Source organism: Xenopus tropicalis, chromosome 3, assembly GCF_000004195.4.
Source record: "Xenopus tropicalis strain Nigerian chromosome 3, UCB_Xtro_10.0, whole genome shotgun sequence".
NCBI lineage: Eukaryota > Metazoa > Chordata > Amphibia > Anura > Pipidae > Xenopus > Xenopus tropicalis.
In genome coordinates, this window is record NC_030679.2 from 109,775,542 (window position 1) to 109,919,720 (window position 144,179).

The following is a 144,179-nucleotide window of genomic DNA, read 5'->3' on the forward strand; positions in this document are numbered from 1 at the left end:
CACAACTGGCTGGGTATTTCCACCCAAAACCACCCATGCTGCTTTCCATTGACTATAATAGTACCTGAATCATTTGTACAGGCATTGCTTCATCTAAAAATATGCATTCAATTGAAGCCGTTTGCCCATAGGTATGCCCCTGTTAGCCCATACTAACTAAGTTGCTTACACACAGGCAGAAAACTGTGCTACATAAGGCACCCACACATCAGTGAATGCACCTAAACCAACCCTGTGTTAACCCTTGCCAAGTAGTCACCACCATGTTGCTAAAAAAAACAGTACAAATATTGTTTTACTATGGAATGTTGTATGTAGATATACTGTACCTATGCATTAAGCCACATGCTCCTTAGTATGAGAATAGATTTACAGGTAATTATGCAACTGACTTTAAGATTATACCTTGTTTATTAGTTATGGCAAAAGTTCCCAAAAGTCACCTAAGAAACAATGTCACAGCTACTGACAGCAGCAGGGATGTCTGACACGTGGCCCTTAGATGCTATGAACTAAAATCCTGGATACTGGGAGCTCATTATTTTTTGCAGCTTATTGCACATAGTGTGCTTCTTGCACAGGGAATCTCACTGTGGATTTGCATTAGTTCGGAATCATATAGGATCTAACATAGATGGCATGTGCATCCCACAGAAATTCATTAGAATTGACAGGACCAATACAATTGGGTAAAGTAGGCAAAAAAGGTTCAATGGCCTAATACTGTTGTAAAATGCTGTGGCTCATCTTACTCATCTGTAAAGGCACCAAACATTCACAAGCAAGGTACAGGGTGGGGGTGATCTGTTGAAGCTGTCTTTACAAGGTGATATAGATAACCAGATAAGGTTAAAATCAGCCAAACTACCCAACAAAAGTCTCTAGGATTACATTCTAGACATTACGAGGAGATTATTTATCTGTATAATAATGGCTGCCAGATTTGTTTTATACAAACTAAAAGATTTGTTTTATACAACTAAAAGGCAAATATAAAGTATACATTTGCCACCAAGAACTGTGTTTAAATATTCAGGGATGAGGATCTTGTGCCTTTTATAGAGCTGATGACTTGCACAGGGTCAGTTATACAAAGGCATGTCACCCTTCTAAGGATTCAGTTACCAGTAGGATAATGATTCTAAACATCAAAGCTATGCCAGGCCTTCGCAAATCCAAGGAAGAGAAAGGAGCATTGACTTGCATGGCTTCCCCTACACAATCTCTAGGTGCTCACCCCAGTGGATATCTTTGGGAACATTTGAAAAACCACAAGACAAAAGTGGAATGCTCTGTAAGAGTCTTGGAATAATGTGGATTCTACAAAAAAATGTGTCTAATCAGTGCTAATCGGTTCTTTAAAAAGTATTATTTGAGAAAAAACTTGTAATACTTTTATATAAATTATGAATTCAACATAGGTCTTTGCAGTAGAATCTATTGTATAACACATAACGTAGCTCTACTGTAAGGTATAAGATGATATATGACCTTATACATGCTAGAGTAAGCTAGTTGAACAGATACTTTCTCTCTTACAATATATCTGAATAGTAATGGTCAATGGACTGCTGCTTTGGACTTTTTACATCACTATTTCATAAGAATGTGTATGTGCAGGCTATGAAACAGAAATCTATCTATATTTGTCGAAATATGACATCAGACAATTGTGTGATTAATATATAGGGATTAATATATAGGGATATCTTTAGCTCAATATTAACATTCATTTGTATTATAAGTGGTCATTGACCCTACTTGATCTGTGCAGGTTACAGGTCTACGGAGGTTTCATTAATAATCTATGCTGCAGTTTTGTAGCTCAGTAAGGAGCATCGCTACTGATAGTATCTCAGTTCTTCAGGTTGACTTGGCGTGAGCTAATGGCTTCCCGTTGATTTGAATGTGAATGACATGAAGAATCCAGTGAAGGTGTTTTTGAGAGATACATCCTTTCTTTTTAGTTGGAAAAACCATTGCATTTGCTACTAGCGTGCAAAATCAAATTCAGTCCTGCATTCCTAATAACCAATCTACCCATTTAATTTTGGCATTTTCATTTTAATGTTTGTTTTACCTTTTCCTGTTTTTCTCCCCAGGTCTGTTTTTTTGAAGCTGCATGATTTCATTACACCAATGTCTGTTGTGCTCTTGCTAATCACAAAGCAAGAATACTTTGCCAGGGTTGGTTGCTTTCAGGAGGCGTTTGCATTGCTCTGCTTGTATGTGCGCCTTGGCCACATTCACCTGATGTTTGCCCAGTGTCCTTTGCTATGTGTATTACGATGAGGGGTAGTGTTAAGGGGAGACAATAATTCATTTACTTTAGATGGGGCCTGTTCATTGAGAAAATCCTAAATAATATATATTTAAAACTATGCAATGATTGTTTTGTTTTCCATTTATTTCAGGAGTGTTCAACTTTTGTGTTTCCACCTACTTTGTTTTTTATTTTTTTTAAAAAAGAGCCCTGGGATCAGTGCATCTAACTCTTAGTAGCCTTAAGTTTTGGACACCAAATTTCTATCAATAACCTTGGACCCTCTTCTGTCAGTTGAAATCAGCAATAAAAATATACCCAGCAATTCAGCACTGTCAAGGTAATCTCACCATGCACCAGTCATTATTTTGCCAAAAACAACAAACCTAATCATAAAGATTATAGATTTAATATACTCTGGGCCAGGTATTCAGCTGTTTGTGTCATGCCTATGTATTGCTCTGCTTAAAGGGATACTGTCATGATTTTTATGGTGTACTTTTTATTTCTAAATGACACTATTTACATAACAAATAATTCACTCTATTATTTAAAATTGTGTGTAGGCACCATCTCAGGTCATTGTGCCTGAGTCTGAGCTTTCAGAAGAAGCCAGCACTACACAGGTGTTTTCAGGTAACCTATTGTTTCTCCTACTCTCATGTAACTGGAGGAGTCCCAAACCGGACTTGGATTTCTTACTATTGAGTGCTATTCTGATAGGGGTGAAATCACTCCAACTTGCAGCTCAGCAGTAAAGTGTGCCTGAAGTTTATGAGAGCACAGATCACGTGGCTGTGGCAGCCTGGGAAATGAAAGAATATGGCTAACCCCATGTGAAATTTCAAAATTAAATATTAAAAAATCTGTTTCTGTTTTTAAAAAACAGATTTCAATGCAGGATTCTGCTGGAGAAGCTCTAGTAACTGATGGGTTTTGAAAAAAATATGTTTTCCTTTAACATATCCATGAAGTGCTGAGGGAGATAACAGACCTATAAAATAAACACACACGTGTTCATACTGGTGCTGTCCTCAGGCACGGAAAATAAAATTAGCTGTGAAAGCTGTGATTAAAATGACTTTATTTTTCTTTCCTTATGTATTTCCTTTAATGGCAGAATTGGTCTGTGTGAAAAGGATAGAACATCACAAGGCGCTGGTGGAAACATTGACTATTTTGCAAAGCAATCATGCAAACAAGAGGTGGTTCACCTTTAAGATAGCTTTTAGTATGTTATAGAATGTAGTATTCCTAGCAACTTTGCAATTTGTCTTCATTATTGTTTTAACAGTTTTTTAAATTATTTGTCTTTTTCTTCTACATCTTTCCAGCTTTGCCACTGGGGCTACTAATCCCCTACCAGTCAAAAAACTATTGCTCATTAAGGCAACAATTTTATTTTTATTGTTACTTTTTATTCCTTATGTAATATTTCAGTCCCCCATTCACAACTTTGCCTAGTTTCTAGAATAAAGAAGACCCTAGCAACCAGATAGCTGCTAAATAAAAAGCGAAATAACTAAAAAAAAACTATAAGAAAAATAAAAAATGAAAACCAACTGCAAATTGTCTGGAAATACCAATGTCTACATCATACTAAAAGTTAATTTCAAGGGGAACAGCCATTTTAAAATGCTATGCTCCAGCAGATAAGGGGTTAAACATCCTGTGTGTTCCTCAGCAGGATTTGTGACTGCTAATGGCAGAAGCTGCTCTCCATGGTTAGAATGGCAGGTGATGGAGCCATGGGTTCAAATGGAATTCATTTCCCAGCAAGTGTTTAAACAGAGCTCAGAGCAGCTGCTCCTGCATTCTGTCAGACTCACATCCAGGGGGGTGAAAAATGACAAGGTACAGGGTACTTTGCACTGACGCAAAATAAAGAAAAGGAAGAAAGGGCCCCTGGAATCTTCTCTTAAAACCAATAATCCCATCTTCAAAGCCACAGACTTCCCAAACAAGAGCTGGAAATTGTAATGCAGGTTTGAATTGTCTGGGACATATCTATATAGAGAGAGAGAACAAAAAATAAAGCATATTGTCAGAACTGCCAAATAAATAGACATCTTGGCATGAAACAGCATTTGCTTGTAACCACTTCAAATACAACTAACAACACACAGGCTATTACCCTAAGTAAATTACAGACCAACACATTCTCAGGCACAGCCGTAAGCTCAGCAATAGGGAATTTACTGCTAGTGGTTCAAATGTCAAGCATTCTGCTTTATTCTTTGATCAAGGCACATCAGTGACTGTGTCATTCTTTAATTGGTGAAGCAGGTCACTTTACACTCCTCACAGAGCTGCAAGACGTGGGTGTTCATGGGAAACTACCGATACATGCACAAACTGAGCATCTGTAGGTCCAGAGACTCTGGAATTGCATTCATTTAAAAATACAACATAGACCGTGCCTGAGCTTGTTTAAAAACAAAACAAGTACTTAAAGTACACAGTAAGATTTGCTTATTTGGCTTGCTTGATGAGCAAATCTTTCCCCCCAATATGCCCACTTTGCATGGGCGATATCATTCTAATGTGATCGTTTGGCCCTATGGCCATATATATTAAAAATCAAGACTGTCCAATCAACATCTGGATGATTTTTGACCAGATATTAATCAGTGATGCTTGTCCAAAGGCTCCATAGACAGACATATAAGCAGCAGAGGTGACCTTAAGGACCTGAATCAGCAGCTGAAATCTGCCCGTGTATGGCCACCTTTAAGTGGGAAAAAGAAACTTAGTAAAAAAAAACTATATGTTTATATAGAACACAGTTGGAAAGGGCAATGCTATATTTTGGAGTTTGCTGAATAACAAGTTTCTAGATAATAGATCTACTACATGTTATTAATGCTGGGTTATAGCTCAATGTCATGTGACTCACAAATTTATCAGCTTGTAGAGATGCTGCATTCAGGGCATTTTTATGTCATAGGGTCAGATGGGCTAGTGGTTCGGAAATTTGCCGAAATCGACTGCGCAGCGTGTGCCATCCCACCGGCGACTTACATTTTCACCGGTGGGATGGTAGTTCGGGGAGATTAGTCGCCCGTGACAAGGGAGATTTGTCGCGGGCGACTAATCTCCCCGTGTGCCAGAGCCCTAAAAGGACCCTGTCCTTGATGTTTATCCTGAGGAAGTTGTGAGGACACCACCAAAGTGCTGATTGAATAAATACTGAAAGTTATAGGTTTGTTTAGCTAATGAATGAAGATTACAATCAAGATTTCCTATTAGCAGAATCGAAGTAGAACAGATCCAATGCCCTTAAATACTGCGTAAAAATATATAAGCTCCTAAAATGTTTAAAAATACAAATCCCTTTTACTGGTGCTGCCAAAAATAACACATTAGGAATTAGTATAATTCTTACAAAAAATGTCTATAAAATCTTGGAGGTTCAGCAAGCCTGGCTTTGGGCATGCTGTCCAGAAAACCTACAATATACTGAGGAGACAAAAGAAATGCTGTCAGTCTGATAAATGCTGTTGCCATCTGTTACATACAGATAAATTAGCAGCCCAAAAGAAGAAATATGACTTGGCCACTCTTTATCAATGTCCTTTGTAGTTGCACCTCTCACAATCCAGTCCACCACACAAAAATCAGAAGAATAAGGCAGAAGTAAGGGAAAAATCAGAAATGTAGTTGTGGGCCAGGTAATTGGTCTGGACAGACAGTTTACTAAGAATTCTTATCCATGGCAGGCAGCAAAGATCGCAACCAGTAGTAGGCAATGTGTCGGTTTGAGCAATGAGAGTCAAAATTCAGTGACCTGGGCACACAAAAATGTAGCTAAGAGAGTAGCAAAATGGGGATTCAGCAGATCCAGTACAACAGAGACCAGCATGGGCAAGGGAACGTATTAGAACCCAGGATTTAAAGAAGACCTGGAAGCACAAAGATATGTGCCATTCACCAGACAAGGCACAAAGACATGCATGATGCTGATACAGTTCATGTAAAATCCCCTTCACAAATAGAAATGTGACTTTCTTCCTTAATTAATGAAGTACCTTATCTCCACTGTAGTTTCTACTGTATGTGTAAGATTCTCAGCCAATAATTATCTATTTAATGAATGTTACATTCTTTTGGACCTAAAAAGTCGACACATTTGATTTTAATTTAAAAAGCATGATCATTCTTTGTACATAATGTAAAAGAATTCATAAAGAAAATACAGTGCCTTTAATTCTTATGTTCTGTTCTAGGCCATGTCTTGTTTAGATCATTTGCTGTTCATTTCCTGCAGAAGATTGATTTCCTTCATGAATGACAGTTGGACAAATAATGGAACTGTTTGTATACTATTGAATTTCAGTCCAGAACCCAGCGAAATACTGTAACAGATGCCACAGATCTTGTACTAGCCAAGAATCCAACATCCGCTAGCAACTTTTAAATGTGCAGCCTGTATAAAAGCAATGGATCCCAAACTAACAAAACAAGAACCAAGCTGAGCATGAAAATTCTACTGTCCATGTAGGAACTGAAGACTAAACAGAAGACTAAACAGTGCCATACAGAATGTATCACTGCAACATCAGACAGATAAGCAAGACTAGAGCACCTGATGATGAGAGATTCCTCAGGCATACACTATGTGGCCCAAAGTATCAGACACATTGTTAGTTAAATATATCCCTACATTCCATCAAATATGACATGTCCTCAGCTGGAACACTTCATGCTGAGTGTCAAACTGTTCCTTAAAGTTATGTCAGCACAAGAACTAACCATCAGAAGTGTGGGTTTTTACAGGTGGTCAGAGGCCAACAAACCTAACATCACTATGTGCAATGCCAGACATTGGCTAGAATGGTGTAAGCCACCACTAGATATCTGGTTGTGTATGGGAAAAGTTTAGATTAGTCAGGTTCCAGGAGAAAACTACCTGCCGGAATGCTTAATGGCGACTATTAGATGAAGGAGAAATAATGGTCTGGGACTATTTTCCCATGGCTCAGGTTAGGGCCTCTGTTTCCAATATAAGCAAGTCAAGGGTACAACATACAATAACATTCTTGCCCATTTAATGCTTTCTACTTTGTGGCAGCAATTTGGGGAAGACTTTTTCACAATAAGGTCCAATGGACACAATTAGATTAATAAAGGACAGGTTTGATGAGATGGGAGTGAAAGAACTTGACAGGCCTGCACAGAACCCTGACCTCAAATCAACTGATCCATAAGGACAGTGCCAAATTTCAGTAACACTTTGTGGCTAAATGGAAGCCAGTTCCACCAACAATGTTCCAACATGTAGATGAAGGTCTTTCCAGTGGGTCAAAGGCTGTTATAGCCCCAAAATAAAGTCCAATTTTATATTCATACCCTTAAATTGGGAATGATATGTAGGACAGGAAGTTTGCTGGATCCTTTTTTAGTGTATTTGTTGTTGAACTGACTGGATCTGAAGGGTTTAGCTAAATGAAAGCTTTTGTAACCAAAAAAGGAAGTTAATCGTTCATTTTTAGTTCATGTCATTTTGGAAAAGAGGTACTTATCTGATGTCAGGAATTAATCTGCATCAACAATATGAAATAAGCATGTATAAAATATATTTTCATTACTAAGATAAAAAAGCTAAAAAAATCTAAAAATGTATATTTATATTTTCAGACACGTATCCCTATGACATTTTGTCATCTGCAGTAAATCTGCTACTGTGGGCCTCAAATGACCCTCATTTCCTTCTCACCGGCAGTAATGCCAATTGCTGGGTGGAAAACATACATGTTGTGAAGTAGCCTGAAGCTTCCTTGTGGGCAACTATGTGAGGTTGCTTTAGAAAGCAGAAGCAACATGTATTCTGCTGGAGATTCACATTCCTACAGATGGGAAGAAAATTGTGGATGTTTTGTCACTCTAATTGTATTTTTGGTAATGATGTTTCAGTTACTTGAAGGCTGGTGTTGTTTATGACTGCATGTGGGGCCTGGGGTCTCAGGAAAGCAATTATATTCAATGGGGTACCTAAAACATTGGTAACCTGAATAAATTTGACTTGACCAGTCCTTTAATTGCAAGGATAATAGTATAAGTGTGCCTGTAAATTGGTACTTATAGCAGCAGTGGGGATAATAAAAGCCTCTAGAAAGGGAACATAAGATAGCAGACATAATATGGTAAAATGGTGTTGTGGAACAACAGCCTCTGGGAAAGGACCATGGCTCTGGGATAGCAGGTATAGTAGGGAGAGATGGTGCCTATAGTAGCAGTGGGATAATAGCCTCTTGGAAGGGACTGGGGCTGTTGGATAGCAGGCATAGTAGGGAGAGATGGTGCCTATAGTTGCAGTGGGGGGATAATAGCCTCTGGGAGGGGACTGGGGCTGTGGGATGGCAGGTATAGTAGGGAGAGATGGTGCCTATAGTAGCAGTGGGGGGATAATAGCCTCTGGGAGGGGACTGGGGCTGTGGGATGGCAGGTATAGTAGGGAGAGATGGTGCCTATAGTAGCAGTGGGGGGATAATAGCCTCTGGGAAAGAACTGTGGCTGTGGGATGGCAGGTATAGTAGGGAGAGATGGTGCCTATAGTAGCAGTGGGATAAAGGCTTGATAAAGGGCTGGTTTATGCCCGAAACGTTGCTGTGTGCACTTGAGTAAAGTCACTTTTTTCTACAACATTTCCGGAGTGCTGCTGTTTTTTCATTTTATCCTGGATATTGTTTTACCCTGGCTGAGGGTTCAGCTTGCACCTGGGGCTACAATTAGCTGGTTTGTCCATTGTGTAGCACACCTTAATCAATTTATAGTAGCAGTGGGGGGATAATAGCCTCTGGGAAGGGAATGTGGCTGTGGGATAGCAGGTATAGTAGGGAGAGATGGTGCCTATAGTAGCAGTGGGGGGATAATAGCCTCTGGGAAGGGACTGGGGCTGTGGGATAGCAGGTATAGTACAGATATATTGCAGTGTAGTGAGACAGTAGTGGCAGAACTATATGTTGGATAGTCTATCAGACATGGAAGGTTCTTGACTGAAGCCAGATAGTAAGAGCGAGTTCTCCCGCAGAGCCAAAGCTCAGTGAAAGTCCCCAGAGCGCTGTTACGTGGGTTCTATAAGTTCGTATCGGACAGTATCCCCTGAGCCTGTGTTTGAGCAGCCGGGGACGGGCGGAGGGCCGCTGGGCAGCTATTTAGTGCGGGCTGTGTGAGTGGGACTGCCCAGTGCAGCTGTTACAGGGAGTGATATCATTCTCACACACAGGCTGCAGCGCTCACTCCTGTTGGCACCTTCAGCTCCTGCTCATTCATTGCAACGTGAGGGCGGCTCGGTGCCCCTGTGACTTTAAGAGGCTGAGTCTAGGGGCCAATGAGGGCTTGGCTAGCAGTGACGCGCTCGCCTTCCTCTCTGCCAATGAGCGCTCATTAAGAGTGGAGCCCAAACACATTTTACTACAGAGCTCCAGACCCCAAAGAAGAAGGTGCTTAGGAAATACAAAGGGCTTGTCAGAGACACCCAGGAACAGGGCAGGTTACTGAACTGTAAGTATGAACCTGCTTGCACAGAACCACACTTACCTGACTCTCACAGCAAAGTTCCTTAATGTGACCCTCTAGGAACAGAGCCCCCCTCTTCCACCTTGCTATTATCCATGCTGACTAATCCGTGTGCCCTTTCATAGCTCACTTGCATCCCAGGCATTGCTATGAAGCATGAAGACAATTAAAGAAACATACAGAAAAAAGTACTAACAAAAGGCAGTCAGTGAGATGTGTTATTATATTCAATTGAACAGAAAGGAGAAGTCTCCCCTCATTTGCCTTCTTAATGTCTGTATTTCAATAGTGCTCTTTGTTGTGCTAATATCAGTGTTGTACAATCCTCCTATGAGCATTGTGTTCCTTCCTATTATCTTGCTAATTCCCTGCACTCTGAATATGACTGCAGAGATTTAATGATACATATGACTTCTAGAATGAATGTTTTTGTTTTAGAAATATATTTAAAAGGCTGTTTTTATTTTGCATTTGTTTTGTAACTCCTGCCCCCCCCCCCTACAGAATTCTCTCTAACAGTTGGGATCACCATTCAGACAGTAGAACCTGTTTCTATCTGCACTACTCTTTGTCTTTTGTTACAAGGAAGCATTTCAAGTTCAAGTCTGCCTATTTAATTCATTTCTTTTGTCTCTTCTTTGCTCTTCCGTTTTTCAACATAACTTTTTATTTTGTATTGTAAATTTTTATACTTATACAGTTCTAAGTGTAATACAGATGTGTTTAGCACAGAGATGATTTTCTAAATGTAATGCTCTAGTGCACACACACACACACTAACATACAAACTTTTCCCTTTCTCTCACAATCCCTCTCTTGCATACACATACATCCTCCCTCACTAATAGCACACAGACACACATGCCACTCTCACCCACATTTTCATTTTCTATCATACACACACATCCCCCACATACCCCTCACTGATACACAAACACATATGCCATCACCAGACACATCCTTTCTTTTCCAAACATGTGCCAGATGCAACACACTTGCTTCACTGTCACTTTCACTCACACATGCCACTCACACTCATAGACATCCTCTAACACACACACACACACTCTCTGTGTCCACTGACACTATTACACTCACTGGCGTTGCCCTACATGCTTTGTGACACTTATACTGCCCTACATAGTTAACTTATTTACCAACAAAAATTGTGCCTCACTCTGACACATTAACTGACACTCTCATACCTCTCTCATACTTGTTGGCACATTCTCAAACTCTCAGACATTTCTTTACTCACAGACACTCTCAGCGGCACTCCCACACACTCAGTGGCACACACTCACTTGTTTACTCTCACTCAGACATAAACACATGCTCACGGACACAGATACATGCTTCTCACATTAAAAATGTAAATAGAATATTCAAAATATCAATATAAAGCCCATCAAATGTACCGAGTAGCCCTATCTTGATAGGACACTGCTCACCATGTGGAAGGAATTTAAACATCTTGGATACAAAGATATAAGTGCACAGGCACTGCAGCTTGCTTTAATGGAGATGGGCTATTTGCTAATGAACATCTATGAAGAAAGAAAAAATATTCATGGCGACATTCCAGGTTTCCACCTCTTTAGCCATTCCTGATAATTGAGTGGTGTCTTCTTTGACCTTGAGGGCTAAACACCCCTACTTAGAATTCCTTTGAAATTAGCTCTGTTGCAGTGCTTGTTAGCTGGTTATACATTGCCTTAGCATATCGTGTACAATTTCCTTCTTGTATGCATAGGTCACCACCCCATTAAACATTACCCAGCCTAGTTTTAAAGATTTTTTGGAAACTGGGAACATCTTCAAAACTTCCATAGGTAATAAGTAAACTAAAGGCTAATGTGATTTGCTTTTGTGGGCTACAGAGTTACTTATTTTTTCTACACAATGTTAAAAAATACTATATGTCCTTATTTATGCTTTTCACCTCCAGAATATCTATAGTAGCAGCAGCAAAGGATTCAAGTGAAACTTGGGTGTATATTCAGCTTGATGAGAAAATAAAACTTGTAGCGAAATCTGGAGATATACATAACTCATTCCCCATACATGAAATGTAGTCCATAATTCTGTGATTTTCTAAATACGTGATATATAAATCCAAGTGCAGTAGCCATGTCTCATAACATTATCATCTCAACCCTTACCTTTGTGGGATGTTTTCTTCTAGAGTGTAAGCTCTTAAGATCAAGCACCCACTTCCCCTTTTAAATCACTATGCATTTGTAAATTGCTGTGCTTGCTATATGGCTGTTGTAAAGTAATGCACTGTATGATGGATGTCTATAAATACCATGTAATAATAGAATAGAAAAGTTGTAAGAATGTGTGGGGGTAGTACAAATATTTTAGGAAGCATCAGCACATAGTATAAGAATCAAAAATTGCAGTAACTGAGGCAGAGTTTGCCCCTCTCATAGCAACCTGCTGATTATGATGGATTATAGGTTGTACTGGAACAGTTTTGCCCCTGTTTTTATGTAGACATTCTGTAGAAGAAAACAGGAAGGAAGCTTGCAGGATCTTTTTTAAGAGTAAGATAGAATATTTTGGAATGATGTAAGATAGAATATTTTGGAATGATGTATGTGGTGATCAAAGTGGAAAAGATTCACATAGTCTCTAGGGGGTGCAGTGAAGTACTGGGTTGATGTAAAGGTTGGTTCCAAAAGCGCAGATCTGAAAGCAGGTTTGTAGCCCATTATGACCTTAGCAGATCTTCTCCCGATATCCCCCACCCACGGGTGGGTGATATTGGGAGAATCCAGGGTAATTCGATTGTTTGGCCCTGGGGCCAAACGATCGAATTATAATGACGGGTATAGGTAAAGTCGGTCCGGGCAGGTTAGAAAATCTAGTCGGATCGGGGACCACATTGGCTTGTTGATGCGGTCCCCGATCCGACTAGATTTTCTAACCTGCCTGATCGAGATCTGGCCAGCTACTATCGGCCTGTGTATGGGGACCTTTACATACATAGTTACATAGGGTTGAAAAAAGACCAAAGTCCATCAAGTTCAACCATCCCAAGTAAACCCAGCACACACAAACATATACTGACCTATCTACACACTCACATACAGACCCATACTGACCTATCTATCCACTCACATACAGACCCATACTGACCTATCTATCCACTCACATACATAAACCCATACTGACCTATCTATCCACTCACATACATAAACCCATACTGACCTATCTATCCACTCACATATAGACCCAAACTGACCTATCTATCCACTCACATACAGACCCAAACTGACCTATCTACACACTCACATACAGACCCATACTGACCTATCTATCCACTCACATACAGACCCAAACTGACCTATCTATACACTCACATACAGACCCACACTGACCTATCTATACACTCACATACATAAACCCATACTGACCTATCTGTCCACTCACATACATAAACCCATACTGACCTATCTATCCACTCACATACAGACCCATACTGACCTATCTATCCACTCACATACATAAACCCATACTGACCTATCTATACACTCACATACATAAACCATATATACCAACATCAATACTAACTGTAGATTTTAGCATCACAATAGCCTTTGATACTATGCTTGCCATGAACTCATCCAGGCCCCTCTTAAAGGCATTAACGGAATCTGCCTTTATAACATCACTAGGAAGAGCATTCCCCAACCTCACTGCCCTCAACGTGAAAACCACCCACACTGCTTCAAATCAAAGTTCCGTTCCTCTAATTGAAAGGGGTGACCTCTGGTGCGCTGATCGTTTTTATGGGAAAAAAGAGCAACATGTTGTAAGATGTTTTAAGAGATGGGAATTCTGCTGGGGGTATGCTAAGAAGGTGCTCAGTGTCACTCTTTCACAGCAGAACCTTGAAACTTTCATGGTCAGGGTCTTGTCCTTTTCCCGAGGTCATGCTTTTGGGAGTGCACCAGAGTTACCCCATGGCTTTACAGCAGTTTTACCACGTGCCCTTAACTCATTAGCAGAGACTACACTTTAGACACACCAGAACTTCAGCAGGAGCTCATAGCAAGTCCAGTTTGTGCAAGTGATGATGTAGGTGTAGACATCAGCACAATGATCCCAGCGTCAGAGAACTGTGAGGTGGAGGTTTTGAGGTGGATTGTTGAAGTGAAATCTTTTAATTAGACTCCTGCTCAGTAAATGACCTGTAGAATTACTAAAGCACTGAGAGCACAACCATGTTAAATAGTAGTTGTTCTATTGTTCAGCACCATAAACGTTATGAATGTTATGAACATAAAGATGAAATGAAATAGGAGTTTAGAGAAGATACTATACTGTTTTTCCATGAAGTTATTAACAGTAGAGATAAAGGACCTTTTGTTTTTGTTTGTTTCCCCTGTTTCAACTGTAATAATACTCCACTTTAATGGTTTATCAGGTAACCCACCCCTCTAACTGTGCTGCCCAGGGCTCCCAATATTATGTGCATTGCTTTAGAGGTCAAGGGGTTAAGAATACGAGTTTCATTTGTGCAGCTGTTGCGGTTTCGGCTCCGATCGTTAGCAAATCCGCTTGTGGAAAGAAGTATGAAACCTAGCACCTAGCGTTTTTTGGCTCAGCTTGTTTCCTATTATAAAAAAAAACCTAATTAGTTTGAAGTCATGAAGGCCATTTTGTTTCTTTATGGTTGTCACGGAGAGACCGCTGGATCCTGAAAGCCCAAGTGTTAGAAGAAGAACCTAAAAAAATCTTAACAGCCTACAGAGTATTTTAGGGAATTTCAACCTGTGTGTTATCAGCTGTTATGTAGCAGCAGCATCCCCCAGCGCTAAGGCTGCAGCCTCAATGGTGTGAATATGCATATAGTAGAGAGGAAGGGAGAAGTATTTACCAGCCCCTCTAGCTCAGGCATAGAAGGAACCATTGCCAAAATCAGCATCCAGTCAAGACCATGTTTGGAAGTGCCATGTACATGCTGCTAATTTTCCACCCTCTGCCAAAGTAATTCCTTGACAGTTGTACTTAGAGTTTAGTAGCCTCTAGGTCATACAGCAACCCATGCCAGCTACCTCCATTGTCTATTATATCTTTAATATTTGGCAATGTGAGTTCCTTCATTAGTATGTTAATAGTCCACACATACTGTGAGCTTTGTGACATGGCTTTTCCACCCAGTAAGCTTCATTCAACAGGCTTTTGTCTCCTAGTGGAAATGCTGGAAAGTTTATATCCTCCAATAACCAAGCACAGTCTTCTATGAGTCTGTCAGAATAGAATGGCTATAGTCTGTATATGGTTTGTATGTCGCCTCTGGCACGTGACCATAATGCAAAGCAGATGATGTGAACATTTGGGGTGAACTATGCTACACCCTTCCAGGTCATGCTTAGAAAAAGACAAATGATTTATAACTTTGTACCATACAAGGATAAAAGACACAGAAAGCAATTCCAATTATAAATAGGCATGTTGTATTGATACATCACAGGGAGTGACTTAGCAAAGTGCAGATAAATTGGGTATTACGTCAGTCTGTATATATATTACGCAATAGCTATCCATGCTCTCCTTCTCAAAATGCTAAAAGCTCTCTCAGGGGTCTTATTACTCTTCTAAATAATACAGCTGAAAATAATTTGAACAAAGGAAGTTCGTGCATGCACTTGAGATGGAAGAACTCTTGGGAGATTACCCATATTGGATATTTGACACCGCCATGATTTATGGAGTTTATATAGAAACAGCTGTTTTGCTGTTCAGGTTTACAACAGTGGACACAACCCTGTGTCCTTCAGAATCAGTGGTTTGTCGTGGAAGTGATTAATTAGGGTGGAATGAATGTGGATTCCTTCAGCCTAAAGTTGTACACCTGTGAGATCTCTTATATGACTGCCTCTGACCGAGTCCTTCGCCAAAGACTCCTGAAGCAACAGCGCCCCTCACTGTTAGAAAAACGCTTTGCTCTTTGCTTGAAATGGTAAGAGTGTCTTTGAAATGGTAGCAATATAATGCTTTCTTTAAATGCATATAAAAAGAAGAGCCCTGTGTGACTAAATACCATGTAACCTCTATTAATCAACAGGCATTTCCTTTTCAGTAGCTGAGTTGTTATCCTGTTAGGAGTCAAATGCCAGTTAGTGTTTTATATATGTATATAAATATATATATGTATATATATATATTTTTTTTTTTTTTTTTTTTTTTTTTCTTTAGTCAGCATAAGACACTTTGGGTATACCTGTAAATATGGTGAGTAATGTAACCATAATGTAATCCAGAAACCTGCTATGCATAATATGAATATAAAATGAATATGAATTACAGAAAGACCATTTCCCAGCAAATAATTGACATTTAAAAAAATGATTTCCTTTTTCTCTGTAAAAGTAAAAACCCCAACTAAGATATAATTAATCTTGGAGGATAACTAAGATATAATTTATATTGGAGGAAAAACAATCCTATTGATTAATGATTAAATGATTTTTCAGTAGACTTAAGGCATAGAGATCCAAATTATGGAAATACCCCTTGTCTGGAAAACCCCAGGACCCAAGCATACCGGATAAAAGATCTGTAATAACAAAGTAATTGAAGAGTTTTATGACCATGTGTAGGAAGGGGGGCTTAGGTGCTTTAGGAAGCATAGGTGAAGCTAAGCCTCCCCAAAAAGAGACCAAATGCAATAAATATACATGTATAAGCTCTCCAGTGCAAAACAAAGTAATTCATGGCTTATGTCTATATCTGGGAAACTGGACAGCCAGTATCACTGGCTTACAGTGCTAATGATCTAGGCACTAATAGGGCAGGGCTCTAACTAGGCACTAACTGCAAGGGGTTAATATGTTGTGGTTATGCTTGTGTGCACTTCTCCGTGTACATCTCACCGACAGGCAGGTTAATAGACTCCTAATAATATTGAAGCCAGTGTGTATGTGATGTGGACTTTAGATTGTAAGCTCCACTGGTGCTGGAACTGATGTGAATGATTTATAATCTATAACAATTTATCAATGCTATTTAAATAAAGGATAATAGTAATGTCAATGTGCTGTCTAATTCCGATGGAATCTTTTGTACATTGTTGAAAACTTTCAGTACCCCTAGCCCCTTTCCCGGTGGAAGACACAGTGATCTGTAGGTAAGCAACAGCTGGAGATTGGGAATTTCTGCTTTGGTATATTCCATTCAATTACCTCTTTGTAATGTGTCTTGCATGAGACCCCAGTGCAATTAATAGGCTGCCAGGATTAGTAGCTTCAGATAGATGAGTGATCATCTCATTGGGGAGTCCTTTAATTAGCTAATCATGGAGGAATGCAACTAAAAACTTGCCCACTAGGCACATTCATTATATCCTTATGGGCTCTTTACATCAAACGGGAATTTGATTCCTAAGATAAAGATCAACACTCATTCTCTCTTGGGATGAATACTTCCTTAAGTTGGCTTGACCATCCTGTAGGTATACAAACCCAAAGCGCAATATAGAGAATTCAAACATTTCTTAACAAGTAAACCAGTTCAAATATTCCTAGAAACAAGGACATTGATAAACAGGCTAAATACACAAGCCAGTTACTTAAAAAAACAAACGCACAAACAAACAACATATAATATAACCCAAAGATGTCTAACCTTGGCATTTTCCTCTTTTGTTCCTTTGTCTATCAGGGGATGCTGGGAGCTGTAGTACAGTAACAGTACAGTACCTGTATCACCTTTATATAGTGAATAATACAAACCTGTATCACCTTTATATAGTGAATAATGTACCCGACAACCTGGCTGAAGTCCAAGTGGTTTTATACAGGTTATGGAACTCCAAGGTGACTTTTGAAGCCTCATATTTTACAACAGGGGTGCAATATTTATTATAATGCACAAGTTTCAGTGAGTCATGTGAAATGACAGACATTAAGGATTATAACTGATGTCATCACTAGGTGCTGTTTAAAAGGATATATTTTACAGGATATTCATAGCTATTGTGTATTATATTGATATAAATTCTACCAAATTATACCACTGATAACAGAACATATCATAATATGCTAGAAATCAACGATTGGTCACATTTTCTTGTTTCTTGCAGTACAAGAGTCTGAAGTTTGGGAGCACCGTGATTGGCTGACAATGCTTGCAGAATTATCCATGATTCTCCTAGTGGCCAGCGTATGCAGAGGCCTTCCATTCTATAATGGATTCTACTATGAGCATATCCTCAACAACAAAACCAATAACGGCAATGGAGAGGGTAGGTATGATATTAACAACAGTTAATGATGATGACAGTAAATAGTTTTTAGTGTTCAGGAAATCCACGGAGGACCCAGGCTCAACCCATGCAGGACCCGATAGGTGCCATTGAGAGGGAGGGCCAGAAAAATTGCAACAGGTCTTTCTTAGCATATTTGTCACAGCAAAGTGGCGGGCCCTTTTAGTTTCTTGGGGATAATTTGTGTCGGTAAGAGAGGCATATCTTGGTGGGATGGTTTAACCCCTAAGATGGGTGACCATTATTGTGAAGTAATAGCAGGCTCCAGGTAAGGTGGAGGCTCTATAATAATTCCGGATGGCGTCGTCATTGCTGCAGGCTATGGAAGCCAGACTGACAGGGGCTCAGGTGATATTAATGTTTATGCATTTTATAGTGTTTAATGTAGCTGTTATAAAACTCTGAGATTTTGGATGTGTTGTATATTAATATGCTGTCTATGTCAGGAATTGTATTGCTGAACTTAAATAAAGCTATAGGCAGTATCATTCTAACATACAGTAATAGTGTCACACATTTTATGGGGTAGGTAGGTTAGAGTGAGGATGTGGCGGATGGCACTTTTCATATTCATATTCTCCAGGCATCTTAACAAATAAAAGGGAAAAACGTTTAGGCACAATAGACTGCGTGATTGGGGTAAGTAGGGAGGCAACAAGTCTGGCAGTTAGTGAGGGAGACCCTCTAGAGTACAAGAAGGCATTCAGTTTATTGCTAAGAGGGAACTACTGGTATAAGATGCATTATTAGAAATGACTGTGTCTCACAGGAACATTGCACAAGTTATTGAAGCTTCTCTATATTCAAAATTGTTGCTGCAGATACAGTATATGATATCTGTTATATGTGTATATAAAATGGTGCTTATTTAAAACTTTTTTCCATTGCATACAGTGGAAAATATGGGGGCATAACCTATTGTGTACATCGAAAATTCCTTCTCTGCATACCTGTTTTTGTATACATATTAGCAGGAATGCCTCTGCTGTATGGGTGCTTTGGCAGAGCTGTTCTACGCTGTCAGAATTCTCTAAATATGGCAGAACAGCGGCGTCTATTAATGACCACAAGGTACAAGTGCCTGTGCTGTGCAAAGCAACAGGGCCACTCACATTTATTTACCAATGTAGTGTTAAATTAGTTTAGAGGAACGGAGCTTCCATTTGAAGCAGCGTAGGTGGTTTTTCAGGGTGAGGGCAGTGAGGTTGGGGAATGCCTTTCCTAGTGATGTTGTAATGGCAGATTCTGTTAATGCCTTTAAGATGAGCTCTTGAACAAGCAAAGTGTCCAAGGCTATTGTGATACTAAAATCTACAGTTAGTATTGTTGTTGATATATATATTTTTTGTATGTGAGTGTATAGATAGGTCAGTATAGGTTTGTGTGTGCTTGGTTTACTTGGAAGGGTTGAACTTGATGGACTCTGGTCTTTTTTCAACCCTATGTAACTATGTAACTAAATGTTCTGTCAGCAAAGTATCTTTAATCTTGTCTTAAATTTTCAATTTGCGTGTCATTTTCTGGGGCTGGAGCTGTGGGTGGCGAATAAGTGCTGAATTCTAGCCTTGTGTTCTAGCCTACTGCTTGGCACCATGGGTAAGAGGTACTCCCTGAGACACATGCTTTGCAGATCTTGCCTCTCCATTCCTATGGCACAGGCTTCTATTTGCACCACCTGCTGCTCATGATGGGAACACTGGACCAATGTTTTATTGTTTTTAACTAAATTTATGAAACCTACTTGCTTCCCATTTATGTAGAGATCATTTATACTGCAGTGCTACCTTTGACCCAAATATGGAATTAAAAATGTCAAGAAAAGTGGCTTAGCTTAACCAGGCAGTAGCTTGAGGAGTAAGCAGCTGTCACACATCAGGAAACACTTGTAAAGCAGCACGAAACATCTTCAAAATCATTTAGTCAGTAAAGAGTACCATTAAAGGATTCAATATTGAATACTTGCAAATCATTAATTAATGCAGGGTGCACCCATGTATTTTCCACTGCACTGCTATGTTCGTGACAGAAAGCTAGAAACTCCATGTCATAATCATTCATGTTACTCTCTGCTCTTCAATAGTCATATGTATTTCATTCCTTAAACGCCCCCAATAATTGCCCATTGGAATGGCATAATGAATCATTGGGATGCAAGTGATATCATAAAGAAAATAAATGCAGTGTTCAGGTCCCCAAATAAATGAAAATAAACTATAGCATGGATCGGCTTCTAATCTTACAGAAGCAAGCCGGCATCAGTAAATAGCTAGGCAGTGATCCCTTTAGCTGTGCGTTCACCATAAACATACAGCAAGGAACCCTAACAAATTAGTATACATTCTCCTTTTATTATGTGTATAAACAGAGCTAATGTGGGAATGTATGTGTATAACCATCAAACGTTCATTTCCAAAAAAAAACACCCTTTGTGCTTTGATCTACAAAATAAATGGATGTTTAGAATCTCTGTGACGTTCTGAAGTCTATACATTTATTGTAAAGGTGCTTTCTCGCACCCAAACAGTGAATTAAGGAACATCATACAATTAAAGGGATAATATACCCTTTATATAAGGTACAGTTACATTATTTTCCTGCATAAAGTAATGCTTATTGGAATAGAAAATTCTGTCTGTTGGAGCCTTTTGTATTTGCATGTTTCTTATATAAATGCGAACAGACATTCTGGTTACTCTGGGGAGTACTTTTTACCCTCATCCTTCAATTCTTATGTGAAACAGTGGCCTCTAATGGCAAAACTACTCATGTGACAGTAATGGCTTGGCATTACAAAGCTGCAAAACTACAAGTTACTTATTGGTTTCCTAAATGTATAATGGGTCAGTTTACTGTTCCTTTATTCATTCATTTATAATATTTTTAATATTTTTTAAGGCTGAATAAATAGTGGTCCAGAGGTATTTTTTTGTAATGAAATTCTTTGGGGTTCATGAGGTAGGCCATTTCCAGATTTAGTCAGGCAGTTTGTCCAGTTTCAGCCTCATGTTTTCTTGGAGGTTCAGTTTTGACAGACTGCTATGTGCTTGGATATTTATTGGAAGACAACATTTCATCTGATGTTTCATGCCATAGAGCAGTGTTCCCCAACCAGTGGCTTGTGAGCAATGTGTTGCTCCCCAACCCCTTGGATTTTTCTCTTCATGGCCTCAAAGCAGGTGCTCAGGTGGAGACGCTATTAAGTAAGTTTTCCCCTTTAAATGTGGCTCACGGGTATAAAAGGTTGGGGATCCCTGCCGTAGAGGAAATGACATGCAGTAAATATGGAAGTTGGTTGAGATCTGCTATGCCTTTATTGCACAATATCTGGCTGTTCTGTCCTCTTCCAGATTGTCACTTTATATCCACTTTAAAAACTGCTGTTTGTTTAAAAATGATTATCTTTTCATTTGGGAGAAAACAATTCTGACGTATTATACTATCCAGTGAAACCAATTTCTGGCAAAAAGTATTAGCAGATAAATTAAAGCTATAAATTCACAGTTTTCTTGGTGCCCCTTTATAAGTAAAGAAGCCTTCATGTACAGGGGTGTAATTGCATTTTTATTATACCTTCAGAACACCTCAAATTATTTGTGGAATTTACTCTAACTGATTTGTAATTCAGCACAGTTGGAAAAGAAAACACTGGCCCATTGTATAAAGGCTTTCTGATAGCATCTGCAATAACCAGAGGTGCACAAAGATCACTAAATATCTGTGGGTCTTGAAAATTGGTTTGGGTTGTATGGAGATAGGGGAGTTCTCTTTGAGTTGCTGGAGGTGGTTGGGGTTATGTATAGAGATGAGGGAAGGAGATATGGGGGCTCTGGGATCATTAGGGGTGTGGGAAGAGTATCTTTATGGAGACTGGATAAAGAACTGTGATGTTGAGAAGGTGGGGAGCACATGGGATTAAGGACACAGAGATTTGTGAGGGATTGGCAGAGCATGGAAACTTGGGAAGATCAGTTAAGTAGTGTGTGTGTGTGGGGAGAGCCATACAGAGATCAAGAAAGGAGCTATAACAGGGGTTTAAGGGAAGGTACTGGTACCCCCCCAGTCCTGTCACACATCAGGGGAAGATTTACTAAAACTCTAACAATTTTCATATTTTTATTTTAAAAAATTCAACTACTCTCATTTTCATGATTGTCTAAGAATGTTGCAGAAACTACAACTTTTTCAAATTGTTGCCCCGAAAACTTGAATTTTGCTCAAAAATCTGAAACCTCTAAAGTTTTGAGGCAAAAGAAGGATATTTCAGGAAAGGGAAGGGACACCTGCCATTGACTTCTACATGATCTTAGCAACTTTTAGCTGGCAAATTGTTGGATTCTGATTTTTAACCGTTTGGACACATAGTAAACCGCGAAAAAGTTGTGAATTTTTTTTACACAATTTTAAGTGCTAAAAATCAGAGAAATTGGGGAAAAAAATCTGAATGTTAGAAAATGGCCCCCTTAGTTTTTGATAGTAATATAGTTTAAAGTGCTTACTTTTGTTTGTAGCTTCTGATCAGATTTCTATATCCTTAATATGTGCTGAATCTGCCAAATCCATTAGGTATGTGTTTGAGTTTAGTGTAGTCTGGGGTCTTCTTTTTGATACCAAGAGAATATTTTTCCTTTTAGATGTGAACTTTGCTGTTGAGCACCATCTAGTGGAAAAATGTAAATTTTGACATTAAAAGGAGTCCTAGGTTTTAAATGCTTTTATATGAAGACAAGAACAATGCTATGCTATTCTATTGAAAATAATTGGTTGGTGTGACCCTCTGCTTGATGAAATGGTAAAATTATTTTAATCCATTGCTCAGATTAGGTTTTAAGGCCTGTTGTTCAGAGTCAGGAGGAATGCTCTACCACATTAGTGCTTATCCTCACCAACTCATGATATTCTTTCCCTTTCAGTGATTCATTTCAATGGTGTGAGGCTTGTGGTAAACACTCCAGATGACTCTCTCTTTGGCTACCGTGGTGGGAATGTTACCCTGCCATGTACATTTCATTATGAGCCCAAGCTAAACTCCACTAGAAGGTTCCGTGTCAAATGGTCAAAACTGCACAATGATAACACTAAGGAGAGAGATGTGTTGGTGGCTATTGGATTAAGGCACAGGAGCTTTGGGGAATACAAAGGCCGAGTGCACCTGATTCAAAATCAGCCAAATGAAGTCTCAATGGTCATCACGGATTTGCGCCTGGAGGATTATGGAAAGTACAAGTGTGAGGTCATTGATGGACTAGAAGACGAAAGTGGAATTGTAGAACTGGAGTTAAGAGGTAAGTAACCTTGGTGCATACACTGAGGTTAAGTACTAAGAACTAGTCTTTACTTAGAACCAGTCTTCATGTTCTGTGTCAGAGCCAAGTAGCATTCCTGGCACTTCATTCCTGGCTTTAATAATACTTATCTCCAGAGCATATCTGGCAATAATCCGTCTTTGTACCAACAATGGGAAATCATTGACCCACCCACTTTACATAACTTTTTCCCTAAGAAAATTAAATTTCTGAATTGGTATTCTTTCTGATTAATCTTCAGATACTTATTAGTCAGACTGGACCCCATGTGATCTGATAATTGGCTCAAGAGACCAGCTTGTGAACCAGTTACGGTCAGATTCAGGGGGTAGAGCCATAGATATTCTTTGATTTTAAGCAAGGAAGATCAAAATGATGATATTTTTATATTCCATATGTGTAAGCTATTTAAAGGAGCCCAGACCAAAATCCAACCACATGCGTAGGGGTGGTGGGCAGGACTAAAAAGTATTTTCATTCTTATTCTCCGTATGTGGATAAAATATGTTTAGCTGATAATACATATAGAAAATAAAATGGAAAGGTCAGAGATCATATAAGGGGCAAGCAAAAAAAGACAAAATACATTTGTACTACTTGTAATTAGTAATTCTCTAGAATGGGCCAACCTGTTAGTGCATACTGTGACTGGGAGAATGCTAAATATATTATTATAGGCAGCAGAACTTGCTGGGTGGCAGTTTGACAGCCTCAATGGACTTCTCTTTTTTGCATATAAGTGATATTTTGCAATATTATTCTGTGTAATTTTGTTTCTTTTGGGCATTGAGCATGAATACAGAAACTTCAATTGCAGGGATATGGGACCAGCAGACTAGCTTACTATTTTATTGAGGTTATTTCACATTGATTCATGCAAGCAAAGAACATAGACAAATATACCATAAATCAAATGAATGGAGGTCTATCTGTTCATCAATTTAAGGGCACTTTTGCCTGCAGACTAGAGAAACCTCTGTATTCCAGAATAAGTTGCAATTATAGCAGTTACCTTTTGTGTGTACTGCATAAACAATATGTGAGTGTATAATATAGCATTTGTGCTAACATATTGCTTATGAAAGCAGCCACTGGATGTCACTGTTTACAAAAATATACAAAAGTTTCCTGTATGCATAATACAGAGTCTGTTACATGCTCGCTCTCTCAATGGAAACCCATATCAAATAGCAACTATAAGTCATAGAACAGTGTATAAAAACCAGGAAATATTCTTGGTTATATCTGTATATGATATAACTTGCTTTTGCTTGAATACTCTGTCTTAGTGAGAGAGGGAAGGCATTGCCCAAGTTATTTAGAAATAGTCACTAAATATAAATACAAATCAAATCAGTACCTGCCAAAGCAAACTGTTTGGCAGCCAGAGAGGTTTGCATGTTGTAAATAAAATGTTCCCAATATATAAGCAGTATTTACTTCCATTTATTTTTCCTTTTGACATAAATTACAAGAGGGCAGATTACTTTGTGCACAGGGCACATCTTCAGTATTGGCTGGAAATGGGAAAGCTATGCTATTACTAAGCCTCCGCCTACGTTTGTTTTGTTTGCTGACATGAGCACAGCTTTGTCCCAGTTCTGGGAAACAATTAGCAATTAGCTTTAATCCATCTAGTTTGGTTAAAATAACTAGGCATAAAAAATCACCATTACCCTGGTAATAAAATGTACATTCGGCACAAAGAGAAAAAATAAAATAAAATGCCAAAGTGTATCTATAGTTTTATAGAAATATTGGCACAGTTGGGAGGGATTTGGACAAAAAAATGTCCCAGAAATCACCTCCCTTGAGGTCTCTGTAATATGCTAACCACAATTGTTATGTAAAAAAAGAGGATAACCTTAATCGTACACAGAGCTTATTTCTCATATATTGCTCTAATAATAATGTTTAACAATATTTCAGCTCACCAGATAACACTGCATGTTAATGTTTTATACAGGACTGGTGAGTGTGTTGCTCCCATAAATTATAGCAATTATAAATGAGCAGTAAAGCTAATAAGCTTATAGTATGCAAAGTGATGTCCTGTTCTCTTTATGGGTATTTATAATTTTATGTGGGTCTTTGCAAAGTAAATGTGATGGCCAAGAGACTTCTAAACCTGTTGATCACCGGGATTTGTTCTTCTGCTCTTCAGCACCTAATAATGCACCTGCAATGGCTGTATGAGTGTGCATAGCGCTTAGCACACTTTAGCATAGCAAATTTTATTTAAAAAGCCGTTTTGGTAACAGAAGTTTCCTCTGCAGGTGTTGTCTATCCTTATCAGCCTCCTCATGGGAGATACCAACTTAACTTCCACGATGCCAAAAAAGCTTGTGAAGATCAAGACGCCATGATGGCTTCATTTGAACAGCTCTTTAAGGCCTGGGAGGAAGGACTGGACTGGTGCAATGCTGGTTGGTTGATGGATGGCACCGTACAGTACCCAGTTACGTTGCCCAGAGAACCTTGCGGTGGGAAAGATACTGCCCCTGGTGTTAGGAGCTATGGAGAGCGCCACAAGCACCTGCACAGATTTGATGCTTTCTGCTTCTCTTCTGCTCTTAAGGGTAAGTATTGGGGAGGGAACAATAAAAATCATCTTTAAATCATTAGTGTTTCAAAAATAGTCCTTTGCAGCTCCACATAAGACTTTAGTGCCACCCTTACCTTAAGTGAAGTTACCAGTCAAGCACGTGGTGCATTGATCACCGCCTAAGTTCCTATGGTGACCCAGCACAAACTAATCTTGCATGTGTTACTGGCTCCAGGCATACTCTAATTTGCAATTAGAAGATGTAGAGCTATTAGATGAAATGGATATTCACAGTGACCCCAGACTTGTACAACAGTTCTCTTGGTAAGGTAATTCTAATCAGCGGCTTAACTATATGTGGCTGGGCCCTTTGAAAAAATCTTCGGAGGGGCCCAGCACATGCATCCACTCCTACCCAGCCCTAACCCTGTTATTGCCTCTCCCACTCCTGCTCAGGAGAGGCTGGGGAGGGGGGAGCTCCCTCGTGTGCTTTCTCTATAGTTATGCTACTGATTCTAAACCTAATTTTTGTTGAGCTTTTACTTTTTAAAAGAGATTTTACAATAAGTTCAGCCCCTTTCCTATTACTCATATTACATAGGTTAAGTAATTAGTAAGAGGTTATTTAGATATATAATTGAAACTCTTTCATGAACTGACCCCTTCGCCAGGTAAGTGATTCTTATGTTTACTTATAGCAGTGCATTTTACCCAAGAGCACAACAGTATGGTGTTTGTGCTACAAAATGATTGTGCTACACTTGTGCCAGATAGATGTGTACAAGCAAACCTCCAGGTTTGATTGGTTATAGTTTGTGATCCACTCAGACACTGCCTTATGTCTTACTTAGTCTATAATCAATGGGCATCAAAATGTTTTGCTTTCAGTCAAGAAGCAGTATGGTACCACCAAAGATATAAAAGGGCATTTTCACAAAAGGAATATGCTATTCACACAATAATCCATTAGCACTCATATCTTAGATTATGACTATAAGAGGAGTAAGTGCTAATTACAAAAGGAAGAAACTGGAATGCACCGTGGCAGCAGAAAAACCTAAACCATTTTATTTGCATGCGTCATATGCAGGGACACATTTCATATCCAGGTAATTCTTATTATGCAAACAGCAGACAAAAGGAAGCTCTTCAAAGACCCCATATAAATGAATATGTATCCACGGAGATGACAAAGTATAATTGCACCATATTGCCGTTGTGATTAACTTGTACATTCTTGAAATACACCAAGATTTCCAGAGGTATAGTCTTTGTTTAATCTCTACTTTAAGGGAAAATAATCATCTATGCCCTACTTAGAATATTTGTGTATTTGTCAATGAAATAATGTAAGTGTGAGCACATAAAACTTTCATGTTCCTTCTTGGGTTGATGTTGATCTTCTTTAAATGAGTTTAAATCTTCCCATCTATTAGGGAAAGTTTACTATCTTGAGTACCCTGAGAGGATGACTTTTGCTGAGGCCAAAGCAGCATGCCAAGACGACGGGGCACAAATTGCCAAGGTTGGACAGCTCTTTGCTGCATGGAAATTCATTGACTTAGACCGCTGTGATGCTGGCTGGTTGGATGATGGCAGCGTCAGATATCCTATAGCCTCTCCCCGTCCTAACTGTGGTCCACCTGAACCTGGAGTTAGGAGCTTTGGATTTCCAGCAAGATATATGAAGTTTGGTGTCTACTGCTACAAAATGAGTTAATTTAAAAGAAATCTGACACCTTGGACCTTATGTGATATACATTCCTATTACCTCGGGATGAACCTGAAGAATACGGAAAAGAATACATAACAATATAAGTCTTGAGACAGTATCTCAGGCAAACCAGTGACACTACATAGGCTTGGATATTATGTTTTTTTTTTAACAGATATAATTATTTTTCTGTTCATGTTAAAATATATGACAAAATGTCTTTCCCTTCTTAAATGATCTATGCTAACACATTCCGCAAAGATGTATATATATATATATATATATATATATATATATATATATATATATAAAAACTAGGTGGCTGGTTGAGACTTGTGTAGGTTCTGACCATCAAAGTTAAACCATGCCTAAAACCAATGCCTCTTAAAGGGAGATTTGTTTTAGGCATTGGCACATTAGGGTCCTGGTGTGAGGATGAATCTATAAGCCTAATGTGCTTATAACTGTACTATCAGCTGTTACAGTACTTTATTCAGACCTAGGTATTTCGGGGCTACCTCAGATATGAATATAATTAGTGTGTTTTGTGGAATGCAATGTCTCCCTATATGACATACAGCTTTCTTAATAGACGTCACCAATACATTAGAAAGCCACACACAGTCTTTACTTTAAACCTTGTCATAATTTCTAAATGTTGGGTTTAATGTAAGTAATGCAAAAGTATCTATTTGTATTAACAGCCTCTTGTGTATATTCTTTTTCTGCTGTTATCTTCATGCCCACTTGAAATGGAATTGCCAACTTAACCAGTTCCTAATTTAACCAACAGCAACCCCCTGTAATAAATAAGGTTATTAGAAATTACAGAGCCATACCTGGCCATATAAAAGCACAATGTAACATGCTGAGTGCTTTTATAAAGAGCACAGATCTTCAAAGTATCTTCTTGTAACCTTAATTATAGGGGTATGTTATTCTTTATAATTAACAAGAACAGCAGCTATATCAGTGCTATATAAATGCTGCTGTGAGCTCACTGAGAAAGCATCCCCTATAGTGGTACTGGCAGGCACTGCTATGAGGGCATAGTTAGATAGAGATATCAGCACTGATGCTATAGTTGCTGATATGGGCACTCAGTGAGCACAACAAAGATATCAACAATAAAAAGGCATTTCCATGAGCACACTGTTGGGACACCACCGATAACAGCATTGACAGTGCTAGTTAGCTTGTTGGTGTTGCTACCTCTTTAAAGAATAGATGGTTCATTCTGACTTCAGAACGCATCATTTATAAGGCTATAATTTACAAGTTGATATATTTATATATATATTACATAGGGAATATTATTGCACCCTTTGTAAAATATAAGGATGATAAAAATGACTGAGGCGTTCCCTGACCTGCTTTCACACGCGTCATGGCAGTGTGAGGTGACGTCTAATATTCTTATTTTATACAACAGGTTGCACATTATTTTTGATAATAGACAAGTTGAGGTGACTCGTGACACATATCACATCGCTAAGCACCATTTATTAGGATATCATCTATAGGACATGTGTGTTACATAGGTATAAAAGTATCCAGGGTTTCAAAATCAAGGGCAAATGAAGGAGGGTGTAAAAAAAAAAAAAAGTATCCAGGCTCACAGAGATTTTCATTGTGGTCACTTTTCCAGGTATAGTACAAAAAATATTATAATATGAATGATATGAAATAAGCAGCCTGGAACACCCACACCCCCTGGTTTTAGGCTATGAAGTTATTAATGGACTAAACTGACTAATATTTTGTGTAGGTGTCTAATCATTGGGTTATATAGCCTGTTCCTGCAGAAGGTGAAATTATACTCAGTATGTTTCTAGAACCTGATGTTTTGCCACCACAAGATAGAAGCGAAGATCCTACAGTAGCCCCTTGAAAGCCTGATTTCAATCCAAATGAGAATGTGTAGGATTTGTATTTCAATCCAGATGAGAATGTGCAGGATTTGTTATGTAATAAAATGAAAGATATAAGGGGTCATTTACTAAGACTCGGGGCAGAAGTGCAAGAACACTAAGGAGGTCCAAGTGCACATTCCCTAGTTGTCATGCATTTTAGCACCCCTTTCCAACCTGCGTCCATTGCCACTCCCTAACTTGTTCGTCTGGATGATGTGCAAGTTATGGGGTGCAAAACATTGGTATTATTAAAAGTGACGCACTGACATGAATATCTTATCAAGAGGTAAAATTTGTTTTAAATACAGAGAAACTTTTTACATTTATTTTTTTATACCACTCAGTAATATAAAGATGATATTTGGGTTTGTTTTTATCCTTCAGTAATACTCTATTTTATTATTCTGATTAAAATGCTGCCCATCTAATGAAAATGATCTTAAATATTAAGCAGACTTTTACTGTACAATATGAACACAAAATCTGCACAAGAAAATGTTTTAAATTGTGGCCTTAATTGTGACATATACCGTACACTGGCACCTACCCCCATTGCAGTGCAGCTCCGTTGCTTTAGTTGCAAGGGAGCCCTGTGTGGAGGTAAGTACAGCTGTCCGGCTTGTGTAAGGGGTCTGTTATAGGTTACCCATGAACTCTCCATGTCCTAAATCAACACCTTGTGACACTTGTCATGTTTCTTTCTTCATAAAGAACAGACAGCTTTGCTAAAGGATAATGTGTGAAAGTGCAGTTTGCCAGCAGCACTGCACTGGTTTTATCATAGCATTGCACACTATAATGCCAGCACGAGGCCCGGATGGGACATCGATTTTCATTCCTCTATGAAGTGTGCTAGTTCCAGGATCCAGTATGTGAGAGTGTATGTTCAGCAAACAGTGCTGGAGATCCTAGCTGGATTTCCCATTGCACAGAGGCCACACTGTAGCTTGAGTTCTAAATGGATGTCCATGTGGCAGACAGAAATAAGGGCTCCTTCATAAACAGCTCTCCTCTTTATACACTGCCTGGCAAGCATCCAAGCTGCTTGAATGACCTGCCCAGTTTGACTAGAAACCGCAGGGGCTCAAGGTGGGCAGGGGCAGATAGATAAACAGAACAGATCTGTACACAACCACTTAGCTGAAAAAGACTCCTCTATATGAGCTGGCCCTGAGGTTTTGTGTCATGCAGCCCAATTTGTAAAATCTTCAAGATCTTACTGTTAACCCCTGTATGACTTGCAGGGAAAAGAAATACTGGTTCCCCCCAGCCTCTTAGGGCCCTTGCCTAATGATTTTTTAATTGTCACAATTAGTTGACTTGATGTAGGAGGGATTTTTCATATATTGTCTGAGCATCTTATGTTTTGCCTTAACCCTTAACAATTCTGTTCAGCTATGGCATTCAAAATTTAGTTTGGCAGCAAGGGGTTTAAGGCAATGAAGGGGTTAACAGGACACAGCATTTGCCCACGTATCTGAACAGCACAATTTCCTACAAAGAGTTTGGATGTATTCCTGTAAGGTCTCTTACTGATTCGGGCTCCCATCCCTGAATCCAACCTTTATGTTACAGTATGTTTACCAAAGTGCATGTTTAAATGAGGCTTATTTTAGGATTCATACAAACTGATATTATATTTTTATTTTTAAAAAATGGTGCTATTGTTTTATATGTAAATACCTTCTATACTATGATTATTGCCATTTTTTTACAGCAATTCAGTATTTCTTTTCAATTTCATGAGTTCAACTAACAAATGAAAAATTGTCTAAAAATCAATGAAATAAAGTTCAAATGAACACATTTAGTGACTTTGTGGTCCATGTGCCCTACTTCTGCACTGTCACATTAGCTCGGAATGGATATGCTAGCTGCTTATTGAAGAAGGGTAAAAGCATAACAGGGGTCAGTTTAGGGGGATATAAATATAATAATAACATATTTTTTTCCTTGTACCAGTGCTAAATGGGTTTACGGAACATGGGAATGGCTGCACTCACATTACCATAAGGATATGCTAGATGCATTTAGAAACATTTTTTGCTCCCTTGCTTATTGCCAGACCCATGTTGGTGGATACTTGGTGCTATGGATTGACATCTCTTTTGTATTTGCCTACTTCTGTGAGCCCTAAGCTCCACATCTAAAAATAAGCGACTTGGAACAACCTTGACTCACTGGTTTTGAGGTATGAAATTAACTAATATTATGTGGAGGTGCCTAATGTTTGGGTTATATACTGTATAGCTTAATCCTGTGTAGGGGGAAGTTATACACTGTGTTTTCAGACCTTATGGTTTACTACCACAAGATAAAGGTGTAGAAATCTACCTGAGAGGTCGAAAGAGCTAAATAAGTATAGGGTATCCAAAGGATAGCTACTAAACGTAAGTCCTATCAGACTATTACATGAAAAGGTCAACATTTAGGAACCCATAAAAACAGACCTAACTATATGTTTCCCACTTTAAAGCTGCAGAATAATTTGACAGGATGGGTCCTCACCCACACCCCTTTTTATTACAGCAAATTAAAATAAAATATTTAAAATGTAAACTTATTTGCTTAAAATGAACTCTATGAGAGATGGCCTTTCCTGTAATTCTGAACTTTCTGGATAATGGGCTTCCAGATAAAGGATCCCTATACCTGTACCCAGAATTTCTTTTGTGCAGCTTTTATAAACCACGTCATAAGTGTAATAATGAAAGGTTTCAGTGTGAGTTTCAGTTCTTTCTTTGCATGTATAGAAGCATTTATGAAACTCATTGCGGGCAGGTAATGAGAGGCCACATGGGGCAGCCTGTTGGACATCATTGTACTAAATGCAGTTCTAAAGCTTCTCTGATTTGAGTGCAACTAAGGTCGCTTACTGGGTGGCAGACATATAACCTATAACTGCATGGGGTCCTGCACTATATAGCAATGGTAATAGTTCCAGTACGCCAAAGCAAACTTTGGTATAATATACCCCCTGCTATATATCAGGGGGGACAAATTGGGCGTTGATTAGATGTTTTAGCTCAACAACATCAGATCCCTGATTTATAGTCATGGAAGCTCATTTACCACTGCAACAAAAATTAGGAGTTCTGTTTAAAAGAAAAACATTCATACACAGTATATAAATAGTATCAATATATTACTGCAATGTGTTTTTATTGTGAATGCCAAATGACCCTTGTGGCTTATTTCGGCTAGGTTATTGGTTACATATAAAGCAGAATGGTGTGCACTAGCTGGCGTGGTGAAGAATTACTGAGCTGTGTTCCAGTGGCACCCAAAAAACTGATAACACATGGGTCCGTTAGCTGGTGGTAGGATAAGTAACCCCACTTGTATTCCTTGATTGTGCTTAAGTCTGCTTACTAAACAACCCTTGCTAACACATGCTCCTAGAGAACCTATGTAGAGGATCTAGCCCTGATCCTAGCTAGTCTTTTCTTTATGAGATCCCTGCTCTGACTTGGCCTCTTCCTATATACCATCCATCACATGGCTCCTTCCACCGCCTCTTTATATACTCCAGGATGTCACCTGGCACTGTGATGGCTGTCCTGGCACTGTCACACTTCTACCCCTGAGAATACCATCTTGACAGATATGTTCCGTCTTACACTCATTGGGGGTCCTGACCTGGGGACATATGGTATGCAAACATCCACTACATGACTAAAATTGCATTTCATATAGAAGCAGCTTTTATTTTATCTATAGTCCTCTTGTAAAAAGAATGTGTGTCCTTCTTGCTTGAGGGACCTTAATGAATTTCTCTCTTTTTAAAAAGCTTCCCATACTCCTATAAGTCTTTCCTCACCATGTTAATACTGAATGATCTGTTTATTAGGAACAGAGACCACTAGCTCCGCTGAAGGAACTTGCCTTCTAACAAAATGGATTTCTCACCACAAAAATATTGTTTTGTTTAATTGCATTTGATTAATGCCTGACTTCTAGAAAAGCTACCTATAATTATTCTGAACAAGCATGTTTGCAATTTTACAAGAAAATAACAGCACTTCATAAATGTCAAGGTAAAGGCTGATTATTATTTTTCAAATATTCTGCCTAATCCTGAAAATCTCAGGTGAGCAAGTTCTTTAGAGAAACAATGTTCTAGTCAACAAAAATACCTCCCAGAATATAAAAAGGATTTGTAAAAAAAAAAAAAAAAAACTTTATGTTTTGGGTATTGCCAGTGATCTTAAATGAGAATGGAAACGTTCAGAGATCATTTATAAAATGACCATGCAGGTAAGACTTTATCATTAACTTCTTATCGTATAAAACAAGTCTGTCAATAAGACAAAACTATCATTGCAGCAGACTAGAATAGAAGAGTTGAGAAGAGTTTTGGCTCGTTGATGCGGTTCTCGTTTCGACTGCCTGCATCCTGTGAATGTGATCTGATTTTATGGCTTGAGGGCCAAATGATCAGATCAATCCAATATTTCCCACCTCAAGGTGTGCATATTGGGAAAAGATCTGCTCGTTTGGCTTGTGTTTACCTGCAGGTTGAGAATCCACTCCTCGGCAGTGCCCCATTGTATCCTGCCAAACTTATACATTACTTGCCATGCAAATATGTGCTCTGCTGTCCTATTTCAACTTTAATAGCTGCCCTTACACAGCAGTTTAGTTGTATAAACTGTATCTGAGCCTCCGAAGCAAACACACAGTTTGTACTAGTGAAGGGTAACAGCACCTTGTATTTAAAACCATTAAAAATGTTAATTTATTTGATGTTACTGATTGAAAATAAGCAAGCTGTCTCATTGGGCAAGTGGTTTTAATTTTTATATATAAAATCCATAAAGCAAGATAGGTTTCTATTGTTTACCAGAACAGAACTAGAAATAGTCAGTTAAGTTTGAAATCTCTTAACCAGAAACCCATTATCCAGAAAGCTCAGGGAAGGCCATCTCCCACAGAATCCATTTGAAGCAATAAATCCTTTTTTTCTTTAATAATAAAACAGTATGTTTTAAAACAGTATATTGTATGTAACTAAGAGATCGTTAATCCTTATTGGTAGAAAAACCATGCATAAATGTTGAACTCATGTTTTAATAAATTTTTAGTAGACGTAAGGTGTGGTGATCCAACTTATAGAAAGACCCCTTATCTTAAAAACCCCAGGTCCCGAGCATTCTGGATAAATGGTCCTGTACTAAGAAATAGATTCCCCACTGAAAGCACACAAAGCGCCAGAAAAGCACTAAAGTAAAACATGTGTTTCCAAAACTTCACTACTTTGCACAATGTTTCACATTGTATTCTGGAAAAATAATCACTTTGTGTTCTGATGACAATATTCCTTTAAATAAATTATTGGTATAACAGTCAGCTTCTTGTAGTGTTCCTGAAAGTATCCAGGATGCTTCCCATGACTAATGTTCAGGCCGTATCCCTTCATTGCTTTGGGCCACCCTAGGTTGGCAGCCTATATAAACATGGATTGTTAAACATAACTAACATTAATTCTTCATTCATTATTTATTATTTAACCATTAAGTGAACAAATGAACGCAATATAGCCATTGTCCACAGAAAGCAACATCTGAGCATTACCCAATACTAATATGATGTCATAGCTTTCTCCTGTTATATCTTTACATTATAGTCCAATTATGATTCTTATCAGTCTTTTACTTTGGACTTTTTAATCTATTGCTAAACTGTAAATTCCACGGCAGCATCAGGCGAACAGACAATGCTCTATGCCTAATGCTATGGTTGCTTCATCCCTTTAGTATCATATTTTCAAATCTTACTATATATGTGGAGCAAATACAAACCTACATGGCATTAGGCTATGTGACAGTGGCACTTTAAAAAAAATAAAATATGTTTTAACTATCAATATCATTCTTTTTTAGGATTTTAGCCATTACAGAATAAAAAAGAGTTGGAAGATAATATAGATGCTGACTAAATTCTAAATAACCGATAATGATACTATCAAATCTATAACTGAAATGACACTACTTTTTTGTACCAAGCTAAATGTACAAATTTTAAAGTCTGCCATAGTTCTCTCGCTTCAACACAAGTTCTACTTTTATGAAATGTAAAGCTTTATAGGAATGACAAGTTTATCTCAAGAATAATTGTGACCACTGGACATTCTCTGTTAGGCTGTTAGGCTTACTGCAGCCTTTGTCCATGTTTGTGTATAACTCTTTCTGTCTATTTAATATGTATTATGTCCATAACTAGTGATGCTTCCAGGCAGTGTTCCCTCTCATTTCTTGGAGGCTGTGCGGTCTCAAATGATCTTTTGTGCACACTTTTTAAAACCGTATGAGTATAGCACTAAGTAGGTATAGAATTATGTGTGTTTATAAAAATGTACAGTGTTTTATTTGCTTGATTTCCATTAGAAGGAACATTGTTTCCAACATGTCCATGCACACCCAGTGCACCGTGGTCATACAATACATCTTGCCATGTTCTTAATCTAGTCATCTAGTCTAGTCAGATTTATCAAATTCACACACTTTTTATTTATTCCTATGGGATTTTTGAAAGTGTATTTATTAAATGGTGAACTCTAACTTTCACCCATGGAAAAATAAGGTTTTAAAAACCCCATAGGAATAAATAGAACGTAGGTGAATATTTCTGTGGCAAGCTCTTATGTCACATTTTGATAAATCTACCCCTAACAGTTGCCTGTGTTGTTTTAAAAGAATACTTAACTATATTATGCACAAAAGGTAATAAAATGTACGGAAATCCCCTATTAAATCTAATAAATCATTTACAACATCACAATTAATAATATTACCTTTTGAGTTTTTATGGTTTCAGTTTTGGCAAACTATTTAGTTTTTTCTTTATATAAATTACCCTTTCCATCCAAACCCCATCTCCAAATTCCAAAAAGAAAAACCTTTTTGTTCTTAATTTTTCCTTTCCCACCCACAACCCTTGCCTTTGTATTCTTATTGTATTATTTATTGTATAAGACTCCTATCTCAGTTTATTACATGAAATACATTCAATTCACAAGGCATAGATATAATTAAGAACTTGGAACTGAAATGACTTCTTCCCAATGCATGCTGCCCTACTACAGCTATCTCTGATACTTCATTCCCCACCTAGCATGCTACTTTATATAATATATATTCATACCATGGCCCTATGAGCCATATAAAGTGAGATTAAAAGGAATATAGAACTAAAGATATTGTCCTTAGAGTTTTAAGGGTCAATCCAAACTGTACTGAATATGAAATGAGCCTCCATAACCTTTGAATGCCATTTCTTTAAAGGTGAGATCTAGTATTACAGTGTTTGTCAGAGTTTCATAAAATTCTTTTCATCTCTTTAATTTGTTTGAGTTATGCTGAAGATCTAATAAGGCCGTTTTTAGGCTTAGCAAATATAATTCTTAATTTGTCATTTACAGATAAGTGCATCAAGCCCAAAAATCATGTTGGCTCTCCTCTCGTCCATATAAATGTAACAATTTTCACCCCGTGACCAGCTTTCTTGATGGCCTTTATGTTATGATTGCAGAGTATGAAAGAAAATGGCATCTCCCAGCTTGCTAAAAATTTTCTTGTGGCTGTTTTCTTGCAGCAAATGAGGTTGTCATGGAAACCCCAGAAACCCATGGCAGAAGTCTCTGGCAAATGGCACATTATACCACTCTCCCTGCATGTATTACTATATTAGCATACTGCAGAGGTGGAAATCTGGAAGCTTTTAATGTTGAAAACATGCTTTTCTACGTAAAAGGTTTTTGTAACGCTTGTTCTTTGTAGGTAAATGAATTAATATTGAAAAGTTTACTGTAAAATCCACATCAGTTGCAATATTTACAAATCTTATGATGTTATTTTAATAAATGCATTGGCACCATCCCTATGTAAAAAAATAGACTTTGTTACTCATAATCAAATCCTTCTCAGCTAAACTATGCCAATATATATGAGTCAAAATCTTTTCAATTCTGTTCATTGGGACAGTATTTATTTATTATAAAGTTTACAAACAGGAGGGTATAACCTCAAGTCAGCCCTGATGCCATATATATATATATATATATATAAGTTGTCAATCCCAAGAACAGCAGGCCGCAAATGGCCACCCAAGGTATTTTTATAGCCCTTTGCCTGACTATGGGTTGCTATGTATGACATTATCACTTTTATAATACCCAGCCCTTGACTAAGGAGAATGCCAACTAACTGACCCACTTTGTGGAATTTAGACATGAAATTTGAGATATACATATATTTGCATGTATAGCATCAATAGTAATTGTAATCATTTTTAATCTTTCAGTTATTTGCTAAGTTCCGTCAGTATAGCAATTTTAACCCCAGTGATCCCAACTCAGTCTATGGGTTTCTCGGGGGAGAAATTGTTAGGCCAGAAAAAGCTTTTAATCAGTTAAAGCTTTTTCATTTTAGACAAAAGTAATACTAATGGTAAAGAGGAAATAGATATTAAGACAGTGTGATTATTGAAAATTCTAATATTTTAATATTTGTGCAGTTTGCTTCTTGTTTATATGACCACCAAGAATGGGCTTTAGTGGAAGCCATTTAAATAGTATTAGAATTAGAGATGCACCCAATGCAGGGTTTGGTTCAGTATTCAGACAAATTCCAACACTTTTTACAAGGCTTGGATTGGCCAAAGCTTATCAGAACTCGTAAAGTCATGTGACTTTAAAACTCTGGACAACTGAAGATGACAACTTTTTATTCCCAGTTCCTACAAGGGCTTAAATTAAGTTCAGTATTTGGCAGATCTTTTTTGAGGATTTGGTATTCGTCTGTATCAAAAATGTTAGAATGGGTGCATCTCTCATTAGTACAAACTGCTTGATTCATCCGTTTGGCATTCCCTTTACATCAGCTGATGCCACGGCGGAAGCCCCTTTTTGCACTAACCATAGCTGCTTTATTATTGCCTCTAACAACATACCAGCCAGACACACATACACTGGCATATTCTACACACACACACACACACACAGCACAGAGACATTTAATATGAGATTGAGTAAAAATAAAATACAACAAGTTCGCATTTTATTATACATGTATCACAATTTTTGGGGGGGTGTTAGAAACATTCTTTCTTTTGCCTTCTCTCTATGCACATGTTTTTAATAAAATATTCATTTTCTTTTTTACAATAAAAAAGATATAGAGGTTGTGGAACATGATATTAAACACAGAAGCGCTTTCAAAAGTCTTGAAATCTATTGCAACTTAATTTAAATAAAAAATAAAAACAATTAGTGCTCCAATTGTTATTTTTAATAAAGTTATTCTTTTAATATAAATAGGTGCACGGAAACATCATGCACTGCACGGTCCCCGGAGAGCAAATGGGACATGAAAGCATTTCGTCTCTGTCCTACATTGGGGTGGTGATAAAATGGAACTACTAAACAAGAGACTTGGGTGCTGCTGGAGGTGCAGGGGAAGCAGATAACTGGTGGATATGTGGTATTCTCAGTTCTTCATTCAACATGACCACAAGAAGTCACAGCAATGTGTTCTTCAAACACTTGGACATTTTAATTGTAGAAAGCTGCATGATACAAACTCACAGGTCCTGTTGGTTCTGAGTCTAAAGTATCATTTTGAAAACACAAATCTGCAGGTTTTGGGTCAAAAAGGCTTAAAGAGAGCACAAATATATCTGGTAGAACATTGGAAGGGCATTGTAACAGTCACATAAAATTTCCCATTTGCTCAACATTTATGCTTTATAAGGGCACGCCAGAATAAAAAGGGTATTTAGGTACATTTATTGGGTATTGAGGCCAAAGTCAACTTTGAGGTGGGCAGAACTGAGCAGAACCAGAATCAGAGCCTTTACAAATCAGTGTTAATGAAACAAAGTTCAACTCAACTAGGAACAGTTACAAATTCAATTCAAGTTCAATATTATCAAACGTTTGAGTAAAGTTTTTTAACAAACACATTTAAATACTAAAATGCAGTTTGAATTATTTGAAATGTATAGTTCCAATGCAGATGTAAAATATTAGATAGGAATGCTTACATTTTTTCAAAGGATAGTAGCTATCATTACTGCTTAAAAATATATCAGGGAACAATAAATCGGCCCCATAGTGTTTGGGAATGTTTATAGCATTCTCTGCTTTAGAACATTGGATAGGATAGCCAAGAGATTCCAATTATTTATAGAAGCCTATATGAGGCAATAGGACAGGATTCTGTAGAAAAAAGTCTTTTGAGCAGCAAATTAATGTTTGGAAAGCTTGGCATTTTTGTATACCAGAAAATGATTTTGTTCTACAAATGTTAAGCCTTTTGGAAAAAATTCACAGACACCAGGCTTCTCAAACATTATTTGGTATTTTCAAAAACTATTTTAATAAAATATAAAAATATATCCAATGCTCATTTTACAAACAAATGTTATAACTAGTAGGAGAACTATGTGAAACTGTCAGTCTAAGGGCAGATATAGTACTATTGCGTGCAAACATTCCAGAGTAGGTTTAATGTACGCCATTGCCTAAAAACATTAAGAAGTGTGGTGCCCGAGGTGATGTGAGCACCAGCAGCAGCCGCTTCCTATGCTAGGAAAGGCAATTGCCCATGGGTGACAATGTGATGTTGCCCTTAGTGTTCCCTAAGAACAAACTGTAAAAGATATATAAACATAATCCTAAAAGGGAAATCCTAAGTAAGAAGATACTTTTCATATAAATTACATTTATAGCTTTATTTATAAGCCTTTCCACTGATGAAAAAAGGGCTATGTCTAGGCCTATGTATGTACACACAAGTGCTTTCTGCATGCCTGATGTGCCAAATTCATAAACATGGAGGTGCCTTTTGAAAGCAGGCAGAAGCAGGAGTTGCTCCTTTGATTCCATTTAGAGTCCTACATAAACCTGCTACAGCTACTGCATTAATGCTTTGCCTACCTAATAACTGCCTCCTGTAATCCATATACGACTGCGCTTCTAAACAGCAGAATGCAAAGAAAAAAAAAACATGTGTACATACAATGATAGAAGGGGATTATAATGGTAGCAAGTGTAAGAACATATTGTGACAGCTGTTCCTAAATCAGTTTCCTTTTAATAAAAAGTCCTTGTGGACAATGCTTTCTCCTAATACCCTTCCACCCACCCCTTTGTCCTCTCACACTGGAGATACATTCAGCAACAGTTCACAATTATTTATTCAAGGTTCTTGGCGTGCAATGTGTTTGTAACATTTAATATATTTATATTTTTTTTTATTATTATTATTATTCGGCCAGCCTGGAGTTTAAATAATAAAAATATCACATTATACTCACATTATAGTTAATCAAGACAATGGGAAAATAGTCTTTATGGCACTATGTTGCCCTTCTATTCCCACTCAAAGCCACTCTACCTTTCTTAAAACCCTCTGAATAATGGCACGACATGGGCACTCACAAAGGCCCTTCTCAGACCATTAGTAAAATTGTTGAAACCTAATTTGCTTTGGTGTTTTTTTATATACAACTTGGGATTTTCTTGAATATAAACTCCTTACATGACAAACAAATTGAAATTGACATAGTTAATATAAATGTTCTTTACAATATTCTTTTTTTTGTCTATTTCCTTTTTAATGGGCCTTTCCCTGTTCAGATGTGGCAATTGCTCTCGACCGACTTCTGGGGTTTCTCTTGTGTCGTCTGTAAGTGGTAACTGCAGGGATTTAAGCAGAGAGAGAGAGAAGAAAAGCTTATGAGTGGAGATTTGGCAAGAGTGGCTGCTGTTATACTGTGAACAGCAAATGAACAGCATTATCTGTGCCTTTCGTGTGTGTGGGAAAGGAAAAAGAAACATCATATGCATATCTCACTGTAAGTAAAAATACACAACAAACTGTCTCACATTAGCCTGATTGCCGGTGTTAGGCTTTTGTGAGCTTCAGAAAAAAACAGGGAATTGTGGGCAAAACTCATGTGAGAAATTACAGTGGCTTGAGTCCTGCAATTATACCATTCGTGTTGGGCAAACTGACTAAATGTCATATTCCATCAAAAAAAACCCTCAATATTCTGAGCTGCTGACCCTTTCAGCTAATAACCTACGCAAAAGGCTGCCCACTGTTAAAAACGGAGATAATCTGCTAATTTATACACAATGACAAGGTATTGCATTCAGATTTTCGCCTACTGACAAAAATACCTGCACAGATTATGGACATTTACAGGGCAGGTGCCAGAAATGGGAATTACTAGTAATTATGTGGAGTAACAACTGCCTTCCAATCACTGGCATGAGAGTGCTGTCAGGCAGCCATTAGGCATAGTGCACACAACTCATGCAAATGCTTGTGCTGAAATAGAAATAGTCAATATAGTAGGCAAGGTGTAACTAGAGGCCTGTTGATCTGATGATAATATGAAGTAAGGGCCCCCCTTATTGCCCTGCTTAAACATGCATGCCATATATCACCACCAGTTTCTCAGTTCTCCCCAAATCTATCCAATCACAGCTGTCTATCCCCTGTATTTAGGATTGTGTGTTGGGTTCTTTACGCCACAACTTTTTGTGGTAAAGATCCAACTGTTTATATGCTTTTCTCAGGACTCTGGACCCTAGTGGAGCTATAACACTTACACCTATAAACCAAATACAATATATTTATACCAATTTGTTATGCCATTCAAAGGAAAAGTATCATGAAAAAACAGATATGTTACAATATACTCACGATCTATGCACTGTATCCTGGGCTCATCCCAGTGCCCAGTTGGTAGACATCGGATTATAGGAACATGGCGTTGTAGGTAGCCTTGGTTACATTGATACCGCACTAAGGAGCTGATTTCATAACGTGCTTTCTTTTTTCCTAGTGTGTAGGCGTTTTGCACTGCTGGAGGATCACCACAAGCCACTAGTAAAAGGAGAAGACAAACATTCAGAACACTGTTGATACCTGCTATGCCCATGATTAGAATGCCAAATGGCTGACAGATAAGGTTAATGGAACAATAGTGCCCACTACCTCACACCAGATTTACTGCTCTAGGTTAATGGGAGGTAGATTTAGATCAGGGAGCAATATATTTGGAGGCGCTCCTTATGGGTAATGCTGAAAGCTGAAACCCTAAATTCAGTGTCACAGGGCAAGTACCTGCTCTGCCCTAAAATTAATTCTGGCTGTGCTAAAGAAGGTGCATCTTAAATTCAGGTCTCTGCACTGAGAGCACATAATGCAGCATGCAATAGCAGCAAACACCTCCCATAGGGCAGGCGCATAGGTACATATTGGAGTCTATTTATCACACTTTGTAAATATACTACTCATCTCCATAAAATAACAATGTTAGATATCCACATAAAATAGGGTGGTGGGGTGGCATGAAAAAAAAAAATATACTGCTTTATACATTTGCCAGTTGTGTTAGACCAATGTTTACAATTTTTGCAGTGTAAATAATTTTACACACCATGTGTTTTCTACAGTGTCTACAGCTCCAGAGGCAACAATGATCACCAGATCACTTTTATTGATGCTCCTATGAATGATTTGAATTCAACACATGGGGGCACATTTACTTATCCACGAACGTCCGAAAAGCGGCTGAATGCCTTTTTTTCGTAATGATCGGTGTTTTGCGTTTTTTTCGTAAATTGTCACGCCTTTTTCGTAGCCGTTACGACTTTTTCGTAAATTGTTGCGACTTTTTCATAGCGTTACGACTTGCGTGAATTGTCGCGACTTTTTTGTCGCTGCAGAGTGCCATTGAGTCCAATGGGAGGCTTCCAAAATCATGCAAAGTCTGAAAGTTTTGCCCGCCGTTTACGAGCGCTCAATACGAAAAAGTCGCGACAATATATGAGCAAATCGTAACGGCTACGAAAAAGTTGCGACAATTTGCGCAAGTCGTAATGGCTACGAAAAAGTCATAACGGCGACGAAAAAATGCGAAAAAGTTGCAAAATGTTCGTTTCCAATCCGAATTTTTCTCATTCGGATTCGTGGATTAGTAAATCAGCCCCATGGGGTGATTTCTCTTACTGAACAATACAAAAGAAAGAACCCTAATGAATGAAAATATCTTAAAAATCTGCAACCCAAAAAAAAAAACATATTGGACCACCTTACTTTCACTTTATATGCATAGGCAGTCTTGAGTTCTATAGATATTGTCAAACTGCATCTCCCAGTTGGCTTCTGCCAATAGGGATAGTGTGTGTCTTTTGTGGAATGGGGGATGGAGGTCATTCAAAATGACGTCATGTGCCTTTGCCCACAAGAGCAGATAAATGTAGACAGAGCATAAAAGAATAATATGCTGATTTGGCAAGGACACTTTACATCTGGCAACGCAGTTGCTAAGCTCTCTTCTTGCCCAAATGAACCTTGCTAACCATGCATGTTCGAAGAACGAGCTCTAAGGGTGTCAATGACTTTGAGGGGCTATATAAATAATACTTGCACTAATTAAAACCTTCTGTAAATATCTGTGCAATGTCTTCCTATTATCTTTACTAAAAGTTAGCCATGGGGATTTATGTGCTGCGGCATGTTTTTCTCAGTCTTGGATGCTTAGCAACAATATCTAAAAGGGTTTCTTTGAAGAAGAAAAATAAATAGGTTCCTATTGAAATGTCACAAGGAGTTTCTCTTTTGTTCAATGCTAAGAAAACAGCAAGAAGTGAGAGATGTCCAAGGAAACCAAGGCTTTTTGGCAGATAGGAAGCCTAGGTATATATTTAAGAGAAGATTACCTTTAAGATGGCAGTGTATTGCCCTGTTGAGGGAATTTGATGCTCTGTAAATCTATTCTCCATTATGGCATTAACAAGTAAAAATATCTAAATCTGCTGGGGCTGCAGAGTTTGGATGGAATTCAACTCAGAATGGATGAATAGTCGGGGAGATTGAACATACATTGCAAAATATTTTGTAGCTTGTTCACAAAATCAACTCTTTACCTGTTCCCTTTTTGCATGTAAATGGCAGGTGGTAGTTACAGGGAACATCATTCCATTCTCCTCGTTCATGCCAGATCATAACAACACAATCTTCTCCCGTGGTGAAGAAGTTATCTGGTTGGTTTGGCCTCCAGTTTTCATATTGCTAGTGGTTAAAAAGCAAAGCATGGAAGGTTATTTTCAAAGGGATTCTGTCACGATTGTTACGATGTAGTTTTTTTTTTGCTAAATTACACTGTGTGCATTGCAAATAATTCACTCTACCTTTTGAAATGGTATACTTGAAGCAATAAATGCATTTTTTAGTTGTAATATTGGTGTGTAGGCACCATCTCAGATCCTGAGCTTTCAGAAAGAGCCAGAATTATACAATAGAAGTGCTTTCAGATAAGCTATTTCTCCTACCCAATGTATTTGAAGGTGTAATGGCCAGACGTGGGTATTGTAATAATGAGTGCTACCACTAGGTGGGATGGAAGCATTTTAATCAATACAAGTGTAAGGGAGCTGTTATCTTGCTACCTTCCCATTGTTCTGCTGATAGGCTTATGGAGGGGAAATGGATGGGGGTGAAATAATGTCAAGTTGTTTTGCAGCAGTAAAGTGTGACTGAACTCAGAGCACAAGTCACATGGCTGAGGACACCTGGGAAACTAAGAATATGTCTATCCCCACATCAAATTATAAAATCAAACATTAAAAAAAATCAGTTTGCTGTTTTTTTCTGTATCATCTGCATTCTTCCGGCTGCCTTTATCAGTTTCCACTTGCCCATTCAATCTGCCAGTCTTAAGGGGGCAGTATACATTAGTGCAGTGAATAGGGCTTGTGCTGCAGATACTTTTTGCCTCTTGTTAAATCAAGAAAAATCAAATTTTTTTGTTATTTTTTTTTAGCTAAACAGGGCAAACAGGATGATTTAAATTATTCTGTGGTTGGTCCTTGTGGGGTAAATAATGAATTCACAGATAATCTCCCTGCATAAGGACAATGACACATTGCTCGCTGTGATTTGGCTTAATAATGGGAAATATGAAAGCAGGCATTTCCTGGCGATTAATTTAAATAGTCACAAGTAATGTATTTACGTGCAGCAATTACAATTTTTTTTTTACAGTTGCCCGAATGGTCTTCTTGTCTCATGATTAAAACAAGAGGCAAAAAGTATGTTCAGCACAAGCCCCGTTCATTGAACTCTTCTTAAACAGTGGATATATTGCTTTTTTAAAAGAAAAATACTTGAAGAGATGATAAATCATGATGACTAGGGTATTCCATGAAAAAAAAATGAAAAGTTTTAGGTGTGATCCTGGGATTCCTTCCCAGAATTCCTTCTGCTTTGCATATGAATGAGGACGTCTCTGTTCAACCAAAGAGATTTTCTAGTGAATTCCTTCAATATATAGTTATCTATGGTTAGATGTTGTTCCTACACTACTTTCCTTGGCAGAGCCATGCTACATGTCTGCAACAGAACTGTCTATTATGCTAATGGGCAGTATATGGCACTCTGATAATAATCAGCCAGTACATATGATGAAGAAAGGCTTAACGAATGATATGTGATATATATTAAAGAACCCAATATTTTGTTATGTTTCTATCTTACCAAGGGGTTTGCATCTGACCAGCGGAAATCATTTTCAATTGTCTTATCATTCAGCCCAATCCATTGATAGTCCTGAGCGTTACCTGCATTGAGGCAATGAGATTAGATGTATATAATAGCAGCATTTCACTTCATTGCACAAAACATGACATATTTTTAATTTACAAAGAAATTAAAATGGTGACTACAGAACACAACTTCTAAAAGGGCAAAAGGACATTTACTCTGGGATTACCAGTTTCCTTCTAGGTGCTAATTGAAACGGCAGACTAAGATGCCAGAGAGAGTGCTAGTTAGTTAGAACTGAGTTGGGGGTGTCGAGGCGGAGGGTTATACAGCTGTGATCTGCTACACTGTTGACCTATTAGCCCTGGAACTCATTAGGACCAGAATCCCATTATAATATACAAAAGCTACTTGCTACATGTTTACTTATTTATAGTTTACATCTTTTTCAACAAATACCCAGTAAAATATGGCAGTCAGCAAGAGTGACTTATCCATACATTTATATTTATTAAAATGAGTGGAAGCTGTTGGACTGGCTGCTGTAAAGGTAAAATGAAAGCTAATATATAAACTAAGTAAAAAATCATTGTTGGGCGGCAAAAAACTATTGAAAACACATAGAATTGTATAGATCTTGAATAGATCTAAGCACTGCTCATGGGGGGACCCTTGTTTCATTATGCATTAAGAGCCATACCTAGAATACTGCAAAATGCCTGTACCTGATCTCAAATATGGTGCAATATTGTACCTTAGGATATGGCTAATAGAGGCTGCTAATATCTCCTGAAGCTGGCTATATGGTACAGCTTGGAGAAATATGTTGGACAGATCTTAAGCAGTACATTAAGTTTTAAATTGTCTTCTGCACTTCTTAGTGTGCAAATAGATAAGCTACTCCATCCCTGCTCGATTATGGTGGATTTGCTGGGTAAAGAAAAAGCATGCTTTGCTTTGTTGCCTGAACTATCTAGTGTTGACACAGCACCTTAGACTAATTTTAGAAGCCAGCAGGGACAGGAGCAACTACAGTCAAGTCTAGTGAGAACACCGGGTGAATTACACCTTCCCAAGTTTCAGGTCTTGAACACCACGGAAATCTGCAATCGGGAGACTAAATAAAGTTATTTACAGTAATCTTTAGGAATAGGGCAGTGCTGTGGCACAGGGGTTAGTATTGTTCCCTTGGGTTCCTGTGTTCAAATACAAGCTTAGCACAATAATGCAAGTGATATGGATTATAGATTGTAAGCTCCACTGGTGCAGGGACTAAATGAGGTATAATCAGTAATCTCTGTCAAATATGTCTTCTTTTTACAATAAATAGTGTCGCTATTAGATTTTCCAGCAAACCAGTTTTGTTACTCACCATTCACAAATTCTTGCTCTTCAGGTGTGAGAATGCTCGCTAGATGGGACTGGTGATACCGACAGACGTTTTCTGCATCCACCCAAGTTTCTCTCTCTGAAAAGTGTTTGTAGCAGTGACCCTGGAACTTGGTCCATCCATCCTCACACACCTCTAGATCTGAGACACAAGAAAGAAATTAAAGCAGTGAACAGAAGGCATAAGAGAAAAACCATGATCCAGAATTCTTTATTGTCCACCCGTTGCGATCTGTACCTGTTTGAATCAAAATTGCTATGATATTAGGGGATGCAGAGAGTGGTAATACATTCTAGGATTCTTCTACCTGAAACTGCTGTTAGAATGGAAAGACAAGTGTACATGCATTCTAGCTACAATTTATTTTTCTATCTTCTGTGCCACCGTTTTCATGTTGTTGGTTTGAAAGCAAACATTTGATTGTTGCTGTGGGTACTAGACCTGGAGCTAATGTTATCACTTAACCCACGTTCCCATTATAGTCTACTATTCATGAAAATTTGTGAATATAAGAACTGCTTGTAGCGCAGCCAAACTGTTCTTAAATATATAATACAAATGATTACATACTTGTTTTGCCTTGTTTCTTTTCAGTTGATATATTTGTATATATGTTACAGTAAGAGCATATAACAGTCTTAATATATTATTTTGCATTGTTTCAGTCTTGTACTTTGACATCCATTATGTTAAAAACTGTGCTATTAACATTTTGCCATTTTATATCTGGGGGATATGTAAAATCGAAATTGATACACCATCATACCCAAGTCAATGTTAACCCCAAGGTGGTCCTAACTGTTTTGTCCAGGTTGCCACATACATGTTATTTGCTTTGAGACCATGCTCATAAGAGGCCTTAATGACCACTGTTAGGGTCTGGTTTATGGTACTTTCATGTGGTATAAACATATATATGCACATTTATTAATAAAACTGTAAAATATACTTGCGGAAGATAACATCTTTGCCTAGGAAACTCTGACCTAGAGTTGAGGTTTAAGCATGCTCTGAAAAATAACCTTGTTATCAGATTCTCTAATTAGAGAAAGTTCACTCTGAGGGACCTTTCCATGGAGAGTAAGGTAAATCACCCCAATTATGTCAAATTACATTCACAGATCGTGGCATATGGGCAAATGTTAGCAGTGACATTTGCTTGTACATCTCAATGATTTATCATCTAAAGATCATCCTGTTATGCTACTATAAGCCCCAACCTGCTCTGTATGGCCTGCAGGCTTCCTAAATCAGGGAAGTCAATTAAACTGGAAAATTCCAATAAGCATGTCTATCTATGTGCATCTGACCTAAGTCCTGTTTTAATTGCCCACTGATAGGATAGCATGCTGTCACATGTACTTCACTTATTACAAATAGAACCCCTACCTACCTACAGCCTCAATGTCACTATGTAATGATGTGGCTGTTGCACGGACACCATGAAACTACACTAAATTAACTATGATATCCTCTTGATGCAGTCTGGTATTCATTTCTCCTGGTTTTGTACATTATTCCACATTGATATGTCAGGATGAAATCAGGGGACTTAGCTCCATTTAACCCCACCTCCAGATTGCCTTTTACATGCAACCAATACACAAGCCAACAACAGCACTTACATTTGTGCTTCCATACTACTATATAATACAAGTGGAGCACTCTACCCCACCAGATTTGCTAAATAAGGATAAAAGGTGACGTGTGTGTTGTAAATATGCAACATGTTATGTCTTATGTTATCAGACCTGAATAATGCATTTTTTGGATATAGTTCATTTGGTGCACAGAACATTTCCTTTCTTTGTGTAAACATTTATTTGTGTGGGAGCTTCCATAATACTCGCATCTGCAAAATTCCTTCTAGACACTTGCAGGTCATAGTTTTAATAATTCTATGTTGCTCTTATGGTTACAAATCGGTATGGTAGCTCCCACACATCTGTATATACAAAGACATGAAGAGAAGGAATTATCTAGAAATAAAGTAATTATGCTTTAGTGATTATTAATGGCCTTAAGATACAGTAAACGGCTATTTTGACACAAGTGCAGGTTCTTGTAATATACCTTTAAGAGAAGAAATAGAGTAAAGAAAAGATTTATTTTAATGATGAAGTCCCATTCATGGCTGTAAGTAAAAGAAATGCTGAAAAAAAAGGGGCACGTGAAACAAGAAATGAAAGGGAAATGGAACCAAAACAGATTATTCAGCACCTTTACTCTTCTTTCACAGGTAGGCCTGTATTAGGGATCAGCCCACCTAATCAAGACACCCTACTGGTTATGGGAAAGCATGGGGGAGAGGTTTTTTTTTCTTTTGGATGCATTTGTTAGTTAAATTAGCTCAAGCCACATTGGTCGTACCGATCTGACATAGGTCCCCTCCGTAGCTGGGAAGGCATAAGCATTTGAATGAGTCGATGCCATCAACGCAGGTAGCTCCATTCACACAGGGGCTTGAGTGGCACTCATCAATGTCTGTAAGAAATCAAGGGTCTGCCATTAGGACACCTGCTGCTTCCCTGACTAAAAAAAGGAGAGCGGGTTCTGATTACTTGTTCCATGCTGTTCCAGTTGCGGTGGCTACAGGAATAATATAATATATATTACCCACAATGCATGAGATATATATTATATACTTGCATGTATTCTGAAATTGAGGCTCAGCAGGAGCATATTGAGCCAGCTTAGGTTACTAGGGGATGGCGGTCTTTGCTTTAAGGCACATATTAGACCAATCAGAGGGTTTGGTGCTACAGTTTAGAACAATACCTTGATGCTATTAACCTCAGTCATTAATGCTTTGTCATTTGAATAATAATACAACAGTGCATCTTCTACCGTAATACTATATGTAGCTGGTACCTTAAGTAAAGGTAAAATAAAAGATCTTTTCCAAAAGTACTTCTCTTTCTGTATTTGTGTATTATGCATTGAGCTATGTTCCTGGTTATACCAATATTAACAGCGATATAATTAAATCTTGGAGCTTCTTCAATAAAAGTAATTAAAAAGTACGGTCCTGTACAGTGACTACAGAAACATCTGTTATATTACCATTAATGTTAAATGACAATTACTTTTGTAGTTGGATTTAAACTGGGGCAAAGGTATAATATATATTTAAAAAGTATAAAACTGTTATCACTTTTTACAATTTCTGTAGACCGTTCCTATGATACTGATTAAAAAAAATAGTAATAGAAAGATTCTATTTAAATTTGGGGCTTTATTTTTTGCTTTAAATAAATTCCACTTTAGGGTGATTTATCATCAGCCAATGAGAAAAAAGGCAAAACACAATTTGAATGTAATTCAAGTTGATTTCAATTTTGAAACGTTTTGAGCGGCATTGTTGTTAAAAACTTGGGTGGCTCAGGGGTCTTTAACCTCTCTGAATTCCAACAGGCATGAAAGTTCATTCTTTTTAGGTATCAACTGGGACACATTATGTTTGTGCAATAAGCACATCATGGTTTCTGATAAATGACCAAGTAGCAATGTGTTTATAAATACAGTGTAGTTTTTCTGTTGACTGATTCAATGAATCTATAAGTGCTTGTAATTAAGGCTGTACAATGTCTCGAATAGGAATGTAGTACTTGCCTACACATATATCATTTTGACATTTTCATCCCTTTGCCAAAGGGTTAAACATCTCAGCATGCTCTATGTTTTGAGCAAGCAACAGAAATTTTGAATAATTTCAGAATGGGCACGAGCTGAACAAGTAACGTATTCTCCTTTTTTGCTCTTTTTTTAATTAGCAAATAAGTTTCAAGCGCGCAGTGAATGGGGGAAATTAGGCATTTAGCTAAAGCGAGGCAGACAGCAGGGAATGGTGGGAGTTTTAATAGGCAGGAGATTAGAACTTTTAAGCTTCCTCTTTGCACCTAGCAGGCCTGTTGCGGAGTTTCACACATATTCCCTGGAGAAAAACAAAATGAGGAGAACAAAAACACATCACAGTGTCAAATAACAACTTAATTACCCAGTCATTAGCTCAGCTTTTATATGGCCAATACTATTACACACTTAGGTTTATTATGATGAAACTGACATTTTTTTTCAGTGCATGATGACTATGAAAACACTTTGCTGTCTGGCTGCAGGGGAAACAGGTCAGTCCTATATCTGACATATTATTACATTGCATGCAATGGATGGTACATGTATTTTTGCTTATACTATGTCTGCTACAAAACAGTTTTAATTCCTGCAGAAAAAAGTAAAAAATCACTGAAGTACACTTTCATTTTTAGAATTTAGTGAATTCACATGTATTTTGTTGCAATTGCCTTGTTTGATTAATGACCATGTATGGTCTTCCATTTAAAGAAAATGCATCTGAAAAAAATTAAAGAAGAAACAGAATAAAACAATAATGTTCCCTTCGTACAGTATTATCATTGTAATCTAATGATTAGCCCTCTTTATATCTAAAGTGCTGTTAGGTAGTTTAGGGTGAAGACACACAGAGCTACTAGTAGCAGCTACTTGTCGTGGCTACTAAAATAGACAATGCTGATCATTTACGATAATTGTCTCTACATGTGTTTTAGCAGAGGCAATTCTCAGTATTGTCTATGGCAGGGAATTTTCTGGCGTTTAGTAACCATGGAAAAGTAGCTGCTACTAGTAGCTACAGTATGTGTGTCTTGATCCTAGGTCAAAAGATTTTATAAAAGGAATGTTTTGCTAACATTTGACTCCTATGGCCCTAAACCACTGTATATAACAGCACTCCTATGTGGGTGTTCATGTTAAGTAAGTAACTTAAATTATTGTGTTTACTATCACTCTGAACAGTTTATCTGGATATATTATTTACAGCAATGTCTGTTCTCCTTGTCTGTATGAATAATGTGTTATACAAATGTACAATGCTGCAAATACAATTATCCCAACAGTAAACATAATACATGCAGTCCAAGAAGCACTATTTACAAATGTACTGAGAGTTCTGGTTATGACTAGATTTAATGCATACTCCAGAGCTCAAGAAAAGCCTTAGTACCATGAGCAGCAGCTAACAGAAGAGGGTGGGAGACCATTTGTGGATTTAAGAATCATTTTTCTAAACCCCCACAGGTTTATAAGCTGTAATTTACAAAGAACTGGCTTGCTTTGATTGCGTTACATTTACAAACTTTTTTTCTGTGTTACTTAGCGTGAAAAAGAAGTTTAACAGACTGAAAGCTCACACTTGGGGGCTAACTTATGCTAATTTTATATAACATTAAAAAAGCATTGCTAATTTGAAAAAAAAATGGAACTTTGTAAACGTGCCAATTTAAAAAAAAAAAAAAAAAAGAATTCCTAACAGTCAGGAAAGCATTAATAAATAAGATAAAATTCAAAATGTTGGGGAATCATTAGGTTTCCCTATTTCATTATTTTTAAAGCTGCTCCATGTTATGATTAATATAAACCTTAAAGGAGAAGGAAAGCCATTTTGGCATTTTACTGCCAATAGCCAATTTGCCACATTAGTGCCACCTAGAACACTATATTTATCCTGCAGAAAGCATTGCCTTACCTGAGTAAAGAGCCCTACAAGCTTTTTCTGTTTGTTTAAGATAGCAGCTGCCATTTAGCTTTGTCTTCCTAGCTTGCATGCAGCTTTAGCTCTTTTAGCTCAGATTACACATTTCTAAAGTTGGGGGAGTGAGTTTTATGAATTCTTATGGTAGGGGGGAGCAGGAGAGGGGAGAGAGGAGAGAGCTGCACAGATTCTGGCCCCAGAAATGAAGGATTTTTCTGAGAGAGAAATACCAAAGAATATGTTTAGAAAAATAGAAACACAAAATTCTGTGTTTCTTTTGACAGAGGACTCAGTGCAGCTTTTCCATTCTGCTTATGGCTGTATTTACATAGACCTTTCTGATAAAGCTTTTACCTTTCCTTCACCTTTCAGGGTGGGCAAGACCTTCTGATTAAATAGAATTTTGGTGACAGGTCTACCAGGGAGAGAGAACACAAAAGCCCCAATGATTTGATTTTTTCAGTCTATGGCAGATGCCCTTTCCGTAATTCTGAGCTTTCTATATAAGGGGTTTCTGGATAATGGAACCCAAACCTCTACCTGCATATGTCTTAGATCAATATTTACACTACTGATCTTTTTAGGCTTCTTTTAGACAACCTTAGTGAAATCAAAAGGTTTAAATACAAAAATATTCACACTAAGACAAATTCAAAAGAAAATAAGGAAAATATCCTTATTATTACAAATGGTGTAGGCTCAGAAAAAACCATGTCGGTTTGATTGGTAGTAGTTCATTAACAGTGGCTGTACTGCACCACTTACTTTTTGCAGTCTTTTCCTGTCTTTTAAAATAAGAAAATAAAAATTTGGGAAGTATCTTATTCTAGTATATCACTAGAAACAATGTAAATCTATGCATTTCGTCCAGTGGATAGTGAATCTAGTCTGGCACTGGTATTCAAGATTAAAAATTATGAACAAAAGTTAAAGACATGAAATATTTATCTTCTTTAAAGAGTCTGACTAATATATAACATAACTAATAATATTTTACCTATATTACAAAGTTCTCCACCATAGCCTGGCAGGCAGGCACAGTATATTCTTCCTTCCTTTTCTGTACATGTTCCAGCTCCGCAGGGTTGATCAGCACATGATCCAATTATTCCTACAGCCATTAAAAAATCAAGGGCTTTAATACATATTCTCTTAATGACTCCACCCAAAGTGATTGGGGTATCAATTCAGTTACATAATCACCTTAAACAAAGCAAATGTAGATTAATGGATGGGAAAAAATACATTGTCACTCTTAAAACAGGGTAGCAAAATGCCAGTTGAGTAACAGACCTAGAGGAAAACTGCTATATTTTTTTAAAGAGTCAGAAACAGAGAAAAGAAAGGGTTAAACAAATATTGCTTTCAATTCCAGTTACTTTTACAAATAGCTTTTGAAGAATATAAAAATTAATTGATTTATATTACTATATTGACATCTTCTTTCAACATGCAAACATTTGTTTGGTGGAGATCCTATTTAAACACACAGTACATATTATTCAGAGGGTGTCGAACAATAATTTCACAACTGCATAAATCCTTATAGTGATACAACTGTCAGGAGATGGTATTTCCTCTAAAAGTTATCATTAATTAGTCTGAAAGTCACATGGTGATGCCATCATAAACAAATGGTGTGCCAACTCAGCCTCCAGCTGGATAGCACTGTAGGCAAAGAGAAGATCTAACAGTATAGATAAAGGTCTACACTGATGGCTTACATTAACATTGGAAAGTGTGCTTTAAGACGCCCCACTGTTGCAACTGTGATTTACTAAACAAGGTCTAGGACTAAATTTTCAGATGTTACAAAAACATATAGATTGTCAACAGTAAATGGGACCTTTCATAACTTTAGCCACTTACTTTAATCTGGTTTAACAGCTTTATATTACACTAAGGGGCTGATTTACTAAGACACGAATTCGAATCCGAATTGGAAAAATTCCGATTGGAAAACAAACATTTTGCGACTTTTTCGTATTTTTTGCGATTTTTTCGGCCCCTTTACAACTTTTCGGAAATTGTCGTGACTTTTTCGTTACCAATACGATTTTCGCGAAAAAACGCAAGTTTTTGGTAGCCATTACGATTCGCTCGTATCTTGTCGCGACTTTTTCGTATTGAGCGCCTGTAAGCGGCGGGCGAAACTTTCAGACTTAGCATGATTTTGGAAGCCTGTCATAGGGCTCAATGGCACCCTGCAGCTCCAACCTGGCCCAAGAAAAGTCACCATACTGAAGCTTGAATGAATCCGAACGCTACGAAAAAATCGCCAGATTTTGCGCAACTTTCGGAATGGCTACGAAAAAGGTGTGACTTTTCGCGCAAGTTTTAATGCAATGAAAAAATCACCAGATTTTGCGCAACATTCAGAATGGCAACGAAAAAGTTGCGATAATTTTCCGAAAAATCGCCAAATACCGATCATTACGAAAAAAACGCAATCGGACACATTCGGCCCGTTCGTGGGTAAGTAAATGTGCCCCTAAGCCTTAACCTTTTAGTAATTATTATTTGTATGAGGGCAACAAGTTGAACAGCTTACATATATGGAAAAAAACCCAAAACATTTTGTAGTACCTTCAGACTCAGTTGCAATTAGACTTGAAGGACTGGCTGCTTCAATCGTGGGTTCATCTGTTACTTCACCCAGTTCAACTGAAGTAACTAATTCTGTTTCCTGTTGTGCTTCCTCAGGAGAATGAGTTATTTCAGATTCTGATGTTTCAGATATTTCTGGTGGCAAAAATGTCAGCTGTCCAGAGCTTGGTTCAGTGCTTCCTTCTAGAGATGTTTCTTGTTTTCCACTGGTTTCATGAGTTGCAGATGCCTCGGTGCTAATATCACCAGATGCTGATGTTTCTATTGGGTATGCAAAAGTAACACCACCTAGCTCTTGTGAAACTGCTGGTTTTGTGATGGCTTCTACAGTATCATCAGTAACAAGTGTGACTTGAGAAAATCCTGATGTATATATGCCTGAACTTTCTAGACTGCCTTCATGAGTTCCTGATGGCAAAGATTCTCCAGATATTCCACTGATCTCAAGTATTACTGATGGACCTTCTCCTGCTTCTTGAGTATCAGGACCTTGAGTTGGTGGCTCTTTTAATGTGAAATCAATATGAGAAACAGTAGGGACTCCACTTAGATCATCAAATCCAGATTGTAAGCCACTAACATATTCAACTCCAGATGTTGCACCACTTATGTCTGATACACCACTAATATCTATATCACCACTAGGAACAGCCCCTGAAACAAAACCACTAATGTCTATAAAACCTGAAGGTCCACCACTGACATCCAAGATGCCAGATATGTCTCCAGAGCTGTCAACATCTCCTGAATAAAAGCCACTTATTCCAACAGACCCTTTTCCTTCCTCTTCTTTTGTTGATGGCTGAGAGAGTTCTGTCAAAGCTTGGTCAATAAGAAAAACACCTGATGGTATCTCTAAGATACCGGAGGCCGAGCCACTGATGTCAGGAACTCCAGAAAGCTCCCCACTAATCTCTCTTACTCCAGAAATCTCCCCACTAATCTCTCTTACTCCAGAAATCTCCCCACTAATCTCTCTTACTCCAGAAATCTCCCCACTAAAATCTATATCTCCAGAAAATCCACCACTTACAGAAATAATTCCTGATGATTCTCCACTTAGGCCAGATAGCTCACCACTAAAATCCAATATTCCTGATGTCTCACCACTAAAATCCTTTAATCCTGACAAATCTCCACTAATATCAGTTACTCCTGACACTTCACCACTCAAATCAATTATACCTGATGGCTCTCCACTAATATCACCACTAGAAATAATTCCAGAGAGATCTCCACTGCTTTCTACTACTGATGAAGTAACCCCACTAAGGTCAAATCCAGAGACCTCTCCACTGGGCTCTAAGCCAGAAAGATCTCCACTTAATTCTATTCCTGATGCACTTAATTCAATTTCTCCCTTTCCTTCTAGTTCAGTTTCTGTTGGTTTTGTAACAGCTTCTTCCCAAGTTGTATCTACATGTGTAATTGTTGGGAAGCCTGAGGCAATGCCACTGAAATCTTCTGTACCAGAAAAAAGGCCACTAATTATCTCAATTCCAGAAGCTGAACCACTAATTATCTCATCTCCAGATGGCTCTCCAGAAGGGAGACCACTTGTTTCAATTGGTACAGAAGACAACCCACTTATATCTGGAACTCCAGAACCTTGACCTGATATGTCTTCAACTCCTGAAGGAAATCCAGATGGCAGTCCACTAATATCAGGTTCACCTGATATGTCACCAGATATGTCACCAGATGGCAGTCCACTCACTCCAGAAATGTCAGTGCCAGATGGAAATCCACTTTCTTCAGCTCCTGATGGTTGTCCACTTAGATCAGCACCAGACACATCTCCACTAGATACTCCAGATGGCAATCCAGATAGTTCTCCACTTACTCCACTGCCTATTGCTGATGTCTCTCCACTTATATCTTCTGGATCTGGGCTCACAATTGGAACAACTGAAGGACTGACTTTTGATAAAAAAAAAAAAAAATAGTTATTTAGAAAGTATTTAACATTATTTGAAAATACTCAAAAGCATATTCAGAAAATATTTTAAAATAATAAAAGTTAGATTACAATACAAAGTGTAGTTATAAAGCTTTTATAAAAAAATAAATACGATCTATCTGAATCTTCTGTAAGTGTGCCTTATTCACAAAATATATTTTGAGGTACTATAGACCTTTCCTTGCTTTATTTTTAGTTGGTCTATTGACGGCAAAGGAAAAACCTTAGGGACTGATTTGTACCCTGTTTGTGGTACCTGTTCTGTGGGTATATATATAGTGTAAGCATAGTTTTTACCAGACGGGGATTCGCTTCCACTGGCAATATTTCTCTCCAAATTGCTGCAAAAATCTGCAGCAACAAAAAATTAGCTGAGAAAAATGCCCATTGATTTTAATGTAGTTGAAGCGAGAAAAAATTCATGGTCAAGTCAACACATTGCAGTCATCTCAGAAAAGTCACGGTCACTTCAAAAAAGTCACGATGGCATCAAAAAGTCAATTGGTAGCCACATTTCGCAACTGTTTCAGTAGTTTCTCAAATTTTTAGAGAAGCGACAGGAGACAGCTTCGCTCATCACTATAGATGAATGGTTTAGGAAACAACAAGATGCTCAAAGTTGCAATCAAAAGCTACTTAAACCATCACATTTGGATTTTCCAGGAGCCAAAGACCTTTGTGAATTTATTAGGCAAGCAGAAGGAATATATTAATAAAATAGATGCAAAGTTCTAAAATGGCCCTAGGCTGTAGCCTATGTTGGGTAGTGTGTAAGTTGACTCAGTGATGACTGTCTTGTGCAGAATAAGCTTTATTCATGAGATACATTTGATGTATAAATCAAATATATCTTCATCCATTTATATATTTTTTACAAATTTTAATACTGTACTACATTTCTAATTAGAAGCCAATATTTTACTAGCGTAGCATGTACTCGTTTTACCTGTTACTGATGAATCAATAGTAGGAATTACAGTGACATTTGCCAGCCACATATCTGTCTGATTTTCAAATTCAGTCACAGTCTCAATTTCGGAAGTTGGTCCTTCTCCAGAAGGTAATTTCTCTACTTCTGGGACTACCTCAGGCACAATAAGCTCCTCCTCAATTGATGGAAAACCTGGAATCTCTTCTGTAAATGGCAGCATTATAGATTATACGGCACATTGTAATAAAAACATTGTTGTTGCTAAAAGATACTAAAATATACGACTTTATTTATTTACAACAAAGTGCAGATTTCTCCATTATTTTACACATATTTAAATATTATATTTTAACATGTTAAAATCCGCTTTGATTGGATTTCCCTATTTTGGGTGTTTCGATAACAAAAATTGGCAGAATACATCTTACTGACTATTGTGAGTAACACAGGAAGTAATAATTATTGTGACGTGTGCCATAGACAATAGGAAGTGACCTTTGGAAATATTATTATAATCTTCCCCAATTAATGTTAGAAAGAGCATATCACAGCCCTTAATGGCTCTAAAGGAAACAATTGGACCTGATTTATAAACACTGGGGAAATTTGCCCATGGGCAGTAAATTATAGCAACCAATCAGGGATTAGCTTTTTTTAAGCCTGCTGCAGGCAGAACAATGAATGCAACAGTTTGATTGGTTGACATGGGTTACTGCCCATGGGCAAATTTGCCCAGTGTTGATAAATGACCCTCAATGAGTGATCAAGGATCACTGTAAGAAGAATGTAGCATTTAGTTTCCCCACACAATACAGTGCTGCTGTACAGTGAAGTACAGTGAAGTGTGGAAAAATTTAATTAATTTATTTATAGACTATTGTATTGTGGTGGCCTTTACTGTTATTTTACAGTGACACAAATCAGACCCCACAGAACCTAATACAGGTAAAAGGTAATATTAAAGATATCTATACCCTTTGACTTTTTTCAAATTAGAGATAATCTATTTTCTATTTCCCAAAACATTGCACATTGTTTGTAGATTCAAATATAAAGATATATATTATAGTTTGTATCACACAAATAACTATATTTTCGTAATACAAATATGGTTGTTGTCTGTTGTTACTACTTTGTTGGCTCCACTAAGGCCCATTAATTGCTTGAATCGCAATATTACACATTTTTACAATATCCTTCCATAAGCAGAAGCAGATGCAGCTGTACAGTACTGAATACTGAATATTTATGAAAAGCTGAATTTGGGGCAAAGTATTTTTTGTGAAAGTGCACGTTTTCTGTCATTTACAAACACATTTTTATTATTTGTTTATTTATTATAACCTATATTCCAAGTTTTGCAGGTTTTTCAGCATCCATCAAAATCTCAATTACATTTTTTTTTTTTTTCAGCAGGATAATGGAAATCTTGTATGGCAAGCAAAATACTTTCAATTGTTTTTCCACCAGAAAAAAAAAAAAATAATAATATTAATTTGCAGAAAAACAATTTACCCCCCCAAGGAAAGGTGAGGTTTAAGTGAATGGTAGTTAAAATGTCCTTAAGTGAGGTAAAACAAATAATCTGAATGGGACCCAAAACAGCTTTGTAAAACTTTTTTTAATGGCCAACTTGTTGGATAAAATATCATGTGCACAGAAAATAGTGATTGAGTAGTAAACGTATTACCTCGGAAACAAAAGGCGTGGTATTTTGACAGAGGATCAGGGAATCCTGTTTGATTAGGATGAATGTAGACTGTCCGCACTCCAGGTACGTCTCCTCCACAGGCTCTGCGAGGTGTCACAACGGGGTAGCGGACACTTCCATCTGACAACCAGCCTGCTCTACACTTGTCCAACCCCAACCTCCAGGCCATATAGAGCTGTCCAGTGGAGGCCAATGAGGCATTTTGTCCATCACAAAATTCTTTTGCTTCTTGGAAAGTAAACTGGTCTGGTTGAGTGGCAAAAAACACCTCTCCTGTTAAAGAACAAATGTATATTATGTGAGAACTAACATAGAATTGAGTTTATTTACCAATCATTTTGTTTCCTTGGAAGTTACAAATCTTGTGATTTTGTTTATTTTAAACTATTACCCAACATGTATATGTAAATATATATGTGTGTAGCTATGTATATATGAAGCAGCGGTTCTCAACCTGTGGGTCTGGACCCCTTTGGGGATCGAATGACCCTTTCACAGGGGTCGCCTAAGACCATCGGAAAACACATATTTCCGATGGTTTTAAAAATAATTTTATGGTTGGGGGTCACGACAACATGAGGAACTGTACTAAAGGGTCGCGGCATAAGGCTAATGCCAGATTAGGCGTAGGGCGGATATTTTCGGCAAGCGGAAAAACGATTGCCGAAAATTCCGCCCTACGCCTCCTACTTGTGCCTGCACCTTAATGAATAGAATACACTCGGGTGCAGGCACATGTACTGATACAAAGGGGCTGATTTACTAACCCACGAATCCGACCCGAATTGGAAAAGTTCCGACTTGAAAACGAATATTTTGCGACTTTTTCGTATGTTTTGCGATTTTTTCGGATTCTGTACGAATTTTTCGGATCCAATACGATTTTTGCGTAAAAACGCGAGTTTTTCGTATCCATTACGAAAGTTGCGTAAAAAGTTGCGCATTTTGCGTAGCGTTAAAACTTACGCGAAAAGTTGCGCATTTTTCGTAGCGTTAAAACTTAACGCTACGAAAAATGCGCAACTTTTCGCGTAAGTTTAAACGCTACGCAAAATGCGCAACTTTTTACGCAACTTTCGTAATGGATAGGAAAACTCGCGTTTTTACGCAAAAATCGTATTGGATCCGAAAAATTCGTAAAGAATCCGAAAAAATCACAAAACATACGAAAAAATCGCAAAGTACCGATCATTACGAAAAAAACGCAATCGAACTCCATTCGACCCGTTCGTGGGTAAGTAAATCAGCCCCAAAGTGTTTTTAAAAAGTGCTGTACAAATTCAGAAAAGTACACCTAGAGAAGACAACATTCTAATAAATAAATCAGTAAATCTGTATAAATATACACAGATTAACTGGTATGCAAGAAATGTCCTGCCCCGTAGAGCTTACAATCTGAGTATGCAAAGCTGAAGGAACAATGCCTAGTCTAGATTCTCTGTTGCATTATACTCCATATCACTTGATGATTTATTTCTCTGAAGTGCACATTATTGGCACCCAAATATATATACAAATATATATACAGGTATGGGACCTGTTATTCAGAATGCTCGGGACCTTGGCTTTTCTAGGTAAGGGATCTTTCCATAATTTGGATCTCCATACCTTAAGTCTGCTCAAAATCATTTAAATATTGAATAAACCCAATAGGCTTGTTGTGCCTCCAATAAGGATTAATTATATCTTAGCTGGGCTCAAGTACAAGGTACTGTTTTATTATTACAGAGAAAAAGGAAATCATTTGTAAAAATTTGAATTATTTGCTTATAATGGAGTCTATGGGAGATGACCTTTCCATAATTCGGAACTTTCTTGATAACGGGTTTCCAGATAAGGGATCGCATGCCTGTACAAATCAGTAAAAAAAGCACACACTAGTAAAGTCCCCATATAATGTTTGAGAGCGCTAGAATATAAGTCTATATAACAGTGATCAGAATATAACAGTGATCTTTTAAAGCAGAACTTTTAAATGATCATAAAAAATATTTCAATTATATATATATATTTATATCCCTAAAATATTTTAGATCTTTATATATATATGGTATTTTACTTTTAAAAGTTTACAGAGCAGAAAAGACCAACACTGAATGGCAGAGGAAGCCAAGTATGAACACTGGAACAAGCAACAGTAGCCGAACAACAAAGAAGCGCTTACATTAATCTGATAAAGCTGCATGCTAGGTTAAGTTACAGTTAAATTGGTACTGACCAAATGTAAGGAAATCTCCTTATGTAAACAGCAGCAGCCTGACCACAAATGTGTGATTAACCTAACATGTTTAATTGCTCCACATTAATCACTGAACAATGTCTGCTGTGTTCCATGCAGCTTAACAGAGGCCATTGCTAAATGGAGTTATAAACAAAAAAAAAAAAAGCAAATCGATTATTAGTCCTCTAATGAGCTGCTTAACCAGCACTGGGAGGTATAGTCTACTGAATAATTCTAATTGTAAATGTTTATTCATTATCCTCAGTATTAATTCCAAGTGCTTTAGAGGACATTAGGCTCATTTAAATCAATGTTATGGACATTTTTTCTAGAACACACAGGAGATTTCAAGCTAAATAATATTCATCCAAGATTTAAACCTGGCTGTCATTTTAGGCACACAAATGGTTTGAATTATTAATGAGCAAATGTAAGCAAATAACCAGCTTTTGGCTGCATCTGACTGCTCTTCAGTTCATTTCCAGAAATTGCTCTATAAACGTTGTCTGTATATAAACCCTGCAACACTCAGTTCAAGGCTACATTGTGGCTACAACTTATACTGTATTTGTGCATTTTATGATTGGAAATTAAGGTATTTTAATAAAAACACTCCAATCCCTGTAAGCTGTCATGTTGGAATTTTTGACCAGCCCCCTACTGAATATAATTGCTAAGGGAAAGGTGATTTGGTTTCTTATGGCTGTGTGAATTTTTATCCAAGTCAGCTACAACTATTATGTAAGCTATAAAACTGAGAACCTTTTAACAAATAATTTTCTTTCTCCTTTGTCTATGCATAGTATTTACTATAGTATTCATTATTGTTCACTGAAAGGGTTCTCTTGCCAGTCCAGTTTTTCGTTATACAAAGCCAAAGCAGGACCTTAAATATCAACCATATGCAGAAGGTACAACTTGAAAGGTCTCCATTTATAGGTGTTTAATTCATAAATCAATTAATTAGCAAGCCTAGGACAATATACTAATATACAATTACCGGCCTCCTTGTTTTACTGGCAGGTAAAGTGTAAATTAACCTTTTTACAGATAACAGGGGAGTTTGACCCCTTACCCAACTGTCTTATGTGGTGTTATAACTTATGGGCCTGCATTATTGGCAGATATTTGCTATATCAGCCCCAAGCGTCTGTGCCTACCATCACAGAAAATACCCCAGAAACTAAACAAAAAGCTGATTTGTGCAAGAGAGTTGTAGAATATAGCAGCAGACCTCAAGGTTAGATTATATGACTCATTTAATAAGTTGGAAACCTATAGAATGTCTGCTGATTAAAGGGTTGTCATGGATTCATATGCAAAACTGTGCATACTTAGTCATAAAGGTGGCTACCACACATGCTCCTTACAAATTGCCCGTAGAACCAATGGGATAGTATAGCTCATTCTGATGAACTGCAAAGTACATGGAACATTCAAATTGTGCACTTTCTGTAAAGCCCTATGGAGTCTAGTAAATGGAAAGAGACTTGGGCATACAATAAATTCATGAAAACAAGTGTTCTGCATTGGACACGCTAGAAGACTAGGGGTTCTGAAACACTGGCAGAAAAAGCATTTAATGTGGCAATTTTCCCTGGATGAAGGAGCCAAGAGAAGACACTTGTGTGCTCAGAAAAACAAACAAATAAATCACAACCTATCTTTTGTTATAGTTTGCTCAAAGACATTGGAATCACTCAACAGAAATGAATGCATTGCCTTTTCTGCCATGTAGATAATAACATATTAACAGTAATGTACAGGAAACACAGTTGTAGGGACGTAATAGCAATGGAAAAACCTAAATGTATATGCCATGGAGTCAGAGTGCACTCTATAGAAGGGCTGTGGGAAAATATCTGATAAATCAAAGGCAACAACATTGTTTAAGGGAGCACAGGTAAGATAGTAAAAAGTATTTTACTGGGATCTTTTGAGCATAATGGCAATATCCAGTAAGCAGAAGATAACATTCTACGGCAGCACATCTAGGAAAAGGGGCAAGGTCTGCCAGGCACCATATGCATGAGCCCAGCTCTTGATATTCACATACCATGAAGTTTATCAATGTAGCAGTACACATCAAAATGTGCATTTGGGTTTACCACTCCATAATTTCTAACCCCAGGAAATCCATTCTTGTCTCCATGACAGTTTTCTCTTGGAGTGACTATTGGGTATCTGGAAAAAGCCAAAATAATTCTGTTAAAACCCTTGTGACTGCATCAATACCTTGTTGAAAACGTTGTTTACTAGACCTGATTACAACCCATTTGCTGTCAGTTTAGTATTAAAACATATAAAATGTCCCAAAGAAGCAAGTTTGAATATAATATAAGCTAAGAAATATAAGATGGGTCATGTTGCTTTTGTAATTGATTGAAAACAACACAATCTGCAATATGAATCAGCCTAAAATACTATAAAATGACTGTATGTTTTACAACATGCTAGTAAAGATTTGTCCAAACCTGACAGTTTGGTCTGATATCCATCCAGCATCACATTGATCAAATCCAGCTTCATAGGCAGCCTGGAGCTGAGCAGGGCTTGCAATGATAGCATTGTTGTCCAGACATGCCTGTTTAGCCTCGGTGAAGTTAAGGGAATATCGACTGGAAGCAGCTCGGTAATGAAAGACAACACCTTTTCAAGACAACCAAAGACATTGGTTAGCAAAAAACAATGTAGCCATTACAATTTACCAATAAATATTGGTATACTATACAAACTGGAGTCATTCTGGGCATTGCACAATGTTAAGAAAATTATGGTGAATGTAGTATCTGCATGTTTAAGTTACATTGTACCTTTAAGGCAGAGAGGCAGGCTGGGTAAGAAGTCAGAAACAGAAAGTGAGAGTGCAAGCATGAGAGAGAAAGCAAGGAAAAGAATTGGAACTGTACCAGGAATAAAGCTGGATCTCCACTGCAGGCTGTATGTGTAATTTATGCATTGAGTACACACTGAATGATGTAGACATAACAACTGACAATGAGAGAAGGAATTTTAACCCCTGCAAAGTGCTACTCAAAATGACATTTGCTCTTGAGATCTCAGAGCAACAAGCTTCTTCCATAGAAAAAGGCACTGATGCATAGGTATGTCACCTTGAACATACTAGCAAACCCCACAAAGGCACAGACCCACTAAAGGAATGCTACTGGTGTGGAAGAAACTTTCTTCACATTGGTGCATACCCTGCTATGGGCCAGACATGTACCAAATGTGGAAAAACAAATTACTTTGCTTTAGTATATCCTTCTGCTCCTGCAGAATCTCAACATACCTCATATCTCAAGCACACACACTCCAGCTCAAATTAAATACGTACAACCAAAGACAATCCACCACCAGTTCATGATGATTATGTGTTTATCACATCTACAAAACATACTGTGCACTATTTCTCCTTAAAAATGTAATTACTCAATACTGCAAATGCCTATACTATTAATACAGGTGCTTCTGTTAATACCATAGACACCCATACATATAAATCATTAAACCTGTCACCTGTCTTGGAACTTGTACAAACCAAAATTTTCCTTTATGGGTCACAAACTCCACTGCACGGAGTTGGAAAATTTGTGAAGTCCGCTATAAAGACTACCAATTTATCCCCATTTTCTTTGTACTGGAAGGAACTGGGGGATGCCTTCTCAGCTATCACATGGACTTAAGCGTTTGGCTCACTCATATAGTTTACACTGTTGCTAACCAGACAGAAGTGCAAACTCTAATTGATAAATATTCTAATCTCTTTAATGGACTGGGAAAACTAGCAAATTTTCAAATACATTTGCACACAGATGAAAATGTACATCCAGTTGCAAGTGCACAGACAAGATCCTTTCCACTTCAGGGAAAAAAAAGAAGAACTTTGGTGGCTGGAAGAACAAGACATTATTGAAAGAGTTTCAGGTCCAGTCCCATGGGTTTCTCCTATAGTAGCTGTGCCCAGTTCCAAAGACCCAAGCATCACATCTCTGCAACTGTCAATGACATAATTCATCTACTAAATGGAGTAACCTTATTCTCTAAACTGGATCTCTACAAAGGTTGAAACCAACTGAAACTCAGCCCTGAATCTAGATACATAACTACATTTTCAACACATTTTGGTCTATAAAGATAAGTATGTGTGCACTTCCGTCTGTTTCTCTATGGAGCACCATTTATATTCATCACAGATCATTAGACTCTTATCACCATCTTTGGGAATCCAAGACCAAAAATGCATTTATAAAAATATTTCAAACTAACAAGTAGCAAGAAATCCAGAGATCCAAATTTTGGGATCCTTAAGTAGAGATTCATGAACTAAAGTCCTTCTCAAACTCTCTTTCACTAAGGACTATCTTGTTCTTAGGGGAACTAAACTTGGAACTCCTATGTGTCTTTATCAAACCATTGTTAACATTGCTCATGAAGGCTACCCCAGAATTGTCAGCTCTAAAGACTACTGAGAGAAAAAATGTGGTTCCCCAACATGGACCAGTGTGTTTAGAATAAAAACATTAACATAATGATATAGATAGTATTGCTGCCCTTGGTTACCATGGGCTTGTATATAGAGTACATCATCTTATTAACCATTTTAATTTGGTTGGAAAGCAGTACCAAAACACTATACTGCCAATGTATGGCATGAAGTGGTACCATCAAGTACAACAGGGTAATGCAGACTGGCCAGGCTGATCTCATTGACAACAATCATACTGGTTGAAGGCTTGGGCTCCTTGGGAATTTAACAGACTAGATGTTCCTAGTTTATTGGGTTCATCCACAACTTACCAGTCTTAGAAATGTCTTTTTCTGGCCCAGCTTCAGCAGGAGCAGCTGTTGCAGGAACTATTTGCTCTCCTAAAGATGTTGTTGCATTAAACTCTGGACCCTCAGAGAATGTCACATCTGCTGTACCAGGGGCTTCTGTTTGGAGTGATGCTGTAATATTTTCAAGGGGAAATACTTCTTCTGTGACATTTTCAAATGGCCCTTCTGTTAGCACAAGCTCAGGGGTTGCTGTGAAAAATTCCTCAAAATCAGTAGGTGTAAGGGTAAAGTCTGTTGGTTCAAGAGAAGCAATACTGCCACGAGCCTCCTCTTCTGTCTCATTACGGGGAAGGATGATCTCTAAACTTGGCTGTGTAATGGTTTGAATAGTGATTTCCTCATCTGGTCCAGCTGAAAACAAAACATTAAATAAAATCTGCATTAGGACAGGGGAATATATATTATATTCTACTGTATAAGTAAAAATGGATAAAAAAACTGTCCATAAACTCAAAACCAACTTCTAAAGCAGTGGTTCCTAAAATGTGGGGTGGTTCCTAAAATGTGGGGCTATCACCCCAGGGGGATTTAAATAGTGGCAGGGGTTACTCAGCCTGGATGCCAGCTAAGTTAGGGAGACTGGCCATTTGGCCTCCTGACTACACCTGAAAGTTCAGCTTGAAAGTCAGTTGGGGTGATATTTGTGATAAATATCTATTTGTTCTTTTAGATTATTGTTGTTGATAGGGCAAATTCACTTACATTCATACAGTTTGCAAAGTGCAATTTTGAGTGCAATCAAAATGTCTTTCCCACAATGCAGCTTTTTATCCTAGAATTCTGGCTTCATTGCAGGTTCAAACCACTGATTTTCTTGACATAATTGTACCTACTGTAGTTGTGTCAAATTCACCAAAATTGACCCAAATGTGCTCATGCTAAGTTGCAATTTGCCTGCAGTTGCTCTGAATATTTTCTAAGTTTGCCTGGTGTTCTTTCTGGCATTTGGCATGCAAGTGCACCTTATTATTTTGGCACAAGTGGCCCGTACCTATTGATGCAGGGACCTGAGGAAACACTGGAGTTACCGCCTGGTCAGGAGGTGGCGCTAGTGTCGATAGGCACAGCAGTACCCAATTCGGAATGGAAGGCAGGAATGGAAGTGCAAGGTGTGCATTTTTACAAAAGTCATTTCACATGCAACTGACTGTGGGGAAAAACTCAAGTTGTCCACTGCACTTGTGGAAGTAAATAAGCCCTTAAGTCTCAGTGACTGGTGCACTGATATTATTAACCTATATCTATACTAAGGGTGGTCCCTGACCAAAAGATGGATCTTCAAGGGGGCCCCTGGCAAAAAAGGGGCCTTTAAACGGGCCTTCAGCTGAAGAAAGTTTGAGAACCACTGATTTAAAGTTAGTTATTCTAAAATTAGTTTTTTGCAGATCATTATTTAAAACATATATCATTTCGAAAAATCAATGTGAACAGAGAAGAGTACTGACCTTTGTAGCAGATAGCATCATACCGAGATAGTGGATTAGGATATCCAGTCTGGTTGGTGGGGTGGAGATAAACTGTTCTTACGCCTACTAAATTTCCACCACAGTTTGGCCGAGCAAAGGATATGGGGTACCTAACACTGCGGTCTCCCAACCAACCCGCACTGCACATATCCATTCCACTTTTCCATGCCACATAGAGCTCTCCAGTTGTGGCCAATCTGGCACCAAGGCTCTTACATTGCTTTTCTGCTTCATCAAAGGTGAACTTTTCAGGAGATGTTGCATAAAACACTTCACCTGTGGAGGGGTACAAATGTTCCAGATTTTTAGTCATAAACAGCATAAAGACCACATAGTAAATAAGTGACAAGTTGGCTTTCATGTATTATATTTTAAATTTGTGACCAATACCACAAAGCTAGCTAGAGATATAGACAGCCCAGTACATTAAAGTATTAGGTATAATACCCTGCATATCCTCAACATAGCAATACACATCATATGTTTCATCTGTTTCGCGAACTCCATATGTTCTCACTCCTGGAAACATGTCCTTGTCTCCGTAGCAGGCTTCACGTGGATTATGAATTGGATAACTGCATTGGAAAAAAAGGAAATATTACCATATGTTGGGGTGTGAAATGAATACTGATGCAGCTGTAGCAGAGCTAAGTGGCTCAGCCAAAGGCTTGATTCCAGTCCAGCATAGCATATACATCATTTTGAGGCAAGGCAACTTTATAAAGGAACTTTTATTTTTTTAGGAAATAGATTTGCAGTATTTTTGATGGTATGTCTGGCCACTTTGTTCTCATCCAGCTTTAGGGTTTAGTTAAAAGTTAGTTGGCAAGCAATATTTCAGCAGTTTGATTCTTTCAAGTATAAGAATACTTAGGACAATAAAAGCAAAAACATAATTGGTTGCTTTGGACTCCAATTATCACTATTATCAGAACAATTTCCCCCCTTGACATGTTTTATTTAATAATATACAGATGGAGCAGACTTTATAGGTACCTACCTATACCTATATTGTACTTCATACACAGAGCACAGATTTATTTAACAAAAGGCATAAAGGTCTGAGATTCTCAGACACAAGTGCAAGAGCACTTGCCTTTTTTCAATAATGGAAAATCTATTTATTTTGTTATTTCTTGAGCTAAAAGGGCAAACAGGGAACATTAAAGCTACTAAGGGCCAAACATGGAGTAGCTTTAATTTACCTGTTTACCCTGCTTTTTAATAATTAAAACAATAGCAAGAACCTGGCAATTATGTAATTAATTGTTTTTATAGACAATTTAATATAAAGTAACATGTTAATATGTTTTAGAAAATTATTTCTGTATATGCACTCAGTCTAGCGGCATTGTTTACAAGATACTGATTCTGAGCCTTATTTTCTGAATTCAGAGCCTACCGAACGGTCTGGTCGGAAAGCCACCCAGCATCACATTGGTGGTAACCATCATCATATGCTGCCTGGAGCTGCTCGGGGGTGGCAATGGTGGCACTGTTTTGTATGCAGGCTTTTTTGGCATTTTCAAAGTCCAAAGTATATCTGGTCGAGATTGCTCTGTAGTGGAAAACGACACCTGAAAAAGAAAAAGACCTATTTTAAAATGGTATCCACAAATGAATATTATTATTAAACTATTATTTCTTTCAAGCTGAGATGTTAGAGAGAATGATAGCAAGAATATTAAATGTTTACAGAAATTAATTGCTTAGTAAAAATGGAGTGTGGTTTCTTCTCTTTAAGGGCCACCATAGTACCTTCAGTTTACAGCTTTATAATAGAAATATAATCAGATAAAAATACAATTATTTTTGATTGAGCACAGTTAGATTGTATGAAAGCATTACTTGCCGTTTTAGTCTTACCTAGCTTCCGTCTAGGGAGGATTCCCATATCCTCCCTAATAGACCCAATAGTTATTGTATTGTATTATTATTTCATAACAATAAACCAGAAGATGGACTGGCCTAGCAAGCAAGGGGCATGGTCTGTCATTACTGGTCAGTCAAAGAAAACCATATATGAAATACTCCATATGGGATATATTTCTCATCCTGTACAGAGAAATGCTGTAAAATGGTAACAGCATGTGTTCCTCCTGTGCGAAACACAATGCCACAGGAAAATGTCTACAGGACCTTTTAATAGTAAACTTTTTTTTAAAAAAAGACAGCGTTTAATCAATTAGATAGTAAAGTAAGAGGCTGGTTCTTATTTATACTGCATGTTACCTCTTTCAAGGCTTTGCAGCAAGAGATTTTTTGTTTTTACTGCTATTTTATAGTACCACTTAAATGGCAGTATGGAGATGATAAACCTCCATTTAGAGATTATGACTGTTTATTTATGGACAGTTTCTGAGATCTATTTACCTTCCACAGTGCCATCAAAATATATGATGAGCACACTAAACACATACACCCCAATGAGTGACTGATACTATAAAGCATAGACAGGCCTCCACCTCCCCATGCACATTCAAACACATAATGCACCTATACACTCCTAAATATAGAGGTACCTTGCTTCCTATCAAAGGGGTAGAAACAGTAACCAGAAAATGTTAACAGCAGCCAAATCAGTTGCTGGAAATATGCATTCATTTGCTTGAGTATTCTTTTCATCTCATGTTAATACTAGAATCTAATAATCAATTCACCTTTCACATTAACCTCTACTGTAGCTTGGCTGTCTTCTATCCCATGCATCACTTCACAGCGGTAGATTCCTGAATCATTAGACAGTATGTTGGAAATTTCCAGGCTGACATCTGTAGGGGCAAGTGGGTAGGTGGGCATAGAGACACGGCCTTGGTAGATGTCATTTACACGAACATGTCCATCTGTGGCTACCAGCAGGACGGTTTCCTTTCCTTTGACATGTTTGCTCCACTTGATCCTTGGTGTTAAGGGTGCTGTTGAGGGAGCCACAGTCACATCTTCCAAAGCATTTATGAAGAAACAAGGGATGGTAAGGGAATGTCCAAGCTGGACTTTCAGTGGAGCTTCTACAGGTATAATCACGCTCAGTGCGTTGTGATGGTCTGTAAATAAATCCAACAAAAAAAATGAATATTATAAGTTGTTGTGAAAGTGTTTCTGAGATCATCTGAAGGCAGGTTTAGAAAGCAAATTTATCATTGTTTATATTTATATTTGATAAAGGACAGTGTAATAGATAATAGTTATGTATTAGTGAACCCTGAAATATAACTGGCAATTGGGCTGCCCTGTGTACAATGCATGTGACCTATTTCAGTATCAGTGATTAAAGTTTATATTGCATTGGCTGGCATTACAACTGCATGTTCTTGGAAAATCATCCAACAAATGAAGCAAACTTTAAAGCATTCATTTCATTGGAGAAATGTCTGTTGTGCCTAATATCTAACTTGTGACATGTTGGGACACAGTGAGTAATTTAATCCAATCCAAGCTTTATATTTAACTGGTCCAGTCATATATAACCACGTAGTAAATATGTAGCTTTAGCAGGCAATAAAAATATTAGAATTTACATGCACAGAACAGTCATTTTCTGCATTGTTTGCATGTATACACACAAGATGGCAGGGTTTAAAAAAATCAAGAATTGCACCAATCTTCCAAGGCATACATCTATTGCATAATAAAAGAAAATGTAATGCTAAGCAACTTTTTAATATGCGTTGATTTCAAATTTTATGGTTTTTAAGGTATTTGTAAATTCCATTGCTATTTAAAGCAATATGTGTCCATCTCATTCTATTCTTGGCACTGCTAGTTCTGCCTCTGAAAGCAGAAGCTAACTGATAAGCAGGCTTAGGAAGAAACATACAAGGCAAAACCAGTAGTACAAATAACTTTAAACCAGTTTATTAAACACTGAGTTTAGGATACTGCCAAGTTAAAGGAACAGTAACACCAAAAAATTAAAGAGTTTTAAAGTAAATGAAATATAATGTACTGTTGCCCTGCACTGGTAAAAGTTGTGTGTTTGCTACAGTAACTCTACTACAGTTTATATATAATAAGCTGGTGTAGCCCCGGGGCAGCCATTCAAGCTGGAAAAAAGGAGAAAAGGCACAGGTTACATAGCAGATAACGGATAAGCTCTGTAGAATACAATAGTGTTTTATCTGTTATCTGCTAAGTGCCTGTGCCTTTTCTCCTTTGAATGGCTGCCCCCATGGCTACACAGCTGCATTATTTATATAAACCATAGTAGTGTTTCTGAGGCAAACACCCCAGTTGTACCAGTGCAGGGCAGGAGTACATTATATTGGAATTTCTTTTATACACTTGAATTTTTTGGTGTTACTGTTCCTTTAAGGTTCACCTCCCTCTCTTTTTAGCCATGGCAGAACAAAGCTAATAAAAGCCAACTTTAGTAACTTTAAGGTGATCGTCACACATGGCATACTGTCTGCTTCTCTCTGCATGCGTTTTGTAGGCAGGCGGAGAGAAGCAGATCTGCTATCACCCACAGCTCTGTGTGGCTGCACTGACAGGCACAGAGTCAGCCTGAGAGCAGCTTTACAGAGCAGAGATGGGCAAGCATTTTTGGAGCAATCTCCGCTTTGCACTCAAAGTTCTCACTGACCCATTAAGTGAATACCAGGGACAGAGGGGCGCCAAGTGAATGCCTGAAGGAGGAGGATGGTAACTCACCTGAAACTTCTACGGATATCGCTGCAGCGATGACCCGCAAGCAAACGAACACTAATAGTAAAGTGGTCATAGTTTACCTGTGAAAGCAAAAGCATAATATATTATAATTGTACATATTTCAAAGATTTACTGTTCTCAATCTATTGCATATATCTATAGACAGTTTAGCATGGGAATTCTGCAGTATAAATGGGAATAAAATCTGATCATAAATCATTTTTTTACCATATCACTGCTTATAGATAATAAAATATATTTTAATACAACTAAATTAAATGTAGCATCTCCACTGCATGTTTTCCTTATTGTAGTACCCATCAGCAGGCTTAAATGAGAACTAAAGCTTAACTAAAAAGTAGGGAAGAAATAGTACATTATGTTCTGGGTTTCTTTACCAGACCAAGGCAGGGAAGATCTGTGCCTCCAAATATACCCCCAGTAGTTCCCCATCTTCTTTGCTGCTGCTTCCCTGCACATGCTCTGTGCTGCTGTCACTTACTGAGCTTAGGGGCCCACTCACAATATACTGTATATATAGAATATAAATTTCTCAATATAAGGCTGATTAGTAATTCATTCACATTCTCATTACATGGCAGCTCTGAAACCAGTGCAATTAGCAACAGAATATATTAATCATTCCTGTAGCATCAGATAATGTCATAGGCCAAACTTATATTCTGCTTGATAATTTGTGCCTGCCCCTTAGCAAAACTTCTCACCAGCTGCTCAGAGCACACTGAGCATGTGAGTGTCACAGACACTTTCCAAGATGGGAAGCTCCTGTGAAAAGTTTGACTTTCTGGATTATTGCTGCTATTAAGATTCTAAAACTGGTGCACTAAGTTTAGAAGTTTAGTTCTCCTTGAAAAAGAATATGCCTATAAATGCTGTATTAATAAATGTTGAACATACTGTACCAGCCAAGAGGTTTAGCAGCCCTATTACAGTAATAACCCAGATGACAGCAACTCCCCATATTTTTATAATTGAAAATTGCACACCTTTTAATTATCATTTTTAGTTTTGGTCTTCTGATGTTCCCTCTTAAAAATATCCAACAGGCAGCAGTTCAACCATTCTTTAAAATGTCTTTATTCACCATTCTTTTATGGGCACAGAAAGCAACATTTCAAGTCTTCACCTCTCTTTGTAAAGTTTGTTAGGCCATCTTAGCTTTTGGGAGCTACTGGGGCATCTTTGAAGGCACAGATCTGTGACTGAACAATTACATAATGGTGTAACATATCTAGCCTCATTCTTTGTTGAGATTTTGTTCTGCTTTTCGTTGGCCCCATGTAGTCTGTCCTCATGCAATGTGGCTCTTGGTCAAATATCTCTGGTCAACTTGTAGTAAGATGGGCACACTGCATAGGGAGCTGGTTCCTTTGCTTCCTGCTGCCATCATGTGCCAACAACATTTTTAGCTGACTGTGCTCCACTTGGATTGTACAGCTCTCAGAATTAGTGATGAGCGAATCTGTCCCGTGTCGCTTTGCTGTAAAATTCTCTCATCTTTACTCAGAATAGTCAGGTAATTTTCAATCAAAACATTCTTACTGTGTATGTGGCCACCTATGGTGTTTGAATTGTGCTCATCATTGGAAACATGGGCTTCTTTGATCACTAATTTATTTTGGGTATAATTATTAAAAACCTTCCCTTCCACCCCTAGCCCTCTTCCCTCTCCCTCTCCCCACTATCAGTTATGTGTCACATGCTCTGTGTCTCACAAATGAGACACTTGCGAGAATAACTGATTGGATTGGGAGCAAAGATTTTGTTATCCTTAAAGGTTTATACATATTTTTATTGCATTTTATAAACTGTACCTTTACACATTTACATATATCTCCTAAGACAGTGCTACATAGGTATATGAAACTGAATTACTGTGTAGTACAGTACATTGCAATCTTTTCTTAAACATTCAACTTTTAAATCTAGAAAACAGGGTGTGTTTCATGAGGCAGTGGCTCTTACAAAAGCAGCACATGGCAATATTATGTATAACGTTGGGCAGGACGGTGGCTCAGTGTGTAGCACTTCTGCCTTGTCGTGCTGGGGTTCTGAGTTCAATGGCACTATCTGCAAGGTATTTGTATGTTCTCCCTGTGTCTATGTGGGTTTCCTCTGGGTACTTCAGTTTCCTACCATATGCCAAAAAAATACAGGCAGGTTAATTGACTTCTCACTAAATTTAACCTAGTGAATGTAGTATTAACCTTAGATTGTTAGCTCTCAGGGGCGGCGAATGCTGTAAAGTGCTGTGGAAAATGCTGTATACATAGCAATAAATAATAGTTTATATAAGTAGCCTCTGCTCTTGTTGTATGTGACAAGAAGGTCAGTTCTTTATATACAGTAAGTCCTTTATAAACAATATGTTGTTCCTTCTTTTTAATTCAGAGAATAAGAAATACACAGACAATAGTGCATACTGTTCCTTGTTTTTAATTCAAAGGACAAAAAAATACATAGTAAATAGTGAATATTTTCTACATGTTGATCTCTTCATGATATAAATTGATACAAAGATCTGGCATCGTAGGCAGTCAGTTTCCCAAACATAAGAGAACCATGAGAGCGAAAGAAAAGTTTCTGTAGGAGACAAGCCACTGCAAAATTATAATCAAATGAACTAAGGTGGAATGTATTCAGCAACTTATTTACTCGCACTAAGGAACCTAGAAAGTAAGAAACGCATTTAATCACAAATCGAAACACAAACTTTTTATATGGAAATGCGTGGCCAGAATAATATTTGATATTTTTGCAGCTGTAGAAAATTGTTCTCTGTGTGCTCCAAACCAAATCTGTCAAAGAGAAACACTGTGTGCATTTGAACTTGGTATCCTGTTTGCCAAAATGAGTTTTTCTGGCTGTTTCGCACAATGCAGCCTTTTGAAATTCACTCAGGATGAAACGTGGCAACATTGGGTAAATCAATGATTACTGCTAGGTTCTTTCAATTTGACTTTCTGTTTACGCTTAGCAGAGAATATCACAATAATGAAAACATATTTGTACTCTTGTTTTTTAGCGTTCTTTTTATAAATAGCCACTGTTGTACTCTGGAGCTGCTATTTGCTGGGAACTTGATAGAGGATTCTTCTGAAATGATGGGTCCATTATTGGTAAGTCTACTGCTGGCGTATCATCCTGATTTACAGCAGTTATATGGCACCACGTATAATGCTTTGTGCCCAAAGAAATAAGTCATTGGGGGTTTTTTTCACTCTCGTCTTTGCCACAGGTGGTAAATAAAGTGCAAGAATGATATTTGTAAGTCACACATTTAGATACAAATAACATGTGATGTAGAAGAGAAGAGGTCAGGACCTAGTGTTTCTCCACTTACTGATACTACCCTAATAGCTACAGGAACTTGTTTACACTGGTCAATGGCAATACATTTATATCACCTAATATAGACTTAGACATAGCTGTTCCTTATAGATAGGGCTTTCTGTACCAACCTAGAATTACTCTCTAGAGAGTACACAGACACATACAGTGGCTTGCAAAAGTATTCGGCCCCCTTGAACTTTTCCACATTTTGTCACATTACAGCCACAAACATGAATCAATTTTATTGGAATTCCATGTGAAAGACCAATACAAAGTGGTGTACACGTGAGAAGTGGAACGAAAATCATACATGATTCTAAACATTTTTTACAAATAAATAACTGCAAAGTGGGGTGTGCGTAATTATTCAGCCCCCTGAGTCAATACTTTGTAGAACCACCTTTTGCTGCAATTACAGCTGCCAGGCTTTTAGGGTATGTCTCTACCAGCTTTGCACATCTAGAGACTGAAATCCTTGCCCATTCTTCTTTGCAAAACAGCTCCAGCTCAGTCAGATTAGAGGGACAGCGTTTGTGAACAGCAGTTTTCAGATCTTGCCACAGATTCTCCATTGGATTTAGATCTGGACTGTGACTGGGCCATTCTAACACATGGATATGTTTTGTTTTAAACCATTCCATTGTTGCCCTGGCTTTATGTTTAGGGTCGTTGTCCTGCTGGAAGGTGAACCTCCGCCCCAGTCTCAAGTCTTTTGCAGACTCCAAGAGGTTTTCTTCCAAGATTGCCCTGTATTTGGCTCCATCCATCTTCCCATCAACTCTGACCCGCTTCCCTGTCCCTGCTGAAGAGAAGCCCCCCCAGAGCATGATGCTGCCACCACCATATTTGACAGTGGGGATGGTGTGTTCAGAGTGATGTGCAGTGTTAGTTTTCCGCCACACATAGCGTTTTGCATTTTGGCCAAAAAGTTCAATTTTGGTCTCATCTGACCAGAGCACCTTCTTCCACATGTTTGCTGTGTCCCCCACATGGCTTGTGGCAAACTGCAAACGGGACTTCTTATGGTTTTTTGTTAACAATGGCTTTCTTCTTGCCACTCTTCCATAAAGGCCAACTTTGTGCAGTGCACGACTAATAGTTGTCCTATGGACAGATTCCCCCACCTGAGCTGTAGATCTCTGCAGCTCCCCCAGAGTCACCATGGGCCTCTTGGCTGCATTTCTGATCAGCGCTCTCCTTGTTCGGCCTGTGAGTTTAGGTGGACGGCCTTGTCTTGGTAGGTTTACAGTTGTGCAATACTCCTTCCATTTCTGAATGATCGCTTGAACAGTGCTCTGTGGGATGTTCAAGGCTTTGGAAATCTTTTTGTAGCCTAAGCCTGCTTTAAATTTCTCAATAACTTTATCCCTGACCTGTCTGGTGTGTTCTTTGGACTTCATGGTGTTGTTGCTCCCAATATTCTCTTAGACAACCCCTGAGGCCGTCACAGAGCAGCTGTATTTGTACTGACATTAGATACACACAGGTGCACTCTATTTAGTCATTAGCACTCATCAGGCAATGTCTCTGGGCAACTGACAGCACTCAGACCAAAGGGGGCTGAATAATTACGCACACCCCACTTTGCAGTTATTTATTTGTAAAAAATGTTTGGAATCATGTATGATTTTCGTTCCACTTCTCACGTGTACACCACTTTGTATTGGTCTTTCACGTGGAATTCCAATAAAATTGATTCATGTTTGTGGCTGTAATGTGACAAAATGTGGAAAAGTTCAAGGGGGCCGAATACTTTTGCAAGCCACTGTAAATGTAGCGTTTTATATTATTTGCAGAATACTGTTGCAGAAATATTGCAATTGTCTGCCCTTGGTGTTTTCATCTGGGACTATGGAATCTAAGATAGCTACATACCATCACATATATAAAAAAGAATGCCTGCTCCCAAAAAGAGGGCCCAAATATATAAAAGATGTGGTATAATAAATTGTGTACCCGATGAACTATCCCATAATGGAATATGTATTGTATGGGAATAATGTACCGTAGTTAGGGTTAGGTGGAACCCACCTGTGGGATGGTATATTTAGTCATTTTGATTTCCCTCTTGGAAAAGTAAGAATGTATCCAAAGCCAGGGGAAGAAAGACCTAGCAACTACTGAGTCTCGGTTGGAGACTAGTAACTAAGGATAAATTGGTATAAAGGCTAGATCCTGGTATTATTACTGTGGCAACACTTGATAGCAAGGGTTGCCGACGGCAGAGAGCAGAGACCTGCTCTATATGAATACAGCACTGTCTGCATTTAGCAGTGCTGTATCCATAAGGGATGGGTGGAGGGAGGCAAGTAGGCTCTCGTCCTGCCCCTCACCAGTAGCCTAACTTGCTCGCAATTCAGACGAATTTCCTAACTTGCCAGCAGACTTGAAATCCAGCACTATATGGACGGCACTTTCAGACCCCATAAACGCTAAGGCATTGAGACACATTTTGTCCCTTAGTGCTTTAGCACTTTTGTCAAATGTAAATTACCCTTAATGTCTATTTAAAAACCACTGGCTGCCAGCATATGCCTAGAGATTAGGCTGCACCACACTAGTGATATCTATGTGCCTTATCCAAAGTATATGTGATCCACATATTACACAGAGCAATGGCTCTTTCTGCTCAAAGTAAAGTGAATGACCTATTTATGTATTTTATGATGATGTCAGTGTTATAACTCTGCAATCTGCTGGTCTCCTTATTCACTTGTAATGCAGTGAGAAACTGAATAAAGAAATACACAGATAAAGGAACATCCCTGTGTGCTGTGCAAGTAAATTGTATGGTGAAAAATGATGACAGCTTCAAATCCTTGGCAAATGGTAATGGGAATAAACAGATGTTCATACCAAATGAATCTTCAGATCACATTTATACTATTCCATCCAACCTGCAGCTAACTGCTGCCATTCAACTTCAGCTCCCTACATCACTCAGCAAGACAAAATCCTAAACACATGTACCCTGTGCTCTGGCAGTTTACTTATTGGCAGCTTTCCTACATACAATATGACCTGCCAACATTACACTTTGCCTGAAGCTTTAACTGCATAAAGTTACATATTGAAAGTCTGTCGGTATTTACAAGAAGGCTCAGCGATGAACAAGGTGCTACATATTCCTCTGCAGAGTTTTAACTCGTAGTTGTGAAGCATAGAGATACGTCAGTTTGTATGAGGAAGGAGACCCTCCCATAATAACTGTAGGATAGCAGCATGGGCATTAGGAAACGTTAACACTTTGTGCAAAATGTAATGATATTTAGCTTCTACTGTTATCTTTTGCTCACTTCCCTCCGTGAAGGCTTCACTCTCATGGGAGCAACGGTGACACTTGTTGCAGTAAGCCTCACAAAAATTCCCATTCCCGTGAAAAGCTGATAGTTGCAGCTAGTCAGTTTATTATTAAAAAAAGGCAGAATAGTATTGTAGCTGCTCTCATATTCTTCATAGTGTTTTGAGGTTGGCAGGTTATTCCACAGATAAGAGGAGGAATGGCATCTTTACATTACAAGCAGCTTTTTATAAAGCTATCATTTGGTTTTTATAGTAAATAATGTACCCCTTATTGTAAAATATAAGGATATTATAAGACACAGAGGAGTTCCATGGCCACATGATGCTTTGTTGATGCTTTTATACAGGTCATGGAAGGTTCAAATATCCTCATATTTTACAACTGAGGGTGCATTATTTATTGTAATACACACTTACTGTATCAGTGAGTCATGTGACAGAAATGACATTACTAAGCACCAATGATAAACGATAGCATCACTAAGAACCATTTATAAGAATATAATTTACAGGATATTGGTGGCTCTTTTGTATTTTATACAAAAGGCTGTCAATGGATTTCTGTAAGCCATTTCTAGAGGGACAGCAGGCGAATTAATTGAGCTGCAGAAGATCGCTCATTTTAAAGAAACAGTACAGACTTTCTAACTAAACAATATTGCAAATATGCTTCTTTTTAGGTGTAGAAGCAGTAAGTGCAATTTTATTTTTGCTTTTACATCCCCTTTAGCAAATAAGCAAACATTTTTAAAATTGTGAGTTTATTTGAAGTAGAAACTCTAAAGGGACATTTACTACTGCTCAATTTTTCAGTTCAGGCTTTGGACAAAACTCAATTATGTCCCTTTTTTCTATTATGCGATTTAAAAAACTGTCAACATCATGTAAAAGTCAATGGCAGATGTCCCTTTTACAACTGGAAGATCTTTCTGTGGTTTTAGAGGTTTTTGGGTTTTTTTGATGCTGGCTTTTGTGCAACAATAAGTCTCGGTTGGTGTGCAACAAACCAAAAAAGTTGTAGTCTTCACTGTTTTTTCTGCGACTTTTTTTTCCTTTATGTTTTTTTCAGTTTGGCTCTTTTGATAAATGACTGACATTTATGAAAATGAGTTATTCACAGTTTCCAAAAATGAAAAAGCACAAAAATTTGTAAATCCTCTCTAAAATTCACAAACTGGAAAGCTGATAAATATAACAATAATAATAAAAAATGGATAATATAAAAATAAGCCCACTAAAGTTACAGGATTTCATGTTTGTAATGATAATTACAATAAAGGTATATTACTGATGTATAGACATTTCCCTGAACTTTATAGTTCCCTTTAAAAGTTTGCAAAGTGTTTGTGTACTCAGTTTTCAGTAGCTCATCATGGCAAATATGGCATTACTTTGTAGGCTAACTGACACATATATGTGAAGTCCAAACAATATACGTAGTGTTTTGGCACAGGAGTTGGAGACAGGTAACAGATGTATGTGACAGACTGTAACACACTCATTGCAGACAAGAAGATTCCAACCATTTGTACTAAATTCCTGGAACATGCATGTATGTCTCCTTGATTCTGTAGCCTGAACACATTCTGAAAGTGAAAGTGTGTAATGGTTTTATTGGTGAGTTAAGCTAGCCATACATGTAATGACCAATTTCAGTGCGATCCAAAAAAACGTCATATTTAAAGGTTAGTGTGCACCAAACGATTGTACATCTAGTGGTGGTTCTGGGTGTTTGTGAACAATATGGTTCAGGTCTCGGTAGAGCTTTACACTTTGTACATTTGCAAAAGTTGTGGCTTTGAAGTATGGGCTTATTTGGGGGAGATTGATTTCTTTGAATGGTTTTAACCAAGCCTTATTCCTTATTCCTGATTCCTTGTTCCAGTAAAGATTGTTCTTTTACGTATGACTGAGTGTGCAGTGTTTCAGGGTCTGAAGCCATGGCTGTGGCTTGTGGTGCTTTTGCTACTTGCTAGTGATCTTTCATCTGATTAATACATACAAACATGCTGAGGACATGGTGACATGTTTTTTGTGTCACTGTTGGCATCCCGATATTGACTAGCTATAATGATACACATGCAGCAGGATTCACAAACAAAAAAGCCTGGCTTATTCTAAAATGTTGAGAACTAGAGCCATTCTGCCTTTCTGTGACATTATGCAAACAGACTTATAGGGGAAATCTACTTTTCACTCATTGGGATCATACCAGTGTAAGTGAAAGAATTAAACAAACCCTATTTTTTGAGACATCACTATAGCATAACCTTAATCTGGTTTTTCAATATATTGGGGTAATAAAAGGTGCAACGTTTGCACCTGGTCTAGTTACCCATGTATTGGTTTACCCTATGCACACTGTTGTAGAGTGACCCAAGAAATAGGCCAAAAGGTAAGTTTTTCCTTTAAGTTTTCCATAATGGGAGATGTAAGCTTTAAATGAGATGTTACTAAACAGAGAATGATTTCTCTGTTTAAAGGGTTTTGCTCTCTGGGCTGGGAAGCTAGTGTTCAGGAAGGAACAGGCAGTCCCTGGTCCATTCCAGTGGTCCAGCTCACATATTGGAGCTCACTTTCCACAGGAAGGCTGTCCTGTGGAAAGGTATTTAATTGTAATGAGAATGTGTGTAGGGGCTCTCAGAGCAGGAAGGCTATCTGCCCATGGCAGGAACTCCCAGAGGGGCTGGGGGTGTCACCTGTCACTGCAAGGAGCAGAGGGAGCCCTTGGCAAAACAACTGAGAAACTGAGTGTCTGAGGAACTGAGAGGAAAGACAGGAGGCTGAGAAATTCCCCAAAGAAGTATCCCTTGTGTTAAATAAGTGAAGAAAGTGTCTGTTGTAGATACCGCAAGTTTGCAACGCCAGTGGCAAATTTAAAACAGCCTAAAATTCAAAGCATTTAGAGCTCTATTACTGTAAAGACAGGTGAAGACTAAGGGGCTGATTTACTAAGACACGATTTCGAATCCGAATTGGAAAAATTCCGATTGGAAACGAACATTTTGCGACTTTTTCGTATTTTTTGCGATTTTTTCGGCGTCTTTGCGATTTTTGCGAAAAAACGCAAGTTTTTCATAGCCATTACGAAAGTTGCGCAAAGTCGCGATTTTTTCGTAGCGTTAACACTTGCGCGCAAAGTCGCACCTTTTTCGTAGCCTTAAAACTTAAAAGGCGAGATGTTTCGCGCAAGTTTTAACGCTACGAAAAAATCGCGACTTTGCGCAACTTTCGTAATCGCAAAATACCGATCATTACGAAAAAAACGCAATCGGACGCATTCGGCCCGTTCGTGGGTTAGTAAATGTGCCCCTAAATGTAATTGCTTTTTTAATGTGTGGCTGGGTGTATCCAACTTTGAGATGGGTGGGGTTGGGATCAGCCTCCAAGCAACTGGGGAGGCCTGTTTATCAAAATTCCAATTTTCTTTTAATCAAATAAACTCTAAAGTGGACCAAACTCCAATTTTTGCTTATTTATGAAAAACTCAATTATAAAAAAACTTGTGATTAAACTACAGCAAATTCACATTCTTCTCATCACTTTCAATGGGTCTACAAACTCTCAGAAACATTTAAAAAAATACAAAATAATCTAATTGAAAAGTCTCTTAAATTTTGCTGGGACATTTGCCATTGGCTCCTATATAAACGTACAAGCTTTTTAGATAACTATCAAACATTTGAGTTTTGACAGCCCTAATTTGAATTGAGGCAAAACATTTGAATCCAAATGTTGATAATCAGCCCCTAAGTGCTAGATCTCCTAAGTATTCCATGTAAATAAGATCCAGGGCCTTTTTCCCAGAATTCCTTCTGCCTATAGCACAGCTATGAATTCTGATTTGAGGTGCAGATCGTTGGTGGTTGGATTTGGCTGATCAATGGCAGGACCCCATATTTTACCTAATTTGTGTTCCATTGAACTTGCTCTTTAACCTAGTGCTTTAATGTGGCCGTGGAACTCCTCTGTGGCGTCTAATATCCTTATTTTTAACAAGGATATTCCATATATATATATGGGAAATGACAACTCTGAATAACATTTAACTCATGCATCTATGTTATTTTGTTTGTGTCCCCTTGCTTTATGTAGAATAAACAATCTTTAGCATTTAAGCACTACTTTTCCCATCTGACATAAAAATATCTTCAATGTAATTTTCTTACTTTCTATTTGCCTTCTCACTGAGTAAAACAACATAGCTTGTCACTTTTCTGTTTTTGTTTTCAGAAGGAATAATCTACGAGCACCATAATAGTCTAAATTTATTTTAAAGTGTTTATATCTGAGAAGGTGTCAACGTATTTGATGTGCTAAGGCAGTGTTCCTCACATGGTAAAATGAGCTTTTCTGAAAGGTAGCATCTCTCAGTAAATCCAGATTAAAGAGTTTGATTTTTTTATATGTTACATCAAATAAAACCATATAATAGTTTCTCTATCCACCATTTTCCTAAATTAAACATTTGTAATAAATTGTACATTATGCTGTCACTTGATCCAAAAGGACCTTATTCTACTTGAGACACGAAAAGCAAATTAAATGAGAAAACTTGCTCCTCTTTGATGTGTTGGCAGTTCCACTGCACCAGTTAATATTTGCGTTACTAAAATACATCATGGTTAATATGTTCCTAGTTGTGCAGCCTTAGAAGCTGAGTCTCATTCTTTTTATATGTAAGAGGAGCTAACAAATTACAAATTTCCTATATTCCCGTGTAATGGTTATATAGCTTACCTCTATTTTAGTACACTGGGGGGGGGGGGGGTCATTTAGTTAAACAGATACTACCAGTTATGTTAATAAATGGCTGGCTGTTTATATTATTACTGCAACACATCAGCACCACAGCTATGCCCCTATCAGCACCCATTTCATGAGCATAATGCTAACAAGCTTATGGAAAAACCTACCAAAGAGACTATTGTATGCACTCTACATGTTGAATGATTCCATGAAGTCATATACATGGTTTAATACAAGCCTGGGACCTGTTATCCAGTTCCAAATTACAGGAAGGCCATCTCCCATAGACCCCCTTATTAAAGGAGACATTTTGGATAAATGGGAAAACCCCTAACCCTGTAGGCAATTATGAATAATATCCGGTGCTGGTTTCCCTTTGGGCTAAACATTAACCCTATCTGTAACAATGGCCCCTTTATTGGAGCTCCCTATAGATCCTATCTCTTCTCTGCCCGAGTTTGAAATGGAGAGTGGGCGTGTCCTAACAGTCCCTGCCAGAAGCACAGTAGGAGGGGGAGAGCCAATCACAGCCCTGCACTCACACAAGCACAGAGAGGCTTCAGTTCCCTATCAGGTCAGCCTAGCTGCTGATTGGTTCCTATCCTACAGTGCAGGGTACGGAGGGCCGCCGGCTCCCCAGCTCATCCAGAGAATTCAGCCAGCAGGAAGTGGAACAGATGGGCGGGGCTAGTGGGGTTTGTGGGAATTTCTCAATAAATCAGCCTGAAACACAAATTTTTTAAGCACAATCCTTCTATATCTAGAGGAGTATAATTCCCTGGTACATTCATAATTTTTATAGGATATGTCTCCTTTAAATAATTCTTATTTGTCAAAATGATTTCCTTTTTCTCTCTAATAATAAAACAGTACCTTGTACTTGATCCCAACTAAGGTATAATTAATCCTTATTGGAGGCAAAACAATCCTATTTAGTTTAATTCACTTAAGTAGACTTAAGGTATGAAGATCCAAATTACAGAAAGACCCCTTATCTGAAAAGCCCCAGGTCCTGAGCATACTGGATAACAGGTCTCATACCTGTATTTTGTTACAAAAACAATCCCTTTTCCCCATGAATGTGTGTGCTGTGCTGTTATGTTAATTTTAATAGGTCATGAGGGCCTGTTGTAATTGTGCCAGTATTGAACTTTGCTATAGTCAGGGCTGGAATCAGTAAGTACAAGTGGCCTGGCACATTCTATCTCATAGTAACACTCTGCAGTTGGAATTCTGTAGCAGATCTCATGTAGTGTAGGCTACTTGTCACTTTGTGTTACTGGTGCTATTACTGAGGTTACACATGGAGTGATTTGCATGGGCATTTACCGTTGATATACTTTTCAGGGAAAAATACAGAAGATGCTGGAGACCTTCTGGCTGTGGTTTTCTACTAAGCGGTTGTCTGTTCCAGGCTTTAATTCCTCCACCCTGTCTGTGTCTGTAGAGCAGACCAAAGACTCTATGGGAAAACCTTATGACAGAAGATTTTCCTTCTGGCACATAGAATGTAGCTGGCAGCAATCCCAGTCCACGGAGGAAGAGGAATAATCAGCTGCTTGAGTTAAGCAAGGCATTCAGTTCTAGCACAGTGCACAGAGGCAGCTTTTTGTAAGACTCTACTATATGTCATGCTTTGTGCTGGCCTATAAACAGTCTCCACCGATTACACAGCTGTTCCACTACATTAGGAGTTTATGAGCAATCAAAAGTTTAAATAAACAAACTCCCTAAAATGAGTGTTTCTTGCTTATGAATCTAATTGACATATATCTATATATCTATTTATATTTCATCACATGCAAGTCCAACATTTTGGTTACTACAATGTGACTTTTCTCATAAAACTTGTTTTTGGATGTCCCACAGAGTGCTTTTTTGGCTTTTACTTTTTGGATTCCTTGCACCAGGACAGCTGTGTTTTTGCATTGTTTGATGTGCACAAATATATATATATATATATATATATATATAAATATAAATATATATATATGTATATATTGGCATGTGTGTTGGTTCTATTTCAAATTCAGTATCCCTATATGGAGATAAAAACCTGCATATTAGCAGCATGATAGCAATGGGAAAAGTATGGATACAATGGAGTTGGTTCTTATGAGCATGTAATAATACAGAGACTCCTTATTAAGGTATATTATATGTACAACCAAAGTCCCTAAGTAACCTGATTTGATAAATGAAGAACTGCAGTTCACAATGCATGGAAACGCTAAATATTGCAAACGCATTTTAACGCAATGGGATATTTGCTGATTAGAAGCCAAGTAAATTGTAGAGGGTGACCTCTGCTGTGAATCAATGTTTTACTGTGTCAAGAGCCGTGCAATTAATCCTTCTAAACAATTAATTTACTGTGCAATTATTCTACAGGTATTCTAGGGCAGGAAAATGTTCAGGTTTGGCATAAATGTGCTTTTCCTGCAGAGCACACTGCTTATTATTCCTAATTGTTTGTACTGTATGCCAAACCCTTAATTTAGAAACAAACAGAAATGTCTTCTACACCAGAATCTGTAGAGAATTTGTCTTTTAGTGCAATAGGACTGTGTGACAAGAGTCCATTCAGGATCTTATTCTTCCTGTACATTACATTACATTAACTGTAGGCTAGTAGGCTTCAAAATTATGGGTTGCATTAAGGTTTACCCCAGGGGGTTTCATGTGATCTAAACTGTACAAACATAGTACAATATTCTTTTATACAAATTATATTCAGGCTTTTTTATTACATTGTTATTTGTTTGCTTATATAGTATTTCACATTGTACACAGCACATAGCACAGAGGTTCAGTTATTGGACCCATTATCCAGAATGCTTTGGCCCTGGGGTTTTCCAGATAAGGATCTTTCCAGAATTTGGATCTCTATACTTACTAAAAAATCATTTTTTGCCTTCAATTAGGATTAATCATATATTTAGTTAGGATCAAGTACAAGACACTGTTTTAACAACTATAACTATTTCCTTATAATAGAGCAGGGGTCCTCAAACTTCTTAAGCAAGGGGCTGTTGGGGGGCCGGACCGCCATCACCCCCCCCCCCCACCTGCGGGCCTTAGTTTGAGGACCCCTGTAATAGAGTCTTATGGGAGATGGCCTTCAGAACTTTCTGGATAACAGGTTTCCAGATAATGGATCCCATACCAGTACTAACAGTATAATTAATGCTTGAAACAATTAAATATCATTTATCTTTTTTTAAAATTCAAATACACTTACATTTTTTCCAAACTTAAATGAAATTCTGTGGCCATTGTGTTTAAAATTGCTTGGCCAATGTGTCGTACATCTCTGGGGGCACCGTACCTTTAAATTCTACAGCCACTGAGTCATTATTTGTTAGGAATAAACAGTGATATTTAGGGCCAGGCTGTGTCATGAAATGCTGGGGCCCACCCCGTATTATAAAGTAGTGAGATCTCTGTGTCTTAAAATGCTGGGGTTACTGTGTTATATATTACCATAAAATAATTGAGCCACTATGTCATGAAATACTGGGCTTACTATTCATAAATTGCTGGGGGCCTAGAACCATTGTGCCTAACATGTTGGTGGCACTGTGCCATATAGGCATGTATAGATTTCCCTTTTCAAAGGGCAGTCATAGAGATGGATGGAAGACATGAAAGAGCAGGGGTAGCAAATAAAGAGAGATTAGAGAGAAGATCAATAGTGTTGCAGAATAATGTAATTTGAAGGTATAAATAAAGTTTATAAATTAGGTAATTATAGATAATATGGAGCATGCAAGTGGGTAGAAATTCTGAACAACGGGAACTAATTTTTGCATCTAATGATGGGTGGTAGAGGGCAGAATCACAAAGTGATAATAGGAGATTTCAAAAGTCTAGATGGGTAAGGTTATTCAGTAGCATTATGTGTTTTAATGGCAATAACCCTATTTATCCGCAAAGCATGAACGTTAGACTTACAGACCTCCAACTGTTGTATACTAATAATAATGCCAATGTCCTTAGCCAGCCAAGAGTTCAGACTGCAAGCTGACATTCATTACTTTCCAAATTCCAAGAAAGTGTTGTTCACAGCAAAGCCCTAATTAGATGACTAATGTCCTTTGCCTAACACTTGAGTTTATGTCACTCACCTTTTTGCAGAATTTATACTTTTTGGTGGTAGCATAAGAAAAATAGAGACTGTGAGAATCACCTTGCTTTGATTGCTACTGATGAGCTTGAGAGGCTGAGTGAAAAAGTTATGGAAATCACAGGTTTCAAGTAACCCCTTATCTATCATACACCTAATTTTGTGTAGGTCTGCGCCACCATAATCTGAGCTAAAGCCTTGTTATGAGCTAAGGGAGCACTACGTGAGCACCTTGTATAGTGTAAGTTGGGGGCCAATACTGTTAGAACTACAGTAAGTTAACTGATATCGGACAGGGTGACTGTTTTCATACATATGTAACCTGAAGAGGTAAGAGAATCCCAGACTGGACCATAATGTTAAACAAGATTCCAAAAATTAAAAAAGTCTGAAAAATTCAGATCTAAATGAAAAAATATAACTTAGCTTTTCACAAATATATACACATAAAAACATGTCCCTTTGAATTAACTACTTAGACTTGAGCTGACATTATTAAACAAAGATAAAGTTTTCTGTATCAGGTTAGATCCTGTATGAAGCAAAATAACGCAAAGGTTTTCAAAAATTAAAAACAAATGTTATCATGTGTCAAGTTCTTTGGTAAATAATTTACCCACTTATAAACCAAGGTTGATTGATTCCATAATAGCTTGTAAACTGCTTTTTTTTTTTACAAATGCTTTGATATCCTGCTGCTATTATATTTGATGTCAAGAAAAATAAAGAAATTTAAGACCTCATCAGAAAATAAATAAAGGGTAAGTTATAAGACAACTGTGACAACTGAGATGAATCAAAGTATAGTTAAACCAGCATTATTTTATTTTGCAGACAGGGCTGCCTAAGATGTTCCTTGCCTTAGGCCAACTATTGGCCACTAGTGGTTGTATTTATAGTTTATATATGTGAGTGTATAGATTGGTAGGTGTGGGTTAGGTGTGCTGGGTTTACTTGGATGGGTTGAACTTGATGGACACTGGTCTTTTTTCAACCCTATGTAACTATTTGCTGTGTTGCAATTCAAAGAGGTTGGGCTTGCAGGTGGCTAAGATTTCTTGGAGGGCCACTTCAGGCCAGTGGATCTCCAGATGGACAATCCTGGTCTATAGGCTACTTGTTAGAGTCAACCTCAACCATGTACATTCTGATATCACCAAGTTCTGCCTACATATATATGTGTATAATATATCAGAAAACAAAAACCCCTGATCTAGTAAACATTCTAATCTGCATATGGAAAATAAATTTATCGTATAATTGTTTAATTATTGTGTAATTAATTATAAGACAATGAATGCATAAAATAGTTTTACAATCAAACAGTCCTATATGGAGAAGTAAAGCATTTTATGCATGGATTATGTTGGTACTGATATTCTACATATTACACACATTATTTTAGAGCTAGGCAATGTGTTAACAAATGTCCTTTCACTTTATGTAAGCAAAATGATTGAGCTAAGACTTAAGGGTAATTTACAATCTCAAAGGCAGTGTGCAAAGTGCAAAAAATGTGCATTATATTATGTTGTGCTGGATGCAGCCCTGTTTTACCCCCTGTCCTATTGCAGTAAGTTAGGGTAGAGCTGGTATGTACTTTCTGTCTGCATTGTGCACCTGAGTTTTTTTTATCTAGTGTGAGGATCTCTGCTATCGCAGGAGACTCGACCGCTTCGTGGGTTCTTACCCTAAACCTCACACTCACACTATTGTTGTTGGTGGAAAGCCTTTTCGGATTAGTTTGTCAACCGTGGGTTCTAACCCATACAGTGCAGGCATTCCCTCAGGCAGAAGTGCTCTGTCAGTGTGCTCTTGTACCCCTTATCACTCTTGCACTTCTGCTCTCAGGATAAGTAAATAGCCCCTCTAGTTAAAAATACCAAACAAATGTCTGGCATTATTTACATGTAAGCGTGAAGCACAGAGTAGGCTGATCTTGGAACCTATTCGGGTTGATATACACAACACACGGTTTATTTTTTTGCATTGGATTTAGCCTCTCTAGTTTCCACAGCATCTGTAATTTATTACCCCTTTTTATTTTTTCTGCATTCTTCTTAGACATAATAATTTTGAACAAATAAATCTAAAGTTGCTCAGTAAGAGGAGGTTGCACATGCCTTGCTACGTATGTTGGGTACCCTAGCCTGTAAAGATGGGGATACATTTATTATAGAGGTGTGGCATGTAAAGCCTGTGGAAAATGGCATAAAGGTTAGCAAAAGCCGTACTCAGATGAGGGTGCACTGAAATGCTTACATTCCATTATCACACCCGTAATATACAAACAAATATGCCACACTTGTTGCACATAGCACAGAAGTTGGCAGTTCCCAGACATGCAGGGTAAATCACCAGGCAAGCTAGGAAACTAGTCCCTGCAGGCTGAATAAGTCTCTATTCATAACTTATAAATAAGGCTCAAAGGCACCTAATGTACTGCAGTCATACGAGACTCTGGCACATACTGACACCTTCTCTCATTGTAAGTAATTGACTTTACAAAGTACTCATCTAATCCAGTTGACTAAAATGACCACTAATAGATATATTATGGCCTGGATGAATGAAAACCTTCATAGGGACACTTTGCCCAAACAATTTTAGGCTTTGAAGACAAACAGGGCCTACAATTTATCTGGAATATCTCTTAATTAGATTGAGACTTTGTTTCGAGTATCATTATATGTACAGATAGCAGGAAAATGCTTAATGAAGTTATGGAGCATCTGTCCAAGTTAAAAACATCAGTAAAGTATAATGTATAATGTATAATGAATAGCAGACAAAGGATTTGGTTAATTTGTTTGTATTTTGTTCCTTATGATAGATGGATAAAAAATAAATCATGTAGAAACTAAGCTTCAAGTCATTTCATAGGAATGATAAAGTCCAATGGAAGGTAAAAATATGGCACAGAAACAGCTTATTACCTATTCCCCAAATGGTAATGAAGAGAAACCCCATGCTAAGAAAAGCCAGACCTTAAATGCTTTCTCTCCTATGGCTGACATATGCATTCTCTTTGGTGTAAATACTCTACAGTTTTGCCGAAGGGCGAGAATATGTAGAATAGAGAAGATTCTTGTAAGACCAGAATTTCAGTCAGTTGGACTCCTCACTAAAATATAAGGATCCCAATAATAAGCAATGCCCTTTTAGAGGTGTGTTGTGTATAAGGTAGATCAACTTGTTACTCTGTAGGCAAAACAAATAATTTAGTATTCATTTTAACCAATGTGGGCAAGAGATTTGCTATCACCCAAATACTTGTGAATCATAATACTTTTACTGACATATTTCTTTTTACTAATCCTTGTAAGGAACACTCCTCTGAGAGAAATGATCAAGCTAATCCATAAAGATGTCCTTATAGTATATAAGTTTTCTTCTTATACCTTTTACTGTGGTGCCTTCTGTGGATACTCAGGGGCACATTTACTAACCCACGAACGGGCCGAATGCGTCCGATTGCGTTTTTGTCGTAATGATCGGTATTTTGCGATTTTTCGTATTTTTTGCGTTTTTTTCGGCGTCTTTACGATTTTTGCGAAAAAACGCGAGTTTTTCGTAGCCATTCCGAAAGTTGCGCAAAGTCGCAATTTTTTCGTAGCGTTAAAACTTGAGCGAAACGTCGCGCCTTTTAAGTTTTAACGCTACGAAAAAGGCGCGACTTTTCGCGCAAGTGTTAACGCTACGAAAAAATCGCGACTTTGCGCAACTTTCGTAATGGCTACGAAAAAGTGGCGTTTTTTCGCAAAAATCGTAAAGACGCCGAAAAAAATCGCAAAAAATATGAAAAAGTCGCAAAATGTTCGTTTTCCAATCGGAATTTTTCCAATTCGGATTCGAATTCGTGTCTTAGTAAATCAGCCCCTCAGTATTGCTAATGAGAAAAATGATAATTGTACTCGCATGTATAATAATAATAATATGCCAGGATGGGGTACTCCTCTGATAAATATTTGAAATCAAATATTCCTTCAACTAAATATTTTATATCTGCTTTGCTGGAGATCTGTATATTCTTCCAAACACTGGCAGTGCTGGCATTCCTACATTTCCTTTCCTGAATTAATTTGAGACTAAGCAAAAATACAGAGGCTTCTCTATAAAATCATTTTCCTTCTGCTCCTGTGCCAAAATGCCACATACAGTTTTCTGCCTATTCAGTATTGTATCTGTGTGTGTGCAATCTTTATAGCAGGATAGCTTCAAAGCCTAGACATTGCAACTGTGATATAAGTCAAAGTGGGGCATAGAGATTGCTCCACATTGCATGTTTGTATAGTGTTTATTCTTTGTTGGAGACTTCCCTGTAGCAGATATATATATTTGGCTTTTGTCTGTCTCTGCTTTTATTAACTGAGAAGCTGAGATGAATGTAAGGTCTGTTTAAGAAAAGAAGGACATAACCCCCTATAGACTGAGAATGTAGTGATACAGAGCTGCACCCTCCATCATGTACAACTCAACTTGTATATAAACACCTTCCTACTTCATCTGTTTCTGCTCATGGAAACTAAGAAACACCATGGCTCAAGTACAAAAGTGACTCTCCATGAAAATCTGTGCTAGTGCACCAACTTTAATGCAGCTGTTTCAAAAAGGAACTGTTTAAGATGCTTTTGGTAACCTACTTACCCACATGGCTCACCAATATCATAGCATACAGTACTTTTCTTCTAAAATCTCAAGGACTTGCCACTGGGATAACATAGTACTGTCATCACTTGGTCTGTTGGGTCTATTATTAATAGAGGGACAGGCTTTCTAAAGATTTTTTTCCAAAGTTTAATTTATTATAAATAAAATTCACATTTTTCTTTCATAATGTAAGGTTTCCTAACATAGCTAAAACATTTTTAAAATTGCCATGAGGGTTTATTCACCAAATACTGGCTGCTTGGTAATGACAAAAGCCATTATAACCTATGGCCAAACTGTTGCAGATTTGCAACAATTCAATTAATACCATTTGGAAAGGTCTGTTTTGGGGAAAAAAAAGTCACACAATAGCCACGATTTATCAATTTTGCAATTTTTTTTACCGTTTCAGCAAAGCGAAATGGGAGAGATTTGTTCATCACTAGTTGTTACCTATTTGCATGTCAGAAACAGTATGGACAGTTAAATATATGCCTTAAATAAAAGTATATATAAGTATTTATTAAGTAGTATTTATTAAGTTATCTGATTACAATAACCATTGACTATATATTTTAATGAATGTTTATATAAAAATAAGGTAAATGCAAGCCATACTTATAACAATCTATCTGTGGGGTGACTGCGTACTTTCACATCTTTTTATCATTTATCCATAAGCCAACCTGACAGCAGATCATGTGCCACACAGTTCAGTTCCTTCATCTGTTTCTTATATTCATTCTACTGCTATAGACTCCTTTAGGTTTGAATCAGACCATTAACAGTCTAAAGAGACAGCCTGTTCCAAGGCTTGTAGTTCAAACACAAGGAAGTGGCTGCTTTCACTGTTGTTTGGAGCTGTATTGTAATGCAATATTCCAAAAATTCTTCTATTTGTTTTCAAAGCATGCTCTGCCTCGTGGTAGAACCATTATTTACTAAATAAGGCATGTATCCCTTTCTTGCTTCTAGGGGCTGATATATTAATATTTGACCACGGGGGTTGGGTAAATCATTTAAAAAAACACAACCATGTTGACTGCATGTTTTTTTAAGTCAAGTGCGTTGGTTAAATATTAATAAATCTGCCCCTAACTGGTACTGGCTGTACAGTCAATAAATATTTAGCAAATAATTTCTGGGCCACTTTATTGGTCAAAGAAAGCGATTATTTGATGTCATATTGTATTGTGTCCAATGTTTTGCTTCTCATTATACAAATATTAATACAAAAATGTATATTTGCATGGGTAAAGGTAACCCTTTAACTCCTTTCCCAAGCAGCAAGTACCAAGAGATTGGTGTTGATATTTTTAGTAATGTTTTGGCTCTGCCTGCTGCCCCAGCCCTGCTGCCTCTCTCAGCCCCAAGCTTTGAAGCAGGTAACCAGGGCCAATAGATCTAATTTAATTGTTTTGCATCTAAAAAATAGGAAAAACTCTACTAAGCAATATACTCTTGTCAACCTCTACATGTCAACCTTTCCATTTCAACCAGACTGAAATAGTCCTGTTCTACATTACAGATTTTTCTTCTGACATTTAATTCTACAATAAATAGAGAGAAAGTATAGCAACTAATATTTTATTCCCTGACTATCTTGGTAAGAAGCTTTCTATAACAGGTATTGGAAGCCATATGCCAGAAAGCTCTAAATTATGTGAAAGCCATATCCCATAGGGTCCATTTTAAGCAAACAATTCTAATTTTTCAAAATCATTTACCTTCTGTCTATAATAATAAAACAGTACCATGTACTTGATGGTAACTAAGCTGCCCAAATCCATATTAGTGGCAAAGCAATCTTAATGGGTTTATTTTATGTTTAAATTATTTTTTTCAGTCTTAAAGTATGGTGATCCAAATTACAGAAACATACCTTATCCAGAAAACCCTAGGTGCCAAGGATTCTGTATAACTGATTCCATACCTGTTTATAATAACTGTTAACATGACATACCTAAAATAAAGTGGTTGCTCTCCCCTTACAATGCATAAATTAGTACTCTACTTTAGGGGATATGCATGGTATTGACATAATACTGTCATAAAAAATATATATACAAAGACACAAAAGATTGCACATTGGCCATGCAAAGAAATAAAGTGGGACCTCCCCACAATCCCCTGAGTAAACATCCACATATTTTAAAACAACAAAAGTTGTCCACTTATCCAATATATTTATGCCACTGTAAACAATGAATACCGATATTAAGATGTACATATTATCTGAGACATACACACACAAGCATTAATTATATACTTTTCTGTCCCATGAACGATGTTAATAAGATTGATTATAAATAAGATTTTAAGAAAATAATATTTGATCATTTTATGTTATACACATAAATAAATCCCATTCCGTAAAGTCCACAAGTCATGTTCCTGATTTACTTAATTTCTACCCAAACTACATCCCTTTCACAGCAGTCCAGCTCCCCTGTTTTGCCCGAGCCCCTGACAGGCGTTATGCCAAATCCTGCAACCCTCACTGGGTTCATCATCTATACAAATATAAATATATATATATATGGTGCACACCATATGCAGGAACAAAATCTGGATGCTAGTACAAATAAAATACACAGGAACAAAGAAAGCTCTCACAGGATTGTAATTATTTTCAAACAAAAATGTAAATACAAAAAAAAGGTTTAATACTTTTGTTTCGCTAATGTTTATGCAGTTCTACAAATTTTTCGGTGAATCGAAATGGGACAGATTCGCTTATCACTAAGGGTAATCTGTCACTACAACTGAACAGTTTTGTGCCTTCCTGCTGCCAGGATTCACCAGGTGGTTTATGGGGTAGACAAACTATTTTTTTTCGGGCTGGGCATGACCCAGCTGTCTTGGTACATATTGGTAGTAATGACAAAATCAATGGTAGATGGAGGATCGTAAAGATTGAGTTCAACGATATAGGCTTTAAGATGAAGGTCTTCCAATATAATTTTTTCAGACATTTAACCTGTGCCATGTTAAACTTTAGGAAGACAGCTGGAGCTTATTAGCGTGGCTAATGTCTTGGTATAGGAAAGAAGGGTTTGAGTTCCTAGAGCTCTGGGATGGCATTTCCTTGGGGTACAATCTATATATAGTTGTGACAGTTTGCGCATAAATGGAAAGGGGTCTGCTGTGCTAGGGGAAAGAATGGCTAAGAGGCTGGGGGAGTGTTTAAACTAAGCAAGGGAGGGTGGATGAATTAGAGCATTATGGGGAAGCAAATACAGACAGGGAAGTACGATTAGTAAGGGGTCATGAGGAAGGAGTGAGAGGACATACAGTTTGCTAGCTAAGGAGATTCTTCTGTTACAAAGAAAGCAGGCTAATACTAACCTTAGATCTAACTCTCCATTACATAATGTAAATGTCAGAGGGAAAAGTAGTTACTTCATTTCTCTCCAACCCTTTGGCTGTGGCAGTGACCTCAAAGCAGATGGTCTTTTTATATTTCTGGCTTTGAGACAAGTTTTATTTGCATAGAACCAGATGTACTACCAAACAGAGCTTTCTTTAGACTGCCAGTCTATATGGGGCTACCAAATAGCCAATCATAGCCATTATTTGGCACACAATTATTAATTAGTGCAAAATCCAAGTGTATGCTCCTCACTCCAGATACCTTGTGTCCCAGGTCAAATATATTTATATAAATATCTGAATTGTCCTCTTCTGTCTTTAGATTTGACAGATGAGGTCTAATGAGGTGAAGAGAAAAAAAAATAGCGTTATACTGTTTATAATTCAGTATTACACATTATACACTCTATTTTTTATAATATCACACCGATTAATTAAAACACCCGTTCTTGTGCAAAAGTAATCCTTCTATTATTGTTATTTTACTTTCAAACCACTTGGGGTCCATGTTGCATCCAATGAGACTTCAGGCAATACCAGGAACCACTTTTGGTCAACAAATATTCAGTTTAAATAACTTAGCAATAAATCATCAACTTTTCTGTTTTCCTTTCCCTCTTTTCTACACCAAATAAAGCTTAAAGAGACAAATGCACTCTACGTGTGTAAAATCTTAATTACTTTCATGTTAGAGCAACCAAAAAGCATTAACTGAAGCTGAAGCAAAAGCAAAAAGGAGTGGGAACCTTATTATCATTGGGGGGTCAGTTGGTAGATGAGAGAAGGGAAAAAGCAGAAATTCTGAACTGTTATTTTTCGTCTGTCTAAACAACTGAGGAGCCAGCTCATGAAGGCTTCCTTTTTAATAGACAGAGTTCTAGTAATATATCTACTGATGTAGGGGTCGCTCAGGAGGAAATTAAAAAGTTACTTGAACATGTAAAGCTCTGGGGCCGGACGTTATTATTTCAGGGGACTAATTACTAATTACTAATGATGATCACATTCTCAACCTGAAAACAATAGACCTGAAATTAATGATAGGAAAGCAATTGGAAGGGGCAATGAAGGGATATTCACAATACTATAAGTTTGCACCAGCATAGCTTTATGCTTATCAGATCTTGCCAGACTAATTTAGTTGCTTTTTATAAGGAGATAAGAAGGAACCACCACTCTGGGATGGCAGTGGATTTGATCTACTTAGACTTTTCTAAATCATTTGGTACTGTACCACACAGAAGGTTTTGTACATAACAAGTTGCCTAATTCCAGGCAGTATCATCCCATGGCTACTACAGCAAATAAAGTGCTGTCTTGCATAAAAAAGGGCATTAACATAAGGAATGAAAACATAATTTTGCCTTTTGAAAGCAGTCTGGTAAGGCCTCACCTTGAGTATGCAGTGAAGTTTTGGGATCCAGGCTTAAAAAGGATATTAATGAGCCCGAGAGAGTGCAGAGACGTGCAACTAAACTGGTAAAGGGGATGGAAGATTTCATCTATGAGGGTAGACTTACATACTTTTCTGTACAAGTGCATTAGAGGGCATTGTAGAGAGATAGCAGGGTATCTTTTTTCACCCCATAAAAATTATGAATGCACCAGAGGTCCCCCCTTTAGGTTATAGGAACAGAACTTTCATTTGAAGCAGCCTAGATGGTTCCTGGATGATTTCTTTAACAAGCATAGAATCAAAGACTAAAATACACAATAAGGGTTCGAAGATTTCAAATCCCGAATGGTATAAATTCGGATTGGATACGATAATTTTTTCAAGATCGCAAATATCACAAAAATGCTTATGAAAAAATCGTGTTAGTCACGATAATATCGTATTGGCGATCCGAAAGTCACGAACGATTGTAAACGGCGGGAAAACCTTTCCGACTTTGATCCTTCTGTGCATAATTTTGGAAGCCTCCCATAGGACTCTGCAGCTCCAACCTGGCCCAAGGAAAGTCATGATACTGAAGCTTGAATGAATCCGAAACTTTTGTACTCGGCGCGACAATACGATTTTGTCGCACAAGTCACAAATCACAGCTGCAGGTAAATATGGCCCCATAAAATAAAAAATCACTTTTGGAAAAAATATGCAGTTTCAACCACCATTACAATTGCATTGTAATAAGCTGTGTAAAATAATATAACATTACATTCAATTTGTAATTCTCATATTTGCAAATTCCAATTTATTTTATTTGGGACCTAATGTATGTTAACCCACTGATTGAACAATTACATGGCCACAGATCATTAAAAGCCATAATATCTGTGTTATAAATTAGACAGTCAATTATATACTGTATATGGCAACAGCCACAAATATGGAACATGAAGCTTCTTAAAAGATATGGCCTCCATTCACCAAGAATTTAAAAAGTTGTTTTAACTACTAAAAAGTCTTGCTGGTAGTAACATATAAACCTAAAATTGAAAGAGTACAATGATATAAGTATGCAAACCCATAAAAAAACAAATAAAACGTAAGCTGAGGCCTGTGTTTGATTTAGGTTAGTCATGGGGTGTATTTAATGCAGCATTTAGGGGCAGATTTATTAAAATATGAGTAGTGATGAGCAAATCTGTCCCATTTCGCCAAAAAACTCGAGAAACAACAGGAAAATTTGTGAAACGGCGAAAAATCAGCGCAATCCATTTGTTGCACGACTTTTTTTGTGGCGAGTGCACCCAATTTGGCGCGACCTCGATTTTTTGGCCTGTGCGACAAATTTTTCTGCTACAAATTTTTGTGGAAGTTTTGCGAAACAATTCACCAATGGCAAAATGCAGAAATTCACTGCGAATCCATGCATGCCGAAAAAGTATGCTCATCACTAAATATGAGTTTAGAGCTTAATACAAAAAACCTCACCCATGTTCTATTTATTCCTATGGAATTTTTATAAGCGTATTTATAGGAAATGTTTCTGAGAATATCTCAAATGATCCCAAATGTGGATAAAGGATCGAATAACAAATCTTGGGTTTTGTATATTCCAGTAAATGACTGGGTACTAGTGGAAAATATAGGTAGGTCTGAACTGGGCATGCCCAGAAGAAGAGTGTAGTAAAAGTGTATTGTATCTATTTTAACTCAGAAAAGGAAATACATACAAAATTAGAATTTCGTGGGCTTATTACCCTATGTTTAGTCATAATCGGGCCTGTTTATTTTCCTACTTTGGCCACACCGTGGGTGCAGTCCCAACACTCTTGGGAAAAAATAGAGCAGAGGCTGTAACTAAATGAAACAAATATTTATTTAACAAGAGCAGAAGTAAATATTATTTTAAATGACAAAAATACTCTATAGATTGAATCTCCAAGCCATTGCTGCACACTGTATCTCCTAGCTGTTGGGGCAATGCTGGCAGTTGCAGTTCAGTGCCTGTTAAATGGCTGCAGGTTTGGCATGTCTGATCTGGAAAACACGCTAATTCCATACAATTTCTGTTAATTCCTTTCAATGAATTGAAAACCTGGGCATTTGTTTAATGAGTACCAGCTATGATATTGCTGAAACAAGGATTCGGTACAGACTATAGAAATGCCATTTACAGAGCAATCTCTGTTGGCTCTTCCTTACTCTGCTTCAGATGAGTCAGCATAATAAATCAAAATATTTTCTATAGAACTGAGAGTGGATGTGCACCATACTAATATTCATGCCTAAAATACATACATTCATAATGTGGAAAAGCTCTCCTTTCAGCCGGACTGTGGGGCTATTGAAAGTAACTGAGGAGAGACTCAAACATTCTGTCTCTCATTCACACACAGGGAGTCTGTTCTGTCTCTCACAAGCAGTTTAGTGATTTCTTAAAAGTAAACTTGCAAGGTTTCCGTTGCTCCAATGAACATTCCCCCCCCCCCCCATTTATAACGGTCACATTTCTGCTTTAATTTTTCTGTCTATCTTTCTCGCTCCCTCTCTCTTGCCCTTTCTTATATTTAAACAAACTTTACTTTTCTTGGCTACCCTATGAGCCCTTAGTAGCAGAGAGCTGGCACACTCTATGTGGTCCAAAACTCTAGATGAACAGTGCTTTTGTTGATGGTGAGAAGTTAGCCATCAGACACACAGAGCTTGGTTGTTAAGCAAGGAGGAGGATGGGGGAGGAGGAGTAGGGAGTGGGCTGGCGTCATCTTGTGGGAGAAAAAAAAAAAACAACAAATTTTGCTCCTACACACAAACCGTCACAGTCAAGTGGGAGAGAACTAAAATCAAATGAAGACATTCAAAGCATTGTGCTTCCCCAGGTTAACGGTTTGTGGACAGGGAGGAGAAGTCATCCCTTCTAAATGGCATTAATTGTAAGTTTGGCAGAAACCCCCTTATTTATTATTGCCTATTCAATTGGTTGGTATTCTGTTCTAGTAAATTCATGGTGGATTCTATGATGTTAAATTTATATCTGCAAGTTAACAAGGAACACTAATAGACTAATTAACCACATTATTCAAAATGTTAGAAAGGCTCTTGCACATCTTAGGAAGTGGACACATCATCTATACATTTATCGTATGGAATATTGAAGGGCATAATGGGCAAATCCATAATTTAATTGTAAGATACATCTGCTTTTCAGAATAGTCACAAATGTTTCCTCTACGTTGTCAGTTCCCTCAGCCATGTGAGAGGGCATCAGTGATTTCATTAAAGTGGTGCATATTCACTGAATACTGGGATGGTTGCCATGTTGGGCACCTCAGCTCCACCCCGGAAATCTCACATGCAGAGACACTGGGCCTGCAATATGGCTTTAGTGCATGCCCATGGGGCTCAGTGGGGTGGCTTTCATGCTGGCAGTATGTGAATTCTGTAAACCATCACTCAATTCAACTGGCAGCCTGTTCCTGTAGCCCAACTTACAAACTGCAGCTTCTTCCTATTTTGGAAGCTCATTTATAGTAATAAATGTTCCAACTGTTATACATATATTACTGTGCTGTATGATTCAGCTACTGTTTAGATCAAATCCTCAGCACAGCATAAACAGTATGCCCAGACAGAAGCTTTTGATTTCTTGGAAACCTATATTTCCCATCATCCTTAGTCAGCTGTTGACTGAGTAACAGTACAAACAACTGCTGATTTCACATCCTTTGACGTCAAACAGAGGATCTGAAAGACTCCCTATAGCAGAAGCTTTGTTTAAAAATTGCAGGAAAAAAGTATTACAGACAGTGTCATTGTATTGGTATCAGAAACATCCTCTTCCCTATTACCTCTGGGATATCTGAATAAAAGGGGTAACCTATACAGGTATGGAAGCTTTTATTTGCAAACCCCTTATCCAGAAAGCTCAAAATTACAGAACCATCTCCCATACACTCCATTTTAATCAAATAATTCGATTTTTTTTTTTTTTTTAAATAAAAAATTTTCTTTTTGTTTGTAATAATAAAATGGTAGTTGTGTGTACTGGATCCCAGCTAAGCTTCATGCATCCATATTGAAGGCAAAACAATCCTGTTGAGTTTATTTAATGTTTAAATATGTAGAATTAAGGTATGGTAATCCAAATTACAAAAAGACCCCTTATCTGGAAATATCCAGGTCCCAAGCATTCCTGATAACAGATCCTATACCTGTAGTACATTGGTTTGTATAAACATATATATATTTATTTTTTTTAACTTATAAAATATGTGCCAATAACAGATTTAAAAAATGCTTTGCCCCAATCTTTGATCTAATACTTGATTAAAAAAAATAATTATTTATGTTTTTTTATACAATTATTGAAATAGATAAACAGTTGTGGAAACCACTGATGGAAATATACCATTTTTGGACCCAGTAACCTCTTTTCCTACTGTGTTTCCATATCATCGTTAAATAAACTCACTTCTTTATTTTCCATATTACATTCCCTACTTTTGGCCAGGTTATGTACTTAAGACCACTGTTCAGCCTAGCTGGAATCCTACATTTACAGGAAACCTTAAATAGCAGTTCAGAAGAGGAAAAAAATGGAAAAATTGACAGACAGTCCTTTTTTAAGAACGTTACCAGTATTGCCTCTACATCCCCTCTTCATCCCCTCCCACTTCTGCTAGAGCTTGTTTCACTCCAGCCAATGATATTTAGTTCATATAGGAACCCTTTCTTTCCCGTATCCCACCCTTATTTACATTATTCAGGGAGCAAAATGAGGGAAATTGCTACCATCCGCTTGTTGTTGCTTGGACATCAATCATGCCTTTTCATGGTATTTTAAGTCTGTATCATGCATACATTACCTGAACAAACGACCCTTTAAACTACCTACTAAATGTTACAGCACAAATGGTTGATTTATAATGAAGGGTTGGATGTTACTACATGAAGGCAAATTGCCCGTGACTCTTTAACAGAGTAGCTGCATAACATCTGCATAGTTCTAAGGGAACTGCACTACTGTGGGCTGCCTCAGTGCCTGAATAATGCTGAGGCTTCTGGGATGTAACAAATGCTTTTGGTGTATGTGTAACAGAGGCTATAGCGTATAACTTGGATTACTGCATGACTGATAACAACACAAAAGTGAAATATAGTATTTGCAATGTGGACATTAAATCTGGACATCCATGGGGAGCTCCATAGTGAGATTGGGGTGCAGTTGTGGATAGTGCCTCCAGCACATGGCTCCAAATCATGCAGAGGGGGCGTAGCCAGGAATTGTGAGTCTGTCATGGCTAATGTACATCCCCAGTAGTCACGTCCATTTATCACAAAGTCTTTGTATGGGAGAGTTTAAAATGCAGCTTGTGTTTAGTGATTAATATAAAACAATGTATTTTGCTCTATTTAGCAGTACCATTGATCATACGGTCACCTACCAAACTGAGCAAAAAAGTCTTAAATCAAAGTGAAAATTCACAAATTTTTTCACCATTTTCATTTATCAACTTTTCATAGACAAAGAGGCACATTAACTAACAGTGGGCAAATTTTCTGTTGGGTAGTAACCCATGGCAACCAATCATATGTTTCTTCCTGCAGAACAAAGCCAATTACTGGTTGGTTGTTATGGGTCACTGCTCAGGTGCAAATTTGCCCATGGTTATCATCCTGATTGAGATGAAATAACACTACAGGGTTGGATATCCGGAAAACCATTATCCAGAAAGTTCTGAATTACAGGAAGGCCATCTCGCCATTATAAGCAAATATTTTTAATTTTTAAAAATTATTTCATTTTTCTCTGTAATAATAAAACAGTACCTTGTACTTGATCCCAATTAAGATAAAATTAATCCTATTGGGTTTAATTAATGTTTCAATGATTTTTGAGTAGACTTGGAGATCCAAATTATGGAAAGACTTATCTGAAAAATCCCAGGTCCCGAGCAGTCTGGATAACAGATCCCATACCTGTATTAGGACTGGTACAGAGTTTTAGTTCAGTATTGCTGCATGTTATGTAGTAGCTCATTCACTAAAGGCGCCTTATAGCTCATTGTTACAAAGGGCACTCAAACAAATAGTAGTTGCTATGGTTCTGATGGCAGACAGGAACCCAAGCATCCTCCATTCATAAATGTATACATATTTTAAGATACATAACATACAAATGCTAATATATAAAGCCAATAAATATATATATATATAAGTGTAAAGAGAGTCAGTTAGCTAACTAATCTGTATAACAAGATAAAATAAACTTTTATATAGAAAGTACCTGACCCATAAGAAATAAAATACAGATGTTACCTTTAACAATTCAGTGCAGATTTTCAATTATCTATGTCCCATACACCTGGCAGAAAAGTGAAATTTAAGTTTTCTTGTTTTTTTCCTTCTTTCCTTGTTTCTCTGAAGGGAATATTCTTGGCACTCTGTTTTTTTCTAGGATGACTTCTTCACAGCTTCCAGATGTTTTCCAGCCTTCCACCCCTCAGCAGAAAGCAAAATCCCCCTTATAGTTCTGTGTCAGGCAGTCAGCAGCAGCAGCAGGAGAAGCAGCAGGGCTGTAGTGTATTGTGTGAGGGAAAGAAATTTTTTTCACATTCAGACCAAGTTAAACAGGCACTGACTTCCAGACTCCTCCTGTCAACTTTTTTCCCTCCTGGAAATTCCTGCTGATTACCAAGTGCTGGACCCTCCTGCAAAGGTAAGCAGAAGTCCAGGGGCAACAGACTGGTGGCAAAGTGATGGAGAAGAAATGGGAGGGCTTTAGGACACAAGGGGCAAGTTCCAACCTCCTGAAGTGTCTCATCACTCAGAAGGGGGGTATAAAACCTTCCTTAGTCTTGTAAATTCATTAAGAACAGTAAGCAAGAGAGGCAATAAGATATAACAGCAACGTTCAGCTTCATAAACGCTTAAGGCCTATACATGCCTTACTATAAATGGGTTAATTCATTGCTGCTATATGTACAATGGAAAGTGGAATCTATTGTGTAAAATGTTTAAATAATAAAAGTGAACTTTGACAAAAGCTGTAGGAAACATCTTTATTTTCAGCCCTTACATGGAGTCGCATTAGACAATTGTAAAGGATTCAAAAAGAAGCACATAGTCACATAAGCATCTAATGTTTCCATCATGGCATGTTATTTTTTACTGTTCTACCCATTAACAAATGTGTTAATTATCCCCATTTTTTCTTAATACATGCCATTTGGAACATCCACCACATTGTTATCTTGGACAGATTTATAGGTCAAAAAGTGGTGGTTATAGCTGCTATGTTCTCATTTTACTGTGTAAGTACTACACAAATGGTAAATAGCTGTAACTGAAAACCATATCACCCCTTGTAGGAGATTTAATCTTTGCATGCAGCCTGCTGTAATGCAGATCTAATATACAAATTCTGAAATCACATGTTGGCTTGAAGAAGAGACCTGGAACTGTGGGCATGAACATGGAAGTGTCTTTTTGTTGGAACGAGTTTCTGTGGTTTATACAAAGTACTTGTACAAAGTTGGATATTTCCAGAATAAACCATACAAACCCTTAATTTGTATGTGCAAATGTTTGGCAAAACTCAGTACAAGTAAGATACAAAAGTTTTTTTGGAAATGAGTCTAATAAGTTTGTCAGAAGATTACTTTAATAGATGTCTTTCTAATATGGGCTTACTGTACATTAATGCTGACTGAAGGAGAAGTAACTGCCCCCCACTCCCCCTTCCCATTATAGAAAAAGGTCTGGGAAAGTGCCCTATCTGTAGTGCCAGCACTGAGTTTCCCCTTCATATAAATGACTGGATGCTGCAAACAGGAAAAGGCACTTTATATACTACAATGTTCTTGATCTGTGAGCCAGTCAGGCCCAACAGAGAAACTTTAAATCTATTCAATTCCAACTCACAGTTCAGCCATTTTTTTATTGATAGCAACTTTGCATTATGTAAGGTTCATTTACTAATGCAATTGCAAAGTGTAAGAATGGATTCTGAAATATATCTACTCAAATGTTATAAACCAAGTCACTTGCATTAAGATATGCTCCTTAATACTTGTGCCTTGTGCTTTTTCTGGTAATTAAAGGAAACTAAACCCCCAGAATGAATACTTAACCAGCAGATAGTTTATATTATGTAAAGTGACCTATATATCTATATATATCGGTAAATATTGCCCTTTTACATCCTTTCCCTTGATCCACCATTTAGTGATGGGCTGTGTGCTCCCTCAGAGATCACATGGAAATAATAATTGTTGGAAATAATGGTGCACAGAGGTAATGTGGTGTTTTATGTCCCTGTATTGCATTTTGCACATTGCAGTTGGATCAATAAATGGGCCCCAAGAACCCCTATGATCCTAAGCACCTAAACAAAAGTCTGGGGCATCTCTCTCATATAAGTAATTTTTTCTTATAAGCAAAAAATAACTTTGGAAATAGTGTGTGCTATTAACGAATGATTCTGATTAAGAGCAGTAAGTTCTACAAGAAAGCCGCTCTTTTGCCTTCAGGCACAAAATATACATTACACGAGGCAGGAGTTTACTAGGAAAATATACTTTATGAATAATGAATGTATTTTTCTATTAGAAAGCAAATGCTGTATGTCAAGATTTATTTGCATGTTCATATATATATATGATTCAGATATGCCATACTGGTACCTCTACCAAAATAAAACTGCAGCCCAAACACTATATCGACACAGTGCTTCCATGTATTACCTCCTGAAGCAGAATGCTATAATGCTTGCTTACTTTAACAAGCAATAACTGTTGCATGAAGTACCTCAAGGTCTGGAAGCTTCCGGTCTTTCTCAGCAAGAAAAAGCCACACAAAATGGTTGGTCAGTGTAATGAATGGCATTAGCACACACATACACACAATAAAAAAATGCAAACAATTAACCCTTAATATAGTACTGTTTTAACTTTACATGGGCCACTAATAGGCCTAATCATTATAAAGCATTTGCCATATTTTTCCCTACATGTAGGGGCTGATTTACTAAGACACGATTTCGAATCCGAATTGGAAAAATTCCGATTGGAAACAAACATTTTGCGACTTTTTCGGTAATTTTGCGATTTTTTCGTATTTTTTGCGATTTTTTTCAGCGTCTTTACGATTTATGCGAAAAAACGCAAGTTTTTCGTAGCCATTACGAAAGTTGCGCAAAGTCGCGATTTTTTCGTAGCGTTAACACTTGCGCGCAAAGTCGCGCCTTTTTCGTAGCGTTAAAACTTAAAAGGCACGACGTTTCGCGCAAGTTTTAACGCTACGAAAAAATCGCGACTTTGCGCAACTTTCGTAATGGCTACGAAAAACTCGCGTTTTTACACAAAAATCATAAAGACGCCGAAAAAATCGCAAAATTACCGATCATTACGAAAAAAACGCAATCGGACGCATTCGGCCCGTTCGTGGGTTAGTAAATGTGCCCCGTAGTGTTCATTTGTAAATCCAACATTGCATGTTATACTGGACCGTTAAGAGTGGTTTATCCCATTCAGTTGTAGTAATAGTTACTTGCAAAGAAGTACTCCCTCTAACCAAGTGGTTGTCAAACTGTTTCTCCCCTTAAAGGTCCAACCTTTGGTCAGGGTCCACCTTAGCTCAAGAAATAAGTATAGATTTAGAAAAATATTGTTGCACCAGTCCTTCAGTTACAGTTCCAAAAATATTTAGGACAGCAAATACATATCTACCCCAGATCTCACCTTAACTAACCTTAATGCTGGGTTTAATGTCACCATAACTGGACTTCAGTCTGCTCCAGGCCCTTCAATGGGGGCAGCCTTACAGTTGGCAGCCTTACAGAAACCACTGCTCTAATCCACCTACCAGCCCAGCATTATCTCAGTGCTTTTCCACACTGCCATACTTAGCTGTGCTATATCAAGAGAGACAGATCTGTCAGCCATGTTTGAAAAGGGCAGCGTGAACCTCATAGGAGACTCATATCAACCCTTAGCCCAGAGTAAGTAACAGATCTGGCACTCCTTAAAAAGTACAACTAAAACCACTGGAGTGTTGGAGACACCCAGTATCATAACCAAAAATGTTACAAACTGACAGACAGAAACAAGTGAACTACTCTTTCAGTTCAGGCAGGAAAGGCTATGTCACACCCAGCTGACTGGAAGTTTCTTTATGTTACACCCAGCCCACAACACCTTTTCTGAATGTAAACACTATGAATGTAAAAACTTTTACCAGTTGTTTGGTTTATCTGTGAGGGGTGCAGCCTAAAGTAGGGTGACCAGATCACTTGAAAATTTAGGGATATGTCTAATAAACATTGCATGTTGTATGTTACATGTTTAAAAAAACTGCAATCAGTTCAGCTCTGCTAGCTAGATTTTTTAGATGTGTTCCTGAATTTTGAAGTGATCTGGTCACCCTAGTCTAAAGAAATAAATGACATGACTCTGGGGAGCCTCTATAAACTCACAACACATTCATATGTCTTTTGATTTGGCACCTAGTCCCCACAGGGTCCGAATTCACTGCCACTTTACAATACCAAGAATAGGAAAAAAATCATAGGGCTAAGCAGACATAAAAGGTCAAAGGATAGAGTACTTTTTATTCAAGGCAATGCACAACATTTTTTGACTACACTATTCTCTCTGTACTCAAGGTAGGGCCCAAAACGTTGGTAAGTACCTTTTAAATAGTTTTTTCAATGAATTATGCCCTCAGAACTGTAATAAAAAAATGATAACTGTAAATAGTCTATATAACTTAATCGCCTTCTCTAAACTCCATGAAGCTAAATGATTCACTGTGGGGTTCTGTGGGGTTACTAATAATATTGCCAGTTTGACAGTTACTAAGATAAATCTTCATCAACACTCTGGCTGACTGATAAAAATTGGGAAATCCGGAGAGATGCGTAACAGTTTAATATACTGTATTTAAGATTTACCAAAACTTTTCTGACTTTCAGGAACATCTCAGGAACAAGTTGACACGTTTATCATAGAAGATGTATCACAGATGTGGCAGTCCAGTATTTAATGTCAAAAAAACATCATGGAGCAAAGATTCAAGACCAAAGTCCAGTTCATTTCAAGACCAAAATAGAACTATTCTTAAACCAGGAGCTGTCCAGCAGCTAGAAAAGCCTAGTCAATATTTTGTATTGATCAAACAGTTAGGAACTCACCAAAACACTCCATCTGCAGATTTTTTCCTTTCCTTATATCTTACATTTATATCCACTGGTTTCTACTCTCTACACTAATTTTTTCTTATCCCTGCATCTAATGATGAGTGAAATTATTCACCATGAATGAATTTGTGGGGAATTTTTGAATTTCTCCATTGGCGGAATGTTTCCCGAAACAGGCAAAAAAATTTGTCTGTGTTTCACGAATTTTTCACCATTTCCCTTTGAAAAAATTTGAGAATTTTACGGCGAAGTGAAATGGGAAAGATTCGCTCATCACTACATTAGATACTTGACTTGGCAGAGTTGGCAAACATGTATGCTGGGTACCAGTCAACTTAATTAGAGCACTTTTTGTTAATAAGTGGATCTTTTTTTACTGTGTTTAAGAGCTTGGATGCAAAGACATTATAATCTGCAGAAAGCAGCTCTCTGGGTCACACCATAAGGCTCTTAGTAAAATGCATGTGTAGGCAAGGCCTTAATGGACTCTATCATTATTGAGATATCTTTATACAGGATGTATATGTATTACTGCAGGACAATTGCATCCAATAGGTTAGCAAAAATAACTACACATATTTGACAAATGTTTTAATTTTTCCTACAGCCAATTGTATGAATACAGTCTGTGACAGTGTGAGTCTGTGACAGTACAATTGCTATAGTTTTGTTTTTACGCTAAATACTAGCTTATATGTTGTATTTACTCTATACCAGTGATCCCCAACCAGTGGCTCGGGAGAAACATGTTGCTCCCCAACCCCTTGGATGTTGCTCCCCGTGGCCTCACTGCACTTGCGGATATAAATGAGCTCTACACTCTAATACATGGAACAATACCTGTGAGGGTAATTTACAACCATAATTTAGCTGCAAAATGTTGCTTATAGAACATACTTGCAGTAGAGACACTGCTCTGAGATATGAGAACCCAACCTTTTCCCATAATATTGAGCAAAGTTCAGGACTTCCTGGAAACCAACTGGTGAGCTTGCCCTGTTCATGTCAAGGGTAATAGTTGTAGACCAGTGTATAAATGGGGGTTGTGACTGTTTTCCAAGGTGTTAGCTCAATAAGAAACTATTTCCATGATTTCAGTTTTTTGAAGGTGAGGAAAGAACTAACAAAAAACGTGTTGTGTCACAAGTATGGTCATAATAATTTTAATTCTACTGCACAGCGCTGCTTGCATAAGTAGCAATTTATAGATGAAGATATACATACATACATACATTTTCTAGCTTTATCAGGTTTATGAGAGGATTAAAATAAGACTCTCCACAAAATTCTCCACAAGATGAGCGAATCTGTTCTGTTTTGCTTTGCCAAAAAATCTGCAAAACAGCCAAAAATTGACGCATTGAAGTCAGTAGGCGACAATATTTATGTGCGACAAATTTTACGTGCAACAAATTTTTGCCACAGGTGATTTTATTTTTGTGACTTCATAAAAACAATATAGAAAAAAAAAACAATTTGCAGAACTCCATTTTTCCTCCCAGAATTCTTTTTTTTTCAGGTCATTACAGCATAAATATCTCTCTGTAAGCCTTGGATCCAAGTGAGATACTTTGTTGGCTTTGCTTATATTTACATTTCTGACACCATTTACTGGAGTAGATGGAACACTTGCTTAGAGCTCTTATGCATCACTTATTTTTTCTTACGGGAACTCTAAGTACTCACAAGCTGGACAACTTGCATTAACCTTTTAGATCACCTAGTTTTGTTAACTAGTTTGCAATATTTTGATATATTACCAAAAGATATAAAAATAGTTTTTTTTTCACTTTTGCAATATACAGTCACAAGCTGAAAAAAAAGGCAAAACATGGAAATATCTAATACATGTGTTTTAGATGAAAAGCAAGGGATTAGTATGTTTTGATTTATAAAAAAATATATATACAGGTATAGGACCCGTTATCCAGAATGCTCAGGACCAAGGGTATTCCGGATAAGGGATCTTTCCGTTATTTGGATCTCCATATCTTAAGTCTACCAAAAAAATCAATAAACCATTAATTAAACCCAATAGGATCGTTTTGCACCCAATAAGGATTATTTATATCTTAGTTGGGATCAATTACATGGTACTGTTTTATTACTACAGAGAAAAAGGAAATCAGTTTTAAAATTCTGAATTATATGATTAAAATGGAGTCTATCGGAGACAGGCTTTCGGAATTCTGAGCTTTCTGAATAATGGGTTTCCGGATAAGGGATCCCATACCTGTATATAAAAAAAAAGCTTCTCTTTAGATTCAAAGAATCTTTAGGTATTTGATGGCCTCACCAATTTGTAAAGGAATACCTCACCCATGTGACCAGGATGCGCTTTGTTTTTACTTGAGTTCCATCACAAGAAAATACGGGATTAATAAAAAAAGCACCAAATGTCCCAAAATGTTGATGATTACATAGACAAGTTTTGCCACCACAGACGGTACTAAATTGGAACACAATACTCCCAAAAGATGCACAACATGGAATCCCTGAAGCCTTAGATAAGCGAATCTACAAGCCACACTTCTGAAAGCAAACACATATATAGGTTTTTAGCCCAAACTGTACAACTAAGAAAATGAAAAGTCAAACACATTCATTGCTGTGTGGTTTAGATCAGGTGGTGACTTCCGGCAAACAGACATTCAACATTTTTTTAACATTTTTTTAACTTTTTATTTTAGTTTTGGTCTTTTCTTAAAATATGCTCTGCAATATTTGGCATATTGTTAGACCTTGTCAAGCATGGGATCAGCATATAAGGAGATATTAGCAAGGGGCCAGTTGAGACACAAAGTTATACAGCAGCATATACCAACACATAGACACACTGCAGAGAGCCACCAGGTATGGCACTGAGGTGCCCTTGCTTTTCCTGAAGAGCACGAGGTACATAACCTAGAAAGCAAGAATTAGGCTAGACAGGGTTACACACCCATAAAATAAGTTTAGCTCATTTAGATTATTTTAGTACCTCACAGTTTTAGTACGGTAGTAAGTTCTTGGTAGAAGCCTTTGCTTCTGTTCAAACAAATGCAGAGCTATATTTAATTTTAATAAGGCTTGGCATATATGTTGCGGGCAACCATTCCACCTTGAAAGGAGGAAAATCAGAAGATATAAATTCATAACCTTTTTTTAACAGAATACTTTAGATGACAGCCTTTGTAAATAGTAAACTGGATTTTCTTTGGAAAATCTGAGTCACGTGAAAGTGAAGGACCAAAAATATCATTTCTGAAAAATGACTCAAATGTGGTAAATATTTGCTAAGTGGGTAGAGTTAAGGGGCTGCAGTAGCAAAGTCTGTGAATAGCTCATTGATTGATACATTTGGCCTCAGCAAGATAGTATATTTCTGTAAATGGTCCTCATATAAACATAACTTACAAAAAGTTACAAAGTACCAGCAAAATAGATAATTTCCAGTGCCTTAAAATGGAGATGGCAAACTATTTTCTGCTGTTGAGAACCACAAATCCCAGCATTCATAGCCAGGATAAGAAAATCATCAGCATAAGGTTGGACAATGTTGTACCCCTGAACTTGTTTGTCAGTGTATGGTACCATGTTATCACTTTCTATTCAAGACACTTTCCACTTTTATCAGTTATTTTAGGCTAGGGAAGCCTTGATGCTGTTTCCTTATAGTTTCATATCTCACATTTATTGACCCTTTAAACATATATCTATGAAGGCTGCTTGACATGAACTTTTAAGATCAGTACTCTCAGAAGACCTCAAACTGAACAGACTATACATTGGATTTATATTTGTCTGAAACCATGAAAAAACTCATTTCCACAGATGGCAGTCATTTATCAAAAGATCTGAACTGAAAAAGCAGGAACAGAAAAAAGTCACAGAAAAGTTGCAAAACCGCGACTTTTTCGACTATAATGTTTTCATATTGTCGCACAAAAGCCAGTGTCAAAAAACTCTAAAACCTCTAAAACCACGGGAAGAGAGATCTTCCAATTGTAAAAGGGACATTTACCATTGACTTCTACATGATTATTACTGGTTTTAGATGGTGTATATTCAGATTCAGAATTGATGCAGTTTTGACACATAATCAATCTCGGCAAAGTCACACTTTTTTTGTCTGTGGATTTGTCAAGTTTTTGGCGACAAAAAGCCTGAACTAATAAAGTTGTGGTTTAGTAAATGTCCCCTTAATTGCGCAAAGTGCAATGGCCATGTGTTTTTTTATCATAATGCAGCATATTTACCATAATTGCTGCTGCAGTTGTAATAGGTGCATCATATTGGATACAATTGCACTTGCCTTTTGATGCAAATCAGTAAAAAGCTGCATCTCGCATCTTCTAAATGGGGGAATTATGTCACTTTTGAAGCATGCTTTCAAAACTGCAATTTTCTCTGAGTGCAAGTCTGGTGCAACTAATGATGCAACCTACTATGGAAACCCTGAAGTTGGGAGTAGGGTTCCCCAACATCAATAGGCGCAGCTGGGCATCATTCAGCAGAACAGACAGGATGAATAGCTGCGGGTGACCAAAAAAAATTGCGTGACAAATATGTTTTGCGAATTTTCTTGCCTTTTCGCAAATTTTATGGGGAAGAGAAACGGGAGGGATTCGCTCATCACTACATATAGATTGTTTTTTTCCTTTACTAGCTAGAGGGCAGTAAATACAGGGTGACATAGTAGGTTATAATTCTCTTTTCACATACCTTACACTAACTAAAAGGCAGCCAACAAGAACCAGCAGCCAAAATGGAGGGATGTACTGAAAAACAAAAACATCGCTAAAAGGCTGAAAATGATTCTAATGTAATTATTACACCTCCATTTCAATGAATGCACAATAGTTGCCACCCTCCATTACATGTTTACATGGGGTTGTTCACCTTTAAATGAACTTTTAATATAACATAGACGCTGATATTCTGAGAAAATCAATACTAATAAAATTGTAGCCTCACAAAGCAATCCTTTTTGACTGTTGTGGGCAGTAACCCCCTATTTGAAAGCTAAAAAGATGTAGAAGTGGATGGCAAATAACTTGGAATCTATAAAAATAAATAATGAAGACCAACTGCAAAGTTGCTAGGAATAGGACATTCTATAAGATAACTTAAAGGTGAACCACCCCTTTAAATAGCAGTAAATCATCTAGACCAAAGAAGAGCTTACTGCTAGTGATGAGCGAATCTGCCCCGTTTCGCTTTGGCGAAAAATTTGCGAATCTTTCAAAAGATTCGCGAAACGGCGAAAATGTCACCCGTCAATAAAAATTGTTGCGCGGATATTCTTTTGTCGCCCGCGGCTATTCTTTTGTTGCACGGCTATTCTTTTGTCGCCCGTGGCTATTTTTTTTGTTGCGCGGCTATTCTTTTGTCGCCCGCAGCTATTTCTTTTTTGATGCGAGCGACAATTTTTGGACTCGCAGCAAATTTTTTCATCCGTTACGCGAAACAATCCTCAGTCTAAACATCTTTTGTGACTATTCTTATATTCATCTTCCAACTGGTTCTCAATAACCTCTTAAGATTTGTTTTGCTACTTTGTAAGTAGAGATGTAGGGAACCTCACAAAAAAAGTTTGCGAACCCGTTCGCGAACTTCCGCCAAAAAGTGCGAACTTTTGCGAACTTTGTGAACCCCATAGACTTCAATGAGAAGGCGAACTTTAAAAACTAGAAAAGCCATTTCTGGCCAGAAAACTGATTTTAAAGTTGTTTAAAGGGTGCCACTGGACAGTGGCATGCAGGAGGGGGATCAAGGGCAAAAATTTCTCTGAAAAATACGTTGTTGACACAGCATTGCGTTTTGTGCTGTAAAGGGCAGAAATCACACTACATTTCTAAACTTGTGTAATAAACTGCTTTAAAATGTCCGGTGTCTACATGCCAATCAAGTCGTGTAAAGGTTACAGCCGGTTCACACGCAAAGACAAAACGCCGCAGTAGTGGATACGGAATATATTATTGCTGGTGGAAAAACATCGCTCAGGTGATTTTATTGCAATGCAATGTCACTACTATGTGTAACGTGTTTGGTGCACTACTATGAATAACAGCAAACAGCACTGGACACGTTAAAGAACAGTAAGTTAAATAAAAAAAAAAAAATTAATAATAAAAATAAGTGATCTCTGGTTGGTGCTGGGGGTGAACTACTAGTAGCAGCACACCAGTCCCCAACACAGCTAGACTAATAGCACTGGGCTCTATAAATTACAGTAGCAAAGTAAAAAAACACAAATAAAAAAAAATGATGTGAATGTGTGGTTGCTGCTTAGTGCACTACTATGAGCAGCACACCTGTCTCCAACACACACAGACAGAGCTGCAGTACATAATGAAAAGAAGAGTAACAGTTATCAGAAAATAAAAGCAGTCCTTACAAGGACTATTGGGTTACAGCAGATGAGATCAGCAGGGCAGCTGTCCCCAGCAGCTACATACAGAGCAGTAGAAAGTATATTACTAGTCAGCAAAGCTACCTAAACTGTCCCTCAAACCCCTGCACAGCTCTCTCCCTATGCTAACTCATCAAGCACACACAGGCAGGATGTAAAATGGCTGCTGGGCTTCGGTTTATATATGGATGGGAGTGGTCCGGGGGTGGTCCAGGAGGGAGAGCTGACTGATTGGCTGCCATGTATCTGCTGGCTCTGGGGTGAGAGGTCAAAATTTGGCTCCAGCTAAGGCGAACCCAAAATTGCGAACATCGCTAAAAGTTCGCGAACTTGCGAACTTGCGAACACCCGATTTTCATGCAAATTAGTTCTCCGGCGAACAGTTCGCTACATCTCTATTTGTAAGATGTATGTGCACTCCTCAGATACAGCATCACTTTTAAGATGTAGGCACACGGGAACTGTAAAATAAAACCTTTAGCACAAACCCAAGTCACAAATATAACAATACCTTTCGCTACAACTTATAGTGGAATTCATTATACTGATGCAGGGTTGGTTCAGAAATCTCAAAAAGTTATTTGCCTGGAGCCCCTCCAATGAACACAATTTGATTAGCAGTTCAGTAGGTTTTGCTCGGACAAAAGGATGAACTTCATGTTTTTTTTCAACCACAGCTAATATGATAGAATGTGATATAAATGTATTGTAATGCATTGTAAAATGTATTTAATGCATTGTTGTTGCCAGAGGCCTGAGTAGTTTTGATGACTAAACAACTTTAACAGTGAGGTTTAGAAGAAAAACCTTTCATGTGTTCTCTTTGTTTTGCTTTGGCTTACAAATATATATATTTCACACATAATTACATAGACCAGTCACACAAAGGTTGCATTAAATGATTTTACTGGAAATTTCAGCGTTTGGTTAGCTGCTTGTAGAACTGTAAAGAAGGGTGAAAAAGGTTAAGGGTGAAGACACACAGAGCAGGGGCGGGCCAAGCCGCCCGGGTGCCCTAGGCAACCCGGTCAGCCACCTCGCCCGCCCTGCCCCCTCCGTTGGCGCGCATGCGCAGTTCGAGGGGGGTGGGGTGCGATGCCGTGGGTCATTGCCCCTGCCGCTTGTCAATAGCGGCGGGGGCAATGGCAAAGTAGGGGAACTAGTGGTAGGCAGCAGAGGCTTCTGCCTGGCGCCCCATAATCATTGCGCCCTAGGCAGCTGCCTCTTCTGCCTACCCCTAGTTGTGGCCCTGACACAGAGCTACTAGTAGCGGCTACTAAAAAAGACAATGCTGATCATTTACTGATAATTTACCGATAACTGTCTCTACGTGTGTTTTAGCAGAGGCAATTCTCACTATTGTCTATGGCAGGGTGTTTTCTGGAGTTTAGTAGCCTTGAAAAGTAGCTGCTCCTAGTAGCCCAGTGTGTCTTCACCCTAAAGGGATAGTTAACCTTAAAAATAAATCAATGAACTAAATGTAATTTAGTAAAATCTAATCTACAAGGCAGATCTATTAAACTTTGGGATGGCATTTTTTCCTAATATGAGAGAATCACGGAAAAAAACGTTGTTTTTCAGATTCAAGTTTTAAATCTTCGAGATTAATCAACTGAAATATTTGATTATCAATTGAAAAAAAGTTAAAAAAATATGAATGGAAAAATTCAGCAAATTTGTAAATAAAAATGGAATAATATGATTTACATTGCTATCAATATTTCATAGTAATAGCAATCGACAAAAAGAAAACTGAAGTTCAGGTTTAAATGGCATTTCTGTTTTTGCAATTGACTTAAAAAAAGGTCCAAAGTGGGAAATTAAGGAATTTGCCTCCCAGTGTTCTTCCATTATTCATTCCTTCGGTCCTATCATCTGTGCAGAGGGGCAGTGCACAAAAATCAGCTGCAACAGCAATAGCAAGAAATTATGTAGGTCTGAAAATAAGTACTAAATATATATATGATATAAAGGGTTAGACTCTATATATGCAAACTTAGCATGATCATGATCACAAAGGATGCTGCAATTACTGACAAATTAAAATCCATAGTAACAAATGCAAACTCTGGCCTAGCATGCCTACGCTCCCCTATTAATGGACATTACCATATAAATCCCAAATGAGTAACCAAACGACTCATTCTACTCTCCGTGATTCAGCAGTGTGACTTTAGTCAAATGATGGAAATAGATTTGTTTGTGTGGCAATTGATGCAAACAAATTAATCAGTGCATTACAGGATGTATCTATACATTTAACTGCAAAGGGCAAGTACTTGTTTAAGTAAAGGTGATTGTAAGTAAGTGTTTTTCAGTGACATGACTATTGCATAGCATAGATACCAAAATGGGAATATTATTCAGCCTATAAATATAGGGGTCGTGCAGGACATGGGGCTGATTTATTAACCATCAATATTTTTTCATGTGCAGTACCAATGCAATAAACAATTTATTTTTCCACATTTCCACCTGCATAATATACATACTGGGGGGCAAGAATTTGGTAGGGTGACAGATAGAGTGACATAGCAGAGGAGGAGCAGTACATGAGGTGAATAAGTCATTTAAGTTGCATTTATTATGGATAGTGATGAGTGAATCTGTCCCATTTCGCTTTGCAATAAAATTTGCGAAACGACAAGAAAATTCACAAAACAGTGAAAAATTCACGCATTTGTCGCGTGGTTTTTGTTGTCGTCCGTGTCTATTTTTTTGCCGCCCGCGGTTTTTTTATGTGACCGCGCCCTTTTTTTATGTGACCGCGCCCAAGTTGACGCAACTGCACCCAATGAGACGTGCGACAAAAATAATTTCTCCGCGAAAAAAAAAAAACAATTTCTGCGGCGAATTTTCATGAAACAATTCGCTGGGAATCCATGCCTGCCGAAAAAATTTGCTCATCACTAATTATGGATTAGAGTGGTGATTCTGAAGGGAGTATCTGCAGGGGAAGGGCAATGAATAGAGATTTACAGTAGTCAATGCATGATAAGAGAATCATAAGACTTTTTGTGCCATTTTGTGTGATAACTGGTTTTATTTTTGCAACATAGGTGAAAGTGACACAATTTAGTTATTGATTGAATATGAGGAGCAAAGTAGATGACAAACCAAAGGTATTGAGCCTGGAGTGTTGAAATTATAGTAGAGTCATTAACAGTAATAGATATTTCTTGACATAGAAATAGACATATTTAGGGGTATATATATATATATATCATGCTGTGTAAAAAGTGGAGTGAAACATTACCAGTGATGTTGCTCATAGCAGCCAATCAGATGCTTTGCTTTGGTTTTCTAACTGTTAAAATCTGATTGGTTGCCCTGGGCAACATCACTGGTAATGCTTCACTCCACTTTTTACACAACATAATATATATACCCCTAAGGGTGTTGGATGGGGGAAATAGGTATATAACAGATGTTCTTTTCAAATTAAGCATTAAAACACAAATTCTTGTGCCTCAGGCAGGCATAAAGGCAGGCAGTTACTTTCGCTTTCCATTCAGCACTTCCTAGATGTCACTGCACGTTTTACATACCCTTTTCTCATTGCCTATAACTTTGTCGCCTGTGCATGGGCATCATGTCCCCCATTCTGGTGCATAAACGAGTTTTTGGGAATGATACAAAACTTGCCTTAATAACAGTGTTCACAAAATGTTGGCTGCCTGCTTGCTGTGATTGTGGATTTCAAATGAATGCTTTACAAATAGAATAGAAAAGTAATTGGAATTAGGTCCCATTAGAGGGTAAACTTGCTGGTGACATTTTACAGGCGGCCATTTAATATTAAAGTGCCTCTCTAGCTCAAATCCAGCAAAGTAATGCTATTGTAACACATACTGTATAAATATATATATAACTCTATACCATTTGTAACAGTTCAAAATTGATTTTATTATCAATAAAGTGCTGAATAGACTAACCATCTACAAAAACTAGTGAACAAACCTCCGAGTTAGCGACTTTAATTGCTTGCCTTTTTTATATGATTTTTTTCCTGGCTGATTTGTTCATTTCTGTTTTACTAGTTCTGATTGTTATCCCATTAATATGTCGCTGTAGCACAAAAAAGTTCTTTATGCAGCCTATCTGACTTTAACCTTGCAAATCACATTATACTTCAAATTATTTTTTACATTTTGACAGACTCCAATCTATCACTTCCATTGTGTAGTTGATATTAGGAATAGGGCTCTTGGCCATTGCTTTGAGTAAGTGAGTGAGCGAGTGGGAAGCTATTGTACCTTAGGTACCTTAGGGCAGCATTATCATTCTGGCTTAGGTGCAAGATTTCCAATCTGGCTTATTGCCATATACCTCTTGGTAAGCCAGAAGAAGGCTTGACTTTAAGTTATAGTTTCTGGAATTCTAAAATATCTCCAGTACTAGAGCATTAAACAGTACAGAAGTAATACTGTAAACTACAGTCACTGAGAGAGGAGGCACCAGCCATAAGAGATGAGTAATTAAGATGTTCTGTACTTATTAGATCAACTGGTCAATGAGTTGGTATCAGCAGCACACTAACTTAGTTTTTAAAAAAATGACACTATATATATCCCAAATCATCCAGTTACTTGCCTGTCATACACCTCATTCCAAAGCATAGGGTATTAGTATGATGAACATTGGTTCTCCTTTTTGCAGTTATGACTAGTGATAATCTGTCCCATTTCACTTCACCGAATCTTTCAATGTGTGACAATACATTTGAAGTGTGACAATACATTTGAAGTGTGACAATACATTTGAAGTGTGACAATACGTTTGAAGCGCAACAATTCTTTTGATGAGAGACAATTCTGTTTGACACAAGCGACAATTCAGTTTGATGCGAGAGACAATTCTTTTGACGCGAGAGACAATTTTTGGATACATAGCGAATTTTTCCGCCTGTTTCATGAAAAAATCTGCCAGTGGGGAAACGCGGAGATTTGCTGCAAATCCATGCCTGCCGAATTTTCTCACCCATCACTAGTTATGACATGCTCTACTGTTTCAGTGGATGTAGGACCATTGTTGGCTTTCTCATTTAATAGTATTAGTTATGTTGGGCATGATTTTGTGTGAAGGTATGATTCGTAGAGAGCATTCTGTTTTGTTCCTATTCACTCTGTCCTGGTTAGACAGTTACATCCACTTCCACCATAGAAAACCTCACTTTGTGCAACCCGCAAACTGTTGTAGATTTTATACATTATTCTTGCATAATGCTAACCAGAATGTTTTCTGTCCTTGTTAAGGCTTATGGCACATGTAACATATTTCTTTCAGTGAAGGAATGTCAAATACCTTTCCATCCAGTCCACTCAGTTAGATGAATGGAAACTGCATGTTCCTGCTCATGATACATTTTTTTTGTTGCTTAATTCATTCATCATAATGACAGGTGGTACAGAGGGATATGGAGTGTTTCTCTCACTAAAATGCACTGGCGAAGAAACTGTATGTGTGCCTTTGGCATTAAAGGTATATGTTTGTATTCTTTTTTGTTTGTTAAATAACAATAAAGATCCTCCGGTAGACCTTGCTTAAGAACTTCATATCAGTAAACAAGATATATATATATATATATATATATATATAAATATCAGTAAATTAAGGCAGAGATTTATTAACAATCTTGTTTTTGTCAAAATTTGTGCAAAATCACTGCAACATGTGGTTTATTGCATTTAGTTAAGGTCTATTAAATTTTGCTATTTTAGACCAGTTGCAATTTCTCTGCTTATTTGAAAATCAATAGAGTTAATGTTGTCGTAATTAACCAGTTAGTTAATATACACCTAAATGTCAGTTAAGCTGAGTATCCTTCGCAATAGGTATTTTTACAAATGTAGTGCTGGGACTTTATACGATGCACATTTCTCAAGGTCGGGGGCCTATATAAGGCTATTATATTGGCATCACTCTGGGCTAAGGGGGCACTATGTTGGGTTACAAAGGCAGTGAGGACAATGTCAAGATGGTTTTGAACCATGCAGTCCAGGGTTCCTCTAATGATATCAAAAATATATAAAATGAGTCTTTCTAAACATGGTACACCATCACCATTATCAGTTTATATAACACCATCAGGTCACACAGATACAGAATCACATATTCCTTTTTGCAACTTTTTTGTGTTTTAACAAATTAAAGATGTACAAAGCATAAGATATCACATGACATGAAATTACATAATAACACCCTTTTAGTCTGATGGTAGAGAACGAGCTCTCTTGATGGTTTCGCTTTTGCTAAGTTAATTTTATCTAATGGTTCTCCCATGTGAAATAATGTTATATAAGCTCTATGGAACATTCAAATAGGCTAATACAAAACTGCCATTAACTGACTGAGTAATAATCACACAATAATGTTCAATACAATTGCTTAAAGCATGTAAAAAGCATAGAAACTTACTAACATTTCCAGTTAAAATCCCTGGAAATCCTTGGAAAAACGGAATCATTAATTTGCTTGAATGCTGAATCCACAGACTTCTAGCATCTCACATAGGCTATTTTCTGTGTTCTTCTTCCCTGATGAAGACCCCTGTGTGGGGTTGAAATGCATTAGGGTCTTTTTATGGCACTTTGGTAAATGAATACATCTTTAATGAGTGTGCCATTCTCCGTTTTTCTGTTTTCTTGATATTTGGAGCTACAAAATGGGTCTTTTAAATTAGTAACTAAGGTATGTTATCTCTGAGCCATCTAGTTAGGTTAGCTAGTGCCACTCCAAGGCTACAAGGAGAAAAAAGGGCTCATTACCCTGGCGGTACCTTGCATGTCAGGGACAAAGTTTATAAGGCTAAGGGCTAGAAAGGTCCTCTGCTACAGAGTCTGCACCCCTAAAACTAGCTTTGTCCTGTGCCACCTGGGCACCAGTAGAGCCACCTGATCTAAAGAATGAGAATCAGGAATGTAGGTAGCAGGAGAGCCAGGTGACCTGCTTTTTTTAATAGTATCATTATTGGGAATTCTAATTGTGTTCATCTAAAAAACCATGTTGAGCTCCAACATCTTCAACTGTAAGGGTCTCCCATTCTCTGTAAGGTTGGTGTGCTCTACAAAGGGTTCATTTAGCCATCATGAACAAAAGTCATTAGTACCCGCAGTAAAGTTAATTTCTGGTCTATCCCTATACCCCACATCTAAAAAATTTGAAATTGGGCCAATGTAGGCCACCACCCTGATCTTCTGACATCACCCATTTACACTTGCAAACCCGCAAACCACCATAAACCCAGAACACTTTCAATGTTAGCCTCATCCCTTTTGGGGTTTCTAATCCAAGACAGTATGCATCACTTTGAAATTACTTCTGAGTAATGAATGTAAAGCCAAAAAGGTAGGAGACAGTTAAACCATAAAACAATAGTAAATCAGGGGAAATCTGGATGGACATCACACTGTAAGATCATGTTCTAAATAAGCTCTTTCAGTTTCTGCATCAATGCATTTTAGGGGAATTCACTGTAAATGAGCCTGATCAGGTTTAGAAATGACGCCTGTGCTTGAAATGTATTTCTTAAACTGACTGATTTTATGGTATGGATATATTCCGAAAATCAGTGCAGCAGAACTGTAAAGCTCCAGTGGTCAATTTAACTTCTCAATGACTTCATTATTTACAAGCCTTAGAAAGGTAGTCATTTATACTAGAAGATGACACTATACTCCCCTATATTCTATAGGCTTTAATGCCATACAATGAGCACTATGTAATAAAAACTGACAAAAAATTAAAAAAATAAAAATAAAAAAATTGCATTATGCAGTTCAATAATATTCAATACACTTAATTTAATTACATTGCAAACTTTGGTTGTGTGCTTCACAGTTTTAAGAAGGTGGCATCATTTTTTTCTAAACTGCATTTTCATTAAGACATTTAAAAGTGTAATTGTGGCCGTGCATGAATTCACACCCACTACAGTTGTGTCCAGTGTGTTAAAATAAATGCAGTTGTGGGTGTGGGTTTTGATGAAGCAGATGCAACTACATCCAATGTTTGTAAAAATGGAAAAAGCAGAGTTTCCAGCACTCCTGGGGTGCCCTGGAATTACTGTCAGCTTAATGGAAGCTGTATCTTCAGGGTTTCCCTGCATCAACAAGTCCAATTGTACGCAACTTATCAGAACTGAATGGATGGACTCAACAAGGTTAGCACACCTTTGTGCATATTTTTTTCTAATAACAGTGTATATTACATGGTGGGGAATGCATATCCCTCAACTGCATACCCCTCAACTGTCCCGCTTTTTACAGCGCATCCTGCTGTCCCGGATAGTTCAATGAATTCATTTAACTATCCAGGACAGCAGGATGCTCCGGCTCCTTTTGCGGCTCTGCTCCTTATGTGGCTCCTCATGCGGTGGCGACAGGTCCTTTTATAAGGTTATGCCTGTGACGTCACATGTACGCACGGGGCACAACCTTATAAAAGGGCCTGTCGCCAGCACACAAGGAGCCACATAAGAAGCAGAGCCGCAGAAGAAGAAGGAGTGTCTATGGGGGGCACTGTCTATTGGAGGTACTGTCTATGGGGGCAATTGGGGGCACTTTCTATGGGGGCACCGTGTATAGGGGGGTTCTGTCTATGGGGGCAATTGGGGGCACTTTCTATGGGGGCATTGTGTATGGGGGGTACTTTCTATGGGGGCACTGTGTATGGGGGCTACTGTCTGTGGGGCAATTGAGGGCACTGTCTATGGGGTCAAGTGGAGCACTGTCTATGGGGTCTATGGGGGGTACTGTCTATGTGGGCAATTGGGGGCACTTTATATGGGCGGTACTGTGTATGGGGGTACTGTCTATTGGGCCATTGGGGTCACTATTTCAACTATATAAAAGGAGTATTTTTTGAAAAAAATGGGGTGTGGTAATTGGGCGTAATTGGATTGCACGCGCCAAATCTTTTTGTCCCTCTTTTCATTTTTCAAATGTTGGGAGGTATGGGAATGGATAGATTTCAGCAAAACCATTTTAGTTAGAAAAAAGAAGAACACTAGAGGGTTAATTTGTGCCCCCCAGGACTGCTGCCCTCAGCACTGAGTGCCAGATCAAAAATCCAGTGCTTGTTGCAGAGAGTCAATACTGCCAATACTGCCTGCCTTCTGCTGCACCTCTGAATGATGCACAGGGCAGGGGTGGGTAAGAGGTGGAAGTGGGGATACCTACGTGCATCCCTCAACCCTTTCTTTACCAATAGAGTGCTAATGCAGTCAGTGTTGTATTAGTGAGGGGAGCCATGGGTCTCCACACAGCACAGCATAACACAACAGAAGACACAGCCTGCAAAAATATGGCTGATTGCACCCTTTTTTGCACTTTGCACACTGCGTCCCGCTCCCCCCCACGCACTCCCCCCTCTATGTGCGCTTGTGCATGCAGGGGAGGAGGAATCGGTGTGGGCAAGGTGGCAGACTTGGCCCGCCTCGGTCCATTACAATCTATCAGATATTTGTTTTCTCTAAACTTTGCCCCAGAAAGGCTTGTCTAAAAATGATGGCCTGGTGACATTGTGTTTGCAGTGTTAATGTGAGAATGTTAAGTATAATAGCATGTCATTGGAAGCAAGACAGGAAACAGTATCAGTTCATGATGTGGTTTAGCTCACAGCCAAGATCAGTCCCAAAAAATTGGTCAAATGTTATTACAAGGTGGCCTTGAAGTCTATGACATCTTTAATGTATTACAAATCTGCAAATAAGAATGTGTTTCCTTTGTGGTTTAAATATTATACAAACCACAGACTGCTTAGTTACTGTCGCCATGAAAACCCTGCTTTACCGCTAGCACTGTTATTATGTGTGCAATAGGGCATATGTAATACTACTGATTTGGGATTCCCCGAGGAATTTGGTTTCTGGCTTTATATTCTCTTTTGTTTTATACATACCAAAAGCAAACACAGAGTAGCTGGAAGCCTGGAGTGAAACTGTCCTAAAACTGTTTGTTTTTCTCCATCAAGGTGAGTTTGCTATGATATACGTGCTCCTAACTATCTGGTTTATTGCTGAACTTACTACATAGAATCCTAGTGCCACTGACTGGGAAATTAACTCTAAGGAATGGTACCCTGTAGTAAGATATTGTTTGGGTACATTTAGTTATAAATCTTTGATGCATAATAAAACAATATTTAATAAAAGCAATCAGCATGGAATTTAGTACAGGTATGGGACCTGTTATCCAGAATGCTTGGGACCTGGGGGCTACTGTAATATGGATCTCTATACCTTAAATCTGCAAAAAAAAATAATTTAAACATTAACTAAACCCAATAGGATTGTTTTGCCTCCAATAAGGATTAATTATATCTTAGTTGGGATCAAGTACAAGGTTCTGTTTTATTATTACAGAGAAAAAGGAAATAATTTTTAACAATAAGAATCATTTGCTTATAATGGAGTCTATGGGAGATGGCCTTCCTGTACCATGGAACTTTCTGGATAAGGGACTTTTATTGATGATGGATCCAATACCTGTACTGATAATTACCTATGGGAAGGTCCAAAACTTGCTTTGCTTACAATGCTGTTTCAAAAAGCTTGTTGATAATACATATAAATGAACCTCTTGAATTCTATGTTTTTTGCAGATGACTCTAGGAGGAAGCCACTAATGAGCAGTGTCACATTGCCAACACTGACAAGTGTGTTATTGCACTAAACGATGCTCAGAAACATACCACAGTTTAACTAAATTTTGCTCTCCCATTGTTGCCCTGTTAATGTGAGCATGATCTGCAGAATTTAATCACTCAAATTAAGCTTTTACATTAGGTCAAAGGGGAAATTAGCAGGTCACTATATGTATAAGGTTTACAAGCATTATACAATTACAATCATCTGCTCTGCTATGTTAGAATTTGCTGGCGTGTGCCTCATAGAAGATGCTGTACAGGAAACAGATTATTGCAATATAAAGCAACAATGGCAGCAGAAAATAATAACTCAGAATTCAGATAAATTGAGGTTAATTTACCAGCCATACAGATGGAAGTGCTGGAGAACTAAGGAACCAGAAATGATGGTGGTTGGGGTGTACACACAGAGCCTTGTTCAATCGGTTAATCATCTGCAGTCTTCATGTTACTCAAAAGAAATGTCTGGTGCAAGATGCACAACACAGTTCACAAAGATGCAAGGAAGCACTGTGTTAACACCCGCCAAAAGCAGGCATTATATACAGGGTGCTTTAATGCTATGTCCCCCAGCATACTCTAGATTATGCACACCAAACCTCGAATAGATGGTGGTGTCTGGTATCTCACCTCCAACCTCTCCTGTATAAAGCTCTTCTAAACATCGACAGTGTTGTAAGTGTGAGTAAGGTGCTACTATTTGTGCTCCATTATAGGAGAACAAATCTTTTTAGGAAAAGGTGCAAAATTAAAAAAAGGGTAATTTTTCCACCTTGTCCCATTTGTCATAAATGTGCCTGTCATATTGACAAAACCTTTTTTCAGTTCCTAGTAACAAAAATGCTAGAAACACACCCAATAACAGAAAAAAGGTATAGTTTGCCTCTCTCCTGGGCCTCATTTATCCAAAGCTCGATGTTACTGATTTAGTGCAGTAAAAGCAAATATTAGATACACTACTATCAGTTACTTGGCTATGGGACACTCTTAACTCTGCATATATACATAAGCATACACTGATACTGATACTGATACAACCATTTTATGTGCAACTGCAGTCATGGAGGTAAATGAACTCTTGTGTCTATCATTAAGTCATTATAGGGTTAGAATAAATGTATTTATAGCCATGTCTTTCTAATTTTGTAACAAGTACAAAAGATGTGCAAATATTCTTTTAGTAATTTGCAAATTTGTCACTCAAGCTATTGCTGAACTCTACCTTGCACTAGAACCATGTCTTGCTTGTACAGCTGGATTTCTACAAGAAAACTATGATCATGTAGAAACCTGATGGCAAAGGTTCAACTGATTTTACCATATTTACAGCCCATGACCACGGACCCCATAGTTTGTCTTCCTTGTTAGATAAAACCTTCCAGCATGCAATGGCAAGCATATGCAGCGCAAACATTGCTCCAGTTGTGTTTCACTAAATTTAAGAAGGTTAGAGATACAGAAAAAAACAACTCTTTAAGATGGAGGAAAGAGAAGTCTCTGTTCCCACATCTCAAAGATGATCCCAAGGGTTTATTTTCATACAAATGCCAGACGATCAGTCAGTCCTGTTCTCTAAGGTTCCACTCCAAAAAAACCTAACCATCATAAAGCTCATAGTTATTTGATGTGTTTGCAAGTCAAATGAGTTTGGCAGAAGTGCAATGTCAGATTCTCTCTGGGCTGTCCACAGGCTTAAATACTCAATCCTGATAGGATGACATGGGGAGAAATGTTCTATATTTGTCAGATTGTGGTTTATGGGCTCTAACCACCCACAGGGACAAACAAAGTCAATGCTATGAAATATTAGGTGGTCAAACACAAAATGTTTGCATTTGGCACCAAGGATCTGTATCCAGCCTTCATCACCCCTTGAATTTTTGACCCAACTAAATGAGAATATAGTCACAGCTCTACAGCCTAAGTGAGAGAATTTTATTTATGGTACACAACATCATAGAGCAATACATGAAATATAAATATTTGCATTTAAATCTGAAGACCATAACATCTATTTTGGAATCAATGACATAGTGTATACAACAGTAATACCATATATACATCTCCATTTATAGATCTGAGGACATAAATAATAAATCCCTTTGCTATATGGGATGAGTCAGTACTGGTGATCAATAGAGGGCTGTGCATTTCTTATTAGCATAATAAGTATTATACATATACATAAGTATTTTCTCAATATACTGGAAATGCTACTACTAAATTGTGTAACCCTAATGTTTCTGCATCTGTGATAAGGCAGACTAGTGAAATGTGTGCTTAAACCCATTACATGGCAGGAAAAAGAGCTCTTCTTTCTCGGAAAAGAGACTTACAAAAACATGTCAACTCACGTGAATATTTCAGAAGTTACCACCTTTATCTGGTCACCCACAGTAACAGTTCAGTCTCCCTCTGATACTAATGCTACAGTATAAAAGAGGCATTGCTGCTTTTGTCCCATCTGTCATATAGCTTGGAAATTCTTCCTTTCAAAAGCCACAGCCCACTTAATAATTAGGTCCAGTTTATTGTTCCTTTGTGTATTTTATTTCTTTTTTATTTGGCACAAAGAGTTTGTGGGTGAGTTATATTCTGCAAATATGGCTTTATATGAACTGCATAAGGGCCACTCAGTTGTCTTTGTCTCTCATGTCAAAGGTTGTAAACCTCCCAAAGAATCCATGTAATTCGTTAGCCTAAAAAGCATTTAAAAAAAAAAAAAATTATGTGGGCCTAGGGTCCCCCAATAGGGATTGAGAAAGGCCTAAGTGGCCTAGCTGAAAGTAAATGAATACATTTACCTTAGAGCATATGTTTTGTGCAGCATGAAAACAGCAGCAAAAATAACTGTAACTGCCTTTACTCCAATGGATGACCCATTGCGGTCACAATACTTGTTCAAAAGACTAAATTCTAATATATATTTATATATAATCTAATAATAACTGACCATAGGAAAGGACAAATGTGGACACCCTAGCCCCTTGATCACCTTTCTGCTCCTCCTACCTTTAATATATGACATTAAGAATAACCCTCACGCTCAGCGTAAGGGTTGTATTATTAAAGCAATATCGCCCAATGAAACTTACGCCCTAGTTTTCTATGGAGACCATTAGAGCATTCACATTGGTGAATTCCCTTGCTTATGTAATGTTGGTCATTTCTTTAGAGAACTATTTGGTGCAGAAAGACATCTTTATGGATGGCTTGTATCCTGTTTAAGTGTTTCTTTTCAGCCTAAAGGTAAACAGCCCATTAATAAAATTGTACAGCTTGAATTTACAAACAGGTAATATTTGTATGAAGAAGTTAAAGACAATAACATCTCTTAATAAATTAGCTGACAAATATATCCACACTGCAAAGATCTTTTATCTTTTCAAGAGAAAACCGAAGACAAAGGAATAAATGCAACTGCACAGAGGAATTAGCCGAAATTGTATAAAACCCATCCTATAATACAGCAGATGGAATCAAAGGGTTACTGACAATGAACAGCACTGATGTTGATATTTTTTTGATTGGCATTTGCTTCTATCCTTACATGCAGACATATGACTAGTGATGAGCAAAATATTTCTCCAGACATAGATTTGCAAAACTCTGCTGCAGGAAAATTTGGTGCGCAACCAAAAATTTACATAGATTACAGATTTGCTCATCACTACATATGACATTGGAGACTTTTCCTAGAAGATGAATCCACCTCTTATATTCACAAATTACTCATTTTGTTTTTAAATATTTTAGTTTACATTTCAATAAAAATGTATATAATAGATTTATGTCTGACTTGAGATGGCATCTCATACACATAACATGAAGATACTCTCTTTGGGTATTCTGGGATTTTGCATTGTAGTCCTGCATCATTAAGAGAGAATTAAATGGAAGCATTAGTGCACATTGAATGCTTGGTTCCATACAGAATGAACAGCAGATCTCTAGGAGACCGATATTTTGAGGTGTACCTCCAGAACAAATTCCAGGGCACAAGCAGACATCCTCAAGTCCTTCTGATCCCATCCTAATTCCCTGACTTCTCACTCTTATAAGTTACAAGTTCCCATGGCCTTCTATTAACCCCAAGTGCACACTTCTGAGGAGTCATATAGCTGCAGTGCACACTTTCTATATATATTGCATCACTCTCAATATGCACCATAGGGTATTGGATCTGGCTGTACATGAGTCTAATGCTAATGCTAATAAGTCTAATACTGACATAATAACTATACATTTAACTTAAACTTGGTTTATACAGAATTTATTTACTCAATTCTTGGCAAACAGTATTAGTGGCACGATGCATTTGTTGAAACAGTCAGGTAGTGTACAGGTCAAAAAAGGTTAGACATCATGTTTCTCTACTACACATAGTACCTACTTTCCAGTATTATTGCTCGACAGCTAGAAAATGTACCTCTTATGCATGCCAGGTACAGTATATCCAGCAACGGGGAATGTGTACAGTAACTATGCAGGTCAAAGTTTCCATACAAAAATGAACCTGGAAGAAAGGATTAAAATATTGCAATTGTGGAAAGACTTGTTCATAGTAATGAGATCTCTCAGTAGGTATGATGTACTTTTTAATTTGCTTAAATTACTTTCTGAGGTTTTACACAGAGGCGCATATTACAGTATTTTTGGAGGTATCCAGATGTTCTACCTTCTGTAGCTGTTGTCAGTCTCTTTAATAATAAAAAATTAGGTTTCATTAGTTGTAAAAGGATAAAAATATATAACGTTTGCCAAGTCTAACATATGCTGTAAATAGAGATGAAGTCATGCACACTTCTTCATTGTTGAGAGCAGGGCTATCCAATAGAGGGCTAGTGGCTTGCTAATGCATTTTTATAGTCCCACTCTAGGTCCCCTAGATTTTGTTCACTTAATCATTTTAGTAAATTCTGGCCCCAAGCATATCTAAAGAATAAGTGGCTCAAGACTTGGAAAAATATGGCTGATACAAAAGTGGAGAGAGGTGTAATAATATGGGACTCATCAACTAGAGTGACTGCCTTACTATATATTACTCGGATCCAAATCACTAGATGCACTTAATAAAATGCAGAACAAAAGCTTTAAAAAGTTATCTTGGATATATTTAGGTAGGCAAAAACAACTTAGCAGAGACCCACCTTTAATTAAAATTAAGACTATGCATAACTTCTAGAAGAATCTGTTCACACAAATGCACAGTATTCCCTTAGATGCAGTAGATCGGGATCCCGTATGGTTCATTTATTAAGTTGGTGTAGCAAAAATTGTAGTTGAGTTTTTATATGAGTTTTTAACAAAGATATTTTGGTGTTAATTATTGTAAAGCAGTAATCAAGGTAGAAGTTTCATGAGTAAATGAAAGTATGTATGGGAATTGGGCTCATTGTCCCAGGTACTATAGGAAAACTCAGAGGGTCACAAAGGCTGTAACAATATCAGACTACCCTCAGATGAGCTACATACAAGTATAGTTTGCAGCTGTTATCTGGGCAGTAGCATGTCAGCAAGCAATAATGGCAGAGAAAATGTTTTAGTAAACAGGCCCTGGTTGGAATAATTAGCATTTGCATAGCTATTAAAGTGATGAATAGCATATTATATACATGGTTATTAATAAAGGGAAAAGAAATGGTCTTTAACATGGTTCTATTCTTGTGCAACCCATTGCTTTTAGTAACAGGTAACTACATTTGAGTTTATTTTACCTGGGGTGTTTTGTAACTGGGGTATTTTGTAAGTAAACCCTAATGTCTACTACGATCCCAAGGCACAACTATAGGTGGTAAAATTGGTGCAGCATTGGGAGTTTGGACTACCGCTCTCATCAGGCAGAAAGCAAATGCTTTAAAACTGCATACTAATCTATGTGAAATGGGAAATAGCCTGAAATACTGTTTAACTGGATGTTTCTCACTCGAGGTCTACTAAGTCCTGTAAATTCCTCTGCTGCTGTACCAAAGTATAACCTAATCCCTAAACCTGAAGGCTCACCCCCAGCTGTGAAGGAGTTACTATTCAGGACATTATACGTGAGATCCACTCTACCAAATAATCAGTTCTAAAGTATAATTAATAGGTGGATCTCATGATCATGAAATATAATTTACACTATGGATATTGTCCAACATATCTGAAATGTTTTTGAAACCTGGGAAGGCTCTCTTGCATACATTAGGTGTATTTTGTTATATGGCAGTATTTAGATTTTCAAAATATTGTTGGAAATTTTGAATAAAGCTCATGAGATCCAGTAGCTTCCCATCAGACTCGACTGTGACACAATCAATTTTGACTGATGAAATCCATCCACCTAAGTTTTAGTTTTCTTCTGTTCTAACTCAATGGGACTTTTGAGCAGTATGGTCAGATTTCTAGGGTTCAAATACCTAAAAAGGGGGAGGAAACCAGAGTACCCAAAGTAAACCCACAAAGACTGCCAGCATCTACCTAAAATTATAAAACTTCTGAGCTCAGAGCCAGCCAGACTCTAAGTCAAAAAATGCCACTCCCCCTACTTTGCAGAAGTCACAGTGGAAGAACTCGCACCTTGGTTGGGTTTGTTACCTGAACCTGAACCACTCTTTGTTCTTGTGTGACTATTACTACTTGCCTGCTTGCTTATTAATTCAGTTAACTATGCCCTGTGCTTTTGATATGTATCTGCTCTGTTGGAATTGTACAATAATTTGCTTTACCTGAGTAAATAAAATCTTGAAACTCATGTAGCGCTAACAGGCACATTTTTAAGATAGGATTTGTGGGAAGGCCTGGGTTACTTTTGCTGATAGGCAGCTTTACTGGAACGCTAGTATCTCTTTTATAACAAACAAGGGAGCATCACAGGAACTGTCACATCTTCCTGTCCCCGTTGGCTCCATTGTTTAAAATACGAGTGTCAACATTTTAACCATATTTGGGGTGGAGGGGTAGCAAATGAGCAGTTGAACCTACAATGGCAAGAAAGGGAGATCTGCAGTACTGGATTAGGATTCAAAATATACTCTGGCATGTAAAGTCCACAGAGGCCCAAACAGCCCTCACCAGCCCATTAAATAGTGACTGTTTATGGCATCTTAAAGCAGCCCATTTGGCATTTGCCAGAATCCACAGATTGCCAGTCCTTGTTTCATTCAATTTAACTCTTCTTAACTCTTTTATAAAGTTATTTTTTTTAAACCTGGACTAAAAAGAAGGCTTCCAGATTGCACTACAAATGGATCTGGAAGCAAGATTTTGTAGCCTTGCAGACATTTACAGATGTTTAAAGAGCGTTTGTGCTTAATCTTGAATTATTATTTATAGCAGAACTAGAAAATGCTATACAGTGTGACTCTTGAGGTCACTTCAGCTGGCAAAATTTATATGCTTGCTTTGATTTAATGGACAAACATTTTTAGAAAAGGTCTGCAGGTCTAATTTGACTAGCTATATAAATTATCAGTGGTATAATAAAAACTAAATCATGCAGTTATTTATTTGGCCTGCAGGGGGATCTGTTAAACAGTCAGGGGTTGGGCTGGTGCCAGATAAAGAACGTGAGCTTCGTATATATTTTTAAGTCAGAATGGCCACGGCTGACAGAGGTGATGATTCATTTTTAGCTGCCTATGCTGCATGTGAGTTTATTGGCAGACGTATTCATTTTTACAAAAGCATGGTTTTTACAACATCAGCTTTACACCTAATTGGTTGATTCCCATATGCTTCAGACTTCCAGACACTAATTTTATAAAGCTGGAAAAACGATTCTGAAATCATTTCCACCAAAGCGGCCAGATAGATTTTCAGGAACCATGGCACAGCCATGTCCTCCTTCATTCTTTGCCCTTGTATAGGAGCTTCCAGGACAATAAAATATAATGAGAAAAGCCCTCTTCCACTGTCCCTGTAGGTGTTAAGATACAGGCAATGTATGGAAAGGAAATACACGCAACATGAGGAGGAGCTTTCTTTGGCAAATGCATTATATTCAATAGATATACAGGTAGAGGTACCAATATTTGCAAAAATCCAAAAATAGGAAAAAAAAGCTCCAGCAGATTAACTGCAAAACATTTATTATGGGTAGTAATACCCATAATAAATGTTTTGCAGTTAATCTGCTGGAGCTTTTTTTTCCTATTTTTGGATTTTTGCAGTTGTATTTGGTTGCAGCACAGAGCAACAACTAGGAGCTAAAGCATTTTTCGTAAGTACTTTATACAAAGTTCACCAATAATTTTTCATTTTTGAAGGTACCAATATTTCTTGAGGACTTTAGGTCCATAACAAAGATTTTTTTTTTAACATTTGCTTTTGACACAAATCCCAACAAAGTTAATTCTCTCTATTTTATATGATGGCTTAATAATTAGCAGAAATGGTATGGGACCTGTTATCCAAAATAAGCGATTGGTATCTTTCCGCAATTTGGACCTCCATAATTTAAATCTACTACAAAAACATGATCTAAACATTAAGACAACCTGATATGATTGTTTTGCATCCAATAGATAAGTTAACAATTTGAATTAATTATTTAAACTGGAATATATAGGAGATAAGCTTCCCGTAATCTGGAGCTTTCTGGATAACAGCCTTAAAACACCTATCTTCCAATATAGATGTCTATAGAAACACACTCAAAACACTACAAAATATAAACAAAATTTAAAAAAAATAAAAAGAAAGCAAAAAGTTAAAAGAGCGGAAGAATTGACTCTAATGGAACCAACATAATTTGTGTGTCTCATCCTACAATGCACTCTAATGGGTCGGCTGATTCAAAGCAAAGAATATAACAACATTAATTATACTTGCTTGCTTACTTTTTAGCAGAAAGTATGAAAGCATCAATGTGCCTTTAATGCTAAGGCTACAAACACTGTTTTCTAACAGCACTCCCAATGCACAGATGGGTTACATGTAAATGAAATCAGTAAATATCGCAAGCAATCATCATTAGAATGACTAGTGAAAATATATAGTACAGGCTGGTTTATGTGTTCTTGTAAATGGAATTCATGAAACATTAAATAAAAGGTAAAGAAACCTTCGGGGAGAGAAGAAAGACTGCCTTTTGAAGAAGTTGCTGGCTTGAGACGTTAATGCTGAAGTTGCTATTCATAATGCTAAATGTTTACTTCAATGGGCCCTTTTGAAATGGGTGGGATGTTGCCTGTGGAAAAAAAAATGTGATCCTTGAAATAAATAATGTATTTATATGTGCGATAACTTCTTGGTTTTCCAAAGAGTAATCAGATACTATAGGGCTCTTGACATAATAAGGACAAAAAAAGTTAGGTTTTTCTTACATTTTGTTTTAATCACTGGTACCATGTTTATTGGCCACCTCTTTAACTGGAGGCATTGATTAAATCTGTATCCTACTTGAAAGATCTGTTGATACAATAGATACAATTGTGTACTTGCAGCATAACATATGGGGTCCATTGCATCACTGGATTCCTTTTGGTGTTTCTCTACCATCTTCCACCAAACTCTCATCATTGCTGGCACAGTCCCTGTCTACATTTCTTATCCACAAGAACAGAGGCAACTCTTGGTGGGGGATTGTCTAATTCTAGCATATTCTTAAACTTGCATGGCTAAAGATAGAAAAGGTTGTTTGTAGCTTTATATTGGTTTACAATCTATTTACCATGATGTTTTATTTTATATATTATGGCTGTTGGTTTGTTGAGAATGATCACAGCTGGAGGGCCTTGGTTAGGGCTTTACCCAATTAAGACCCTCGAGCATCTTTCTAAAAGTAGTTCTGGTCAGTTTGAGATGTTATTGTTTCAGTATAATAAAAGCATAATGTAGCATTGCCAAACATGCCGGCCCCTGGCTTAAGAACTATAGCTGCTTTGTGACTGAGAAGCTTAGAACTTAGAGATATTATAGGTATTGTATGTCTATGGTCAAGGAGCTCCTTGATGAACATTATCAACTTATAAAACCTTCAGGGTTCATATTTCTATTATATGATATATTTATTACCTAAGACACTCCATGGCCTTTCTAAAAGGGGTTTTGGGCAGTTTGTGATTTTAGTGTTTCAGCATATTATAAACACAAAGCAGTAATGGCAGGTATGTCAACTTCATGATTAAGGTGTTCTTTAAGGCTGAGAATGCTCGCATTTGCGGTTCATAGCTGAGGATCACTACGTATCTTACGTAACCCCTTCAAGGTTCATGTTTTTCCTTGTATATCCTTTCATTAACCTTAAGGGTGTGCAAGTGATGTGGTGATGGAAAAGGATTATGAGCAGTTTTCTGCTTTTCTTCTTCTTTTCTTTCATTCATGTTATTGGAAAGACTGACGCCTGCCTTCACTATTTAACGGCAGGTAGAGGGGCCTCTACGGGAACTTAGTTTGTAGCTTGAAGATTAAGAATGTCTGATGGCAGTGATTGAAATAAAATGAAAATAATGATGCTAGCATTGTGATATAAGTAGTAAAGCAAAAGTATATTTCTCAGTTCTCTCACTAACTCAATGGATGGGTGAATAGTATTATCCATCTAACAGCATAATTACAGTCAGTTAACTGCTTTGGCAAATGACAGAGATTACAATAACTGATCTGTTATTCAATATGTGATCTATTATTCGGAATGCTTGCAAAAGAATTACGATACAGTACAATGCCTACAGTTTACTAAATAAGATTTATACAGAAATAGATATATAAAGGTGTGCTAGAATAATGCCTCCTCTTAGTGCTCAGGAGTTTGCACCCCCTGGGGTGGAATATGAGCTCTGTTGTCTCAATGGTACAGAAGAACAGTAAATCATGGAAATACTGGGGAGAATAGCATGGCTGATTTTGGAGAAGTTCAATTCCACGCTCCTGTACGCTATCCTTCAGCCAGTTCTTTGTCTGTGTACAATCAGAACTAAGTTTAATTTATTGTTATTTTATTTGTATGCACTATAATGAGTGCAGGGGTCTCATAACCAGTTCACATACATCCATAATATAATGAGAATTACCATTGTTTTTTTCATGTATACAGACTTTATTTTTTATGAAAAAAAGAGTCATTATATAGCCACAGTCCTCATTAGACTCAATAGACTGTCCTTCAAGTATACAGTATCTATAAATCTAAAGTAAAAAAAACTTGCCTCTGTGCAAAAAAAAAAAAACTGTAAATATATATTCCGATTCATGTGACGTCAATGTCTTCTTATGAATAAACAATCAAATGAGCAAGCAGTCTGTCTGCAGCCAGTTGGGCGGTTGATGATTCACCTGTAGGATCTAGCTTGTAAGATTCCTGGCTACAGAGCAATCTATGAAGGAATTTAAGAGTTCTATACAAGTCTTTTATTCAAAACAGAGGGGTAATGTGCTTTATAAGCTAGCGATGCATGTGTAAAACACACACACCACTGTGATTACAGAAATGTTTTCTTTACATTTTGAAATGGAGCCACAAGAAGGCAATAAAATACCAAAGGAACGCCGCAGCAAGGTAAACTTTAGGGAAAAAGTCCAGAAATTGGCATAAAATACAATAACAGACAATATACTGTATATGAGATAATAGGGATAATTTATTAAAGAGCAGGCATAAGGCTGGAATGCTTGGGACACAATATTGTGCCCCCATAGCACACCCTATACGTAGGGGCTGATTTATTATAGTATGACAGGTACGAAATACAAAAAATTTGTATTTGTTCGTACTGAGCGTATTTTCTGTGACTTTTTCGTATATTTGAAAGACTTTTTCATACTTTGCAACAAAATTTGTGCGACAAAATCGTATTCATTCAAACTTAGGTATCATGACTTTCCTTGGGCCAAGTTGGAGCTGCAGAGTGCCATTGAGTCCTATGGGAGGCTTCCAAAATCATGCACTGAAGGATCAAAGTCAGAAAGGTTTTCCCGCTGTTAATTATCATTTGGATACGGAAATTTTGTGACTTTCAGATCACCAATACGATATTATCGTGACTAATAAGATATTTTCGTAAGCATTTTCGGGATATTTGCGATCATCAGAAATTCTTGTATTTAATCTGAATTTTTCCCACTTCGGGATTCAAACTCGTACTTTGATGAATCCGCCCCTAAGCATTGCTTCCTACCCCTCCTGCATTGCAAGTACACAGTATGCTAGAGCAGAAGAGGGAGCCCAATACTTAGCTCCTGTCATGGGAAACAATACTGTCATGGGAAAACATGTCAATAGAATTTCTTCAGCAGAATTCTGAATTGAAATCCATTTTTTTTATTTGTTCAAAAACAAACAGATTTTTTTTTATTACATTTTTTTAAAATTTAGATTTTTTATATTTGATTTTTTTAAAATTTAGATTTTAAATTTATATTTTAATTTTCACATGGGGCTAGCCATATTCTTCATTTCCCAGGGTTCCACAGCCATGTGACCCGTGCACTATGCTGCTGAGCTGCAAGTTGGAGTGTTATAACCCCCCCCCCCCCCCCCGAAGCTGATCAATGGGAAGGGAGCAAGATAGCAGCTCCCAGTAGATATCAGATTAGCTCTGAATAGTAAGAAATCCAAGTCTGGCTTGGGACTCCTTCAGTTACATGTGAGTAGAAGAAACAATATGTTACTTGAAAGCAGTTCTAATGTGTAGCACTGGCTCTTTCTGACTGCTCAGACTTAAGGTCCCCATACACGGGCCGATAGTAGCCACCGATATTGGTCCCTTGGACCGATTCGGCAGCTAATCGGCCCGTGTATGGGCACTCCCGACGGGCCTGCCCGACCGATATCTGGCCTGAAATCAGGCAGGTTAGAAAATCTAGATCAATATGATCTATAGGTAACTTTTAATGTACATTAATATTTTAAAAAGAAGTTCTTATTAGTGTCACAATTACTTTAAACAGACTGCAAGTACAGTGTTCTAGATGTGTCTTGGGTCCAATGTTACCCCTTCTTGTGCAATGGCACGCAAGTGAGCAAGGTGCAAGGGGACAAATACATCCCACCCATCTGCATCCCGTTACATGGTGATGTAACGTATGGCCAGCCTGGGTACCTTTTACAGACAAATGCAAATCTAAAATGAACAAAATGGGGCACTGAAGGCAAAAATCATGGCAACTGACAACAGGATTCCTTGCAATCGACAGTCAGCTAGCATATCTAAAAATGTATTTTCTTGTCATCACATATGAACCAATGGTCCATCAGAAATTGGGTTGCAACAGAAAGTGGGTTGCAACTGAAGTGCTTGTGGTCAGTTCTAACCATTAGCAAATGGGTACTAGCATAGTCTGGAACAGAACACTTAAATCTCATATAGAGCTATGACTCCCATAATGCATATACTTGTTTAGTGGCTTGTTGTGGGCCTGGTATGCCTGATGTTTCAATAAAATATGCACCAATACTTGTTAATTCACCTTATTTTATTAGGAACAAGGATCTGGGCTAGCTATTCACAAATTCTGCATTAAAGTATGAAACCACCTGTCCAGAATTTATGAGCAGTTAGTGAACTAATGGAGTGTTGTCAGCAAAGTGGGAACATGTTTCGAATGGACACTGGGAGCCCGATGAATAAATTGGCACCATCTTAATATTTCCATTTTGTTTATACTCTATATGCACCTTTTGGGAAAGCACAGCTAATCCATACAAGCCGTCTAGTACATAGGCTAAAGAAAAACAAATATAAACATGTGGCAATGAAACAAGGTACTTATTGGAGTTTAGAATTCCAAATATAGCCTGCCCTATTTCAGTTTTCAGTAAGCTTAGAACTACTGATATTGAAACAGTCACCCTACTTCAACCCTGTGGTCATTTTTATTACCTGTTTAGTACATATATTCTTCAGTACCTATTTCTAATTTGGCCATTGACTGCATGCTCAGTCACACTATTTCACTAACATTACATATCGTACAGTGATTAAAAACATCAGCCTATAAAGAAAAAAGAGATCATTAATTCAGCACCTAGCCTCTTGCCAGGGCTTGTAGCTCTGAATATCTGTAGGCCTTTACTTAGAGACAACAAATACACAGCTGCAGAGACTGGCACATTGTGGGCACTGTTCTACCCAAAGTAGAACAGATATTGCACCCCTATTTCACCTAATTCATGAAATTTGGAATATCTTAACTGAAAATTGGCACAGAAGGTTTACAGTAGTCATATATGCAACAAATGGAATTTATCCTTTTGTTTTTCTGTAAAGCTGCTTTGTGTGTTCTTTCTTAAAGAAGAATGAAATGTTAAAACCTAATAAGCTTTATTAGAAAGGTCCATGTAACTATACCAATAACACTCACTGTAATGCTGTTCTGAGTCCTCTTTCAAAAAAAACACCTAATTTCTGTACACATGGGCTTCTGTTTTAGACGTCGGTCTCTCAGCTCAAACCTCAAGGGCACATGCTTGAGCATACTGAGCTTGCTTTACTCTCCCCCTCCCTTCTCCCTCCTCCCCCTTCCCTCCCTGCTGTAATCTGAGCCCAGAGCTACGATCAGGTATGGTAAAGCATTCTACAGAATAAGTCTAGCGATCTAGCTTGCACTATTGTGGCTAATCTGTTAGCAATAAACTGCCTCAATAGCTTTCCTACTCCTTTAAAAGGTTAAAACATGCTTATTAGTAGTATTTACAAAGGACTTAAAGCTAAAAATCAAGATTTCTTAAAAATTGAGTTTGGATTTTTATGATGAACTGACAAGATATTGGTTATTGTTTATATGGATTTATGTTGAGTTTATGTTGTACTAAACACTTCTAGAAATCTTAATTAAAAGCTCGCAAACTGTTGAACAGAGAATAAGACTGCATGAGCATGCCCTCTGTGCCTCTTTATTATGTGCGAATATAGCGCCTATTTACTCTTTGCGTATATTTATTCACAATTTGCGAAATCAGTTTAGCGAATATTTTTTTCTGCCACTAAAGTTGTCGAGTGTGTGCATAAATATTAGCAATTTGCGAATATGTCATATTTAAAAAGCTTTAAGAACATTAGCGCTGCAAATAAAAATTTGTAATTATGTATGCACATTGAATGGACCAGCTTTATAAATATTAAATAGGGGCAGGGCAAATATGTTCACTGTAGGAATAATTCTCCGCTGCACAAATTTTGTATGGATTTTGGACCCCACTACTTAAAAAGTGCACTGATATGTTTCATTAATTGGCACACAAATGGAGGTAAATAATAAAAGAAATACAGTTTGGCCTTGATAAAGAGGTTCCCAATAAGTATTCATTCTGCATCATACTATGCTGTAATTACCCGTATTTATTCATTAACATGAATGAGGTAAAAAACCTCTGGCACAGGCTGATATACAAAGAGTTACATATTGACCTAAAGAGACATGCTCAGGACTGGAAACCATGTCAGAAGTAAAATAACATGCGTCACAGTGGAACAATGAAGCAACTTTCCCCTCTGATGATGGAATGGAAGGAAGTACAGCCAGTTACATTCTGGAAAATAAAGATGCAGAATATATGGAATCCCTAATCCAGAAAACCCATTATCCAGAAAGCTATGAATTACTGAAGCCCATATTACTAGAATCCATTTTAAGCAAATAATTGTAACATTTGAAAATGCTTTTCTTTTTCCTCTGTATTAATAAAACAATACCTTGTACTTGATGGTAACTAAGCAGAATCCACATTGGTAGCAAATTAATCCTATCGGGTTTATTTAATTTTTCAGTTCTTTTAGCACACTTAAGGAATTATACAAAGATCTGAAAAACCCTAGGTCCCAAGTATTTACCAGTATCTTAAATTATTGCGCCCTCTGATAGATAGATATCCTTTTTAACAAAACTTTTTCTCATCATTGTAGAAGAAATACTTATTAGAATGCATAGATTTAAAGATTAGCTACCAGTACTTAGGGGAGATTTATCAATGTTCTAGTTTTTTCACGATTCAAGTCTTTTTGCTCTAAAAAAACTCAAATTTGAATAATGATAAATAAACCCATTGGAGTTACATTTTGGCAAGGAATAGCTGGTGAACTAATTCAGAGCCATATTAATGGTATATTACTCTACCTTGAAAAAAATAGTTTGTTGCAGAACAGAAAGACACCCTCAAATGCAGAAGGAATTCTGGGACGAAAGCCCAGAATCGCTCCTAAAATTTCCATTTACACAGAATACCCTAGACTAGAGATTAAGCCTCACCCACTGGGGTTTAAAGCAATTACTTGTAGTTAGGTTACTGCACAACACCTTTACGTAAAGCCATAAAATATTCAGAATACTTTATTGTCCGTTTTCGTAGGAAATATTTTTATAGCTAACAGGTATTTCCCTCTATCATTTATCTTCTCATTATCTAGCTTAGGGGTTCACAAACTGTGGGGCTGCACCATAAAGCAAGTTTATATTTAGAAAAAATGTCTACCCAAGATACACCCAGCCTGAGGGTCAGTAGAATTGTGACAGATTTGTGACAAAGCCTTATTTACTTTTATATTCTTGGAACTATAGCTGAATTACTGACACACCAGTTTTTCATATGTATAAAACTGTAGTATGCCAGGGGTCTTAATGAATACTTAACTTCAAAGGGGATGGGGGGGGGGTTACAAAAAAGGCCCAAAAATCTCTGATCTACACAATATCACTCTGCTAATATAATGGCTAAACAAAAGGGACTTCTTTAGGAAGGTAAAGTATAAGAAGGGAGACCTTGGGAAGAGAACATTAGCTGAGTGTTCTGCTTTACATCTTTCATTACCAGGAAGAAAGATTGAATACAATTTATTTTAAGCTCTATCTTATATTAACACTGGAGTCATGACATAATCAGGCTTACTGAATGCAAATATTCTTCTCACACTATTCCTTTATCATGTAGCAACCAGCACTACAGACCCCTTGGCTTCAGCCGCCTAAAACTCGTCTTCATGCCAAGTTAAGTTGTGAGGCAGCTTACAAATGCTCTGAATATAAGCTAGTCAAACCCTTGCTTCTTAGAGTATTAAGGAAATTAGTGAACTAGTAAAGGAGACTAAAATATAAATTGATACTATTGGGATTTATAGTGTTATTTTTCCTTTGCATTTGCCTAATGAAAATATGAAAAAAATAGAATAATATATTAAATAAAATTCTAAGTCGTCATTGTCTGGATGCCCACAACTTAGTTCTAAATACCCTCCTGCTGTGGTATATTGCTCTTCTAAGATGCCAATAATGTGCATACCTCAGCAGTGCAAAGGATCTGGTCTGACATTTGGGGGTGTTATCAGTCAAAGAAATTGCTTTGTAGCTCAATGTCCTGTATATTGATAATGGGTGAGTGTAGGGGCACTTTTGTTGTTGTCTACCAGTCATGGAAGCCAGTCATGAAATTTAGCTCTGCTTTCTAGAGAATCTGTGTTCCACCCACTATATAAAGCATAAAAACTTCAAATCCCAGAATCACTTCTTAATGGAACAAGGTGATGGAGGAGTTGCATGGCACTGTGAGTAGGAGTGAGGAGCTGGCCCTAGAAAACTCACAGGCAGACTATCATGGTTTATGGAAAATACTGTACATTTATAAATACATTTACATTTTAGGATGTTTAGATGCAGCTTTTTAATGTAAGCC

The 144,179-nt window shown here is 37.6% G+C and overlaps 2 protein-coding genes across 5 annotated transcripts; one reads left to right on the top strand and one right to left on the bottom strand.

Moving 5' to 3' along the window:
• Window positions 1–9,385: 9,385 nt before the first annotated feature.
• hapln3 (hyaluronan and proteoglycan link protein 3) lies at window positions 9,386–31,348 on the top strand. 2 transcript variants are annotated; one of them, XM_012958989.3, is made up of 5 exons: window positions 9,386–9,766; window positions 17,877–18,038; window positions 22,970–23,341; window positions 25,639–25,941; window positions 27,344–31,348. In XM_012958989.3, the coding sequence occupies exons 2-5, from the start codon at window positions 17,918–17,920 to the stop codon at window positions 27,625–27,627; spliced, it is 1,080 nt and encodes a 359-aa protein (XP_012814443.1). In that variant the 5' UTR covers window positions 9,386–9,766; window positions 17,877–17,917; the 3' UTR covers window positions 27,628–31,348.
• A 7,214-nt stretch (window positions 31,349–38,562) lies between these two features.
• On the bottom strand, window positions 38,563–105,069 carry acan (aggrecan). 3 transcript variants are annotated; one of them, XM_018092666.2, is made up of 19 exons: window positions 104,676–105,069; window positions 73,420–73,496; window positions 71,430–71,813; window positions 70,172–70,346; window positions 69,217–69,344; window positions 68,749–69,045; window positions 67,265–67,654; window positions 64,939–65,113; window positions 64,521–64,648; window positions 60,223–60,516; window positions 58,548–58,736; window positions 55,621–57,561; window positions 54,032–54,145; window positions 49,854–49,967; window positions 47,466–47,624; window positions 46,088–46,170; window positions 44,479–44,623; window positions 42,248–42,430; window positions 38,563–41,232 (listed from the first exon to the last, which is right to left on the bottom strand). In XM_018092666.2, the coding sequence occupies exons 2-19, from the start codon at window positions 73,487–73,489 to the stop codon at window positions 41,150–41,152; spliced, it is 5,052 nt and encodes a 1,683-aa protein (XP_017948155.2). In that variant the 5' UTR covers window positions 73,490–73,496; window positions 104,676–105,069; the 3' UTR covers window positions 38,563–41,149. The 3 variants fall into 3 exon arrangements, with proteins under 3 accessions (XP_017948155.2, XP_031755089.1, XP_031755090.1); XM_031899229.1 differs by lacking the exon at window positions 49,854–49,967; XM_031899230.1 differs by lacking the exons at window positions 49,854–49,967; window positions 54,032–54,145.
• Between the last annotated feature and the right edge of the window lie 39,110 nt (window positions 105,070–144,179).

Coding starts and splice junctions, on each gene's coding strand:
- hapln3 (XM_012958989.3), top strand. CDS start 17,918: ATGCTTGCAGAATTATCCATGATTCTCCTAGTGGCCAGCGTATGCAGA. Junction 18,039..22,969: donor CAATAACGGCAATGGAGAGG/GTAGGTATGATA, acceptor TTTCCCTTTCAG/TGATTCATTTCAATGGTGTG. Junction 25,942..27,343: donor CTTCTCTTCTGCTCTTAAGG/GTAAGTATTGGG, acceptor CCCATCTATTAG/GGAAAGTTTACTATCTTGAG.
- acan (XM_018092666.2), bottom strand. CDS start 73,489: ATGACCACTTTACTATTAGTGTTCGTTTGCTTGCGGGTCATCGCTGCA. Junction 65,114..67,264: donor AAAAGACATTTCTAAGACTG/GTAAGTTGTGGA, acceptor TGTCTTGAAAAG/GTGTTGTCTTTCATTACCGA. Junction 41,233..42,247: donor CAGGATACAGTGCATAGATC/GTGAGTATATTG, acceptor AAATCCCTGCAG/TTACCACTTACAGACGACAC.